At 47.7% G+C, this 144,179-nt stretch overlaps 1 protein-coding gene and 1 non-coding gene across 15 annotated transcripts; one reads left to right on the top strand and one right to left on the bottom strand.

Moving 5' to 3' along the window:
• Window positions 1–33,915: 33,915 nt before the first annotated feature.
• Window positions 33,916–124,670, bottom strand: SEC14L1 (SEC14 like lipid binding 1). 14 transcript variants are annotated; one of them, XR_010153101.1, is made up of 18 exons: window positions 119,987–120,092; window positions 107,450–107,554; window positions 106,541–106,633; window positions 59,419–59,568; window positions 59,113–59,244; window positions 56,865–56,993; window positions 55,498–55,732; window positions 54,098–54,207; window positions 49,748–49,937; window positions 46,771–46,859; window positions 45,091–45,161; window positions 44,040–44,211; window positions 43,576–43,710; window positions 40,962–41,096; window positions 38,219–38,470; window positions 36,926–37,104; window positions 34,650–36,500; window positions 33,916–34,610 (listed from the first exon to the last, which is right to left on the bottom strand). XR_010153101.1 is itself a non-coding variant. In XM_001155845.7 (18 exons), the coding sequence occupies exons 3-18, from the start codon at window positions 106,601–106,603 to the stop codon at window positions 34,449–34,451; spliced, it is 2,160 nt and encodes a 719-aa protein (XP_001155845.3). In that variant the 5' UTR covers window positions 106,604–106,633; window positions 107,450–107,554; window positions 109,086–109,345; the 3' UTR covers window positions 33,916–34,448. The 14 variants fall into 14 exon arrangements, 10 of the variants coding, with proteins under 10 accessions (XP_001155845.3, XP_054526095.2, XP_063655436.1 ...); XR_010153100.1 differs by lacking the exon at window positions 119,987–120,092 and adding an exon at window positions 109,086–109,482; XM_001155845.7 differs by lacking the exon at window positions 119,987–120,092 and adding an exon at window positions 109,086–109,345 and having other exon boundaries at window positions 33,916–34,464; window positions 36,399–36,500.
• LOC129137778 (U4 spliceosomal RNA) lies at window positions 97,555–97,699 on the top strand. Its single transcript, XR_008540569.1, has one exon. It is a non-coding gene; the product is annotated as a U4 spliceosomal RNA (small nuclear RNA).
• Window positions 124,671–144,179: the final 19,509 nt, after the last annotated feature.

Raw genomic sequence — 144,179 nt, 5'->3', positions numbered from 1 at the left:
AACTAAAGACAAAAAAATCTCTTGAGAACAGCCAGAGAAACAATACATTACCTATAGGGACACCGGTTCAAATTATCTCATCTGAAACTACGGAGGCCAGAAGTGATGTGGATGACTTGAGGTCAGGAGTTTGAGACCAGCCTGGCCAACATGGTGAAACCCCGACTCTACTAAAATTACAAAAAATAGCCGGGTGTGGTGGCACATGCCTGTAGTCCCAACTACTTGGGAGGCTGAAGCACGAGAATTGCTTGAGCCTGGGGATTGCGGGGCCAAGACTGCTGATGGGGGGTGGGGTTGAGCTGTGATGGCGCCACTGCACTTCAGCCTGGGTGACAGAGTGAGACTCTGTTTCAAAAAAAAAAAATCAGTAACAGAAAGACTACAGGAAAATCTCTAAACACTTGGAAATTAAACAGCACACCTCTAAATATCCACGTCAATGAGGAAGTCTCAAAGAAAATTAAGAAATCTATAAAACTGAATGAGAATTAAAGGACAGCATACCAAAATATGTGGGATGCAACTGAGGCAATGCTGAGAAAGAAATTTTCTTATTTTTATTTTTTATTATTTTTTTGAGACAGGGTCTTGCTCTGTTGCCCAGGCTGGAGTGTAGTTGTGTGATCACAGCCCACTGCAGCCTCGACTCCCCAGGCTCAAGCAATCCTCCCACCTCAGCCTCCTGATGAACTGGGACTACAGGAACATGCCCCCCACACCTAGCTTGCTTTTTTTCTTTTTTTGATAGAAACAGGGTTTCGAGGTTGCTCAGTCTCGAACTCCTGGCCTCAAGTGATCTTCCCGCTTCAGCCTCCTAAAGTACTGGGATTACCAGTGTGAACCACTGTGCCCAGCCGAGAGGGATATTTATAGCACTAAATACTTACATTAAAAATAAAGATATCTCTAGTTTCAGCTACTTGAGAGGCTGAGGCAGTAGGATCGCTTGAGACCAGTCATTTGAGGTTGCCGTGTGCTGTGCTGGCACCTGTAAGTAGCCACCGTACTCCAGCCGGAGCAATGTGGTGAGGCCCTGACTCTAAAAATAATAAATAAATAAATATAAATTAAAAGAGAGCAGTCTCGTCTGGGCGTGGTGGCTCACGCCTGTAATTCCAGCACTTTGGAAGGCTGAGGCGGGTAGATCACGTGAGGTCAGGAGTTTGAGACCAGCCTGACCAACATGGTGAAACACCATCTCTACTAAAAATACAAAAATTAGCTGGGTGTGGTGGTGGGCGCCTGTAATCCCAGCTACTTGGGAGGCTGAGGCAGGAGAATCACTTGAACCCGGGAGGTGGAGGTTGCAGTGAGCTGGGATTGCGCCACTGCACTCCAGCCTGGGTGACAGAGTCAGGTCCATCTCAAAAAAGAAAAAAAAAATTAGCCAGGTGTGGTGGTGCATGCCTGTAATCCCAGCTACTTGGGGGGCTGAGGCAGGAGAATCGCTTGAACCTGGGAGGCAGAGGTTGCAGTGAGCCAAGATCCGTACCAGTGCACTCCAGCCTGGGGGATAAGAGCGAAACTCTGTCTCAAAAAAAAAAAAAAAAGAGACAGACAGAAGTCTCAAATTAACCATTTATTGAGGTGGGTTCTGTGCTTGGTGCTGAGATGATAATTGTGAAGGCCCAGTCTCTTCCAAAGGGGCTTACAGCTTGAATGGGCACAGAAACAAGGAAAGGAGGAATTCACACACAGTGTGGTCAGGGGTGTAATTCACACACAGTGTGGTCAGGGGTGTAATTCACACACAGTGTGGTCAGGGGTGTTGGTCAAGGGTAGCCTAGGGCTAGGGTGTTGGCTTAGCCAGGTCAATACAGGCAGATGGCATCAAATCCAGGCTTGGGGAGCAAAGAAGTCTTCTCAGAGGAGAAGCTGCACCCTGATAGGTGAGGTGGGCCCCCCAAAATGGGGAGAGGGCTCAGAAAGCTGGGACACGCAAAGGCGCTGAGGGGAAGAGGACACAGCCCATCAGGGCACTGTCAGTGTGGCCAGACAGAGCAGGCAAGGCGGGGGAGACCCTGGGAGACAGAGCCAGGCCCAGAACGAGGGGCCCCTTCCCAGACTCGGAAGGAGTTTGGGCTTGATCCTAAGACAATTCAGAGCCAATGAAGAGTTTCAAGATGACAAGGTCTCATCTGTGTTTTGGGAAGACCCTTCCAACTGTTGGAGGAGGGCTGCTCCTAGATGCAGGGGGGCCAGGAGGGAGGGACTCAGTGGGCCATTTGGCAGAGGTGGACGCTGGACAGGGCAGGGGCGGCAGGCAGAGAAGTCCACAGCTCCTGGGGGAAGATCGCCAGGATTTGAAGATGAGATCTGGACACGACGGCCCGGGGGCATCCAAGCTGAGCCTGGGCCAGTGGGTAAATAAGCGGTCATTCACTGAGTAGGGGACATGAAGGAACAGATGGAGATGCTTTGTGTTGCCTTTGGTGGGGACAGAGCAAAAATACAATGATGGCATTTCCATCTGGGAGATGGCGCATCAGGGGCCAGGAGGCACGTCTTAGCCAGGACATGGAGGTGACCTAATTGACATGTGGCTGTGGCTGCAGTTGGGGATTTGGGAGAAACGCCACTGAGATGATTCAGAGGAGAAGGGCCAGAGACCAGGTCCTGGACGTGGGGATGTCCACATTTAAGGGGAAAACAGAAAAAGAAGGGTGGGGGAGAAGTCAAAGAGCCGGGAAGAAATCCAGGCAAGAACTGCACTCGTAACCAAGGGACAGAAGGTTTAGAGAGTGACATGCCAGGGAGAGCTGCAGCTCACTGGGTTGGCAGAAGGGGCAGATGGTGAGTAGGGGGAGGTCATGGAGGAGGGATGAGGTGGAGGAGCAGGGAGTTCACGAGAGAGAGGAGGTGGACCTGGGAGAGGAGACAACTCCTTGGTTTTAGATCAAAGAGCCTTGAGTTAACGTATTTATGCCAGGAGAGAGAATGTCTAGGCTTGAAGGGGGAGGTGAGGGCTGACGGCACAAGGCTTCCAGCAGAGGACGGACAGCTCGGCCTGGAATAGAGAGTGGGACACAGTTTCCACGGAGGTGGAGAAGGGGACACAGTCCCTCGTCTGTGATTAGATGCCAATGGAATCCAGGCACAAGGGAAAGAGGGGCGGCACCTGCCCTCTGGAGGCTTCCAGTCTAGCGGAAGCTGATGGGTGGGAGGCAGGTGCAGAAAGATGGGGATCAGGCCTGGGAAGCAGTGCAGGAGCCAGGAACACCCAGCCATCTTCCTGTCCCTGGGGTGCCCAGCACCAGGGAGCATGAGTGGTGACCAGAGGTGCAGGTGGGTCCCCCCTGCTTAGTGGGAGAGTGGGGGAGGGCAGATGGAGTGGGGAGTCTTGAGTGACAAGCCAGCGCCCCTGGCACCCATCTCTGAGCATGGCAGACATGGTCCTGCCTCCACGGTGCTCCAGGTCCAGCTCAGCATCTTCCTTGGAGGGGCACCCCCAGAGGGGCCCCCAGCCACATCCTGTAAAATATGGGCTTCTGATGACCCTCTGACCTGGCTCCTCCTCCATAGCTCTCAGCCCCCTTGGAAATCAATTTTTAAATGTGCAATTAAAGGTTTGGTTCACTACAAAGGGCAGGTGAACAAGACAGACACAAATGATCCTTGGGAGCCCATGTCAAGGGGGAGAAGGCAGACAAGTGAACAGACTGTGATGATCCAGCCCGCAGAGGGCCGGTAGGCCCACATACAGCAGGAGCGCCCACCCTCACGTGGAGGGGGAGGGAGGGCTTCCTGGAGGAGGCGACATCTAATGCTACCCAAAGGGTAAGTAGCAGCTCATGAGTTAGGCAGGTGAAAAAATCTTCAGGCAGAGAGAACCACAGGTGACGGAAGCCAGCATGCCTGGGTTCCAATCCCAGGCCCTCCCCACCCCGACCCCCGGTGGTGGGACTTCTCTGTGCCTCAGTTTCCCCCTCTTTAAGAGGGAGCCAGAACAGCACCAACTCCGTAGGTCTGAGAGGACCACACACTTGGAAGACGGCCCTGCGCCTAGTGTGGCAGCCACTCTGAGAGCGCCCGTCACCATCGCCCGGAGGAGGAGGGAGGTCGCTGTCGCCAAGAGCCTGAGGACCAGAGCCGGCGGTCAGACCCTTCTCCAAGCCCTCCAGGCTCTCGGCCTCGGTCCTCAGAGGGCAACGGCAGTGGGCCCTTCCTCCCAGAACTGCTAAAACATCGCCCTGCGGAAAGGGCCCCTCGCAGCCCAAGACGCCGGGGAAGCGGTGGAGGCGCCGAAGACTCGGTCGGGGGTCTCGGGCGCAGCCCCAGGACCTGCGGAACCCGGCCCGGTGCGCAGACGCGCACAGTCCGGCAGGTGGCGCTGCCTCCCCTGGAACGAGTCGGCTCCCGCAGGCGGCGCTCGGGGCGGGAGGGCGGGAAAGGGAAGGACCGGAGAGCAGGGCGCCTCCCTCTGCCCCGCCGGCCCAGGCGTCCGATGCGGCCCCTGCGAGCCCCCTCCCCGGGAGTTCTCATTGCCTCCCCCTGCCCCCGCTCCCGGCCGCTCCGATGCCTGTGGCAACCGGGGTCCCGCGCCCGCCTCACCTGGGTGCGGGGGTGCAGGGTGACCTTTCACGCCGGGCCAACCCCAGTACCCCCTTCTCAGCACACCTGGGTCCCCGAGCGGGTCAGGTGGTTCCGTGGGGGCGGCTGCCACCGGCACACCTGGGCTGGATCCCCGCACACCTGGGTCCGCCCACGCTGCGGGCGGACACTCCTGTCGGGCTCGGGTACAAGTCCTGGCCGTGACACCTGGACCCCTCCACAGCCCTGCGGCTCCTCACTTCCCCCCTGCAGGGCTGGTTAGAGGAGGCACTCTAACGCACCTGGAAGGTAACCGGCCGTTCACAGGAATAGGACACCTGTCCCCTTCGTGCTAAAGGACGTTGGGGACAAGCGGGCCCCATCCAAAACGTGGGGAAAGTGACCATTGTCATCCCAGGGAAGAGGTAAGAGGGAGCACAGGACTTGGTAGGGGCAGCTGTCACGGGGATGAGATGGAGAAGAGTCATGGGACCACCTACAGCCCTGTGTCCCCAGAGCCACATGCCACAAACACACACACACACAAACATATACACATATGCATAGGGACACACATTCACATGCTCATATGCACACATTCATATACACATATATGAACACACAGGCATAGACATACATGCAAACACGCTCATATGCACACATTCATATACACATATAAACATGCAGACATACATGCACATACACACGCTCAATGCACACATTCATATGCACATAAACACATGCACACACACATACATGCACATACACACATATACAATGCTCATATGCACACATATACACATATAAACACATGCACACACATACACATGCTTATATGCACACGTTCATATACATGTATATAGACATGCACATACAGACACATGCTCATGCACACATATACACATGTACACATACACACGTGGACACATATGCACTTGCATAGACATACACATGCTCATATGCACACATACACGTAAACACGCACACATACACACATACGCATGCTCATATGCACACATTCACACATGTACACATACATGCACATACACATGGGCATACACAGACATGCTCATATGCACACATTCATACACACATGTACACATACATGCACATACACAGACACAGACATGCTCATATGCACACATTCATACACACATATGTACACATACATGCACATACACGTGGACACATACATGCACACATACATACACGTGTGCACACAATATGTGTACAGATATACACATATATATGCACACATGCTCATACATACACATACTGACATACATACTCATAAACATATGCACACACACACACACACACACCAGGCCAAAGGCTGGTCTCGGCCACAGGAAAGCCCACGGCTGCTCCCTGGGGCTCTGTGGAGGACAGCGAGGGGTCTAGGTCTGGGCGGGCTGTGCGTGCCACTGTGTCCTGCCAAAATGACTTGAAACCCTTCTCTCTTCCGGGCACTGTCCTGTCTCTCAGTCACGTCACCTCCTCACCATGCACCCGACCTTTGCGGAGATGAACTGTGACACCTGTCCCGTGCCTACACGGACTCTCAGAGTCTGGCTGGGCCCTCCACATTTCCTTCCCAAAGCTCTAACCACATCCCCTCTTCTTTCCCCAACTCCCTCTGCTCCCTCTCTTTTTCTCTCCACCCTCTTGTCTTCTACAGTGTTGATCACCTCTGCCCTCCCCTCCCCGTCCCCTCTATCACCCTGCTCTGATTCTTATCACTCTGCTCCACGCTCCTGGCTGAGCCCCACAGCCCAGCCCACCCTCCATGCCTCACTGCTCCAATCATGTCAAAACCCCAGTAGGCCACAGGGTTTCAAAGTGGATTCTTTTTTTTTTTAATTTTTGTTTCATACTAACCTCACTATGGGGCTTTTTCAAAAGTAATTTATTTTTAGTTATGATTATTATTATTTTTTGTAGAGACAGGGTCTCACTGTGTTGCCCAGGCTGGTCTTGAACTCCTGGCCTCAAGCAATCCGACCACCTCAGCCTCCCAAAGTGCTGGGATCACAGGGTTGAACCACCGCATCCGGCCTTCAAAGTGGATTCTTAAGGAACCAGTTTTATAGAATACTACACACAGGCGGCCCTGAGGTTTGGAACCAAGGCTGTAAATGCATCTGGGGACCTCCTTCCATTAAGAAATGCTTTGAATGCTGGAGGAACGTTTATTATGTAGTGGGGTGACTGCCCTGAGCCCACATGGGGTTCAGCCCCTGGTGTGATGAGTGTGCAGGGAGAGACTGTGGAAGCCCAGCCATGTGTTGCCATGGATTGTCTTGGGGTGAGGGGATATTGGTGACAGGCTGGCAGGGAGCTGGGCGCTCACCCTGTGCCAATGTGTCCTCCCGGGTTTACTTGGTGCCTCCAATAGGGAAGAGGTAGCTCTAACAATGGAGAGGACCAGCTCTCACCTCAAAACCAGGGACTAACCTCAGAATCCCGAGAGTCATGACGTGCCTTCATTTTTTTTTTGGAGACAGAGTCTCACTCTGTCGCCCATGCTGAGTGCAGTGGTGCAATCACAGCTCACTGCAGCCTCAACCTCCTGAGCTCAGGAGATTCTCCCACCTCTGCCTCCCAAGTAGCTGGGATTACAGGCACATGCCAACACACCTAGCTACTTTTTAAAAAATTTTTGTAGCAACAGGATCTTACTGTATTGCCCAGGCTGGTCTCAGAACTCCTAGGCTTAAGCGGTCCTCCTGCCTCGGCCTTCCAAAGTGCTGGGATTACAGGTGTGAGTCACCACATCTGGCCCATAATGTGCTTCTGATGACCTATAAGACCCTCTGGCCTGAAAGCACAACCTGAATCTTATCAGACCTAGTTTAGCTCTAACTTCAACTTCATAGGCCACGTCAAGCAACAGCGTATGTATACCACAGCCAGAGGAAGCAGCCAGGCTGACCCCGAATGGATGCCTTGCAAGTCCACAGCCCGCCAACCCAGTCTCTTCCACAGTCAGACATGAAAACACAGGATGGCCGGACGCGGTGGCTCACACCTGTAATCCCAGCACTTTGGGAGGCTGAGGCGGGCAGATCGCCTGAGGTCAGGAGTTCGAGACCAGCCTGGCCAACATGGCAAAACCTCGTCTCTACTAAAAATACAAAAATTAGCCGCGCGTGGTGCCAGGCACCTGTAATCCCAGCCACTCAGGAGGCTGAGGCAGGAGAATCGTTTGAACCTGGGAGGTGGAGGCTGCAGTGAGCTGAGGTTGTGCCACTGCACTCCAGCCTGGGCAACAGAATGAGACTCCGTCTCAAAAAAAAATTAAAAGAAAAAAAAACAAAGGAGGCAGCAGGTTAAAGGTGACTAAGAGATGAAACCACCAAATGCAACGCATGCACCTTATCGGGATCCTGGGTTTTGTTTGTTTATTTTTATTTTTTAAGACAGAGTCTTGCTCTGTCGCCCAGGCTGGAGTGCAGTGGCATGATCTCAGCTCACTTCAACCTCCTCTTCCCAGGTTCAAGTGATTCTCCTGTCTCAGCCTCCCAAGTAGCTGGGATTACAGGCATGCTCCACCAGGCCCGGCTAATTTCTTTTTGTGCTTTTAGTAGAGGTGGGATTTCACTACATTGGTGAGACTGGTCTCGAACTCCTGACCTCAGATAATCCGCCCACTTTAGCCTCCCAAAGTGCCGGGATTACAGGCATAAGCCACCGCGCCCAGCCTGGGATCCTGTTTTGAACAAGCCCAGCTGGAAAAGCCATTTGGGAGACAACCAAACAAACATGGACTGGGCAGGCCATGACATTAGAAAATCAGGGTTAATTTTGTTAGCTGTGATCATGGTATTGTGGTTCAGTAAAAGAAAATGTCATTTTTAAAAGAAAATGTCATTTTTAAAAGAAAATGTCTAAAAAAGATTTAGGGGGAAATGTCACACAGACAGTAACTGACTTTAGATTAGTTTAGAAAAGAAAACCAGATGAAGCAAATGTGGCAAAATGTTAGCGATTGTGAAATATAGAGGCTGGATCCGGAGGCGTTCATAAGGCTGCTGTCTGCACTCTCCGGAGGTTGAGATTTTCCATAATAAAGAGTTGTTTTCAACGTTTAATAAAGTGTGCGCACAGGGGAGGACACAGGCGTGAAAGGACAGTGTTTAGAACACATTTACAGTCACACAACAATAAGGAGCGATTTATGGGTCTTCCGGAAGAAGTGACTGGGTTTGAAACTCCACGTGGGTGCCTGGGGGAGTGTGCACTTCTCGGAGGACAAAAGCCCTCGACGCTCTTGCGTTCACTCAGTAGCCATGGTTCACGCGCCCCACGGCAAGTGCTGCGAGGGGGAGAGACACAGGGAAATGGCCCTGAAATGGCACAGGGAGGTGCCCAGGCTCCGAGCAGCCCGGAGGACTCTGGAACCGTGGGGAAGCTGCCGGTGGAGCCCAGTGAGCTCCTGGAACAGCACTACCGCTCCCCAAGACCTCCACCCACTTCATCGCTTATGGCACCTGCTGCGGGGTTAGGTGCCTGTCCACCTGCCAGGCAACCTAGTTCAAGCTGTTCCTCCAATCACATGACCCTGCAGACCAGCCCTGTGCCCTGCCAGGCGGCGCCAGCCACCCCAGCTCACTTCTGGTGCCCTCAGGAGGATTTTGTCCGGTTGTTTGAGGCTGGCAGAGGTTTGCTGGGACACAGGGGGGTGTACAACAGGCCCCCCTGAGCCATTTCTGTTGAAGAGGTGTTTACTTGCCCTTCCAATTAGTTCCCAAGAGATTGGAATTGTTGGAGTCTTGTTAGGAAAAGTGTGGATAAACTGTAAGCGCCTGAGAACGGTCTTTGGGCTGAAGGCTTTCTGGTGATGGTGGCCAAAGGGTCCTCCAAGGCTAGCACCCCACAGCGTGCAGAGCAGTCTAGTCCACAAAAGGAGCCACACTCGCTCATGTGTCCCCACATCAACCATCCCCAAAACTGGACTCAAGGACAGAAGTGTCGTGGCAGCGTCTCTAAGCAGCGCGGGCTAATGCAGAGGCTGCTGCATTTACCTGGGGTGCCGCGCACAGCCCAGATGTGCTGGGGAGTGAGCGATTCTGGGGTTGGCCCTTTAGAAGTGCTGGAGGTGTCATGTGAAATCCTAACTCGGGGGCAGCCTCCCCAGGAAGCAGGCCGGGTCTAGGGGGCTAGACTCTTTGATTTTTAACTATCCAATGCAATTCTGCAATAGATATTGGAGAGTGAATTTTAAACTGCTGTGTTCATTAGCTTGCCTCTCAATTATCAGCAGAGCTTTTGGCAGGACGGAAGTTGATTTATGTTTGTTTGCATGGAGGGGCCCCTAAAATCCCACCCCGCTTCAGCCTTGGACAGTCCTGTGCCTTTTCTAACAGATGGAGTGGAACAAGCTGAGTCACCCCACGCCGGGCCCGCTTGGGAACGCCGGGGTGGGGGTACTGCTCGGCTGACCCTCGGGTTTGGGTTTGCTGAGCAGGGTGGACAGGCCAACAAAGGGGGTCTACCAAGGTGCTGGGTCAGGGAGAAGCAACGTCCAGGGGGGCTCGCTGGAGGGGAACCTGGTGCCTCTAATGGGCTCCCTCCCCCCGCCGCACCCCCTGCAGTCACGATCTTCCCACAACATGTTCAAAATAAATTCTTACTAATCCATAATGGAACTGGTTCTCTTTGGGGCCACATCAGAACTGAGAACAACCTCAAGGCAGATGCTGCTGAGAGGGACTGCCCCCTGCGGGCGCCACCACACACACTGGGAGTCTGCCACGTCCAAGGGACTGGATATGCTTCTTCCTCCCACACCTGCGCCCCCCACCCCCAGATGGCTTCACGCCCTCAGCAGCGGCTGGAGAAGAACCCGGAGGCTCAGATATTAAAAAGTCCTAGAGGCGCAGATGACACTCCTTAGGAAAATGCAAAACTGAGGCTCATGCTTTCGTCTAAGCTGAAGTCCCTCTTGCTTGAGCACTAAAGCCCATAAGGGCTGATATTTCCCCAGGGGGAAGCACGGATTCTTATCATGCGCACGGTTGAGGCTCCATGTTCTACTCCCTTCCTCATGGAAGAGATGATCTGACTTTTAAAATGACAGTATGCAGGCGTGGTGCAGAGGTTCACACTGGTAATCCCAGCACTTTGGGAGGCCAAGGCAGGAGGGTTGCTTGAGCCCAGGAGTTCAAGACCAGCCTGGGCAACATGGTGAAACCCCATCTCTACAAAAATACAAAAATTAGCCAGGCATGGTGGTGCACACCTGTAATTCCAGCTGAGGGAGGCTGGAATTGGGAGGCTGAGGCAGGAGAACCACTTGAATTCAGGAGGCGGAGGTTGCAGTGAGCTGAGATCATGCCGCTGCACTCCAGCCTGGGCGACAGAGCTAGACTCCAGCTCAAAAAAAAAAAAAAAAAAAAAACTCCCATGGGCTCTGTTGCATGCCTGCCCCCCGGGGAGGCTGGTGAGCCCGGCCTGGGAGTAGAACCTCTGCTGCTCAGTGCTCTCCAATCTCCTTGTTTTGTGCCAGAGCCACTAACTCTAGGATTCTAAAATCGAATGCATGCATGAATTCATGGATCCTGTCCTAGTACAGACAAACTCAATCCTTAGGGTATGTCGGATCCCCCAGTGCACACACACTGCTTCTCTCCAGAACTCTTAAATACGTGTGTGCTTTCAGAAAATTCCTCACCATGTGTAATTTCACTTATTAAACAGAAAATCAGGAAGCGATCACAAGAGAAATCTGGCATTGCAGAAGAATTTTTACTGGGGGTTCTTTCAACAGCCTTTTCCCAGAACACATTTTAAAATATCAGTTCACGCACTGGAAAGGTGTTTATTGAACAGACTGCGGTCTGCCTGCCTCACGAGAGCAACATGGTATGCACCAGGGGGTGGAGTGGAAGTGCTTTTTTTTTTTTTTTGAGATGGAGTCTTGCTGTATCGCCCAGGCTGGAGTGCAGTGGTGCTATTTCAGCTCACTGCAGCCTCAGCCTCCCAGGTTCAAGCAATTCTTCTGCCTCCGCTTCTTGAGTAGCTGGGACTACAGGTGCATGCCACCATGTCCAGCTAATTTTTGTATTTTTAGTAGAGATGGGGTTTCACCATATTGGCCAGGCTGGTCTTGAACTCCTGACCTCGTGATCCACCCGCCTTGACCTCCCAAAGGTTTGGGATTACAGGCATGAGCCACCATGCCCGGCCTGAAGTGTTTTTTGTTTGTTTGTTTGTTTGTTTTGAGACGGCGTCTCGCTCTGTCACCCAGGCTGGAGTGCAGTAGCGCTATCTCGGCTCACTGCAAACTCCGCCTCCTGGGTTCAGGACATTCTTCTGCCTCAGCCTCCCGAGTAGCTGGGACTACAGGCGCCCACGACTGCGCCTGGCTAATTTTTTGTATTTTTAGTAGAGACGTTTCACCACGTTAGCCAGGATGGTCTCAATCTCCTGACCTCGTGATCCGCCTGCCTCAACCTCCCAAAGTGCTGGGATTACAGGCGTGAGCCAACGCGCCCGGCCTGAAGTGCTTTTTTTATAATGACAATGAAGACACCACCATAAAGCTAAGCGAGAGAAATAGGATGGATGCTGGCATTATTCAGAAGTGAACCCGTTGCCATCTGGCCCCAGCGTCCCAGTTCCTGATCTGGAAGCCTGTGTTCTCTGCCCCACCGGGGCGTGGACCTTCCATCTTAGGAGAAGCTGCTCAGATCATGCTAACGAGGGCAGGATCTGGTGGGAGTGTCCACACCTGCCAAGCCCTTGGCAAAAGCTTCTGCAGGGGCCTGGAATTGAATCACCTTGGCTCTTTGTACCACCAAGGAGATGAATGTCTGTTCTCTCTGAGCATTGTGATCTCAGGGTCGTCTATGGGAGAATTCGACCTTAGGTGGATTCCAGTCTCATCTTTCATCAGAATCACGCACACCACACCTGCTGCCCCATTTCTGAAGATGGAGCCCCAATCTGGGAGCTTGTGCTAGGGGCCCAGCCCCAGCTCCATCCCAGGGGCTCACTGTGTGACTTCAGGCAAGTGTCTTAACCTCCCCGGGCTTCAGTTTCATCCTCTCAGTCATAAAAGTGCTAGTTTAGATCAATGATTCTCAGCTAGGGGCAGTTTTGCCCACACGGGGAACATTAAACAGTGTCTGGCTGGGCACGGTGGCTCACAACGGCAATCCTAGCACTTTGGGAGGCCCAGTTGGGAGGATCACTTGAGATCAGGAGTTCGAGACCAGCCTGGCCAACATGGTGAAACCCTTTCTCTACTAAAAATTTAAAAATTAGCCAGGCGTGGTGGTGGGTGCCTGTAATCACAGCTACTCGGGAGGTTGAGGCAGGAGAATCGCTTGAACCCAACCCAGGAGGCGGAGGTTGCAGTGAGCTGAGATCGTACCACTGCACTTCTGCCTGGGTGACAGAGCAAGACTCCGTCTCGAAAAAAGAAAAAAAAAAACCAGTGTCTGGAGACACTGTTGGTTGTCACAGCTGGGTGGGTGCTAGTGGCCTCTGGTGGGTAGAGGCCAGAGATGCTGCTAAACATCCTACAGTGCACAGGACGGCTCCCCCCGCAGAGAATGACCCTGCACAGCACAGCAGCCGCGCCTGCTGAGAAACCTGCCATAGACAAACCCAGCCCATTGCTGGCTGCCACGGTGGTCAGGACGGCCCAACAGCACCAAGACCGTCCCTAACTCTCGGTGGGCAGGACCTGAACTAGGGAGGTGGAGAAGGCTCACTGCCAGGCTCACCACTGTCCCTGATGCCTTCCAGGGAACTCTGGTGATATTCCAGTAGGATTTCCTTGGAAACATCCTCCTGCTCTGCAAACACTGGAGATTGCATGAAGAGCAGGTGGCTGAGCCCTGAGCATGTGACAGCCAGCGCTGGGAACTCAGTGGGACAAAAGGTCACACTGGGGCATCAAGGTGACCAAGTCCTGGACCTGCTGTCTTTCCTCCATTCTGCCTTCTTTTTGGTTTCTGTATGAGTCCGTTCTCACACTGCTCTAAAGAAATACCTGACACTGGGTAATTTATAAAGGAAAGAGGTTTAATTGACTCACAGTTCCACATGGCTGGGGAGGCCTCATGAGACTTACAATCATGGCAGAAAGCAAGAGAGAAGCAAAGGCATGTCTTACATGGCAGCAGGCAAGAGAGAGTGAATGAGCGAAGGAGGAAGAGGCCCTTATAAAACCATCAGATCATCTGAGAACTCACTCACTATCTCGGGAACGGTATGGGGGAACCGCTGCCATGACCCAATCACCTCCCACCAGGTCCCCCCTTCAACACATGGGAATTATGGGGATTACAATTGGAGATGAGATTTGGGTGGGAACATAGAGCCAAACTAAATCAGTCTCTTTCTTTCTTTTCCTTTTTTTTTTTTTTTTTGAGACGTAGTCTTGCTCTGTCACCCAGGCTGGAATGCAGTGGTGTGATCTCGGCTCACTGCAACCTCTGCCTCCTGGGTTCAAGCAATTCTGCCTCAGCCTCCCTAGTAGCTAGGATTATAGGCGCCTGCCACCATGCCTAGCTAATTTTTGTATTTTTAGTACAGATGGGGTTTCACCACGTTGGCCAGGCTGGTCTTGAACTCCTGACCTCAGGTGATCCACCCGCATCAGCCTCCCAAAGTGCTGGGATTACAGGCATAAGCCACTGCACCCAGCCTCTTTTCTCTTGTTTTCTTTCTCTCTCCTTTCTTTCCTTCCTTCATTTTCCTTTCTTCTTTCTTTCTTTTTTGACACAGGGTCTCTCTCTGGAGTGCAGTGGTGCCATCACAGCTCCCTGCAGCCTTGACCTCCCAGGCTCAAGCAATCCTCCCACCTCAGCCTCCCAAATAGCTGGGACTACAGGCATATGCCACCATGCCCGGCTAATTTTTTGTATTTTTTTGGTAGCGACAAAGTCTCCCTATGTTGCCCAGGTTGGTCTTGAACTCCTGGGCTCAAATGATCCTCCCACCTTGGCCTTCCAAAGTGCTGTGATTACAGGCATGAGCCACTGCACCTGGCCTTGTTGGTTCTTTAAGAGCCCCAGCTGGGACACTTGGAGACGAATGGGTCTTGCCTTTTTACCTCAGCTGGCTAACACTACAATGCCCCTTAGATTGACAGATGTTCACTACATATTTTGAGAGACAGAAAAACTAATATTCTTTAGTTTGTTTTTTTTATTTTGGGTTTTTTGTTTGTTTTGGGTTTTTGTTTTGTTTTTTGTTTTTTTCTTGAGACACAGTTTCGGTCTTGTCACCCAGGCTGGAGTGCAGTGGCACAATCTCGGCTCACTGCAACCTCCGCCTCCCAGGTTCAATCAATTCTCCTGCCTCAGCCTCCTGAGTAGCTGGGATTACAGGCACCTGCCACCACGCCTGGCTAATTTTTGTATTTTTAGTAGAGGGGGTTTCGCCATGTTGGCCAGGCTGGTCTCGAATTCCTGACCTCAGGTGATGCACCTGTCTCAGTCTCCCAAACTGCTGGGATTATGGGCATGAGCCACCATGCCCAGCCTGTCTGTTTTTTGAGACAGGGTCTCTTGTTCTGTCACCTAGGCTGGAGTGCAGTGCTGCAATCTTGGCTCACTACAACCTCCACATCCTGGGCTCAAGCGATTCTTCCACCTTAGTCTCACAAGTAGCTGAGACTGCAGGCTCGCGCCACCATGTCAGGTTCTATTTAGTTTTTTTTAAATAAAAATCTGCATGCCTCTTTCAAATCTGTAGTGGGAATCAGACCCCGCACAGGAAATGTCCATCAACTCCAGGGGCCCGGAAATGGCACTGGCCAAAAACACATGCCTGGCAGAGCCGAGCTGGTTTCCGGAAGAATGTGTCAGCAAAGCATCCCCACTTTTCTCCAGCTTGCATTTTCTCTTCAGCTTTCTCTTATGCTTTTCCAAACCACACAGCTTCTTGGGAGGCATGCTGAAGTGTTTAAAAATGAAGCAATAAAAATAAATCACTTGTTCTCGGAAGACAGCCGGCTGGTTATTTAGCTGCATGTTTCAACGGACTAAATGCTGACACAGGGCTGTTCCTCGGGCACCCAGGCAGCGGTGCCGCAGACAGGGTGCCTCAGAAAAGACTCTTGTCATGTCCACCAAAGGACATTCTGCTCCCTGTGGTGGCCAGAAACCCCTTCACGCTGGGGCTACACAATGTGATGTTAGCACTGTGTTTTATTCCTGGGTTATTTCCACACTCCTTTTTTTTTTTCTTTTGGAGACAGAGTTTCGCGCTTGTTGCCCAGGCTTGAGTGCAATGGTGTGATCTCCGCTCACTGCAACCTCCGCCTCCCAGGTTCAAGTGATTCTCCTGTCTCAGCCTCCCAAGTAGCTGAGATCACAGGTGCCCATCACCACACCCAGCTAATTTTTTGTAGAGAGCAGTTTTCACCATGTTGGCCAGGCCGGCCTCGAACTCCTAACCTCAGGTGATGCAGCTGCTTCGGCCTCCCAGAGTACTGGGATTACGGGCATGAGCCACCACGCCTGGCCACTACACTCCTTATAATTGTCTAATTGTCCCAGGCAGCCACCCAGCCGGGCCTGGCCCTCCCTGGTGATCTGCTGGGGCTCCTCTCCCACCCTAGACCCAGCATCAGTTCCCTAAAGGGTTTCTCCAGAGTTTCAAAGAGCTGGCCATAAGCTTTGTCACGCAGACACTGAATCTAGAGGACCATTTAGGACTCATTAAAAGCTCGACCTCACTCCTTACACAAAACCCACCAGATGCATCAGAGATTTCAGTGTAAAAAAATAAAGCCATGAAGGCCGGGTGCGGTGGCTCACGCCTGTAATCCCAGCACTTTGGGAGGCCGAGGCAGGAGGATCACTTGAGTTCGAGACCAGCCTGGCCAACGCAGTGAAACCCCGTCTCTACTAAAGATACAAAAATTAGCTGGGCATCATGGCACGTGCCTGTAATCCCAGCTACTTGGGAGGCTGAGGCAGGACAATCGCTTGAACTCGGAGGGGAAGGCTGCAGTGAGCCGAGATGGCACCACCGCACTCCAGCCTTGAGTGAGACTCTGCCTCTAAACAAAATAAAAATAAAAATTTAAAAAGCCATGAAAGTACGAGAAGAAAAGGTAGGAGGAGGATTAAACACGCAAAAGTCGTTTCCAAGCTGATACAAAACCCAGAGGCTACTGAGAAAGAGAATACCTTTGACCTCATAAATATTACAACTTTCATTGCAGCAGGTGGGGTTGATGCGAGGAAGTCAATTTGCTGACCTCATCCCTATATTTGTCAGAATGAACTCATTTTTGCTGACCTCATCCCTGTATTTGTCAGAATGAACTCATTTTTGCTGACCTCATCCCTGTATTTGTCAGAATGAACTCATTTTTGCTGACCTCATCCCTCTATTTGTCAGAATGAACTCATTTTTGCTGACCTCATCCCTCTATTTGTCAGAATGAACTCATTTTTGCTGACCTCATCCCTCTATTTGTCAGAATGAACTCATTTTTGCTGACCTCATCCCTCTATTTGTCAGAATGAACTCATTTTTGCTGACCTCATCCCTCTATTTGTCAGAATGAACTCATTTTTGCTGACCTCATCCCTCTATTTGTCAGAATGAACTCATTTTTGCTGACCTCATCCCTGTATTTGTCAGAATGAACTCATTTTTGCAGTGGTGACAAATAAGCCCTGATGTCTCCAAGACACGATACACTACAGATCTACTTCTCGCTGACGCTAAGTCCAGAGCGAGCCAGGCAGCTCCCCAGAGCAGCAGTGGCTCCACGCGGTGACTCACCCATCCAGGCTGCCACAATCTTGTCTTTCAACAAACTCAATGCGTGGCCTCCAGCCATCATCAAGAAGCAGAAGGCAGGCCAGGCATCGCTCACCTGTTCCTCATGCCTCTGCCCAGGAGTGGCCCACGTTCCTTCCCCTCGTGGGGGCCTGGGCCAACTGCGCGGTGCCGCCTGTCTGTAGGGGGGCCGGTTATGGGGGTGGCCATGAATTATTTGGTGAATGTGCCTCCCTCTCCCGCAGCTCACTCGCCCGGCTACACTGACTCTGGTGCTTTATCTTGAACACCCTGAACTCCTGTCTCATGGCCTTTAAATTAGCTCTTCTCTCTTTCTGGAATGTTCTTCTCCAGGGAATCTGCTTGGCTGGTTCCCTTACCTCCCTCAGTGTAATTCAACAGAAAAGCATCAAAGAATGTAATTAGAACATGGGCAAGAGATATGAAATATTTTACCAAAAAGGATATACGGATGGCAAATAAGCACGTGAAAAGACGTTCAATATCGTGAGCCATTAGGGAAATTCACATTACGACTACAATAAGATATCACTGCGTTAACTATCAGAACGGCTAAAACAAAAAATGGTGGCAACACCAAATGCTAATGAGGATGCAGAGAAATAAGATCACGCACACACTGCTGGCGGGAACGGTACAGTTACTCTGGAAAACAGTCTGGCAGTTTCTTTTCTTTTTTTGAGACAGGATCCCACTTTGTTACCCAGGCTGCAGTGCAGTGGTGTGATGTCGGCTTATTGCAGCCTTGACCTCCTGGGCTCAAGTGATCCTCCCACCTCAGCCTCCTAAGTAGCTGGGACCACAGGCACATGCCACCATGCCTGGCTAATTTTCTGTATTTTTAGTAAAGATGGGATTTCACCATGTTGCCCAGGCTGGTCTCAAACTCCTGAGCTCATGTGGCCCTCCTGCCTTGGCCTCCCAAAGTGCTGGGATTACAAGCGTGAGCCACTGCGCCAGGACAGCAGTTTCTTATCAAACAAAACATGCAACTAACTACCACATGACACGGCAGCTATCGCACTGCCTGGAGAAACGAAAGTTTACGTTCACATAAAAATCAGTACACCTGCCTCAGAAGAAGGAGCAGGCATCAAAAAAAAAATTGGGACTGGGCGCAGTGGCTCATGCCTGTAATCCCAGCACTTTGGGAGGCCAAGGCAGGTGGATCACTTGAGGTCAGGAGTTCGAGACCAGCCTGGCCAACATGGTGAAACCCCGGTCTCTACTAAAAATAGAAAAATTGGCCGGGCGTGGTGCTGCACACTTGTAATCCCAGCTACTCAGGTGGCTGAAGCAGGAGAATCACTTGAACCTGGAAAGCAGAGGTTGCAGTGAGCTGAGATCACGTCACTGCACTCCAGCCTGGGTGACAGAGTGATACTCTGTCTCAATAAATAAATAAATAATAAGACTGGTGGATTGCAAGATGTTGCCATTGGCGGAAAATGAGTAAAGGGTCAAAGGAATTTCTCAGTGTGATTTCTTGCAATTGCATGTGGATCTACAATTATCTCCCTCAAAATTTTAATTAAAAAACAGACACAAGGGCTGGGCGCAGTGGCTCACACCTGTAATCCCAGCACTTTGGGAGGCCGAGGTGGGCGGATCACCTGAGGTCAGGAGTTCGAGACCAGCCTGGCCAACATGGTGAAAACCCATCTCTATTAAAAATACCAAAAAAATTAGCCGGGCGTTGTGGCTGGTGCCTGTAATCCCAGCTACTCGGGAGGCTGAGGCAGGAGAATAATCGCTTGAACCTGGGAGGCGGAGGTTGCAGTGAGCCGAGATGGCGCCACTGCACTCCAGCCTGGGCAACAAGAGCAAAACTCCGTCTCAAACAAACAAACAAAAAAAATAGACACAAGGCTTTTCCTTCATTATTGTGAAACTGATTCAATTGCTTCATTTTGGCTTTGCTGTTTAAAAAAATAAAATAAAATAAATTAAAATAAATAAACCAGGGTGGCATTACTAGCAAACTTGTAATCACCCAGAATCCACTTTGGCTGGAAGACCTGGCTTCTGTGCAAACACTCTGGAGTCCTGTCTTCATTGACTCTGGGTCTTGTGGCAAGAGAAGGTGCACAACACCGTCACCGTCACCGTCACCATCACCGTCACCGTCACCATCTGAGCACAGGGAAACGCGGCCCATCTCCTCAGCTAAGTCCTAATTAGCTTAGTCCTGTGGTCGTAAAACCAAATTCCACAGGAGTGGAGAATGTCAAGAGGTGGCCGTGCACAGAATTACAACAGGTCCCTGTCCTTGCTCTTCTTGCATAGCTCAGATGTTCTCTATTTTGCTTTCAAAAGCAAAGGGCCTTCCATTCCTTCCATCCATTACTCTCTCCATAGAGTCAGCGAAGATCAGTAGTTCATAAACTAGGAGCACAGCAGCATGTGGGTCCTTCACTCATCTACACCCTGAAAATGTTCTGGAAAAGGTCTCAAGCAAGAAGCCAACTGCTCCTCTTCCTGTGGCCCCAGCAAATCTCAGCAGGCCCCAAAGGCTGGAACCAGACAAGCGGGCCCATACATCCCCATGTCCTAGAGCAGGAATCTGGGCCACCCCTGCAGGAATCCCTGAGGATCAGGAAATCGGTTCACCAGCGTGGCTCGTCATCCACCCCTACTACAGGCAGGTTTTAGATCAGTGACATTCCCAGAAGCATTTCCTCTCCATTCCCAGATCACCTGCTGTATTAGTCCATTTCCACACTGCCATAAAGATACTACCCGAGACTAGGTAATTTATCAGCCAGGGAGGTTTAATTGACTCACAGTTCCACACGGCTGGGGAGACCTCAGGAAACTTACACTCACGGCAGAAGGGGAAGCAGACGCCTTCTTCGCAAGGCAGCAGGAGAGCGAGAGAAGGAATAGGAAGGGAGAAGAGCCCCTTATAAAACCACCAGACCTCGTGAGAACCCACCCACTATCACGAGAACAGCACTGGGGAAGCTGCCTCCATGATCCAATCACCTCCCTCCCTCCACACGTGGGGATTACAATTCAAGATGAGATTTGGGTGGGGACACAGAGCCAAACCAGATCACCTGGCTCACCCAGACCTGGGACCTAGATGCCCCCTCACTTCTCAGTGTCAGGCTACTCCTCCATAAGCAGGCATCCAAGGACCCTCAAGGACCGTCGGTGGCTCCCTCCCTCCTTCCATCAAGCCTTCACCTGGTGGTTGGCCCCAAGGCCCCCATGCATGGCCCCTGCCTGCTGCTGTCTTCTGGGTTCCCTGTGCTTGCCTTCAGGGAGCTCCCAGCCTTCTGGCCATGCGCCTCGAAGTCCGGGGCTGTCTCCTCCCTCGGGGTCCTGGAAGTATCTTTCTTGCACCTGCCCCCTCCCAGGCAGGCACCTCTGAAGTCCCCCCAGTTGGGGTCCCTCATGCTCCTAGGGCTCCTCTCCAATCCACTGCCTGCTGGGGGAGGGATGCATCCGGGGGCCTGGCCCATGGAGCCAGGCCACCGTGAAGGCCCATCTCACCTGGCACAGGCCTGGTGGACACCGGCTGGCCGCAGCACCACCGAGCCTTCCAGAGGCAGGGTGCCGTCCCCACAGGCCGGCCCGGGCAGCATCTGCTGCTTCCCGCTGTGGCCAGCAGGCAAAAGAATCCCTCCCTGAGTCCCAGGAAGGGAGGGAAAGTCCAGACTAGCACTGAGACACTGAGGGCTTTGGGGCGGGCAGGAGCATGTAGGGGAGAGGCCGACGCCAATCCCCCGACTCTCTGCATGGCTCACCGCCTCCCTGCTGTGTCTCCCAGAAGCAGCCATCACTGTCTGCTCCAGAACGTTCCTCTCCATCTTACTCCACGAAGGCAGGGAAATTGGACGGTCTATTTGCTGTCATGTCCCCGTACCCACAGTGGGAGAAGCCGAGAGGAGCTGGGGCCTCGCCTGGCTGGGATGGGCCTGCCAGGAATGCTGCCAGCTGGTTCCTTGTCCCAGCTGTGGGCACATTCCCAGTCCTCCGGTTGGGCTCTGTGGCGGGCCCTGAGGAGCACCCCATCCTCTGGGTCCTGGGTGGGAAGATAAAACAGAGGTCAGCAGAGCAGGGCCTGGGGCCGGACTGGATCCTGTTCTCCATTTTGTTGGCTGAAACTGTGGGCAAATTTCCCCAACCCCTCTGAGCCTCAGTTTCTCCATCTGTGCAGTGGGGACAGTAGGACTGACCCTGCAGGGATGGGTGGGGACTAAAATGGTGGGGGTGAGGCACTGAGCTCAGCATACGGCCAGAGGGAGGGCTCCGGGGCACTCCTGGGCTGGGTTATCCAATCAGAACTGCGGGAGGGCCGGGCGCGGTGCCTCACACCTGTAATCTCAGCACTTTAGAGGCCAAGGCCAGTGGATCACCTGAGGTCCGGAGTTCGAGACCAGCCTGGCCAACATGGTGAAACCCCGTCTCTACTAAAAATACAAAATTAGCCGAGCGTGGTGGCACATGCCTGCAGTCTCAGCTACTCGGGAAGCTGAGATAGGAGAATCGCTTGAACCCAGGAAGCGGAGGCTGCAGTGAGCCAAGACTGCGCCATTGCACTCCAGCCTGGGCGAGACAGGTAGAGACTCTGTCTCAAAAAAAAAAAAAAAAAAAAAAGCTCTGGCCTGTGAATGCAGCCTGAGAAGCCTGGACTAGAGGCAGTTCAGCTTCCTTCCACATCCCCGGCACCCACCCATGCTGTGGTAGGACCTGCCCTTCTCGCGGGGGAAGGGAGGCCCTTCTGACCTCCACCCTCCATGCACCAGCACCTTCTGTGTGTCCAGCACAGCTCAAGGGCCCGGTCACACAGAGGTAGGAAGGAGAAGGAAACAGACGTGGGACAAGTCAGTTCCATGAACATCACAGGGCCGGGCACGGTGGCTTGTGTCTGTGCCTTTTGGGAGGCCGAGGCGGGAGGATCGCTTGAGCCTAGGAATTTGAGACCAGCCTCGGCAACATGGTGAGACCCTATCACTACAAAAGATAAAAAATAAAATAAATCATCGCAGCATTGCACAAAAGTCTGTGCAGGGGACAAGGGGGTCAGGAAGGGAGGCTGGCCAAGTCCCCACAAATGTCTTCAGGGAAGAGCTTCCTGAGTTGTCCTTCTCCAGGGGCGGGAGCGTCCCAGGCAGACGAAACAGCAGGAGCACAGCACTGGAGGCCTGGCCTGGGCGGGAAGGGGAGGAGAGCGGCATGGCCACTCGGGGACCTGCATGGAGGTCCCACTGCCAGGTGACACTCAGCAAGCTCAGATCCTTTTACAAATAACCAGCCGCTTCTAGGAGAGAGATTAGTCCAGATTCCCCGGGAGCTTTTGACTTTCAGAGTCAACAAAGGATAAATTAATGCATCACTCTCTGCTCCTTCTGAGAACACGTGTCTAACCGGACCAGCTGCACCTTTGAGGCTGGGATCAGAGGGAGCAGCTGAGGACCCAGAGTGAGCCTGAATGAGTGACTCTGGGAGCCGGGCGAGATGGGGCAGCAGGGAGGGCGCCCGCCACCCATCGTGACCCTCTGGCCTTCCCGTCCAGCCTCTTCCCACACTGTGTGCCCCCCGAGCCCTCCTTGCTCTGGGGACGGCAGAGAGGCTGAAGCCAGGAGGCTCTCAGGTATGTCATGAGTCAACCCAGACAGAAACGGAAAACGAAGGAGACAGGAGCAGGTGGGAGGGAGGGAAGAACTGGAGGGCCACGGGGAGGCTCAGGACAGGGGTGGCCCTAGCCCATCACTGGGCACCTCACTGAGACAACACACGAGGGCTTCGCCAGCTGCCCCTGTCCCCCCAGGGCAGAGAATGTGGGCAGCCCAGGCAAAGCTGTCCTGACGCCTACACCCTCAGCGCCCAGCCCTTCCAGCTGTGCCACAGGAGGCTCATCCAACGGTGCGGAGAGAAGCGGGGAACAGGCCACAACCCACTGAAGGTCTCCAGAGCCTTCTCCCTACCAGCCGCGGAGCCTTCTGGAAGCATTCGGTTCATGTGCTCCTCTAACACTACCAGAGCTAGGGGCTGGCACCTCCTGCAGGGAACAATCAGACAGCATGCGGCTGGAGGGGCGGATGCCAGGCCTAAGAAAGCGGCAGCCCTCCAGGAAGCTGAGCCCCGTGACCAGCCCGTCCCACGCCCCAATAGTCGGCTAACCGCTCCTCTCCTACAGAGCCTCCCCGGCACAGCTCACAATGGCAATCAGGGCACAGATTCTCCCAGGAACTCCACAGGTACCAGACGCTGCCCCATCGGGGACGCAGAGGGTGAGCACAGCCCCAGCACAGCCCCACACTGATGCCCGTGGCAGGGGTGAGAAGAGGCGGTGCCCTCCCTTCAAGGAAGAGCTTGTTCAATCTTCCCCCAGATACTAGGTTCTGGGAGAGCAGAGGGCAGGTCTGGCTGGGGCAGGACTCAGGGATTACCTGTCGTCCAGCTTGGCCACTGACGGTGACACTGGGCAGGTCCCCTTCTCTCCCACTCCACAGGGCAGGGCTCGGGGGCTCTGAGGAAGGGAGGAGGGCCACCTTCTCCACTGGGCCCATGATCCTTTAGGTGTCCACAAAAATGTTTTAATTTTCTTTTTTTTTTTTTGAGAAAGAGCCTGGCTCTGTCACCCAGGCTGGTGTGCAGTGGCACGATCTCGGCTCACTGCAACCTCTGCCTCCCAGGTTCAAGTGATTCTTGTGCCTCAGCCTCCCAAGTAGCTGGTATTATAGGCGCCCACCACCACACCCAGCTAATCTTTGTGTTTTTAGTAGAGATGGGGTTTCACCATGTTAGCCAGGCTGGTCTCGAACCCCTGGGCTCAAGCGATCTGCCTGCCTCAGCCTCCTACAGTGCTGGGATTACAGGAGTGAGCCACTGCAACCGGTTGGGATAAGCCTATTGATGGGAAGAAAAACCCCAAACACACACATACACACACACATACGAACCAAGGAGAGATGATTCCAGATTAACCCATTTTTTGTAGAAGTCAAAGGTTTTGCAGTTCCAGGATTTTGGAGCACACCTCCTATAGAAACAGAACAACAGGATGTATGTACATACGTGTAGAGAGACAGAGAATCACACACACACAGACGATAAGGATTCGGCTCATGTGATTGCAGAGGTTAAGTCCCAAGATCTGCTACAGTCGGCAAGCTAGAGGCCCAGGAGAGCGGACCACAGGGTTCCAGTCTGAGGCTTGAGACCCAAGAAGAGCCAGCATTCAAGTTCAAAGGCAGGAAAAAGCCAGTGTCCCTGTCTGAAGGCAGGCAGTCCGGAGAATTCTCTTCCTCGGGGGAGGGGGAGGCTTTTTGTTCCATGCAGGCCTTCAACTGACTGGATGAGGCCCCCCCACACTAGGGAGCACAGTCTACTCCTCTCAGTCCACTGATTTAAGTGTTAAACTCACCCACAGACACCCAGAATAATGTCTGACCACACATCTGGGAACCCCGTGGCCCAGTCAAGCTGACACATAAAAGTACCCAGGTAAGGCTGGGCGCAGTGGCTCAAGCCTGTAATCCCAGCACTTTGGGAGGCCGAGGTGGGTGGATCACCTGAGGTCAGGAGTTTGAGACCAGCCTGGCCAACATGGTGAAACCCCGTCTCTACTAAAAATATACAAAATTATCCGGGAGTGGTGGCAGGTGACTGTAATCCCAGACACTCAAGAGGCTGAGGCAGGAGAATCACTTGAACCCAGGAAGCAGAGGTTGCAGTGAGCCAAGATGGCGCCATTTCACTCCAGCCTGGGAGACAAGAGTGAAACTCCATATCAAGAAAAAACAAACGAACCAACAACGCACACACAAGAAAAGGGACCCAGGTAGGACTCCAGTGGACATGAGGGCTGGAGGGTCTCCCCCCGTGGCTCTGACTCCAAGGGCAGAGCTGAAGGGGGCAAAGGCTGTCACTGCCCCAAGCTCTGAGAGCTTCAGCCAGGTTACAAGAGACACAGGATAGTGCCAGAGGAGGAGTGACTCTTGGCAGAGCCAGGACTACCTCCAGGGGCCTCCGCCTTAGGGGGCTGTTGCTTGGCTTCACTCTTGGGTGTAAGCTGGCTGATACGGTTTGGATCCATGTCCCCACCCAAATCTCATTTTGAATTGTAATTCCCAGTGTTGAAGGTGGGGCCTGGTGGGAGGTGACTGGATTATGCAGGTGGCATTCTCATGAATGGCTTAGCACCATCTAATATGGTTTGGCTGTGTCCCCACCCAAATCTCATAATCCCCACCCGTGGTGAGAGGGACCCAGTGGGAGGCAATTGGATCATGGAGGCAGTTCCCCCATGCTGTTCTCATGATATTGAGTTAGTTCTCATGAGATCTGACAGTTTTATAAGGGGCTTTCCCCGCTTTCACTCTGTACTTCTCCTTCCTGCTGCCATGTGGAGAAGGACATGTGTTTGCTTCCCCTTCTGCCATGGTTGTAAGTTTCCTGAGGCCTCCCAAGCCATGCTGAACTGGGACTCAATTAAACCTTTTCTGTTTATAAGTTACCCAGTCTTGGGTATGTCCTTATTAGCAGAATGAGGATGGACTAATGCACCATCCTCCCTTGGTACTGTATAGTGAGTGAGTTACCAAAAGATCTGGTTGTTAAAAAGTGTGTGGCAGGCTGGATGCAGTGGCTCACGCCTGTAATCCCAGCACTTTGGGAGGCTGAGGTGGGCAGATCACGAGGTCAGGAGATCGAGACCATCATGGCTAATATGGTGAAATCCCGTTCTCTACTAAAAATACAAAAAATTAGCCGGGTGTGGTGGCACCCACCTGTAGTCCCAGCTACTCGGGAGGCTGAGGCAGGAGAGTTGCTTAAACCCAGGAGGCGGAGGTTGCAGTGAGCCGAGATTGCACCACTGCACTCCAGTCTGGGCGACAGAACAAGACTCCATCTCAAAAAAAAAAAAGTGTGTGGCAACCTTCCCCTGGCTGTGTCTTGCTCCTGCTCCTGCCATGTCAGAAGCCTGCTCCCGCTCTACCTTCCACATGAGTGAAAGCTCCCCGAGGCCTCCCCAGAAACAGATGCCGCCATGCTTCCAGTAGCCTGCAGAACCGTGAGCCAATGAAACCCGTTTTCTTTATAAATTACCCAGGCTCAGGTATTTCTTTATAGCAATGCGAGAGCAGACTAATACACCGCCCTGGCAAAGTGGAAAGGACAGGCAGGGCTTGGCAGCCAGACAAGGACTTAACTTTCAACTTGGGACTGAACATTCACCCAACGGAAACGAGATGGCTCTGCAGATGGAGCTGGAAGGGTCCCCCTTCTCTCTGCACCCCGTTCTCTCCTTCAGGAGTTGCACCGGCCTCTTGCCCCTCACTGGTTCTCAGCTCAGAGAGGGCAGGCAGCAGGTTTTTCTCTCCCTCGTGTCTCTAATCGGACATAAAGTGGCTGGGGACAGTGCAAAGAGACTCGGTAAGTGCTCATGATGATGTGTCACTGTCAAAACTGGGTCCTGGTGACAGTTTCTTAAGCCCAAAGGCAAGGTCGGAGTGGGAAATAGTCTGGTTGCTTCTATTTGAAGGCAGGACAGGTCACAGACAGTACACCGCAGGGGACAGAGCTTTAATTGGAACAACCTCAGATTCTCTCCTGGGGAACAGAAGCGACCAGGAACACAGAAGCTGCTGCCCTCGGCACAGCCGGCACGCACATCGGACCAGACACGAGCTAGTGCAGGACACGTCCTCAATGGCACCTGTGCCACAGGCCACAGCAGCCCCGTGATTTGGATAGAAGACGACCTGAGCTCCTAATAACCAGTGTTAACTTTTCTTCAAGGCAAGCTAACCTGTCTAAAGCCGTTAACCAAAAACAAAACACAACCAAACAATAATAAACCTTTTTATTGTAAAGTAAACACGGAAATGCACACAAGCGCACAGAGGACCCCAGGAGCCAGGACTGCCCCGACCCCACACCACACCACAGCCTCTGCCCAGGGAGGAGCCGCTTTCCGGCTGCTGTGATGATCGCTTCCTCGTGTTTTAAAACTTACAATAGATCTGCTCTAAGAAAAAGAAAGGAATTGGGTGGGACATTTCCTACAAATTAAAGAGACTGAGCCTTCTGGTCGGGCGGGGTGGTTCACGCCTGTAATCCCAACACTTTGGGAGGCCGACGCGGGTGCATCATTTGAGGTCAGGGGTTCGAGACCAGCCTGGCCAATATATTGAAGGTCTGTCTTTACCAAAACCACACAAAAAATAGCTGGACATGGTGGCGTATGCCTGTAGTCCCAGCTACTCAGAAGGCTGAGGCAGGAGAATCACTTCAACCCAGGAGGCAGAGGTGGCAGTAAGCCGAGATTGCACCACTGCACTCCAGCCTGGGCGACAGAGCAAGATTCCATCTCAACAACAACAAAAAAAAGATAAAGAGCCTGAGCCTTCTGACTTCAGTTTCCCACAGTACAGTTCAACAGGTTCCTTGGTCTCTATTTCTTGCAAATTGGCAGCTGGATTCAGAGACTGGATCTACTCAGTCTGGATAACAAAACTCTGGCAAGACTGTAGATCTCTAGGAGACACAGGACATCTGCTTGTCTTTTGTGTGTGTGATGTTAGCAGCTGATGCTTAATACTTCTATTTATTTATTCATCAGGATTACAGAATGATGTTATTCTATCATTTTTATAGTTAGTGAAAGTTGAAATACTTTTATAGATACTCATCTTCATCTATCGTGCATTTAGGAAAGGCTGGGATAAATGCTTGCTTCTTATTTACCAGTTTTCAAAATAAATGGTTCCCTATCATCCAAAATTATGTTATATATTAAAATTATGAACTCATGAATCTTAACATTCAATGGCGTCCTGCAATTATTATTATAGGACAATAACAATTGGGACAAGTAGAACTTGTCTCGTTTCTGGCCAGTGAAGGCCTCTTTGAGTCTGCTGAGTCCTTTTGACATGACCCTATTTTTTTTATTTTTTATTTTTCGAGATGGTCTCACTCTGTCACCCAGGCTGGAGTGCAGTGGCACAATCTTGGCTCACTGCAACCTCCACCTTCCAGGTTCAAGTGATTCTCCTGCCTCAGCCTCCCATGTAGCTGGGATTACAGGTGCCTGCCACCACGCCTGGCTAATTTTGTATTTTTAGTAGAGACAGGGTTTCACCATGTTGGCCAGGCTGGTCTCGAACTTCTGGGCTCAAGCAATCTGCCACGTTTGCCTCCGTGAGCCACTGTGCCCACCCCCTAATAGTCTTTGATCGCTTTTTTCCCAAGTGATATATGACAAGACGTCCCAGGCTCATCTGGTCCATTTCCTGTCCCAGACTTGGAATGAGTCATTTTAACAGGAACGCCTGGGTTCAATCGGGATGTTAGAGATTCTCTTTGTAATGGGCTGCTCATTGTTTCTAAGTAAATTCACTTAAACTCACCACACATACACATTTAAAGATAAAAATACCTCATGAATTCATATTAACCTTCCAATTCAAATCTGAGACTACAGGGCTTTTTTTTTTTTTTTTGAGACGGAGTCTTGCTTTGTTGCCCAAGCTGGAGTGCAATGGCACAATCTCGCCTCACTGCAACCTCTGCCTCCCGGGTTCAAGCGATTCTCCTGCCTCAGCCTCCCAAGGAGCTGGGATTATAGGCGTGCACCACCATGCCCAGTTAATTTTTGTATTTTTAGTAGCGATGGGGTTTCACCTGGCCAGGCTGGTCTCGAACTCCTGACGTCAGGTGATCCACCCACCCTGGTCTCCCAGCGATGGGATTACAGGCGTGAGCCACCATACCTGGCGACTACAGGGCTTCTATTTAACCACTCCCTGATGTATCTTCCACACAGAGAACCTTCGACACAGGACCCGGGGAAAGCTGGCTGAGGACAGCCCCTAATTACTCACTTGTTACCATACAAAAACTCAGCATAACAATGTTAATACTGCCCCTAATATAACCACTAAAACAACAGATATTTGCAAATGTTCCCTCTATTCTCCTCCCATTTTAAAACACAATTTTGCTGGCCAAGCATGGTGGCTCAAATCTGTAATCCCAGCACTTTGGGAGGGCAACGTGGCAGGACTGCTTAGGGCCAGGAGTTTGAGACCAACCTAGGCAACACAGCCAGACCTCATCTCCACAAAAATAAAAATAAATTAGCTGAGTGTACTTGCACATGCCTGCAGTCCTACTTGGGCAGCTGAGACAGGAGGATCACTGGAGCCCAGGAGGTCAAGTTGGAGGCTGTAGAGAGCCGTGATTGTGCCACTGCACAGTCTGAGTGACAGAGCAAGATCGTCTCAAAAAAAAAAAAAAAAAAAAAAAAAAAAACAGGCCAGGCATGGTGGCTCACCTGTAATCCTAACACTTTGGGAGGCCAAGGCAGGTGGATTGCTTAAGCCCAGGAGTTGGAGACCAACTTGGGCAACATGGTGAAATCTGATCTCTACCAAAAATACAAAAATCAGCTGGGTGCAGTGGTGCATGCCTGTAGTCCCAGCTACTCAGGAGGCTAAAGCTGGAGGATTGCTGGAGCTTAGGATGTTGAGATAGCAGTGAGCCACGATCAGGCTACTGCACTTCAGCCTGGGTGAGAGCAAGATCCTGTCTCAAAACAAACAAAAACTTTCGTGTGATCAATACGTTGTCGGAGCCAATACACACTGTCCCCTTGCCCTCATTAGCCTCGGCTGTACAGATGGGCAGGACCCTGAGCCCACCGCCAGGTCTCATGACTCTCCACCACACTACCTGAAGCCTAGTCGCTGGATAGCTCAGGAAGGGTGGTAGGCCCAAGCTGCTGCACACTGATAGCTTTATCAGCGCCCTTTACTTTTTTTTTTTTTTTTTTGAGATGAGTTTCGTTCTTGTTGCCCAGGCTGGAAGGCAATGGTGCAATCTTGGCTCACTGCAACCTCCACCTCCAGGGTTCAAGCAATTCTCCTGCCTCAGCCTCCCGAGTAGCTGGGATTACAGGCACCCACCACCACTCTGGGCTAATTTTTGTATTTTTAGTAGAGATGAGGTTTCACCACATTGGCCAGGCTGGTCTCGAACTCCTGACCTCAGGTGATCCGCCTGCCTCAGCCTCCCAAAGTGCTGGGATTATAGGTGTGAGCCAACATGCCTGGCCTGTATCAGCACCCTTTATACTTGGAGGTCAGTCTTGCTGGACATAAAATTTTTGGCTGTTTCCTTGAAAAGTCTTAATTAATCCATTTCCTTCTGGCAGAAAGCTCAGTCCTCAAAAAAACTGATTCCCAGGATGCCCCAAGGATTTTTTAAGTCCAGAACTTTTCCTAAAATACTCTTGGTGTTGGTCCTTCTCAGACCCTCACTCTTTCAGTGGCACTCATGTGTTTGCTTATTTTCAACAGCATCACTTTTGAAGGCTTTCCATCCTTTTCGATTTATAAAATCAGCCGGGCGCGGTGGCTCACGCCTGTAATCTCAGCACTTTGGGAGGTCGAGGCCGGTGGATCACGAGGTCAAGAGATGGAGACCATCCTAGCCAACATGGTGAAACCCCGTCTCTACTAAAAATACAAAAAATTAGCCACGCGCGGTAGCAGGCGCCTGTAGTCCCAGTTACTCGGGAGGCTGAGGCAGGAGAATGGCGTGAGCCCGGGAGGCGGAGCTTGCAGTGAGCCAAGATCACACCACTGCACTCCAGCCTGGGTGACAGAGTGAGACTCCATCTCAAAAAAAAAAAAAAAAAAAAAAAACCATCCTCATTTTCACTTGGCATTGTTTTTTCACTTTGCATTCCCTCTACTTTGTCTCAATTTCTGAAAGGATTCCTGCATTTCTAATCTTTCTTGAGTTCTGTCACTTCATTTCTGAGTTTTTCTAACTCTGATTATGCTTTTCACATTTCATATCATTTTCTTCAAGTTTTTTTAGTTCATTTTTAAAATTGTTTTTAGACTGGGCGTGTGGGATCACGCCTTTAATCCCAGCACTTTGGGAGGCTGAGGAGGGTGATTACATGAGGCCAGGAGTTCGAGACAAGCCTGGCCAACATGGTGAAACCCCATCTGTACTAAAAATACAAAAATTAGCCAGGCGTGGTGGTGCACACCTATAGTCCCAGCTACTAGGGAGGCTGAGGCAGAAGAATTGCTTGAACCCAGGAGGCGGCGGTTGTAGTGAGCAGAGATCATGCCACTGCACTCCAGCCTGGACGACACAGCAAGACTCCGTCTCAAAAAATAAAAAACAAAATAAAATACAAAATACAAATAAAACAAAAATAGTTTTTAAATGTGTTTTCTTTGGTCTGTTTTGCAGGCATGCCTTTCTGGCTTGCTTTCATTGTTGGTGGGAGTATTATTCTGCTCCCTACTCTGAGCCTTCTATAGGTTTGACTTTGCTACTTTTCTGATGCTCATTTTTATGGAAAAGTATTTCATAAACATTCAGAATGAAGTATGCTTCAAGAAAGCTGCTCTAATTTTGCAGTGCTCCCTCTCTGTTGTTTTGTGAAACGTTTAAAACATCACATCCGTCTGCTTTCACGGCTGCCCTGCCCTTGACCCTCCCAGGCACCTGCACAGACTCGGTCCCCATCCTGCTTGACTTTATTCCCTCCAAGCAGTGGAATATGCTTTATTTCCTCACTGTGAGGTTCCTTCCAGAAGTGAGCCCTGGCAGGTCAGTCCAGGGAGTCCAGAGGGCCTGGTCTGCTCCCCTCAACCCGATCCTCTTCCCAACAGCCTCCGTGTCCCCAGGCTCCAGGTGCAGCCCAGCTGGGCCGTGTTACCTGCTGAGCACACACTGGCCTCCCACTGGGGTTCGTGGGGCCTCGTGGCTTCTCCTGCTCTCCCATCCATCAGACATTTTGCGTGTAACCTCTGCTTTCTCCCTCAGACACGGATAACCTATGGGTCTGGAAGCTCTGGAAACTACTGGTGGTTTACCCCGACTCACCCCTGGTTTGGGGTTTATGGGGATACTTGATCAGCTAGTGTTGCCGTAAATGATGTCCATAGGCTGTTCTTACTATCGTGCCAAAACACATACACAAACGCTGCCATTTCAGCCATTTTAAAGGACCATTCAGTCATCCACGGGTTTTAGGTTTTGCAGTCTAGTTGTATTACCATCTTCCCAGAATCCCTGGCTTTCTAAAGCCCTCACTTTTCAAGCAAAACTGATTCCAACTGGTTTGTTTCATGGTGACATTAATAAGAATGCCTCCACCACAACTTAAGAACTGGAAGACAACCTACGGTTTGGGCTCTGCCAAAGTTCTGCAGAGATGGAGTATTAAAGGAAACATGATATATTTAAGAATCATCACATTGGCCGGGTGCAGTGGCTCACGCCTGAAATACCAGCACTTTAGGGGGCCGAGGTGGGTGGATCATTTGAGGTCAGGAGTTCGAGACCGGCATGGCCAACATGGCAAAAACCCATCTCTACTAAAAATACAAAAATTAGCCAGGCGTGGTGGTGGATGCCTGTAGCCCCAGCTACTCAGGAGGCTGAGGCAGGAGAATCACTTGAACCTGAGAACGGAGGTTGCAGTGAGCCGAGATTGTGCCACTGCACTCCAGCCTGGGTGACAGAGCACAGAGCAAGACTCTGTCTCAAAAAAAAAAAAAACCCACAACAACAAAGAACAAATGCATTACTAATGGTTTGGTGGCCCAATATAAACACACTGCTGTTCAAGACACTCCATTTCAGTGTGGCCCTTTCTGAAGGTGGTCAGGAAGGCTTTCTGAAGGTGGTCTGAAGGCTGCGGGTTATCATCCTACGACCCTCACTTAGTTTCCAAGCTGCCTCTGGCTTCCACCCTGAGAACTGGACCGCCAAGCCAAAAGCTTGGTAACAGTAGGTCCGACTTGACAACAGACACAGAAATATGAGGGCATAAAGGGAATCCAGGTAAAAAGCCTCTTCCTTCCATCGCAGGTTGACTAAATCATCAGATTTCGGCACGGCTAAGGTCCTGACTGCCTGTGGACACACTGACGGCCCAGGCCCAGCATGGACGTGCAGGGCACCCTCGGTCTCCCCTGCTTCCCACCCAGGTGCCAGCCAGACCCCTTGGCTGTGTCCCACCAAGGACAGATACGGACTACTAGGAATGCCAATGATCCTGCGGTTCCCAGTTAGGGAGGCACTGGCTTCTGCACCCTGGCACGCTGCCCTGAGCCGCCTTCTGGCCTGCCCTGAGCTTCACCGAGCCAGCAGCCTGCTCTGCCCACTGGGTTACGACCCCCCGAAGACCCACTGATTGGCAGGGGAGTGGAGATAAGGTAATCCAGGCTTCTAAAGGTCCACACCTGCCTCTTTTATTTTCTTGGAGGCGCCTGATGAAAGCAATCCTTTTTATCACAACGGAAACATCACAGCAGGGATCGCCCCATCACAGTGATGTTAGATCTGGCTGCGTTTAAGAAAAACCACATCATGTCTTCTTACAGAAGCGAGGATAAACACTGGGTTCGCTTCTGCATCAGCAAACATACGGCTGTGACCTGAGGCCGGACCGCTCACCTGTGAAACACTCCCACACGAGCTAAAGCTCTTCTTGAACTTCTAGAGCATCAGTACTCTGGCTTCAGAAGCTCTCTTCTTTCTTCAATCTCTAAATTCTCCTAAGAATCTCAAACTCTTCAAGGGAAACTGTTGTTTCACAATAAGAAAAAGACATTCTTTTCTTTAAACAGTTCACATTTATTATTGATAACAATAAAAAAATCTTTTAAAGACTATCAGTATTGTATTACCAAGTGAGGTAATATGTTTACAAAACATTTACAGAATTTGATATGCAAATAACAAATTTAGGAAGGAAAGTGAATTAAGACATAATGGAGAATCAAAGAATCATTAGTACTAAGAAATGGGAAATGACAGCAGCGTTTTAAAAGAGTGGCAAGGTACTAAAGGTAGAAACACGATGCAAACTGCATACTCAAACCATAGCTGCCCCAGAATTCCCTTACAAGGGGAGTGAGATTGGATTACTCGGGAGGAAACCCTGTAAGCATTTGTGTGGTCATGTGCTTTGAGCTCTTCAAGATGCACTAAAGTCTTTGGGTATAAAAGAATGCCACTCCCGAATCAACTTAAAAAGAACAGATCTTCAGCCTGGGAGGGGGCAGGGGATGGCTGCAATTCAAACAGTTCTATAAACATCTCTGGGCACATGAGGACTGTTGAGTGAAGCATTTTCTTGGCAGCTGTCAGCAAAATCGCCATCTGAGACACAGAGAAAGAGAAAGAGAAAGCAGGGACCACCTTCAGGCCCTTGTGATTTGGGAACAGGAAGCACCAGGTGGAAGCAGCACAGACGCTACTAACCCTACCTACGAACCCTACCTACTAGCCCTACCTACTAACCCTACCTAATAGCCCTACCTACAAACCCTACCTACTAACCCTACCTACTAGCCCTACCTACTAACCCTACCTACTAGCCCTACCTACGAACCCTACCGCGCTTTCCAGAAGCAAAGGCTTCAGGTACCACTGAGGAGCTCGATCTCTAAGAGCAAACACAAATGTGGTCCAAAGGCAGGTGATCACAGCACAGGCCCTGGGACGTCTACAGTGTGCAGGCAGCCACTAGGGCTGACCCGACCGGGCAAGAGGGCTGCTCGGTCCCTCCCCCGCCCTCCTGATCCCTGCACGGGGCACACATGGCCTCCACACAGCTCTCCAGTCACGCAGCACCCACACAGTGCCTTCAGAGCGGAGCTGAGACGGCACAACCAGGATCTCCATGCCTACCATGCACACAGTTGACAGCCGCGTGGGGTTTGGCATGAAAAACACGGCCTCTGCTGCACACAGAAACACGTGTTGCATGTCCTTATCGTGGAGGCCATCCCCTATGCAATTTCTGGATAGATTCTCAAATAACCTGCTTTTCCCATAAAAAGCTGAAAAAATAAGGGCCTGTACCAGATAGAGCAGGCTTTAAAATCAGGAATTAAACAAAATGTAAAAGGCAAACAAATCCCATATTCTGATTTGCTTCTGTGAAGATTCCTTCATTACTCAAACTAAGTTTCCACTCACCCCGTCCCCCCAGCACCCCCACCGTCATGCACACATGCACACACACAGCACATGCACACACACACACGCATGAGTCCACAATTCCCATGTACAAAGAAGCAGGACTCCTACATGCCACACGCCACCCTGAAGTGGATGCGAGAGCTGCTGCTTAGCTACTAATAAAACCCCATGGACAGTGTCAAGTGGCAAATGCGACTTGCTGGTTCCAAGACGGCCTCCTAGCGGCTGGAACTGTCTGGGCTCTGAGGACAATGAGCCACCAGAGGGCACAGAGGAGATGGCCTACACTGGGCTGGGAGCTGACTGCAGGTGAGAGGGGCGACGCACGGAAGGAAACGGGAAGAACCCCCCCACCCAAGTTCACATACAGAAAAATCCTGCTCTAAAAAGTATCAAAAAGATTTGAAAAGGAGGAAAGAGAAAGTAATGTTTAACGATGGCAGCATTTTCCTGGAGTCACCAGGAGTCCCCGAGAGCCCCTCCTGAGCCCCCGGCCCCACTGCAGGACAGTGGGTGGTGTGGGTGTGTCTGGCCCTGGGACAAGGTACTCCGCAGGCAACCTCTGAATCCTCAGAGGATAAGGACCTCAAGGGCTGGCCCTAAGTCCACAGACCATCTTGACTGTGGCGGGAAGCGTGGGGGCCGTGAGGCGGTGTGCGGGCCATGAGGCAGCTTGGGGGAAGCGAGCTGGCAGCTTCCGTCCCAGGTGAGGAGGGGCCATCTCTGGAGGATGTCACAGGAATTCATTCACTAATGGACAATGCGGAGTTCGTTGGAAAAATTTTTTGCATCAATATCTGAGACCACGTCAATCCTTTAATTGGTACAGAAACTACTTTTCTTTCAAGAGAGCCCTTGCGCTCTGGTTGGATTTTGTGCACAACGTATACAAAATCTATGGCTATTGAGTTAAGTTAGGATCAGAGTTAAAACTACCTGCCAAGGTAGTTTTGGGATCAAACGACTACGTTTACCATCTGAGAGCTATTTGCTATCTAGAGGTGAGAGGAGTCTGTACAATGTCGCCGCTGGGTGGGCGGGTGCAGCTGGCTGTCCGAGGAGGGGCGGCCGTCCCCTCTGCACACTAGGTGCAGGCAGCGCGGCACTACCTGGAGATCATGGAGCTGGAGTGGGACTGGCTGGAGGAGGTGGTGGCGGCACTCAGCTGGGAGAAGCCGCTGTGGCTGGACTCCAGGCTCGTCATGGAACCTCTGTAATGGCACAGGGAGGGGCGAGGCGTGAGGACCACCCTGCCAACCACCCGCCTGCCCACACTGCCTGCTGGACTTCGTGGCCCACCCTGTTCTCTGCTCACTTCTCATCCCCATCAGTGCTTGCAAACGGGGGATGGACATGAGTAACCCACCAGGGGGACCGGCTTCCCACAGCCTGCACGCAGACGGCAGTGTGAGCTAAAGCAAAGGCAGTCAGTCGGCTCTGTCTCCGACACTCTGCCTCTGCAGACAGACAGGGAGTCACCGTGCCAACAAATGACCCCAAAGCCACTCCCTCCTGGCCCTCCGAGCATTCCTGACACCCGCCGCCACTGCTGATCCTGCACACGGCGTGGGACTGCAGGCTCCCTCCAACCATGCCCAGCTGCCCGCAGCACCTGCTGTGGCGAGGGTGGCCGCACCTGAAATCCTCCGAGCCGATCACCTCGGTGTAGTACATCACTTTACACTTGTGCGAAGAAACCTGCAGGGACGCGAGCACGTCGTCCACCCGGGGAAGGCTGCTGGCGGCGCACGCAGGCATGCTGTGGAATTTCCACTGCAGGATGTAGAAGCCCGGCCACCTGGTCACATGGGAACCCTAAAACAAGTAGGGCAGTGGCAGCTGAGGGCGACTCGCTTCCGACCCCTGGCCTACCACAGGCCTGACAAGCGCCAAGGGGACTGTCTTTAGGATTTCATGTAGCTACGGAAACTATCTCAATGGGATTCAGAACCTGCTATTTTGCTTCAGCAGCAGGTTTGACAATGTCCTTCCCTCTACTGAGTGTGGTCACTCCCGGGTGCTGGGAAGCCCGGAGGGACAAGCTCCATGTCCGTGGCCCTCACGAGGCCTGCCCAGCCCACCCCACCTACGGAGGCAGGAGCCTGGCAGGCTGGTGGCACCCATGCTGGAGGGAGGGCTCAGCACAGCTTCCCTGGACCTGGCCTCACTTTCTCTGACATGCTGCCAATCATTCAGCATGTCCGGGGCTGAAGGCACGTCACCCTAAAGTGAGCCATCAATCCGCGGAAAGCTCCTTCTCCATTCTCTCCGAAATTCATGACTGTGGTTAACACAGCTTAGCTGTTCATTGTTTTTACAATGGACAAAGGATTCTTTTACTCTGCCTCTAAGACCACTGAAACACTGACAAGGCTTACCCCTGAAAAGTGTAAAGGCAGCAAAATGATGCATCTATTATGAAGGCCAGAAGCAACGCCCCCGCCCCGAGGCTACTGTGAGCACAGGCACCCAAAATAACCGGCCACAATGTGAAAAGGGAACTGAAAGCATTTGAAACAAATTAGAAGGTTTGGTAATGAGAGCTAATAGTTCTCTAAGTACTTGTCCCTCTTACTTCTATTTAGGGTGATTTTCCTTTGAAAAAGACAAATGCAACCCGGTGAAATGAGGCTGGGGGGAAAAATCCTCTGAAGCCCAGCTGGGCCCGTGCATGCCATGCCTTCCCTTCCCGTCACAGGCCGCTTTTGGGAAAAGACGCAGATTCTGTCCAAAACCACTGCGAGGCCTGAACTCCTTCCTATGAGACCCACTTAGCTTCCTGCTCCTCCAGGCAAGCTGCTCCTCTACAAGCAGGGCCTCAAAAGCTACCCAGGGCTGCTCAAGGAGCGAAGCAAAGAGTCTACTCAAGACAGAATCACCTGGCCGCGTGGAGTCACGGATGCGCGATTTGACCTGTGTGTGATTTTACCTGCACGCTTTCTCCTTCTTTGCAGATCAGAGGCGACTCCACCATGCTGTAGTCGCGGCCCAGCTGCCAGACTTTGTCTATGAGCTGCACGTTGTTCCCACCCGGAGAGGTGATGCTGTGGGCTCCCAGGGAGTCCTTTTTGGGTGGTTGTGGCGACCTCTTGGAGTGATAGATGTTAAACACAATGTCCCCTTTGCACACGTCGAAATCCCAAGTGATGACTGACGAGGCATCCACAATCTGAATGAGAATCTGAAAAAGAGGCAGCGTTAGGCAGCCACGATCCACGAGCACCAGGCCGGCATGCTGCGAGCGCACTGTGCCCTCCAGGGGATCCAGGGTGCAGGTGCTGAAGCTGGGGAGGGAAACGCTGAATGTGTATGGACGGATCTCTTTCCCCAGAGTCACACACCACCATCCATTCAACCGCTGGATCCTGCTACATGTCATGCACCAAGCTCTGTGTTCTTTGTGACCTGCACCTACAGGTCCAAGATCTCCCATACACCATCTTCACACACAATCTAAGAGGCCAGGTCTTAGAAACACCAAACACTGTGAGCTCGTACATGAGTGGTTCAGAGGACTGCCCTGGGCTGGAGAGAACAGAAGGCTCTGGAGAAGGTGAAAGCTAAAGAAAGAGCAGGCAGGGGAGCCTGAGGACAGCGTTCCCAGCAAGGGGGAAGCAGGGGCATGGAACCGGGCCTGCCATGTGAGGCTCACACGAGAGAACAGTGGCGAGGCTGGGTGAGTGGGATGAGCCCCTGGCATAGTAGAGATGGGGTTGAGGTGGTCACCCCCTGGGTGCTGAGAACCAATTGAAAACCGAACTTATACAGCACCAACAGAGCTACCCAGGAGGGAATGATCAAAGTTAGTTTCAAAGATTGGGGGCGGGAGGGGGGGGGCGGCGGACGTGAGAATGAAAAGCAGCTGTGCAGAGTTCTGCAGTCACTGAAAACTCCACCTAAGGAAGCAGCAGAGCCAGGCCCACGGCCCCTCTCAGCCCACTGCACGCCGTCTGCTGTGCCCTTCAGCACGTGGCTGCTCCACAAGCCGGGCTCCTTCAATCCCACCACTGCCACCTCACCACTGAAACGCCACTTCGGAATGTCCTTCCACAGCAGATTCAGTGAGGTCCAAGAGTCCTGTCTAAGAACAGCAGGCGGCACCACGTGGCACGGCCCGCTCTTCAGCAAAGTGGCTCCCCAGGCAGCTCCATCCTGAGGCTTTGGCCCCCTGTGCTGACGGAACCTCTTTCCTGCATTCACAGTGGGGGCCTCCGCTTCAGCCTTCCTTTCGGTTTGTTGCCATCTCGGATCTGTGCTTTATTTAATACCCAAAGCAGAACGGAGGTTTTTACCATGTGGATGTCTACAGATGCCCCCGATTCACACGAAACACACTGCACCCCAAGTTCTTGAAACATGGACAAGAGCGATAGTGCCTAACAAACAAGGAACAAGGACTCGGTCCCTGGAGCCTGCCCTCCCGGTAAGAAATGAATACAGACAATCCTCAAGACGTTATGAAATCTGAGATTCCTCTATGTATGTATCTACAAGTAAGGCACACCAAATCTGTCTCTGCTTGTTCAAACCATGGCAACAGCATTCCCTTATCCACCTGCCCTGCAAGCACCAGGTGAGCCACTCAGGAAGACACCCCAGCAGAAGCCACTGGCAGATGGCTGACCCAGGTGCCTCCACGGCAGGAAGCAGGCCGCAGTCAGCTCCCGGCCAGCACCATTGCCCAAGCCAGCACCACATCCTCACTGACACCTGCTCTGCACAGAGTGCCACCGTCCTCTCCAACAACTCTGGGCCACGAACCTTGTCCTAGCTGAGAAGGGAGATTCCGCTGCAGGCCCCTCCTGCTTCAGGTCACTCGTGATGCTACAGGACAGACATATGGCATGCACAGGAACACGGAACGCCCTTGCTTCTCTACCAAAAGTGACAGCAAAAAAGGAATACAGGAACACCCTCCTTGCTCCATTAGACTTACAGAAACCGGAAAATCCCCAAGATATCTATAAATAACCAAAACCCAGCCAAGAAAAAGTAGCAAATGGGCCAGGTACAGTGGCTCACACCTGTAATCCCAGCACTTTGGGAGGCCAAGGCAGGTGGATCACCTGAGGTCAGGTGTTCGAGACCAGCCTGGCCAACATGGTGAAACCCCGCCTCTACTAAAAACACAAAAATTAGCCAGGCGTGGTGGCGGGTGCCTGTAATCCCAGCTACTTGGGAGGCTGAGGCAGGAGAACTGCTTGAACCCGGAAGGCGGAGGTTGCAGTGAGTTGAGATCATGCCACTGTACTCCAGCCTGGGCAACAGAGCAAAACTCTGTCTAGAAAAAAAAAAAAAAAGAAAAAGTAGCACATGAAACTTGTTCAATATAACCATGAAATAAACTAAATTCAGGAGTTAAGTGCTCCAACAAGGAAAGATTAGCTATTCCTATCTCTGTGTTTGGTGGCTTTAGTAAAATGGAGGTCAAGAGATCCAATTTCCTTTCCAGGCACTCTGATCAAGCACAGCTAGTTTCTATTCTGATAGAGACCCATTCTTCGACGTTGACATTTACTGAAACTAAATATCGAGTGTCAACAAAAGCCTAAAGACAAAGAGCAGAAAAACGAGTGGATTGTTCTGAATGAAAGGCTGCCAGGACGCCCTGCGAGGGCCAGGCCCTCTGTGGAGGAAGGGCCGGCCCAGGTGCAGGAAGGCGGAGGACGTACCTCATGTGGGGCTCCTTTGAAGACGCTTGCAGACTGGTAGATGGTCTCAGTCCAGAGCTTCAGGTCTTCGTTCTCCAGCTCCTCCGCAGTCCGGTACAGAGATTTGGGGACCAGTCCACCCTCTGGCACTTCGCACTGGAAGAAGAAACACAGCAGTGAAACCTGTGCAAACACAAACCAACCCTACGAAACCCAGACACACCGGCCAGCACCATCCCCCTGCGCTCAACTTCTGGAGGTTGCTGAGAAAATGGAAAACACTGGCAGGGTCGTAAAACACTCTGCACTACTGAGCAATATGTTTTTAAAAACCACTTAAATACATGTGTTTTACTCTGCATAAATGGGAACAAGTTGAAGCTGATGTACCACAGAATTCCTACTAAAATGCGTGAGGCACTGCACCCAGTTACTAAAGCTGGCTCATATAAGCATTAGGGGTATTTATATTGCCCTGTAAAGGAAAAGTACTACTTTAAGAAAAGAGTTTTGCTCTCAATAGCCACAGGCATTATTTTTATGATAGGGAATTATAGTCAAGATACAGAATCAATGAATAATGTTTTGTGTCTAAAGTCAAATGACTGGTCTATAACACCAGCCAAAAACTAATGAAGAACTTCTTTTGAATTTGCCTGAAACAAGTTGAATTAGAATTTGTACATAACATAAATCTCCTAATTGATCTTGACACAATGACTCCACACTAAAGTTCATAAAATCGAAGTCCTCCTTCTATTAGCCTTGGGAAGCAACTACATAGAAAATAAACATTTCAGTCTTCAGCCCAGCATGAGTGCAAAGTGTCAAAGCAGTGATGTCGTGGTGGAAAAATACCAGACTGCCCACTGGTTAGTAACCTCCGGCCACCAGAGAGCAGGAGGGAACAATCTCCTTTCAACGACCAGCCTCAACAGCAGCTCAGGAGAGCGGTGAAGAAGCCTTAGAAGGCCCGAGTTTTTGGACAGTTCAATTAACCACAAAGACGCTCAGCACCGCAAACACACTACAGAGGTCGGCATGTGACAAACAGGCACAACATGGTGAGGCAGGTCTCCTTGGGCTCCAGCTCAATTCTTCGTGTCATAATTGGAAGCAGCAACAACACGGGATGGCTAGCTCATATCATGAAAGGAGTTCAGAGGTTTCTACGAACCTGAGCCTGCGGTTTAACCTCATAGGCACTTGCTAAATTCTGGTCCTATAACCTTTACTGTAACTTACTTGCTCTTTGCATTGTACTGTGATGATGCCTGTAATTTCCTTAAAGTGGAACTGATGAAGTGAAAGCTGAATTCATTTGTTTTCTAAATTTCTCTAACCATTCAGAAAGTCCAAAGTCCCCTGAATGTCCAATTCATTAGCTAAATACCTGAGTCAAACCCAGTGGGTACCATTCCAAACGGGTAACTTTATATGAAGGATGACTAGAGAGCCCTTCTGAAAAGAAGCTTCACTCCCTGCTGAGTTCAGCCACCGCCGTGTGCCATGGAACAAGTCACTGGGACTTCTAGAGGCTTTGGCTTCCGTAATGCTCCCATGACACAACTGTGCACCATGGGCTAGAAGCCTATAAGGACCCCAAGGTTCTGAGCTTCTCTGAGTACAGGATATAGAAGTGGAGGCCTCTGCTTCATTACCCAGCAACTCCGTATATTAAAAACCCCAAACGTATGTTGAGAACCACTTCCCTTCGTTTTTTTACTTTAAAAATGTTATCCAGGCCAGGCATGGTGGCTCATGCCTGTAATCCCGGCACTTTGGAAGGCCGAGGTGGGCGGATTACTTGAGGTCAGGAGTTTGAGACCAGCCTGGCTGACATGGTGAAACCCCATCTCTACTAAAAATACAACAATTAGCTGTGGGTAGTGGCGCATGCCTGTAATCCCAGTTACTCCAGAGGCTGAGACTGAAAAATCGCTTGAATCTGGGAGGCGGAGGCTGCAGTGAGCTGAGATTGCACCACTGCACTCCAGCCTGTGCAACAGAGCAAGACTCCATCTCAAGAAGGAAAAAAAAAAACCAAAAATGTCATCCAGTCTGGGGCAAAATAGTGAGACTCTGCCTCTACAAAAAGTTCGCTGGGTATGGTGGTGCACGCCTACAGTCCCAGCTACTCGGGTGGCTGAGGTGGGAGGATCACCTGAGCCCACCAAGTCAGGCTGCAGTGAGCTGTGATCGCACCACTGCACTCCAGCCTGGGTGACAGAGCCGGACCCTGTCTCCATAAAAAAAAGGACGGGGAGGGGCGGGTGGGAAATTTTGAGAACTGATTCAATTTTTTAACAGTATTTTAGAAAATATGACAGCTCCTCTAAAATGGTTTAAAGATCTGATTCACACAAAGCCGTGTGAATCAAAGCAAGCTGCAATCATATTTGATTCTACGAATTCTCATTCGTATTTAACAAGGAAGAAATGTACAGTATCAACAATTACTTCAATGGTTCTCTTTAGCTTAACCCTGGATCAGAGAAATGGCGGCCAAAAGAAACAAAACAAAAACAAAACATCCAAACGACTGGAAGTTCTGAAAATCATTTGTGCAAATCAACACCGACCTCTCCCACCTGCATAAGGGGCCAAATGTGCAGTTCCTCGCCTCAGGACATACCATGCACTCCCCACTCAGGAAATCTGGAATAATCTCTTTGTCAATGTAATCCAGCAGGCCTCCAGGACCCTGGTAGTCATTTCCTGCATAAATGAGGAACTTCCTTCTGGTGTTGTCATCAATGAACGGACTAACCTGTGAGGAGGAGAAGACCATGCAGTCATATTTCTCTGCTGCCTGAGTGTCCAAGATTAAAATGACAATGTGGTATTCTGAGTGGGAGGGTGGGGGGAGGAAATTCAAGTTTATATACTTCTTCTGTAAAGTCTATTTGCATGGCATTAGGACACTCACATTTTGTTTTTCCCCTTTCTTAAACAATTTGAGAAATTTTATATCTTTGCATGTTATTGTTTTTTTTCCTAAGAAGTTAAGACTTTAGGTCACAGACACGTGTATATGAATGCATGTGTTATCTGCTTTCCAAATGGCTCACAGTTACTGCAAAAAGCATCTCAACCCACCAGCGTCCAGAGCACAGGAAATACCCTGGGCGCCCGCAGGATGAGAAGGCGGCCCAGTGTCTCAGGGTAGTTGGCCTCCACCACCTCGATGATCCGCAGCAGCGCTTTCACACCAGGTCTCCACAAGTGGCGCATGTTCAGCCCTTCCAAGTCCACCAGGCAGGTCCATGAGCTGCAGGTTGTGCAGAGATGTGTTTCATTCAACAGACAGCACACTTAGCAAACTGTCTTATTTTTTTCTTTTTTGGTCATTTATAGCTATTTCCAAATACATCATAATCAATTTTTTAAAATTATAGTGCTACGTATAGTGCTATGAACCCTGTTTATGTCTACTTGTACAAAACACACATGATCAGTGTGGTAGGACCAAGGCCTGAAACTGCAATTAAGGCTGATTGATAATGCACGAAAAGCTCTCTCAGATATGCTCAGTGAGCCGGCAAGCAAAGCCACAGTGTGCTGTCCTCGATGTGCTAAACCACCCCCCTAACCTGCCATCAACAGGGCACACAGCTGGTATTTTAACACATATTGTGTCTGAACTGCAGTGGGCTATGCTTCAACAGAGAGAGGCAAGCACTGTCCCAAGAGCTGAGAATACAGCAGTCAGCAAAAGGCCCTCAAAAACCCTGTTCTCATGGAACTTACATCCCAGTGAACCATCTACACCCTTATCAATGTCAACCTCTGAATCACTAAACATTTTCAGAACTCTTTACTGTAACTTAGAGCTTGGTTTAAGAACACAGAGTCATCCGGGTGGGGAGGGGAGGCAAAAACAAGCAAACGATCTGCAGCCCTGGGCTCCCGCGGCCCGCACAGACTAAGCAGACAGGCCAACCCACTCTGGCTGACGTCACAGCAATGCCTGGGGTCAAAAAACACTAACTGTCTGTCCCTCGTCACTGGCATATTACATGTTCACTTCTTGTCTACCTTTTAGAGCACCTTGGAAAATAATAAGTAGATTTTAATTCCAAAAATCAACTAGAAATATTTAATTCGTTTTCTCAGTAAGTTGAAAGGAAAAACAAAATCCCACATCTACCTGATAGGCCGACCAAAGACTTTTGTATTCTCTTCGCATCGCCTTAGCCCTTCTTCATTTATGGAGAGAACCTACATACAAAAGGGCATGAAAATTTACCATGATTAGTTTAAGGCTAAAACTACCACGTCCAGCTATGGAAGAGGGACACTAACAGCGTATTACAGATAAGCATGTAAATCAAAAAAGTCACCTATGGAGATTTTCTTACACATTCACATGCGCTAAACACATCACCACCAACAAACAAATTCTACTTTTGAAAGAGAATAAACACTGTCATGTGTGGCAAAGGTAACGGCTATCCAAAGTGAAGCACAGAGGTATCCCCAGATGAGCAGGGGCCTGGCTCTGGGGCTCTGTCTTCAGAACAAGTGCATGGGAACAGCAGATGAATGTCTGTGAGTGTGAGAACACTCTGATACCACATGTGCCCGCCAAGAGAAAAGGCAGCCTTAGAACAGACGTAAGGCATGGCTCAAGCGATCCTTTGCTTTAGGTTAATAAACCCCTCCCCTGTAGATAAAGTCCATCCCTATCTTTATGTGTGAACGTGTGCATGTGGGGATATATAAACACACAGAGCGGTGGGGGCAGACTAACACAATACACAAGGGAATGCCAACAGTGAGCCAGGCTCAGTGGTGGTGCTTGTAGTCCCAGCTACTCAGGAGGCCGAGGTGGGAGGACTGCTTGAGGACAGGAGTTTGAAGCTGCAGTGAGTCGTGATCACACCCACGAATAGACACTGTACACTGTACCCCAGCCTCAGCAACAGAGTAAGACGATGTCTCTTTAAAAAAAAAAAAAAAAAAGCCGGCTGGGCAGGGTGGCTCAAGCCGGTAATTCCAGCACTTCGGGAGGCCAAGGCGGGAGGATCACCTGAGATCAGGAGTTCGAGACCAGCCTGACCAACATGGTGAAACCCCGTCTCTACTAAAAATATGAAAAAATTAGCTGGGCATGGTGGCGGGTGCCTGAAATCCCAGCTACTCAGGAGGTTGAGGCAGGAGAATCACTCGAACCCGGGAGGTGGAGGTTGCAGTGAGCCAAGATCACACCATTGCACTCCAGCCTGGGTAACAAGAGTGAAACTCCGTCTCAAAAAACATAATAAAAAATAAAGCCAAAAATGCGTATTTCAGGATAATGGGGCTATAAATACGTCTTTTAAGTTTCTGTTTGTTCTCAAATTGAAGGACCATCTTCTTGCTCTGGGAGGGGGAAGCACAGCTGCCAACGGTGGCAGCAGTGGAGCGGGGCCTGGCTGGAGTCAGCGAGATGATGGGTCAGCAGGCATTCAGGAGGGTCTGGAGAAAGATGCCAAGAGCTCGCGTTAACGAAGGGCCAGTGGAAAGAATGCTATCAAGAGGTCTGCTGTGAGTGGCGTCCCAAGAGAGGGCAATTCCACGTGGGAGTGAATGAAAAGACTCAAACTGCTGCTACACAGGCATCTCGGGGGAGACCCTGACTGCCTCACTGATGCTTCCACTGTGAGAAACACTTTTATAACTTCTGTGTCTCCTTTTGAAATTTTAAGACGATATTAATATATTTTCAGTTCTAACTACATAAGCAATTCATGTTTGTTCTAACAGGCTGGTTAACACCCCAATCCTACTGGCAGAGAAAGAAAGTGACGCCACAGTGGCACCTGGAGTCTCGCAGCCGCGCACTTACGTATCTCAGCAGGGCTTCCTCCCCGAGCGCTCTCACCAAGCCTTTGGTGTCCATCTGCCCCAGCCTGAGCACGTAGAGGGGCCGCCCATCTGCAGAGGAGGGGAAGGAATGAGTTGTCAGCACCATCCCAGTTGAAACTGAGGATACAACTCTAAGACCCTTAACAGGAAAATGTGTTCGCCTGTGTCCTAGGGGCGCTTAAAGGTCTTTCTGATTCTTAGAAGTGGCAACTGATTTGTGTGATAGGGGGTGTGTGTCCAATATTTACCCCAAAAAGCTGTAAGCGAGAAAAATAAAAACCAACTGACAGGGTAGCTGTGCAGGGTCCTGGAAATAGAAGGCTGTGCCGGGATGAGGGGAATCCGGCTGGGACTCACTCAGCTCGAGCTGCATAAGTGCTGGGCTCAGTCTGAACAACTGCACATAAGCTGGGCTCACTTTGAACAACTGGGGCTGCCCAAGAGCTCTGATTTTCAACGGCAAGGGAACATCAAACTATCCAGACACTTTTTCTATGACTACAGAGTACTTTTAAAATTTTCTTTCTTAGAAAATCATTTTTTTTCATGTCATAGATTACTAAAAACTGAATGCAAGCTTTTTAAAAGCCAGCTTCCCTCAATTCCCACTCTAAGGACCAAGACAAATGAGAACATTCTAAAAATCCTTAAAACCCCACCAAGCAGCCTGTGTTGGCTCTACTCTGTTTTTTTTTTTTTTTTTTTTTTAGAGAGAGAGTCTCTCTCTGTCACCCAAGCTGGAGTGCAGTGGCACGATCTCAGCTCACTGCAACCTCTGCCTGCAGGTTCAAGCGATTCTCCTGCCTCAGCCTCCCAAGTAGCTGGAACTACAGGCGCACGCTGCCACGCCCGGCTAATTTTTTGTATTTTACTAGAGACGGGGTTTCACCGTGTTGCCCAGGCTGGTCTCAAAATCCTGAGCTCAGGCAATCCGCCTGCCTCCGCCTCCCAAACTTCTAGGATTACAGGCGTGAGCCACTGTGCTGGGCCTCCTTTTTTGTTTTTTATTTGAGACGAAGTCTTGCTCTGTCGCCAGGCTGGAGTGCACTGGCACGATCTCAGCTCACTGCAACCTCCGCCTCCCAGGTTCAAGCGATTCTCCTGCCTCAGCCTCCCAAATAGCTGGGACTACAGGTGTGTGCCACCACGCCCAGCTAATTTTTGTATTTTTAGTAGAGACAGGGTTTCACCATGCTGGCCAGGATGGTCTTGAACTCCTGATCTCAGGTGATCCACCCGCTTCAGCCTCCCAAAGTGCTGGGATTACAGGTGTGAGCCACCGCACCCAGCCTCCTTTTTTTTTAAGTAGAGACAACAACTCACTGTGTTGCCCAGGCTAGTCTTGAAGTCCTGGGCCCAAGCCATCCTCCTGCCTTGGCCTCCCAAAATGCTGGGATTACGGGCATGAGCCATTGCGCCTGGCCTGACTCTACTTCTTTATAGCCTGGAGGTCTAATGGGTGCCGCCTGAGAGGAGCCTAACTCCTATCATACTGCCCTATCATCATGGGCCATCTACACAAAGGGGAAAAAGAGCTTGGTGGCCATAGTGTATCCCTAGAGTCAGCACTGCCTAGCCTCCTGCCGCACAGTCCCAGAAGGGGCAGCAGGAGGAATACAGACGATTGTGCTCCTGAAAAGGAACCAAGACTTGTCTTCGGTGGTTACCAGAGGACCAGCAGTGTCATCCCAACATGGGGCAGAGGGTTAGAGGGTAACATTTATCTTGTATTTGTCACCTAGTGAACTTCATCTCCCAGGAGAGTCTAGCTCTAGACCTGGTCTACTTAAAGCAAAACATTTTTATGTGCTCCAAAATCTTACGGAAAGGCCTATTTACAGAAAGTTTCTCCCAACGTTTAATAAGACACATTTGTTGAGGCCGGGCACAATGGCTCACGCCTGTAATTCCTGCACTTTTGGAGGCCAAGGCGGGCAGATCACGAGGTCAGGAGTTCGAGACCAGCCTGGCCAATATTGGTGAAACCCCATCTCTACTAAAAATACAAAAAGTAGCCGGGCGTGGTGGTGCACACCTGTAGTCCCAACTACTCGGGAGGCTGAGGCGGGAGAATTGCTTGAACCCAGAAGGTGGAGGGTGCAGTGAGCTGAGATCTTGCCACTGGACTCCAGCCTTGGGGACAGAGCGAGACTCTGTCTCAAAAAAAAAAAAAAAAAAGACACATTTGTCAATGTCTTACTACCAAACTTTTTAACAATACAAAAGATGAAGTCATAATCACAGACAAAGCTGAGCTGCTCAGTTCTGCAAGGACTTGTTCAGAGGGTAAAAGAACCAGTTCTACGGTGCTTCCCTCTCGCCGACGTTTCCAATTCCATCCTGCCCGGCTCTCAAACTTTGGCTCAGGAAAGAGTGTATTTTTGACAGTGCAGGTCTTCCTGCAAGGCAGGGTATGGAAGGCATTTGGGGGAACTGTGTTTTAAGGTTCTCATTTAAACCACTCTTCATTTCAGGTGCATCGCCCCCCTTCATCCAGGCTTTACTTACTCCCAAAGCAGAACTGAAGTGCTCAGGGCTGTGATGTAGAAAACCGGGCTGAACCGTTTTAAGCTATCATAGGGTTTAAGTCATTGAAAAGTCCCTTTATTAACACTGCACTACTGAAAATACTCTGCCAGAGGCACTGCTGTCTTTTTAATAGGTCAAAACAAACTGTACTGCACCGAGCAAGTGAAGTCATTTGCCCAAGGATGACGTGTGTCCATGAGGAAAGAGCAGTCCCAGGCCCTTCCTGGCTGCCCGGGGCGGGACGGGAGTGTGCCCGTGGTGACGCGTATCAGTCTGTTCAACTTGGGAAAGGTGCCAAATTCTCAGAGTGAGGAGAAACGATGCACTCAAGGGGGCCCCACTCAACTCCAGGGAAGGAGGCCTTGGAAGATATCTTCAACCACACATCAAGACAACGATGGAAACACAGTTTCAACTCCATCTGGTACCTTTGTCGTGATGATGCCAGCCTCCCGCGTAGTAATCCTGAAGGACCTGAGGAGGGGTCCAGGTTTCAAGAATGTAGTCTACCTGATGCTGCTTTCTCCACGTCAAAGACTGACACATGATCTCTCTGGCTTTGTCAATATTAAAATCCCGTGCACGGAGGAACCGAAGAATATGCTCATCTTTTGGAATCTATTAAGAGAAAAAGACACTTCTAAGCAATGTTAAAAGTTGTGAAGGGAACTTTGGGAGGCTGCGGTGGACAGATCACTTGAGCTCAGGAGTTCAAGACCAGCCTGGCCAATATGGCGAAATGCCATCTCTACTAAAAATACAAAAATCAGCCAGGCATGGTGGTGCATGCCTGTAATCCCAGCTACTCGGAGGCTGAAGCAGGCGGATCACTTGAACCTGGGAGGTGGAGGCTGCAGCGAGCCGAGATCACATTACTGCCCTAAAAAAAAGTTGCTAAGGGAATAAGACCCTAAAATTCCCACTTTTCTTTTGGAGACAGGGTCTCTTATTCTGCCACCCAGGCTGGAGTGTTGTGGCATGATCTCAGCTCACTGCAGCCCCCAACTACTGGGCTTAGGCAATCCTCCCACCTCAGCCTCCTGAGCAGCTGGAACCACAGGCACACGCCACCACGCCCAGCTCATTTTTGTATTTGTAGAGATGTGGTTTCCCCATGTTGCCCAGGCTGGTCTCAAACGCCTGAGCTCAAGCAATCCTCCTGCCTTGGCCTCCCAAAGTGTTGGGATTATAGGCATGAGCCACCATGTCTGGCCTGAAACTCCCACTTCTAATCAACAGTGAGCTGCACTATTATACTATTAAAAATGAGGTGGTACCAGAAACATCTCCCTTACTACTCTAGAGAAAATCATCATTATCAGTTTGAATAATCTTTATAGTATTTCATTTTCGTTTCCGCAAAGTAGAGCAAAGGCATAAATAATTCCCTAAACATCAAATGCTTCAACTCTATGAACGGATCTATGAATGACTATGATCCTTGCACTTTTCTGTATACATACTGCATTTAAATAAAAAGTTAGAATAAAGAGAGAGCAGGACACCTGGCTTCTGAATGGAAACCTTCGTAGTGCCAGAGACAAAAGAGAATTAAACATGGATGATGTTGAGAAAGGCAAAGATTTTTGTTCCAAAGGGTGCCGCCCAGTGCCACACCATGGAAAAGGGAAGCAAGCACAAGACTGGGCCACATCTCCACCGTCTCTCCGGGCAGACGACAGGTCAGGCTGCTGGATTCTCTTATACATAGATGCCAATAAGAACAAAAGCATCACCTGGAGTGAGGACACACTGATGGGGTATTTGGAGAATCCCTGGAACAAAAATGGTCTTCACTGGCCGGGTGTGGTGGCTCAGGCCACCAGCACTTTGGGAGGCCAAGGCAGGTGGATTGCTTGAGGTCAGGAGTTCAAGACCAGACTGAGCAGCATGGAGAAACCCTGTCTCTACTAAAAATACAAAATTAGCCGGGCGTGGTGGTGCATACCTGTAGTCCCAGCTACTTGGGAGGCTGATGCAGGAGAATCACTTGAACCTGGAGGCAGAGGGTGCAGTGAGCCAAGATCGCGCCACTGCACTTCAGCCTGGGCAACAAGAGCGAAACTCCATCTCAAAAAAAAAAAAGAAAGAAAGAAGACGGCAAGGGCAGACTTGAAAGTTTATCTCAAAAAACCTTCTAATGAGTAATAATTGGTCACTGTCTTATTACAAACAGAAATGTCATGACTTTTTAATGCATATCATAATTTAATAGATCTCATGGCCGGGCGCGGTGGCTCACGCCTGTAATCCCAGCACTCTGGGAGGCCGAGGCGGGCGGATCATGAGGTCAGGAGATCGAGACCATCCTGGCTAACACAGTGAAACCCCATCTCTACTAAAAATACAAAAATTATCTGGGCGTGGTGGCGGGTGCCTGTAGTCCCAGCTACTGGGGAGGCTGAAGCAGAAGAATGGCATGAACCCAGGAGGCGGATCTTGCAGTGAGCCGAGATCGCGCCACTGCACTCCAGCCTGGGCGACAGAGCAAGACTCCGTCTCAAAAAAAAAAAAAAAAGAGATCTCATACACCAGAATTCAGATCATGAACCATCATCAGAATAGTTTGGTTGGGCAATCCTGATTTAACTAAGGCTGGCTTGTGGTTAAAGGACTATGTTCGGTTTTTTCAATTTTAATAATTCTGATTCAGTAACGCTACACTGCTTTCCCCTTCTAAAGATGTGACTGGACTTCGCTAGTAATGTTCAACTTTCACAAAGATCGTAAATGCCATCTTAAAGCCTATTGGAGATTGGTTTTATATTTGGGTTTACATAACTGGCCATGTGACTCTATTTAAATACTGAGGAAATCCCTTCACTGTCTCAGAACCAAGCAAGACTCACCTGTGTTTTGTATTTATTTGCCTCTTAAAGGCAAAGGCTGAAGATAAGGCAGCAATGTCTACTTTATATTTTTGGCCTTAACTATGCCAATCTAATTAGAATTTCCTGTATCTAAAATGGTTCCATTTATTAAAAGGCATTTTAGTGTAGTTTATGTGTAATATCAAATAAGGAATATTTAACACTTCTCACATTTTATAGACAATCTATAAGGTCAGATGCTTTTAAAAGTCAGTATGACAAGAAATAGTAGCAAGTTAAACTTTACTTTTGAATTCTTTACTGCTTAAGTCAGACTAAGTTATAATTTAGCATTGTCTTTAAAAAGTCATTCGAGGTTGGGCCCAGTGGCTCACGCCTGTAATCCCAGCCCTTTGGGAGGCTAAGGCAGGCGGATCACTTGAGGTCAGGAGTTTGAGACCAGCCTGGCCAACATGGTGGAACCCTGTTCTCTACTAAAAATACAAAAATTAGCCAGGAATGGTGGCAGAGCTAACCCCAGCTCTCAGGAGGCTGAGGCAGGAGAATAGCCTGAACCTGGGAGACAGAGATTGTAGTGACCCAAGACTGCACCAGCCTGGGTGACGGAGCAAGACTCTGTATATTAAAAAAAAAAAAAAAATTCAAAAACATAAAACTGTAGAACTACCATGTGTCTACGTGATTGGCAATGGTGCTTTTGCCAACTCATTAGAAAGATTAAAGTAGAGAAGATATACACAAAGTTAAAAATTATGAGTGATCATAAGACTTAAGATAATTAAAAACAAAAACTACAGATTAAAGAAAAAGAATACAAAAAAAGCATGTTGAGTTTTCATGATGTGGCAGTATTGCTGACTAACACACAGGAATCTTCTCCAGGTTCCACTACTGTCAATCAACAGGTTGGCCTCCCTGAATAAAGAACAAGGCCAAGGCCGTGTTCTGAGTGTCACGTGGACCAAGTGTCTTCCTCCGTGGCCATGTGTTTAACCAACTCAAGAGCCTGGTCCGTCAGAACAAGAAGGGGGTGGGAACATGAGCTATTCATGACCCCAACTCCTGCGAAATAACTCAGAAGCATGTGGCCTACTGACGTGGCATCATCTTCACTCAGAAAGGACCACAGTTACGTGGAAGTGGTTAAGAATGTAGGTTCTGGAACAAAATGGCCTGGGTTCAAATCCTGACCCCACCACTCGCTGGCTGTGAGACCTCAGGCAGGTTACTTCACTGCTCTGTGCCTCAGTTTCCTCACGTGTAAAACCAGTGAGAAAAACAGCAGCAGAGAGAGCTGCCGGAAGGATGGAATAAAGACCTGAAAACAGTGTCTAATACATGGTAAGAAGACAACAAACGGTGGCCATCATCACTGCAGTGGTTTTCTTGATGACTGGTATTCAACAGCACTCAGTTATTTGGTTTCTAGTAACCAGGCTGACAGAATTAGAGATCAGGCCAACTACATGCAATGCCTAGTTTCCCTTTACTAAATAATGCCAATAACTTGCTAGACACATACCAGGCTCTGCTCACTACATAACGCTTACCATAAAAATCTACACCTTTATGAGGCTAAAATTTCACCAAAAACCTGAAAATTAAAGCTCAAACATTTCTAATCTCTGATAAATCTCTGAACTCTTTTTACACCTTCTGAAAATTTGAATGTGTGAATACTTGGAACACATGTTGCTTTGTGACATGACACTGTTCGTAGCCAGACCTTGCTCTGTAAAGTCTAGAAAAATGCAGTTAGTCATGCATTATCACTTGCTATAAAGGACTTAGATTCCACAGAGACATAAATTCAATGACTTCTAAACTGGAAGAAACATTCCCAGCCGTGGAAGTTGGGAATATTACTCTTGGTGACTATGACAGAAAGAGATTCCATGATTTCACGTAGCTCTGGCCCTGCACACTGGGTGTGGTGCCGACACTCACTTTGCCCTTGTGGGTCTCCTGGAGCCACTGGCGAAGTCTAATGAGGCAGCTCTCCTGCAGCGGAGTCAAATCGCCCAGGTATCTCTTGATGTAGTCGGCATCTAGTTTGTCTGGAATGTAAGTGACATTTATTTACAACAAAGAACACTGGAGCTTTAGGCTCCCAAAGTCTTTGTGCTCAGTGGAGTTAACGTGTGGTCCTAGAGTCCTAGAGGCACATGAAACCGCAGAGATGGCAGATGTAAACCAGATTCCTTAGAGGACTTGAGGGATAGGCTCTGAGATCAAATCACTGACTAAACCACAGGTACACTTTCTGACTCAATTATCTTTCCCTGATTACCACTGAGTTACCTCTATTGCCAAATCACAATACTATTCATGACTATAATAGATATTAATGACTGTTTTAATTCCAAGAGGAACATAACATAAAAAGGACTTGCAAGATATAAAATTTATGGAAAAAAAAAAGCCAAGCAAATCTAAATCTATTTTGAATAGAGCTACTGTGTTGGAGAATGTAAGAAATCTGGTGGCTCACGCCCGTAATCCCAGCTACTCAGGAGGCTGAGGTGGGCAGATCACCTGAGATCAGGAGTTCAAGACAAGCCTGGCCAACATGGTGAAACCCCGTCTCTACTAGGAATATAAAAATTAGTCAGGCGTGGTGGTGCAGGCTTATAATCCCAGCTACTCAAGAGGCTTAGGCAGGAGAATCACTTGAACCCAGGAGACGAAGGCTGCACTGAGCCGAGATTGTGCCACTACACTGCAGCCTGGGCGACAGAGACTTTTTTATCTCAAAAATAAAAAAATAAAAAAATTAGTCAGGCGTGGTGGCACATGCCTGTGGTCCCAGCTACTCGGGAGGCTGAGGCAGGAAAATCACTTGAACCCGGGAGACGGAGGTTACAGTGAGCCAAGATGGCACCACTGCACTCCAGCCTGGGCAACAGAGCAATACTCTATCTCAAAACAAACAAACAAACAAACCAAAAAAAACACCTTCCTTAGGCCAGGCGTGGTGGCTCACACCTATAATCCCAGCACTGTGGGAGGCCAAGGCAGAAGGATTGCTTGAGCCCAGGAGTTCAAGACCATCCTGGGCAACACAGTAAGACCCCATTTCTTAAACAAACAAACAAACACCTTCCGGTATCCACAAAAGGATAAAAATAACTTGATATAATCCTTCCTACCTATTAACAAAAAATCTAATAAAAAGTAAAATGAATGTATTACATAAGCTAGAGGACAAGGGCCAGAAATGAGAGACGGGTCTTTTCTTTCTGAGTTATCTAATGTTCCAAGGAAGCGGGAACAGGCAGAGCAGAGAGAAAACGGCAACGCCGACTTCCCTAGCCTTGCTCTCGGGATGAAGCCCCTGCCAGACCCACCGTCAGGGGTTCCCACCACGGGCTCAGGTGCGCTGGGGCTGCTGAGGGCATCACCACTCAGCCCCTCCTTGAGGGCAGCTTCTGGGATGACGACAGCCATGGACGCTGCTTGTTTCTTGCAGGATGATGAAGATGTCTCTGAAGAGGGCGTGATGGAAGGCGGAGTCCAACGGGGCACAAAGGTTATGCCTTCTTCTTCTAATTGGCGAAGGTAGTATTCGATGATTTCCTTTCCCTTTAAAACAAAACCAATTTAAAGGTGAGTATATATTCAACATTCAAATTACTCATCTCTCCCAAGATTTTTCTTTTTTTCTAGCCAACAGAAGATGGTGAGCCTCATAAGCTTTTTTTTTTTTTTTTTGAGACAGGGTCTCGCTTTGTGGCCCAGGCTAGAGCGCAGTGGCATGATCACAGCTCACTGTACCCTTGACCTCCTGGACTCAAGCCATCCTACCTCAGCCTCCCCAGTAGCTGGGACTACAGGTATATGCCACCTCATCCGGCTAATTTTTGTATTCTTTGTAAATACGGGGTTTCGCAATGTTGTCCAGGATGGTCTCGAACTCTTGGGCTTGAGCAATCTGTCCACCTCAGCCTCCCAAAGTGCTGGGATTACAGGCATGAGCCAGTGTGCCCAGTCCCTCACAAGCTTTTAAAACACCAATAAAACTGAATTGCTACAAAATAAATAGAAAAAAAGAAAAGGCCAAATGCTTCTGTGTTTTTGTTTATTTTACTTGTTCTTTTCCAAGGTTTAGGAAATAGCATCTAATGAGATGGAATTTTTATATGACTATTTTAAAATGCTGATTTAGGGTACTTGTACTCAATATATGATTTCTGTCTCAATTTCAATTCTTTCCAACACAGTACCCTGAAAATGAGCCTTCAAAAACCACTCCATAATCCCACACGGATAGATTTCGAAACCACAATTCCCTAACAACTGATGAACAACAGCACAAAAACGAGAAAGGAAGGTCTTCTGTGGAAGAACTGACAATCCAAGGGGCGCAGCCTGCTCGGCAAGCACCTCCCCAGGCCCCCAGGCCTCCTCCCAATCCTGCAGCAAGGCCTGGGCACTGTGTGCCAGCTGCTGCTGCCTCTCCCCAACTTCTAACTCTCTCAGCAACTCCAGGCAGACAGTGCCATGGCTAGAGCCACAGGCACCTCCTTCCTCCATCAGCAACCAGCACAACCTCAACCCCTATACCTAAAGATGAGGCAGCAGGTAGGGATCATAGCATCTTCCACCCAAGAAATGCTGCAAATCCCTTGCTAAGCCATCCCCAGCCTTCCAAAAAGATGGGTCATCTCAGAGACTCCTGCCCACCCTCTGCCACAAAATCCCAAGATACACTCACTTTTTTAATGTTGCTGGTATATTGTTTCATTGCAATTTTTTCCACTGTACTTTCAAAACCAAAGAAAGATTTAATATCTAAACTTGCAGACTGTTCAAAACAGGTCCAATCTTCATTTTCAGGGTGAACCTGCAGATAAAGAGAAAGCACTCTCACTGACTGCACTGCATTGACAACAGAATATCATCTGCCTGCTCCTCAGTTTAACCAGTAACCAGAAAAAAACACTTACGTTACTAATAATGCTACTACCATAAAGACAGCAGATGGAAAAAATGCCAAAATCATGTTCAAAATCAGGATCAAAAGCACATTCTAAATCATGAAGAGATCCAAATAATTGTTCAAAAACATTTCAAAGACGACTATAAAAGGAGAGCTTCATTTTCATTCTTGCTTCATTCATTCATTCAACATACTCACTGAACAGTCTTCTCCATCATGAACAAAGAGGTACTGGCCTTGGAAGCTTTCAACAGAGTCTAACAGAGGAGACAATCAGCCAGAAACACAGTATGCAAGGAAATTAAAGATAAGTAAGTGCTATGGAAAAAAGAAAACTTGGAGCAGAGGCTAAAAGAACCAGGGATGGGGGTCAGGCATGATGGTTCACACCTGCAATCCCGACACTTTGGGAGGCCAAGGTGGGAGGATCACTTGAGTCCAGGAGTTTGAGACCAGCCTGGGCAACAGAGCAAGACCTCATCTCTACAAAAAAATTTAAAAACCAGCCAGGCATGGTGGCATGTGCCTATAGTCCCAGCTACTTGGGAGGCTGGGGCAGGAGGATCACTTGAGCCTGGGAGGTGGAGGCTGCAGTGAACTGTGATTGTTCCACTGCACTCCAGCCTGAGCGACAGGGCAAGATCCCATCCCTGAAGAAAAAAAAAAAGCCTGGGGGTTGGGGAGTCAGGCTGCAGAATTAAATGGGTGGCTGGGGCTGGCCAAGAAGGGGTGACCTGAGCCGAGATGGGAGGAGGTGAGACTAGAGACGTAGGGAAGAATAGCATGGCACAGCGAGCACCTTGGAGCCAAAGCCCCTGGGGGAGGCCCACTGCATGACAGCAAGGACAGGAAAGGCGTAACCAGGAGAGAACTCAGGCCCTTGCAAGTCACCATAAAGACTATGGGCTCTTCCTCTGGGAGAACTGTGGAAACACTCCAGGGTTTTGAGCCCAGAGAAGTGACTTAATCTGACATACTTTAAATAGATCACTTTGAATTCAGTGTTAAGGATACACTGCAGGGGAGAAGGGCAGAAATACAGCAATCTGTCAGGAGAGTATTCTAAAAATCTGATAAAAGAAGTTCTTGAAACAGGGTGGTAAGCAGTGAAGATACTGAGACAGACAAACACTCTTGGCACTATTCTTAAAGGCACACATCTTAGTCCTTCATTACATATTTCTAACATATTACAGTAAAACCAGAAAAGAAGTGGCATATGAATGTAATATTTAAGGCCGGGCGTGGTGGCTCACGCCTGTAATCCCAGCATTTTGGGAGGACGAGGCAGACGGATCATGAGGTCAGGAGTTGGAGACCAGCCTGGCCAACATGGTGAAACCCTGTCTCTACTACAAATACAAAAATTAGCCAGGCGTGGTGGCGAGTGCCTGTAATCCCAGCTACTTGGGAGGCTGGGGAATGAGAATCACTTGAACCTGGGAGGCAGAGGTTGCAGTGAGCTGAGACTGTGCCACTGCATTTCAGCCTTGGTGACAAGAGTGAGACTCCATCTCAAAAAAAAAAAAAAAAAATTAGGCCAAGGGGTGGATCACGTGAGGTCAGGAGTTCCAGACCAGCCAGGCCAACATAGTGAAACCCCATCTTTACTAAAAATACAAAAATCAGCCTGGCGTGGTGGCGCGTGCCTGTAATCCGAACTACTAGGGAGGCTGAGGCAGGAGAATCACTTGAACTCGGGAAGCAGAGGTTGCAGTGAGCCGAGATTGCACCACTGCACTCCGGCCTGGGCGACAGAGGGAGACTGTGTCTCAAAAAAGAAACAAAAAAGCAAAACCAAATCAAGGCATCACTTGGCTGCCTTAACTGCCACGACAACATAATACACTCTGCAGGAGAGACCACACCTGCTACCCTTCCTCCTACACATGAGAAATGAGTGACAACATCTAATGAAGAAGCCCTCTAAGACAAAAAGATGCGCTGTTTAAAATGGTGATCAAACAATCCTCAGAAGCCATATGTTGGCAGAACGTCTTCCGCCGAGTGACAGATTACTCACGGTGTAGCAGCAATGCTCATTAATGATGACCCGATTGGAAAACGTTTCATTATAAGCCTCAATGTGCAAAGTACGTTCCCGAGAATTCAGTGAGTTTTTCTGGACAAAATAAACATAATCAACTCCTGCAATCTTCAAAAAAAAAAGAAAGAGAAATGGGTTTATTAATAACAACCAATAGCACAGAAGCTATAGTATAAGTTCATGTTGTCTCTGGGGGCTGCCCTCCAGGATGCCCTCTCCCTCCAGGACGCCCTCTCCCTCCAGGACGCCCTTTCGCTCCAAGACGTCCTTTCCGACCTTTACCTTCTTCAGCAGTCTGGGTGCATCTACATCCAGCTTGCAGCGCCTTTCAATGACATGAATAGCCCCATCTTCGCTCTTGAATTCATTCATAGTGTCACTGCCCACGAACATCGGAATCAAGGGACATGTAGGGAACCTCCTTTCATAGGCCTATAAATTTAAAAACCAAGAAAGCAGAAGTGAGCAAAGACACAACCTGATGTCCTGCCGCTGACTGTGTTCTCCCCGGAACAGCACCTCTCGGTGCACGGCAACAGGCAGCGCCACAACTGTCTTCACATCTGAAGCTTTCATTAAAGAAGAAAAAGACACTCCATGTCCATGGATCGGAAGATTCAACCTAGTAAAGATCTCAATTCTCCCCATAAGTAACATCATTCCTAACAAAACCCCAGCAAGACTTTGTGGTAACTACAGACAAGATTGTTTTAAAATTTATATGGAAAGACAAAGGAACTAGAACAACTAAAACGATTTTGAAAAAGATGAATAAATTGGGAAGAATCAGTCACCCCGGTATTAAGGCTTACTCTATAACTACAGTAATCAAGACCATCTAGTATTAGGAGAGGGGTAACTGACATACAGATCTATGGGACAAAACACAGAACCCAGAAATAGACTCAAACAAATACACCCAACTGATTTATTTTTTAGTATCTGCACCTGTCAGGGAACACCGACTGATTTTCAACAGAGATGTAAAAGCAATGAGGGAAAGAAAGCAGGCCAGTCTTTTCAACATGTTACTGGAGCAATTACACATCCATGGGCTGAAACAATAATAACAATGAATCTTGACCTATACCTCACACCTTGTATAAAAATTAACTCAAAGATCAGCGACTTAAATGTAAAACACAAAACTAAAACTTTAAGGAAAAAAAAATAGAAAATCTTTGGGATCCTGGGCTAGGCAAAGAATTCTTAGATGTGACAACAAAATCACAATCCATAGGAGAAAAAATATATAAAATGAACTTCCTCAAAGTTAAAAACATTTGCTCAGCGAAAGACCCTGTTAAGGCCGGGCGCGGTGGCTCACGCTTGTAATCTCAGCACTTTGGGAGTCTGAGGTGGGCAGATCACGAGGTCAGGAGATTGAGACCATCCTGGCTAACACGGTGAAACCCCGTCTCTACTAAAGATACAAAAAATTAGCCGGGCGTGGTGGCGGGCGCCTGTAGTCCCAGCTACTCAGGAGGCTGAGGCAGGAGAATGGCGTGAACCCGGGAAGCGGAGCTTGCAGTGAGCCGAGATCGCGCCACTGCACTCCAGCCTGGGCGACAGAGTGAGACTCCATCTCAAAACAAAACAAAACAAAACAAAACCCCTGTTAAGAGAATGAAAAAACAAACTACAAAATAGGAGGAGGGATTTACAAACCATGTATCTGACAAAGGACTAGTGCCTAGAATACATAAAATTCTTAAAACTCAACATAAATACAGTGAGCCAGGAGAACACTAGTTTGGACTGAGCTCCTGCACCAGGCCCAGCAGACCAAACCAAAATGGAGTCCCCTCTTGGTAACCTCCATACCACCAAGCCAAAAGTAAGTTGTTTATCTGACTTTGCAAGAAGTCAGGAGAAAGAGAACAGCAAATCCCCCAAATGGGCCAGTTTGGGCCAGCGTGATAAGGAAGTCCCCTCTGCGTTAACCTTTACAAGGAAAGTCACTCTGAAACCACCCATCTGCTCTCTGTTCTCTGTGTCTGTTTCCCTCACCCCTTTTCTGTCTACAAAGCCAGCTTCCCCTGCTCAGCTCATGAGAACACTCATTCTATTTCACAGAATTCTGTTTTATAGAATGAGGGGTTGCCTGATTCTGGAATCAAAAAAGCCAATTAAGATCCATACACTAAATTTTTTGTAATTTTGTCTTTTGACACACAATTGAAATTTAAAAATGGTTAAGATGGTAAATTTCATGTGCTTTTACCATGATAAAAAAAAAAAAACTCAAGAGTTTTAAAAAGTCCAATTAGAAAATGTGCAAGAGACAGTAAGTGATATCTCACCTGAGAGGACACACAGATGGCAAATAAGCACACGAGAGATGTTCATTAGAGAAAAGGGCCATTAGGGAAATGCAAATTAAAATCACAAAGGAGTATCACTGTACAACTATCAGAATGGCTAAAATAAAACACAGTGCTGGTTAGGATGTGGAAGAACTGAATCCCTTCCACATCATTGGCAGGAATGTAAAATGGTGCAACCACTCCAGAAAACACTTCTTAAAACCTAAACAGGCAACGGTATACAACCCAACAAATGCACTCCTGGGCATTTATCCCAGAGCAATGAGAGCTTATGTTCGCACAAAACCCCATATACAAACATTCATAGCAGCGTTACTCATAATAGAAACTGGAAACAACTCCGAGATGTCCTTCCTGAGTGAGGCTAAATGGACTGCGCTGCAGCCACACCACGGAACACTACTCAGCAAAAAAAAAGAATGAACTATTGATCCAGGTGAGGAACTGGATGAATCGTGGGAGAATTATGCTAAGCTAAAAAAAAAAGCCTCAGCAGTTACATACGGTATGATTCCCTGTCCATAACACTCTTGAAAAGACAAAACTAGAGAAACTGAAAACAGAAGAGTGGTTGCCAGGGGCTAAGGAAGGGGTGGGGACAGGAGCGAAGCAGGTGTGGCTGTAAAAGGGCCATGAGACAGATGCCTGGGGAGCACTCTGCGTCTCGACTATGCGCACGGCAGCATCCTGACTGTGCTGGTGCACACAGTTCTGCAAGATGTTATCACTGGGGGAAGATGAGTAAAGAACACATGAGATCTTTCAAGATTATTCCTTGTGAATAATTAAATTATTCAATATTATTCTTTGTAAATAATTTAATTTACTCTGTAGCAATCCACAAAGATTACCAAACTAAAGATGTTGCAGAATTCATATTAAAACCTAAGCGATCCAGAGGCCCAGGCGTGCAGATCACTTGAGCCCAGGAGTTTGAGACCAGCCTAGGCAACATAGCATAACCCCATCTCTACAAAAAATATAAAAATTAGCCAGGTGTGGTGGTACATGCCTGTAGTTCTAGCTACTCAGGAGGCTGACATGGGAGGACCACCTGAGCCCAGGAGGTGCAGGCTGCAGTGGCCTGTGATTGCACCACTGCACTCCAGCCTGGGTAACAGAGTAAGAGTAAGACCCTGTCTCAAAAAAAAAAAAAAAAATTCCAGTAGCCCATGGTGCATGTGAACTGGAAGTCATAGGATATAGGGTAATAAGAATAAGGCCAGGTGCAGTGGCTCACGTCTGTAATCCCAGCACTTAGGGAGGCCAAGGCAGGTAGATCATTTGATGCCAGGAGTTTGAGACCACCCTAACCAACATGTCGAAACCCCATTTCTACCAAAAATACAAAAATTAGCTGGGCACGGTGGCATACACCTGTAATCCCAGCTACTTGGGAGGCTGAGGTGGGAAAATCACTAGAACCTGGGAGGCAGAGGCTGCAGTGAGCCAAAATGGCGCCACCACACTCCAAACTGGGCGGCAGAGCGAGACTCTGTCTCAGAAAAAAGGGGTGTGGTGGGGGGCATAGGGTAGTAAGAATCTAGGCTGTAAGAAGGAACCTGAAAAAGGAAACCCAGTGCCTGCCCCTGTGGTCGGCCCCATTATAAAGGAAGGTACTGCAGGATGACTCTTGCTTGACTGATAGATGTCACCCCTCTGTAAGGTTGTATGGGTTGAGCATCCCTTCTCCAAAATGCCTGGGACCAGAAGTGCTTCTGATTTCAGATTTTTTTCGGATCTTGGGAATAGCTCTATTATACTTACTGGTTGAGCATCTCAAATCCACAGATCCGAAATCCAAAATGCTCCAATGAGCATTTCCTTTGAGCATCTCAAATCCACAGATCCGAAATCCAAAATGCTCCAATGAGCATTTCCTTTGAGCATCATATCAGTGCTCAAAAAGTTTTTGATCTGGAGCATTTCAGACTTTGAACTTTCAAATTTGAGATGCTCAACCTGTACTAAAAATGAGGCGAGGTTAGAACTGTGAATTCCCATCTTAAATTAATCACAACCAAAAACAGAGTTAAGGAAGAAACCTTTGGTGTTAAAAATATTAATGAAAATGGCACAAATGGCTTTGATTTTACTTCTGACAAGGTACAAGTAGCTTCAGACCATTATTATACTAAAAACACTCCCTTTCTGGCAGCAATTCCCTGATGTTTACCTTCAACAGGACTGCCCTTCTGAACAGAAGTAATACACAGATCACAAATACTGCCATCAAGATCCCAGAAGGACTAGAGAATCACAGGAATTCCTCCACCTGGGTTTTTACTACAATTCCTTCAAAGTCACCCTCAGTTTTCTTGCCTGTATCTCACTTTCTCTCCACAACGTTACAAGGTTAAATCAATGTGAAAAGCACATGCTACACTCCAGCTGCCTACGCACAAGGGACCATGGTAGTCAGTACAGGAGGGAGGGAAGGGAGTCAATGACATCCATGAGGGTCAGAAGGATAAGCAGGTGCCAGGAGGCAGAAGGGGGAGAACACGGTCTGCGTGGAGAGGCAGCGTGGGGAAAGCCTTTGAGAGAGAGGAGGCATGCATGCTGGGCCTCAAAGCGTGCCAGGGTCTGTTCACAGTCAGCGAGGCGGAGAGCGTTTCCAGGAAAGAACTCAGGAGTGCGACTGCAAGGCAACCTCAGGTGGCGGCAGGACCCATAGCCCCCAGGGGAGGGAAGTAGTGAGAGGTGAGGCCAGGGGTCGCTGTGGTGCATGACGATGTGGCATAGACCATGCCTTGCCGGGTGCAGACAGAAGGCCCTGGCCTTCCTCTCCAGGAGCTGGGATGGAGGGAGCGCGAACAGGTGGCCAGAGTCACATTTTCAGAAAATTAATATGAGACTCATGCGCAGGATGGTCTGGAAAGGATGCAAAACCCACATGTGGTAGCCAATTATATTTGCTTCTTAAATGTTCTTACTTTGGAAGTTAAAAATATATTCTTTATATTTATCTGCTCCCCTCTTCTACTCAAACATATTCTGAATCCCATTACTGCCAGAATCTTAAAAAATCACTCAGTATCTGTCTCTTCATACACTTTATGTAAACAACACTTAAGCAGTTTAATCACCTGCTCAGATCCCACCACAGATAAGTCCCATTCAAAGCCCTAAGAATTTATTAAGTACCGAACACGAACAATTCCTAGGAAAACAGATTGGCTACCATTTGTTCTATACGGACACTGAAAACCATCTAAACTGACTTCCACTGCACTCTAACTAAAAAAACAAAAACAAAAAAAACTGGCTTTGTACATTCCAGTACTGTGACGTACCAAGAAATTGAGACTTACAAAGGTTTCAAACAAAATGCATCTTTTTAAGTGACATATAGGGCAGAGTAAGCACTTACTAAGAGGTAGCCTTAGCTAGAACTAGGCCATTTTCAAAATACACACACCATCCTTCCAATTCCTGAAACAAGAGTGGTCAGCATAAGGTGTCACCCACGCAGCCTCACCTTGAATTTCAACCACACTAAAAACGTTCCCTTCCCTGTAAAATTATCCATCCATGTAGACTCATATTTGCACAGACATTCACTTTACCTTGGCATGCCCAACCAGATGGCATTTAAGGTATCCAGGCTAAGGAGCAGCTAACTCAGAAGCTGCACTGACCTCTCCAGAGCTCTGTCAGCGTCAGGGGCAGTTAGCAAGCGCCTCCCTTACTCTCTCCACAGTCTCTTCCAAGCCTGTCACTCTGCCACCAAATGCACTGCTAGGCTGCAGGGCAGAGACTTTTTATCCTCAGGAGAACGAGGACTTCAATGCCTAAAACAAAGTCGTTGTCCAAAAAACATGTTTTGAAGCATACACTACAATCTTACTCAATAAAAAGATAAGTACTGCCTTTTGTTTCTGCACTCTCTTACCCTGACCCGTCTTTCAGAGATATGTTAAGGTCAGTAAATTCTGCATACTGTCAGCATACACAATTCTAACTGTGGAGGGTTCTGGAAATGAAAAGACTGCAAAAAGTAGATGTAACTTTCATCTCTGGGATGGCTTAGGTACCAGAACCTGAGTTTTTCAGCATGAGCTACAAGCCACGCAAGTTTCTACAAAGTATGTAAGCAGGCCCTGAAAAACAGAAGCATTCTAATTTGATTAAAAACATCAATCTATGTACTAGCTCCTAGCTCTTTCCATTGGAAGGGGTGAAAAGCAATGACACCTCAGTTCATGATGAGCAAACTTGGCAACCAGATCTTGATTTCCAAATACCAGTCCCTATTACAAAGGAATCCGTGCAGTTGATTACAAGTCTGGAGCAAGGGAAGGTCAAGGCGAGGCAGCAACATTTCTCACCAGGAGGCAAGGGAGTGCTCAGTGACAGATGGGCATATGTCCAAGGGACAGAGGAACCAGCCTGAAGGGGCTCCACTCAACAAGTCTGGGATAATTTGAACACCAGAAAGAAAAAAAGGTGGCAAAGCATTATAAACCACATAGTGATACTCAACAGGGGAGAAAATTTTTCAGGAAAAAAAAAATCTAATAAACACAGAAGGATTGCCAATTAGGAAATCACCATTTTCTAGCCACCAATGCACAATAACTGATTCAGACAAGGATCATCAATGAACGCTAACGTAAGGCATTCAGAAGAGACAGGGTCTCAAATTATCATCCTGCAGGTTACAGATAAATTTAACAAAGGCACAAAGGTGGGTACCTTTACAATGGAAAGATCTCATGGGCACCACCTTCACCAAATGACTGAACTGAGCGCCAGCAACAGGACAGCCGCAGAGCCTGGCGTGATGCAGCGGAAGCAGACACAAACACCACAGACTTCTGCGGCCCTCAGGACAAAGATGGTTGACCCTTAGCTAATCATGAGAAAATAAGGCCGGGCATGGTGGCTCACCCCTGTAATCCCAGCACTTTGGGAGGCCAAGGCAAGCGAATCACCTGAGGTCAGGAGTTCGAGACCCGCCTGGCCAACATGGTGAAACTATGTTTCTACTAAAAATACAAAAATTAGCCGGGCGTGGTGGCGCATGCCTACAATCCCAGCTACTCGGGAGGAAATCATCAGACAAACCCAAATTATGGAACATTCTACACAACCACCCTAGACGCTTAAACGAAAAAAAAAATGTCAGAGTCTTGAAAGATAAACAGAAGAAGCAAGGAACTGTCTAGAATAAAGGCATCTAAAGAGAGAACAACCAAATGCAATGCTGCATTAGCTCTTGGATTGGCTATCGAAACATCTGGGGAACAACCAAGGAAATGCAACCATGCGTTTCATATTGAATAACACTTTTTTATTTTTTATTTGTATTTTTCTGAGACAGGGTCTCACTCTGGTCACCCAGGCTGGAGTGCAGTGGCACAGTCTTGGCTCACTGCATCCTCCGCCTCCTGGCTCAAGTGATCCTCCCACTTCAGCCTCCCAAGTAGCTGGGACCACAGGTGCACGATTCTTTGCCTGTGATAATAATCACAGCTAGACAGAAGAATATCTATTCTTAGGCAATACATGTTTTAGTATGTAGGGGTAAAGTGTCATGACATAAAGCAACTTACTTTCAAATGTTTCTACAAAATGTATGTGCACATGTGTTTGTGAAAGAGACAGAGAAAGCAAATGTGCTAATTTACCTAGGGGACATGCATACAGGTGTTCACAGTACTTTTCTACCAACTTTTTTAAAAAATGAGCATTACTCATAATAAAAAGTTTGGAAAGTCATTAATAGTTTGAAAAAGGTAGCTTTAGGGGAGAAAGTCCACATGTCAAATAAAACCTGCTTTTATGACAGAGTCAGAGCCTACACAGATTGGTACAAACCAAGAAATCAACCTACAGTTTTTATTGTCTTTTGCAATAACTGATTAAATACAACACTGCCACGTTTTAGATGTGAAAACGTGTACAAATTTTAGGTCTGCCCGAAGCTCTGGTCGAGGTGGTGGCAGGCCTGGTGCGCAGCACAGCGGGACGGGGCCTTCTCCTGGGGCCTCAGCACTGGCTCCAGCTCCTTGGGGCTAGGAGGAGCAGCGGCCTGGGGAGCTTATGCTTTTCAAGCAAAGCCAGCAACCTGGACTTTTCTGGAAAGCTTCTCTATTTTTAAAACCCCGTTTGAGCCACAGAGCCCACACCAGCAGGCCTTCACGTTTTATCTCTGCACTAAAAGAATGTGGGAAGAACCCCTTTTTCAACTCTCCCAGGTTCAAATCACTGCGCCGGAAGAGCAGCAGCAATTTCCAGGTATCCACAGTGTCATCCAGCCATTTCCTAATCACGCCCAACATTTACCAAACACACAGTCAAGAAAGGCTGGACGAAATGAACTCTCCCAGAAGTAAGTTCCTCAGAGAGGGAGAAAGGTTCTTTGATGTATCCTTTTTAAAGGAAAAATTATTTCTGTAAGACAAATAACTACTGTAATCATCTGCTCACTCATTTTTACACAGCAATTGTTTCAGTAATAAAAACAAAACTAGGGCCTCATCAACCTGACCCTGGGAGGAAGCTCCTCCCGGGTAACTGCTTCCTCCCACCTTCCTACACCCACTCTTCCTCTTTCAAAAGGGATTTCTGAGCCTGCAATTTGGAAGGCTGGCAACAGCACTTTCAGCTTTTAACCAACCTTTGAATGCAATTTTGACATATTAAAAGCTAGTACTGTGCTAAAGAAAGCCATATTTTTGTGAAGACATTTCAACTTGAAAATTAATGAGCTGAATGCTGACTCCACCAGAAAAACCCATTCAAAACAAATTCAACCTGAAGAGCCTACCTTTAATGTGAGCTATGTTCATACCCAGTTTAGCCAACACACCAAGCCAGCTGTTTTCCATGCAACCACTGGGATATTCTACAGCATCAGACATGACCCTCAAACTCATTTATACACAGATCTGGTTTTACCCTGAAAAGAACCAGTAAGTAAGACAACTAACTACGGCCTCAGTCTCTCTACAAGCTGCCAGTGCTCAAAGAAACAAGTATTCAACATATCAAGAAAATGTGTCCAACTTTGTAGGCTGCATTAAAAAAAAAAAGAAAGAAAACGTGGCAAACTGACCAAAGTCCCTCAGAGTTCTAATTCTATAATTCACACACTATCAAAGTAACAGCTCTTTACAGAGGGCCTACCACATGCAGGCCCTATACTAAAAATTCTAAGGAATATACAAGTGGAAGGCACAGGAACATGGCTTATTTAGAGAGGCAAGACAGAAAAACTCATAACTAGCTGGGTGGGGTGGCTCACGCCTGTAACCCCAGCACTTTGGGAGGCTGAGGTGGGTAGACTACCTCACCCGAGGTTAGGAGTTTGAGACCAGCCTGGCCAACATGGTGAGACCCCATCTCTACTAAAAATACAAAATTAGCTGGGCATGGTGGTGCACGACTGTAATCCCAACTACTCAGGAGGCAAGGCTGGAGAATCACTTGAATCCGGGAGGCGGAGGATGCAGTGAGCTGAGACTGTGCCATTGCACTCCAGCCTGCGCAACAAGAGCAAAACTCTGTCTCAAAAACAAAAACAAATGTATAACTATATACAGCAATAGAAAAGAAGACTGAGAAAGAAGGTGATTAATACCAAATGGACTGTATTAACAAAAAGAAATCTGCTTAAGCTATTCAGGGGGAAACCACTTCAGGTTGGATGGTTACAGAGGGCTTTGCTGGGGTGGTGATGTCTGCAGAGGGCTCTAAAGAGAAACCCAGAGAGAGAGGAACATTCCTGGCAGGGAGAGCATCAGCAAGAGGGAGCAAGACATGGGCCAACTCCAGAGAAGCCTCTCAGACCTACTTATAGAACATCAGTTTCCTCAGACGCTGGCTCAGACACAAGCGGTCATTCCATGAACAGCTTCAAGCACCGCGGTCTGCTGCTGAAACTCCAAGCAAATAAACATCGAAGCTACTTCTAGACCGTAAGAGTGACAAGGACACAGGAAGACTACTTGTAATCACAATTCAGTCCTCTGTAGGCTCCTGTACCCCACCTCGTTTCCTCATCAGAAGGCTACCAAGAGAAACAACTTCTGTTTAGTCCACTGGTAAACCGAGGTTTCAAATTGCATGCTATTTGTGAATATGTGTTCATACCTAATAAGGTATTTATAAAAACTAAAATTCATAAAAACTTGAGCCCTTTCAAAGAAAAGTCAGGATCCCAGCAGTTACGGCATACCCGTCCACTTGTCCAAATACTGACAGCCCAGAGCAACCACAGCTAGGATCAAAGGCCGCTTCTGGCAAACTCACAATGGTACATGGCATGCACATTAACTAGGGAAAGAAGTGCCACACCTCAACCAAAGTCAGCTGCCTCGGGTACCAGTCTTCAGTGAGAGAAACGCATCAAGTCACAACAGCAGACTGGTAATCTGCGCTTAGATCAAACCAGAAAATAAGGCTGAGGTGGGAGGATCGCGGGAGCCTAGGAGATGGAGGCTACAGTGAGCCATGATCACGCCACTGCACTCCCAACGGGGTGAAAGAGCCAGACCTTATCTCAAACAAAAACAAGAAAATACAATGACAATACTAAAATTAAAAACAAGCCGGGTGCGGTGGCTCACTCCTATAATCCCAGCACTTTGGGAGGCCAAGGCGGGCAGATCACCTGAGGTCAGGAGTTAAGAGACCAGCCTGGCCAACGTCTCTACTAAAAATAGAAAAATTAGCTGGGCATGGTGGCAGGTGCCTGTAGTCCCAGCTACTCGAGAGGTTGAGGCAGGAGAATCGCTTGAAACCAGGAGGCAGGGGTTGCAGTGAACCAAGATCACGCCACTGCACTCCAGCCTGGGTGACTGTGTGAGAATCCCTCTCAAAAAAATAACATCATAAAGTAACATAACATAACATAACATAACATAACAAAACATAACATCAAAATAAAACAAAACAAAACAAAACAAAATAAAAACCTAAAAACAAATACGTAGGCCAGGCACGGCGGCTCATGCCTGTAATGCCAGCACTTTGGGAGGCTGAGGCGGGCGGGTCACAAGGTCAAGAGATCAAGACCATCCCGGCTAACACAGTGAAACCCCGTCTCTACTAAAAATACAAAAAAAAATTAGCCGGGCATGGTGGCGGGCGCCTGTAGTCCCAGCTACTCGGGAAGCTGAGGCAGGAGAATGGCGTGAACCTGGGAGGTGGAGCTTGCAGTGAGCCAAGATCGCGCCACTGCACTCCAGCCTGGGCGACAGAGTGAGACTCCATCTCAAAAAAAAAAAAAAAAAAGTAAAAATTTGACATAATCCAAGACATTTCTGAGATCAAACACATATAAAGCTTAAATTATGAACTTCATCTTAGAAGACCTCAAACTCCATGGTTCTGATGATACACTTTCTCCAAAGCTAACATTTAGCACGGAAAAGTAAGTTCATCCTAAAGTGCTATAAAATCAAAGGAAAAAGTATCATGATAGATGCGAAGTAACCCAACAAAAAAGGTTGGGTTTCTTTTCTAGGGCCTTCTCATTAAGGTATGATTATGATGAGTATCGTGGAAGGCATTAATTATAGCTGAAAGAACAGACAGTAAACATGTTGCTCACATGCCACGCACCAAAACATTTGCACTTCCAAGTATTCTAGCATTTTTGACCAGGAATAGGTTCTTTTTACCACCCCTCTCTCAATGCCTGCCTTCACAGTTTACCACGCAATGGTATAAAGCAGCTATGTTTACTTTTGATCAAGGAGCCATTTCAACACACATCATACCACACAACAGACAGGGAATGGGCCAACACCGGGAGGGCTGTGAGATATTCTGCATCAACCCATCGGAGCTTCTTCCATTCGTACACCCACTCCTTTGCTCCAAGAGTTCCAGACATGATATATATTTTTGCTAGAGGACAGGAGAAAGAAACTTCAAAATCTCTTCCAAATTCCACGTTTTCTCTTAGGAAACAGCATGGCTCTTCAAGGTATCCTTGCCACCTGGGGTGTTAAGCCTGTGACAAGGAAAGGTCACTACATCCAGTGACCATCTGTGTGTTCCACCCTCCAGCCTATGCTGAACTTCACCTGGACTACCTTCGTTTAACACACAGAGAGTCTCCAACTCCTACCGGTCCGTGCGCTGCTGAGAACCTGGCCACGCTGCCGGCGTGCCAGCATTACTGCCTGAGCTCCACCTCCTGTCGCATCAGTGGCAGCATCAGACTCTCATAGGAGTGAGAGCCCTATTGTAAACTGCACACACAAGGGATTGAGGCTGCACACTCTGTAAGCTGCATGCTCCGTAAGAGAATCTAATGCCTGATGATCTGAGGTGGAAGAGTTTCGTCCCAAAACCATCCCCTTCACCCCACAATCTGTGGAACAACTGTCTTCCACAAAACCAGTCACTGGTGCCAAAAAGGCTGGGGACCACTGCTTTAACAGAGACCTTCACATGACTTTATTAGCAGGCAACAGTGACACAATTCTAAAGGACCTTGAAAAAATTACCCACAAAATTAAAAACTTCACACGTAAAAAGTTTTAATTCCACAGAGAGGTCACTCATCTGATTTATCCACATTATATTTTAAAATAATGTCAAAAAACACACAGTAGTAGGGTTTTTTTTTCTGACCTCTTAAAATAATTCAAGTTAGTGACACCCACACTGTGTTTGACTCTATTCTGGAAGGCCGTGTTCTTGCAGCTCTGAGTGGCAGGTGGGATGGAAGTGCTATGAACCAAAATTACTGACGACAGTCTCCTCCTCAAGAGCAAGAGAAGCTGCTACTAAATACAGCTCCATCCGCTTTAAGATTTTCTGCCATAAATTTCCCTAAACCTTTGGGTCCTAGAAACAAGTGCTAGTGCATGAACACTGCACTCCAAAAAAAAAAAGGCGGGGGGGAGGGGAACAAAGGGAAAAAGCCACGAGTACAAAGGAGCAGGCAAGCAAATCTTAGCAAAGAACTAGGGCATTACCCACCAAACCTAATTTCACAGCTCTGTGACACCCCCAACTCTGTCCCCCAATGACAGTGGCTATGATTTTATACTCTTCATATGACAGCCATGTGTCCTGTCAAAATTGTTCCTGGTCCATACAAAAGAACTAGGTATATGTCAGTTATTTCACAGTATCCAGCAGAGGATTACAGCTTCTAAGTTTGGAACCACTGCTATAAGCACAAAACAAGCATGAAAACAAAAAATTATGCTCAAAAGAAAAATAATCATCTGCTAAAACACTAGCATGTCTACATTTGGCTAAAGCAAGACTACTATTCAGATCTAGCATTAGATATAATGTTTTAAGAGGGGGTCAGTTTCAGATTGTTCTAGTTAAAGACAAACACTATTCCTTCTCTCCTTGCTGAAACTAACATACATGCAACTAACCATAGCTAAAACTGGTTTAACAAGGTCTTCTGGAATATTTTCTCTTAAAGTACTTTTAATGTATTCTTCTTCAAGAATTTCCAGCCAAGACTACCTGGAAACTTTTGTTAACACTATTTAATAGGCTGACATAGAGTTACTGAGCTTTCAAATGAAATTCAAAGTATAATCTAGTATGCCTGATCAATTGTATCTTTTGCATTTAAATTTAAATTAGAAAAATAAGGCCCATCATTATTCTACTGTCTGTTACATTTCTGAAAGATCTCAATACGGACAACTCAGACATCAGCCCGGGGGCTCTATGTTTTAAATTTGCTCACTGTCCTGAACATAATCATCTCAGACATTCCTGACCAGCTCATCTGGGTACATTTGTCCTTCAGCACTGTCACATGTGTTCCTTGATGTCTCAGTAACTTTCATGGTGCCTCAAGACCAAAAAAATTGATGATTTATTAAGTTACTATGTCCAAACAATTTAAAAAGCATTTATGTCCTAATAACTTAGTAACCATTTGAAAAAATAATAAACTTAAGTTGAAGAAAAAATGTCTTTGCTTCATTCTTAATCAGAAGGATTTCTAAGGATGTGTAAAGTTGCATCGTCAAAATCCAAAGACATGTACAACACAGAGTGAACCTAGATATAAACTACAGATTCTAGTTAAAAATAACATAATTGGCCAGGTGCAGGGGATCACGCCTGTAATCCCAGCACTTTGGGAGGCCAAGGTGGGCGGATCACCTGAGGTTGGGAGTTCAAGAACACCCTGACCAACATGGAGACACCCCGTCTCTACTAAAAATACAGCAATTAGCCGGGCATGGTGGTAGGCACCTGTAATCTCAGCTACTCAGAAGGCTGAGGCAGGAGAATCACTTGAACCTGGGAGGTGGAGGATGCAGTGAGCCAAGACTGTGCCACTGCACTCCAGCCTGGACAACAGAGCGAGACTCTGTCTCAAAAACAAATGAACAAACAAAAAACCATAATTATTGTGTAAGAGACATCCAGTGGGGAAAAAATAATGTTGTCAATATTAGTTCATCAATTTTAACAAACATACTGATAGAGGCAGGAGGCAGACAAATGCCTAGGCAGACAGGAGCAGGTCCCCAGTGAAATCCAACCTTCAATCTGGAGAGAGTCCTGGGTAAATCCTCAGACGGGACTGAGAACCCACCTTCTCATTTGGCACAGTTTCCTCTGATTGATCCGTCTTTCACCTATTTTACATATACCTATCCTTTCCTAATTGGTTTACTTTTTTTTTTTCAAGACTGAGTTTCGCTCTTATTGCCCAAGCTGGAGTGTAATAGCATGATCTCGGCTCGCTGCAACCTCTGCCTGCTGGGTTTGAGTGATTCTCCTGCCTCAGCCTCCTGAGTAGCTGGGATTACAGGTGTGCAGCACCACGCTCAGCTAATTTTTGCCTTTTTAGTAGAGACAGGGTTTCACCATGTTGGTCAGGCTGGTCTCAAACTCCTGACCTCAGGTGATCCACCTACCCCGGCCTCCCAAAGTGCTGGGATTACAGGCATGAGCCACCATGTCCAGCCTCCTAATTGGTTTTCTACACTATCATGCCCACCTTTGAGTGGTGTCTTCACTTTAACCTTTTTTGCATACTCACAAACCAATCAGCACACACTCCCTATTCTGAGCCCATAAAAAGCCCTGGGCTCAGCTACACGGAGGCCGGAAATTAAAGAAAAATAAAATTTAAAAGAAAGAGAAATAAGTTTTCCTGTATTAGGCTGATTTGTCCCAGAGGCAGCAACAGGCACAGCCTAGACCCAGGAAAAGTCTTGATAATATTATCTAATGTGCTCTGGAGACTTTCCCAGCACTCCCTCAACACAGGGAGAAGAAAAAACAAATTTTTCTTTGTTTTATAGAATGAGTTTATAGATTCCTGTTCTCTGTAACTAGTGACTTCAAGTATTGTTTTATCTAAGAAATACAATGAAGGTCATGAAAAGCCTGAGTAGGCCTGAACTACAGCTGCCTGGGCACCACAGTGAAGGTTATAGGATAAGTCCATGCCTAGGCAAACACAGATAACGGACATCTGGGTTGCACAGCAACAGTTATGTGCAATCCTGAGTTATGAACCTGTAACGATTTAATTAACTGTCTTTGTCCCACCTCTGTATCCCTGCTTTCACGCCACTATAAGCTTGCTTTAGCTAGCCCACCCCCTTCTGTGAAGTGTGTATAAAAGTCAAGTGCTGTCTTTGTTCTGAGCCCAACCTTTGGGTGTGAATCTGCTGGGCCTGAGTGCACTCAATAAAAGATTCTCCTGTTTTAACCCGAGATCTCTCTCTCGTCCTCCTGAATCCTGCAACAATACTAGTGCCAGAGATGATGAATTCCTCTTCAAAGGGTTTAACTGTGTAACGTCCTTGTTCTTTGTTCAGAAGCCCAACCTCCTTATACTCTCTTGTTTCTGGCCTGCAAACAACCCTCCTGCTCTTGTTGTGCCCTGACATGCTCAGACAAGTCCAGACATACCTTGTACTGTAACAGACAGACTGCTCCTATCCCCTCCTTCTCTTACAAATCATGCGTTTATCCTATTCAAAAAAGTTTATGTCTTAGCCAACCGGGATCAGTTTAGATTGTACAGTCCAATCCTAGCCAACAGGGGAAGGACACCGACAGGAACTGCGTTAGGGATAAAAACCCCTTCCCTCCTTTGTTCAGTGTGCTCTTGCAGTCGTAACAGACGCAGGCGGCACCCTTCTGCAAAAGTAAATTGCCTTGCTGAGAAATCCTTTGTCTCAGTGCTAGTTTTTCTCTTGAGCACCGCTTACTTGTTCCCAACAATCTGGGGGCCCATCCAGGATTCCTATTCTCCTCTGGGGAAGGGTCTCCAGTCCTCACTCGTGAGGAGATAGGTCCCACTGCCTCGTTGTGGTGGCCTCAAGGGTTAGGGATCGAGACCCACCTGGTGTGACGAATAAACCCGGACGCTTAGCAACGCGGGAGAAAAAGGCCTACAAATACCACGGTGACCAGGTAACTCTGTGCAGAGACAAAGGTTAAGAAAAAACACAATGGCAGTGAAGTATTTCCTTGGTGGTCAGGACATCCTGGAGGTTGAAAGTGTGTGAATGAGATGCACAATTGAGTGTGGAGTCCGGATCTGTGGTTCCATGGTCACCTCATACAGCTTAGGACAGCTTGCCTGTCTTGCCTGTCGGGGGATCATACCGACCCGCCAACGCTAAGGGGGACCTGAAAATTCCCACAAAGGAAGCAGCCAGAGAAGGATTAAGCAGAAGCAAAAGAATACAAGAAATCTCAAGTAAGGGGGGTTGGGCCTCTAAAGAAAGAGTGCAAGAGGCCAGGCGCAGTGGCTCATGCCTGTAATCCCAGCACTTTGGGAGGCCGAGGTAGGCAGATCACAAGGTCAGGAGTTCAAGACCAGCCTGGCCAACATGGTGCAACCCCATCTCTACCAAGGAAATAAATAAATAAATAAATAAAATACAAAAAATTAGCCAGGTGTGGTGGTGTGTGCCTGTAGTCCCAGCTACTTGGGAGGCTGAGGCAGAAGAATCGCTTGAACCCAGGAGGCAGAGGCTGCAGTGAGCGGAGATCGTGCCATTGCACTCCCGCCTGGGCAACAGAGAAAGACTCCACCTTAAAAAAAAAAAAAAGAAAAAAAGAAAGGGTGCAAGAAATCTCTAGTAAGAGAGGTTGAGCCTCACAAACTCAAAAAAACACCTTCTCCAGGATGCGAAATACCCCAAGCAAGACAACAGAATTTCCCGGGACAGCCCCTTAGGTCTCCTGCTAAAATACTGGAAAGATAATGAAAGGACTAAAAATAAGAAAAAGCAACAAATGGTAAAATATTGTTGTTTTATTTGGACTAAGGAAACTATCCTCAAACCATCAGTTTTCTGGCTACAGTTTGGGTCAAATGAGGATTGGATTTGTCAACTTTTAATAGAGTATGTGAATAACAAGAGTCCTGTCCCTCAGGAGGAGATACGCTATGCCCTGTGCTGACGGCAGGGGCCTGTCCACCTCTACCCCCTCAAAGCCAGTAAGAATAAGCCAGAAACTACTTACCCTATAGAAACTAAGGCCCCCACCCCTAAGCAACCCACATGGGATCCTTTAGACCATCTGCCTCAGCCAGATACCTCTCACCTCCCTCCCCCTCAGGCAGCCACCCTGGACCCTTCCCCCGACTCACGTTGTGCCCCCTCTTTATAAACCTAACTCCTGGAATCATTCCCAGCCTGAGGGCCCTCCCCCAGGAAGACTTCAATGTGAGACAGAACAATGTAAAAAGGATATTCAAAACTTCCCTTTCCCCACCACTTCTAAAGAGTTAGCTCCAACTCTCTTCCCCTTAAGGGAAGTGCCCCTCAGAGGAGGCTGAATGCTCCATTAACTAGCTCAGAGGTCCGAAACCCACAAAGGGAGCTCAAACCACTCTTAAGTGACCCTTATATAGTGGCTGACCAGATTAATCAATTTCTCGGACCCCAGATATATACTTGGGCTGAGCTAATGTCTATCCTAGGTATTCTCTTTTTAGGAGAAGACAGGAGCATGATTCGCAGGGTTGCCATGACAATTTGGGAACATGAGCATCCCCCAGGTCAGAACGTCCCAGCAGCTGAGCAAAAACTTGCGGCCGCAGATCCTCAATGGGATAGTAACAACGCAGCCTACTGAAGGAATATGCAAGACCTTGGAGAACTGATAATTAAAGGAACTCAAAAATCTGTACTCCGCATCCAAAACATTCCCAAAGCTTTCTATGTACAACAAGCGAAGGATGAAGGACCTACAGAGTTCTCAGAAAGGCTCAAGGAGCAAGCGAGGATATATGCAGGTCTAGGTTCAGAAGACCCTCTTGGGCAGGGGATGTTAAAGCTCCATTTTGTTACCAATAGTTGGCCAGACATCAGAAAACACGTTATAGAAAATAGAGAACTGGAAAGATAAATCTATAGAGCAGCTTTTGAGAGACGCTCAAAAGGTATATGTATGAAAAGATGAGGAAAAGAAAAGCAAAAACAAAAAGCAAGGATCATGCTGTCCGCCCCACAACAGAACACTCAGGGGCCAAAACCTATAAAGAACTTAAGCCCCCACTTTCCAGGCCATATAAAGGCTATAAAACAGCACAGCCAAAGAACCCAAAAGTAGAGGGGGAAACGGGCAAAACAAATGCTTCAAGTGTGGAAAAATAGGCCACTTTAAAAAGGAATGTCCCAGATGGGAAAAAGAGAAAGAAGTCATTCTACTCATGACCTTGGAGGAAGAACACGGCGGTCAAGGGCTCCACTCTTTTTTTTTTACCTCAAGTCCCACCAAGAGCCCTTGATAAATTTAGAGGTGGGACCCAAACCTGAGCTTATCACCTTTTTCATTGATTCAGGAGCTGCTCGCTCCTCAGTTTGTTATCTTCCCCCTGGTGTAACTTGTTCACAGGAAAAACTTTTTATTTCGGGAGTAAAAGAAGAGGGGTTTAAAGCAAAAATCTTAGAAGAAACAGAAATTAAATATAAGGACCGCTCAGTAAATATTAAACTTCTGTTAATCCCGGAGGCAGGAACAAACCTATTTAGGAAGAGATTTAATGCTAAAATTAAACCTAGACCTCTATGTTAACCAAGAAAAATTCCTCCCCTCCCTAAATTTGCTCACTACCCTAGATAAAGGATACATCCATCCAGATGTATGGTCAAAAGAAGGAAATCGAGGCAAGTAATAAAAGAAAAAAGGCATAACGGGTACTCAGTAGTAAACGGAGATATCCTCACAGAAATAAAATCAGGAAGATTACCTAATAACGGGTCTGCACCTGCTCTGCGCCAACATGTGAGCTGTTTGCATTAAATCAAGCCTTAAAATTTCTGCAAAACCAGGAAGGAACTATTTTATACAGACTCCAAGTATGCTTTTGGAGTGGTCCACACCTTTGGAAAAATTTGAACACAGCAAGGCCTCATTAACAGTAACTTAGTCCACAGGGACATAATAATTCAAGTATTAGAAAATCTATAGTTGCCAGAACAAATAGTTGTTGTTCACGTCCCAGGTATCAAAGAAATCTTTCCTTTAGAAGCTGAGGGAATAATCTTGCTGACCAAATAGCCAAGCAAGCTGCCTCTTCCCCAACGGGAACCCATTTTCCATTTAACTCCTTGTCTCCCTCCCCCAGCCACAGTCCCCGTCTTTCCCCATAACCAACAAGAAAAGTTAAATGAAATAGGAGCCAAAGAAAGCTCAGAAGAAAAACGAGTATTACCAGATGAGAGGGAAATGTTGCCTAAACCTCTCATAAGAGGGATGTTGTCTCAACTCCATCAAGGAACTCACTGGGGTCCCCAGGCTATGTGTGATGCCACTCTCGGAGTTTATGGGTGTATAGAAATCTATACCCTTGCTAGGTAAATTGTGGATAGTTGTATAATATGCAAAAAAAACTAATAAATCAACAAATAAGAGGCAAGCCCTTGGGGGAAAAAACTCAGGGTTAACGCCATTCCAAAAAATTCAAATTCATTACACTGAAATGCCCCCAGTAAGCCATGTTAACTATTAGTAATAGCAGATCATCTCACCCACTGGGTAGAGGCCATCCCTTTCCCAAACACAACAGCTAAACATGTAGTTAAAACCTTATTAAAACAAATTATACCTAGGTTTGGAATTATAGAAAACACTGATTCAGACAATAGAACCCAATTCACTGCCCTCGTTATTAAAGGGCTCACTCAAGCACTAGGAATAAAATGGGAATATCATACACCAAGGCATCCACCCTCATCAGGAAAAGTAGAAAGAATGAACCAAACTTTAAAAAATCATTTAACCCAACTAATTTAAAAAACCCAGCTACCTCGGACAAAATGCCTTCCTATTGCCCTGTTCAGAGTCCAAACAGCCCCGCAAAAGGACACTGGCCTCTCTCCTTATGAAATGCTTTATGGACTGCCTTACTTAAACTCTAATACTGACATTCCCACTTTTGAAACAAAGGATGAATTTCTCAAAAACTATGTATCAGGTCTGTCTTCCACCCTTTCCTCTCTTAGGACTCAAGGCCTTTTAGCACAAACTGCACCCCTTGAATTTGCAGGCCATCATCACCAGCCCAGAGATTACGTCCTCGTCAGAAGTTGGAAAGAAGAAAAGCTCAAACCTACTTGGTAAGAACCTTATTTAGTACTTCTAAAAACTGAAACGGCAGTCAGGACCACCAAAAACGGTTGCACTCATCACACCCAAGTCAAAAGAGCACCATCCTCTCCAGAGTCATGGACTGCCGTTCCAGGACCCACCCCAACCAGAGTCACGTTAAAAAAGAAAGTTTAATCTGTCTCTTCCTTCTTAGCTTCCTTTCCCCAGCTACCACACATCTTATTATTAATATAACCAGATCTAGCTCCCCTCAAACCATTACTTTTAATGCTTGTCTTGTTATGCCCTGCGGGGATCTCCAAAGCCAAAGACAGCTGGCCTCTTCAGAAAAGTACCTTTGCCCTTCCAGGATAAATAAAACTGCCTACAGAACTGACTTTTGCATGGACCGAGGCCGATCCTATAACTGGTAGTTCTGTGATACTTGGGGAGATGTAATCTAGACCAACAAGTGTCAAGGCTGGACCTCCTCAATAGGTTGTACCTATCGAAAGCCTTACATTCACTTTACCAAAGGTACAACCCCCTCCACCTGTCAACTCCAACAGTGTAACCCTGTGCAAATCTCTATTAATGTCCCCACCTCTACCGACACCAAGCCTCCAAGGTGACTCCAAGGTCACTTCTATGGCCCAGGAGCTAATATTCCTGGAAAGGACCCCAAAGGATCCTTTGAAATGCACTTCATTACTCCTCAACCCCCTTCACCTTCTTCTCCTTCTAAACCCTCTTCCAATCAAACAGCTGTTCTTTCCGTACCCCATGACGAAACTATAGTAGGCACTGTAAAGGTTAAAGATTTAAAACAAACTTTAGTGCTTAGAACAGGATACCAAGATGCGAATGCCTGGCTGGAATGGATTAAATATTCTGCACGCACATTAAACAAAATTGACTGTTAGGCTGGTGCGGCAGGCAGGCCAGAGGCCCAGATAGTCCCCTTCCCACTTGGACGGTCTTCTGACCGACCGGGCGTAAGCTGCACGGTAAGTCTCTTTCAAAATCTCACAGCCTGGGAGAGAGCATGCAAGACTCTCTCACTGCTATTCCCCCAAGTTAAAGACCCCGCAGGTCAGCCCCCAAGGGCCATCTGGCCTCCAGCTTCTGATGTTAATTTTACCTCGTGTCTTCTCTCATGGCAAGGGGAAAGATTAACGTCCCTCGGAGACCTAACAGGGTGTAGTCAAACCAAGCCTTCCCAAGAGCTTACCAGTCAAGCTGCCTTTTGTCTATTCTCAAGCAAATGTATGGTGGTACTGCGGTAAACTATTAGGCACTCTGCCGAGAAACTGGAGTGGCACGTGAGCCCTAGTCCAACTGGCCATCCCTTTCGCTCTGGCATTCCGTCAACATAACAGGACAGAGGATCACAAAAAAAAAAAAAAAAAAAGATGCTCCTCACGGGTCTTTTGCCCCTCACATTTATATAGCTGCTACTGGGGTCCCACAAGGGGTACCAGATAAATTTAAATCCCAAAACCAAATAGCTGCAGGATTCAGATTCAAATCTGCACTGTTCTGGTGGTCAACTATAAACAAAAATGTAGATTGGATAAATTACATTTACTATAATCAACAGCGGTTTGTCAATTACGCAGACGATGCCATTAAAGGGAAAGCTGAACAATTAGGCCCACCAGCCAAATGCCCTGGGAAAACAGAACAGCCCTTAACATAATGTTAGCAAAAAAAGGCGAAGTCTGTGTCAAGACCAGAGTCCAATGCTGTACTTTCAGCCCTAACAACACAGCTCCCAATGGAACAATTATGAAGGCTTTTACAAGGCCTTACCTCCATATCAGATAAGTTAGACAAAAATTCCAGAATAAATGACCCCATCACAAGTCTCACGGAAAAGTGGTTTGGTGAATGGAAAGGGCTTATGACTTCAATATTAACCTCTCTTGCAATTGTTACAGGTGTACTCATATGTAGGATGCTGCATCATACCCTGTATCCATGGGTTAATGCAAGGACTTATAGAAACAGCTCTCACAAAACCTCCCCTACCTCTCCTCCTCTATACTCAAATAGGCTCTTGTTCCTAGGTGATCGAGAAGAACAGCAGAGCCAAATCATGTTAGAAAAATTTGAAGAGGAAGAATTATCAAAAGACAAAGGGGGAAATTGCCAGAGATGATGAATTCCTCTTCAAAGGGTTTAACTGTGTAACGTTCTTGCTCTTTGTTCAGAAGCCCAACCTCCTTATACTCCCTTGTTTCTAGCCTCCGAACAACCCTCCCGCGCTTGTGGCCTGACATGCCCCGTACTGTAATGGACAGACCACTCCTACCCCCTCCTTCTCTTACAAATCACGCATTTACCTATTAGAAAAAGTTTAAGTCTTAGCCAACTGGCATCAGTTTAGATTGTATGGTCCAACCCTAGCCAATAGGGGAAGGACACAGGGAAAGGAACTGCATTAGGGATTAAAAACCCCTTCCCTCCTTTGTTCAGTGTACTCTTGCAGTTGTAACAGGCAGCACCTTTCTGCAGAAGTAAATTGCCTTGCTGAGAAATCCTTTGTCTCAATACTGGTTTTTCTCTTCAGCACCGCTTACTTGTTCCCAACACAAAGAACTCTCTTGCCTTTGGGTAGAGGGAGTAACCCTGTGTACCCTCCCCACTAAAAACTGCTTCATCACTCAATAAAACTTCCTGCCTTGCTCACTCTTTTGAGTGTCCACGTGTCTACTTCCTCCTGGTCATGAGACAAGAACCCAGACCTAGCTGAGCTAAGCAAAAAATCCTGCATCAGTATCACACAAGATGTTAATAATAGGGAAATTTGTAAGGTGGAAGGAGAAGGTATATGGTAATTCTCTGTACTAGCTGCTCAATTTTCTATAAACCTGTAATTGCTCTAAAAAATAAACTCCATTAAATATGAAAAAAAGAAACAAAAGCAATCAAGTAACCCATTGGCCAAAGGTAAAAACCTATTGTGCTCATGGTATAAGAAAACTGGCCAGGCGCAGTGGCTCATGTCTGTAATTCTAGCATTTCAAGAGGCCAAGGTGGGTGGATCACTTGAGGCCAAGAGTTTGAGACCAGCCTGGCCAACATGGCGAAACCCTTTCTCTGCTAAAAATACAAAAATTAGCTGGGTGTAGTACTACGTGCTTGTAATCCCAGCTACTCAGGTGGCTGAGGCAGGAGAATTGCTTCAACAATGAATTGGGAGGTGGAGATTGCAGTAATCACACCACTGCCCTCTGGCCTGGGAAACTGTCTCAAAAAAAAAAAAAAAAAGGAAAAAGAAAAGAAAACAGAAAGACAAACAAGCTTCTTTTAAGAACCTAGAAAAATTTCTAACATTACTTATTCAACATTCACTCCCTTCTCCAACAGGCACAGGGCTGAGGACACATGAACACAAGACAAGTGTCCTACCCATGAAGAGCTTTCATCTGGGGAGAAACACATCAGAGAGATGATCAAACCAACATGTATATATGGAGAGCCTAGTACGCATGCACCCTAATCAGCTTCACAAAGATTACTGCATTTAATAGGTATAATCTTTTTTTGTTGTTGTTGTTATCTTGTTTTTTGTTTTTGAGACTGAGTCTTGCTCTGTCACCCAGGCTGGAGTGCAATGGCACGATCTTCACTCACTGCAACCTCCACCTCCCAGGTTCAAGCCATTCTCCTGCCTCAGCCTCTGAAGTAGCTGGGACTACAGGTGTGCGCCATCCAGCCTGGCTAATTTTTGTATTTTTAGTAGAGACAGGTGTTTACCATGTTGGCGAGGCTGGTCTTGAACTCCTGACCTCAAGTGATCCACCTGCCTCTGCCTCCCAAAGTGCTGGGATTACAGCCATGAGCCACTGCACCTGGCCCTTAATAGGTCTAATCTTTCCATGAAATAAGTGTTTCTCCCATTTTAAAATGAGAAACAGAGGCTGAGAGAATTTGAACCCAGGATATGAACCCAGGTCTGCCCCACTCCAGTTACCATTCTATTTCAGAGCACGGGCTTTAGAAGAGGCAGATCTGGCTTCAAATCCCAGTTCCACCATTAAAAGTGGTCCTTGGGGAGGCTATTTAATTTCATTAAGCTTCAATTTCTTCATGATCTTCAACTTACAGCATTGTTGAAAGATTAAATAAGAAAACATAAAATGTTTGGCAGGCCCTGACACAGAATAAGTAGGGGGCCAAGCATGATGGCTCAGGCCTGTAATCCCAGCAATTTGAGAGGCCAAGGTGGGAGGATCACTTGAACCCAGGAGTTCGACACCAGCCTGGGCAACATAGCAAGATCTCATCTCAAAAACAAAGAATAAGTACAATACTCAATAAGTGTGGCTACTGTTCCGTGCAGCACATGAACCTCTCAAGGAGGAAGACACTATTGGTAATGAAGTAAAGCCGCTGTCAGGCCCACAGTCCAGGAACCAGCTGAGCTATGCACAAGATGAGGAGGGGGACCTTCTGAATGCAAACAGTTTAAAACACTAAACATTTTCATTTGACATTTATCTTTTCTACTAAACTTTGGAAATGCACCAAATAAAATCCATGTGTTCACCAAACTAAAATAATTATCTCACTCATGACCCTAAAAATACAAGATGTAAGTCTCATGAGACTTTGCTAGGAACCAGTTATTTTAAGTAAATAATTAGCCGACTAAAAAAAGGAACTAGGTATAAATAGGAGCATATTAGGTCTCCTGCCTTCTACAGAGAAAAGAAAAGGCCAAAGGAAGATAATGGCAAAAAAAAGGATCATACTTCAGTTCAGGCACTGGGAATAAAACACTCCCCTTATCATATAAATTGTGAAAGGAAAATAAATCTTGGGGCCCCAAAATCACTCAGCTAAAAGGAAAAGTCAAACTGGGAGGCAAATCTGCCTCCCATTCCACTCAAAGTCACCCCTCTACTCACTGAGAAAAATGCTTCTGGCTGCCTCTCTCACCCACCTGCGACCTGGAGACCCCCTCCCTGCTTCAAGTTGTCCCGCCTTTCTGGACAGCACCAATGTACATCTTACATATACTGACTGATGTCTCATGTCTCCCTACAATAAGTAAAACCAAGCTGTGCCCTGACCACCTTGAGCACATGTTGTCAGCACCTCCTGAGGCTGTGTCACAGGCACGTCCTCAATCCTGGCAAAATAAACTTTCTAAATTAACTAAGACCTGTCTCAGATATTCGGGGTTCACAGAAGAAGAGGAAATATATGGATTTAGTTTTCTAATTCATTGATTAGCTACGTATACTATATTCGGTTGACAGAAGGAGAAAATATGGCCCTGAAGATAAGTATCAGTCAAGTGGAAAGGGAACTTTCATAAAATAAATGAAGAAAAAGGCGTACTGAGTAACAGGATGTTCTCTGCAGAGGTTTCCGGTTACAGGTAGCCCTCAATCTGGCTTCTAATGGCATTAACGTTTTCCACAGAATAAGGAAACACGATCTACTTGGAAGAGAAAGAATTCATGTCAGGAAGCAAATTGCTCAGCTCCATTGTGGCCTGAATAAATGTAAACATGAGACTGTTGTTCCCACAGTTCTGGGAGGTCATCTACTATTCTCAGGACAAAAGCCTTCTCTGCCACACGATTACCTGCCAGACTCCACACTGTGCCAGCATCTATGGCCTTCAGCTATTTCAAGCTCAGCTTTCCTAGCAACTTCCTCCCACTCCGCATCACCACCACCCTCACCCGCACCCACCCAATTATCATGTCTGCAACTCAGCTATCCAAGTGTCCTTTCCCTCCACTCCTCCAGCACTGTCATTCTAGGACGAAGACACAAACCGGGGAGGCATATGGCAGGGCAAATTAGAGCCTGGGCTCTTGTGTCAATGGACCTTGATTTGAATCCCAGCTGGACAACCTGGAAGCAAAGGCCTCCTGTCCAAGCAAACAGAAAGAAAGCCACCAACAAAGGGAAAGCGCTGGGAAAAAGGGTTACTGCCCAGCAGGGAGACGGATCACACCAGACAGAGCAAAAGGGAAAAGAGGTGGGGGGAAATAGGGAGGTTTTTCAAAAAATTGAGTTTAATTGACCAAATTGGGCACTCCTCCCTCAAACCAGAATTGGTTCAGAGTGACTCCCAGAGAGGTCTTTTAAAGCAAAGACTGCAAACTGGCCCTGATGGGAATTATGAAAGCCAAGTGCCTGAGCGCCGTGGGCTGATGGCCTCCAGGTGGGCACAGGCGCTCTGCCTGCTCGGGGGCACGGTACCGGGTCAGCCCACACCGCTGTCAGCAGGCGAGGCAGCCAGGTCAGGGAAATCACTTAGTAACCAATTTCAACCTGTTTCCTCAGTTGTAAAGTGGGATGAAAGAGCCTACCCACAAAGTAAGTGTGGGCAATAAACAAGGTATTGCCTCACAAGCACTCTCTAAATGTTGTTCTTAGACCTGTTATATGTTCTTTAAGTATTTTGCAAATTGCGGTTCAGTGGCAGGATCCCTGGCTGCCACCCAGGAGCCCAGGCTCCTCTCCAGGCCAAGCAGTATCATCTTCACCCTGGGCTTGTCAAGGTCAAATAAAAATATAAAGCTGAATCCCTAAAACAGTTTCATTTGGGAAAAGAGAATTGCAACTTAGGGCATAGAGAAAGACCAGGGTGCTCTTCGGTATGTGCGAAGAAAAAAACGGAAGGCTGGGGGTTTTATGAGAAAGAGAAATGTCATCATCTATGTGGCCCCGCTGCGAGCCGCTCCTTTGATCTTAAAGAAACTTGACAGCATATGAAGACTGAATATCCATGTGAATGCATGACACGAAGAACATGGTGACAGCGTCTGCTCTCTGCAAGTGAACAGGCTCAGAAAGGTCTGAGGGACTCTCTGAATGAACTTAAAAATTCTGCTTGTTAACAACAAGTTTGACTCTGGTAAATGGCCTTCATAGCTAAAGTATAAAACCAAAGAGGAGGGAAGAGGAGGAGAAAAAGAAAGAAAAGAAAGAAAGGTGACATACTGTTTTGAAAACTCACTGGTACTAGTGAAGTTTTTGGGAGCTGGCAAGCTCTGACTGATGAGGGAGGGACGGTGCTGAGAAAAACCAGTCTCAGAGTCACAGTAGTTCATTTCAGCAGCAAGGAGTTAACACTGGTCTTAAAGTTACAGCAGGTCACTGTGGCAGCTGGCCTTCAAGATAATCCCGGGGCAGACGCTCTGTGTCCCAGCTTTTCTTCTCCCCTGGTCTCTCGACTCCAGTTTAGTTGGGTGTGACACAGTAAGTCCAATTCGTATCATCGATTTTCACAGACTCTATACTCGCTGAGAGCAGAACTCAAGGGGCTCAGTTGCCACTGCAAGCTCCAGACCAAGCACAGCGGCAGGAGCTACGTCAATCCCCTCCAGGAAATAACAAGAGTCCAGGAGGCAGAAGCTGCTAGAGAATTGTGTCCTATTGGCCGATGGCATACCAAACTCCCCTGTCTCCCTGGTACATGGCCAATATTCTCAAACTAAATAGCTTTAAGTGTTTTAAGCTTTTAAAGTTAAAAACATGATATAGTTTTAGGTGAGGATCTTAACATCACCTACAAAGCACTCCAAAATGTCCTTCATGAAAAAGAAAACATGACTATGAGAATCCACAACAGATTTTTTTTTTTTGAGACAGAGTTTCGCTCTTGTTGCCCTGGCTGGAGTGCAATGGTACCATCTCGGCTCACCGACACCTCCGCCTCCCCGGTTCAAGCGATTCTCCTGCCTCAACCTCCCGAGTAACTGCGATTAAAGGCACGTACCACCACGCCAGTTCATTTTGTATTTTTAGTAGAGACAGGGGTTTCTCCATGTTGGTCATGCTGCTCTCGAACTCCCGACCTCAGGTGATCCACCTGCCTCGGCCTCCCAAAGTGCTGGGATTACAGGTGTGAGCCACCGTGCCTGGTCCACAACACATTTTTTTAACCTTTCCACCATGTGGTAATCATGCAGTCAAAATATACATCATGTTACTTTCCACAGATCTAAATTACACCCAGAAGAAATTGAAGACACTGTCATTCCTATTTTCCATTCTCATCTCAGCCTTACCAGTCAATATCAACTTCAATTCAAATGGCTGTCAAATCAGTACTAATTTGATTCCTTGCACTGAAGGGTTGCCCATATTTAAAAATACTTGAGCCACAATAAGGAGCCAATGGGGCGAAGCTACCATCTGTGGGATTATGACTGAACGCCTTTAAGTCAGAATCCCACCCAGGCAGACGGATACAGCAGTGCCCGTGGGGCCTCGGTTGGCCTCCAATGGCCTCAGACAGCCAGTCCCTCCCCCGCCGAGCGCCAGGACTGGGGTCCGGTGCAGAAAGCCCCTCGTCCTGGGAAAGGCAGTTGCCCCCTTGCCCGTTGGGCCACCCATGTTCGTGGGGAACCTGGCTCTAAACCATTCATAGACGACCTGCAGAATTCTGGGTCGGGGATTTGTACGTAGCAGAGCACCTCCCTCACTGCGATCTATTGAAAGTCAGCCCTCAACACAAGGGTTTGTTTAAAAAAAAAAAAGAAGAAGAAAGAAGAAAAGAAGAGAAAGAGAGAAAGAGAGGAAGGAAGGAAGGGAGGGGAGGGGAGGGAAGGGAAGGGAAACAAACAAAAATTAAAATATAGTACTTGAGCCAACCAGGCACTCATGTTAAACACAAACAGGATAATACAAGGATGTTTATTCCCCTCCCCTCCTTAACCTCTGGTTGTTTAAAAAAAAAAAAAAAAAAAAAAAAAAAACCAATTTAAGGACCCAGCTGATTTGGATTCATCAAAGTAAAGCAAAATCTCTATGGCAAAGAAATCCTTTATGAAGCTTGAGTCATGTACAAACCCTCCTTTTAAAAGAGAAACGTTTCCTTGAACCTTTAATGTTGACCAGTTACTTTTTTCCCCTTGCAGAACTCAGTCTATTGACCAGTTATTTTTATTTTTTAATTAATTTTTTTTTTGAGATAGAGTCTCGTTTTATTGCCCAGGCTGGAGTGCAGTGGCACAATCTCAGCTCACTGCAACCTCCATCCCACCCCCATCCCCGCGGCTCAAGTGATTCTCTCGCCTCAGCCGCCCCAGTAGCTGGGATTACAGGTGGGTGCCACCATGCCCAGCTGATTTTTGTATTTTTAGTACAGACAGGGTTCCACCATGTTGGCCAGACTGGCCTCAAACTCCTGACCCCCAGTTATCTGCCCGCCTTGGCCTCCCAAAGGACTGGGATTATAGGCGTGAGCCACCTTGACTGGCCAGTTATTTTTATTATAACGTTACTTAAATAGGTGCAAACAAACTAGTTTCTAAACAAAAAAGCTCATACAATTATAAAATGTAAACAACATACATTTCATGGGGAAAATGACAATTTGTTGAAGACCAATTTCCCCTTCAAAATGAATATGGAACTGAACAGGAGGGGCACGGCTTCTTTCAAACTGGACAGAAGCTGTTTGATGACTCACTACTCCCATCATTTTACTCTATTTCAATCTTTATTTGTACAGCTCCCCATCTGCAAAGTAAGTACCCCAGTCTACAGTTCGCTCAAACACATCATTTACATAGTAATTTCATCCCTATTCTTTTTGTATTTACTTTCAGCCATTAAAACAGTATTATTTGTTGTCCACAAAAAATAAAAGCTAACCATGTGCTGATAGTGCTCAGCTGTAAGCATGCTATACAGATGATCTCAACGCATCTATGTAGTTTTTCGATTATCAAAATAAAAGTACAAAGACAACCAATCCCTGTTAGAGAATTATAAAGACACTAGTTAGAAAAAAATGGAGGTATACACATCTTTAAATACAAATCTTTATACTTAAGATACCTGGTCTCCGTCAATAAATCTTGAATGTCAAATACTTTGCATGCCACAATTACTTAAGCCCTAGGCAAACAAGAATGTCTACAGGGCTATGAAAGGTTTTATTTCTCTTTGCTTTTCATGTGTTTAAAGCAATCGCATGATGCTGAAAGCATCCAAAGGAAACCAAAACATGCATGATATTCAAAAACCATTCCTAATCTGAAAAATTTTTGGTCTAATAAAGAGCAAACTGAGTACAAATCTCTCTCTAACAACAAAATAGCAGTGTGCATATTCCCTTTCAGATCCGCTTGGACTTGGCAGAGTACGGTTTTACTTTCCAGAGTGTAAAAGAGAAATTTGTGGACTTCAGAAAAGCATTTGGTGTTCTAGGGAACTGCAGCTGTCAGCTTTTAAAGATGCCATGTGTTTGCCCACATAAAGGAATGCAATGAGCTATGGAAATATTATCTGGTTTCATGAACCAGAATAATAACTCCACAGAGTCAGTAGGCTGCCAATAGGAGTGCTTTAATCCATCAGGAAAATACTGATCACTCACTGTTTATTAAATATCTACTGTGCAGGTTGTACTTCATAGACCTTGAAGCACTTAAAATTTAAATCACACTCTGAAGAACAAAGAAAAGAAAATCAGGAGTAACACTATGACTTGAACACTTAACGGGGGGCAGGGTCATCTACAGGATTCTCTATCTTCTCTACCACCTCCATCCCCTTAGCACGGGAGTTCACCCTTTTATTTAAGTGGGTCACCACTCAGCTCATCATTCCACACCAGCTTTTACACGCTATTCTTTCTTTGTTAAAAAATTAACAACAGTGGCAATCATGAGCTGTAAATTAAAGCTGTATTTTCAACAGACGGAATAAAATAGTGGTTGAATTCCTCAAGGAACTTGTCTTTTGGATCTGGAATCTATCAAATATAAAAGACAAGGGCCGGGAGCGGTGGTTCACGCCTGTAATCCCAGCACTCTGGGAGGCCGAGGCAGGCAGATCACGAGGTCAGGAGTTTGAGACCAGTGTGGCCAATATGGTGAAACCCCATCCCTACTAAAAATACAAAAATTAGCTAGGCTTGGTGGTGGGCGCCTGTAGTCCCAGCTACTTGGGAGGCTGAGAGAGAAGAATCGCTTGAACCTGGGAGATGGAGGTTGCAGTGAGCTGAGATCGCGCCACTGCACTCCAGCCTGGGCAACGGAGCGAGACTCTGTCTCAAAAAAAAGAAAAAAAGAAAAGAAAAGAGGCCGGGTGTGGTGGCTCATGCCTGTAATCCCAGCACTTTGGGAGGCCCAGGCAGGCCCATCGCCTGAGGTCAGAAGTTCGAGACCAGCCTGGCCAAGAGGGCGAACCCCCATCTCTACTAAAAATGCAAAAATTAGCCAGGTGTGGTGGCTCACACCTGTAATCCCAGCTACTTGGGAGGCTGAGGCAGGAGAATTGCTTGAACCCGGGAGGTGGAGGCTGCAGTGAGCCGAAATTGTGCCACTGCACTCCAGCCTGGGTGACAGAGTGAGAGTCTATCTCAGAAACAACAAAACAAAAAAAGCACTACAGCTGGGTGGATCACATGAAGCCAGGCGTCCTAGACCAGCCTGGCCAACATGGTGAAACCCCGTCTCTATTAAAATTACAAAAATTAGCCGGGCGTGGTGGTGCACGTTTGTAATACCAGCTACTTGGGAGGCACGAGAATTGCTTGAGCCCCAGAGGCGGAGGTTGCAGTGAGCCGAGATTGTGCCAATGCACTCCAGCCTAGGCAACAGAGTGAGACTGTCTCAAAAAAAAAAAAAAAAAGAAAAGAAAGCAAGCTATAAAATGTAATTGAAACTTTAAAAATGTATAGTACAGACAACAGACAAAAGGTAGAAACAACCCAACGTCCACCGATAAGTCAATGGATGAGCAGAATGTGGCAGATACAATTGAGTACAATTCACCCCTGAAGAGGAAGGGAATTCTGCACATGCTACAACATGGATGAACCTTGAAGACATTAGGCTAAGTGAAAAAACCCAGTCACACAAAAGGTCAAGTACTGTGTCATTCTACCCATAAGAGGTACCGAGAGTAGTCAAATTTTTAGGGACAGAAAGAATGGTGGCTGCCAGGGGCTGGGGAAAGGAAGAATGGGGAATGAGTGTTTCATGGGGACAGAGCTTCGATCTGGGGAGATGAGAAAGTTCTGGAGATGGATGGTGGTGGTGGCTGCACAACGATGTGAATTTAGTCAGTGCCACTGAACTCTGCACTTAAAAGTGGTTACAGGCCGGGCACGGTGGCTCACGCCTGTAATCCCAGCACTCTGGAAGGCCAAGGCGGTTGGATCACGAGGTCAGGAGTTCGAGACCAGTCTGGCCAATATGGTGAAACCCCATCTCTACTAAAAATACAAAAATAAAAGTTATGGCCAGGCACGGTGGCTCATGCCTGGCCCACATGCTTGTTAATATAACGTGGACATCACTAAATAAACTCAAGAACAGCAATTTGGAGAAGTACATAAAGCAAACAGTCTCCTTCTAGTGTATGTTAAATCCGTCACATGAAAACATGATGTAATAAGAGCCTATTTATACAGCCTGTTGAAAAAAATCATTCCTTTGAAAAACTTTTAAATAAAAGTTATGGCCAGGCATGGTGGCTCATGCCTGTAATCCCAGCACTTTGGGAGGCCAAGGCAGACGGATCACGAGGTCAGGAGCTTGGGACCAGCCTGACCAACATGGTGAAACCCCGTCTCTACTAAAAATACAAAAATTAGCCGGGGATGGTGGCGCACGCCTGTAATCCCAGCTACTCAGGAGGCTGAGGCAGAAGAATCGCTTGAACCTGGGAGGTGGAGGCTGCAGTGAGCCGAGATCATGCCACTGCACTCCAGCCTGGGCAACACAGCGAGGCCCCGTCTCAAAAAAAAAAAAAGTTATAATAGAAACCACCCTCCTTTCTTCCTATCCCATGTACTACAAATTCAAATGATGCAAATCCACACCAGTGGTTCTCCAGCTTGAGCAGGCGTAAGAATCACCTGGAAGCCTTGTGAAGCCACAGACTGGCGGGACTCACCTCCAGAAATTCTGACTCAGTGAAGAATTAGGATTTGGAACTCTTCGAATTTACATTCTAAACCAACTTTGTGTGAGAAAATTCAAATGAAGATAATACATGTTTGGAGAAGAGCTTTCTAAATATTAATGCCATAAACCCTGCAACATACCAATGACCACTTAAATCAATTTACTTCTTAAAATATGTACCCTGTAGCTTTTAGTTCTGGGCCTTGTTTTTTAATACATACACAAGCATTAAACTAGGAAAAAGAAAAGAAACACACACATTTTGTGATTAGGCCTACCTCATGTTATGGAATAACTTATTTATTAAGAAAACAAGAATTATGTAATAACTCTTGGGTTTTGAATTTGGAGAAATCTTAAAATCAGATTACCATTCTACCAGAGTCAAGAATTTTACTTAAAATAGATTTATGTTCTGTAGGAGAACCAAAGAAATAGGATTTTGTATATACTTTGTATTCATCACTACAGGAGAAAAGCCACTCAAAACACTAAGTGACACATAAACCAGGACACGCTTTTCAGGCAACTAGAGGGATTATAAGCTTCAGTTCACTGAACTATTTTACTCACAAAACACGATTTGCATCAGATTCTTTTGAACCATAAATAGTAAATACAGCCGACCAAAAGACTATGTTCCAATGTAACCTTTTGTCAAAATTTTCATCATGTCATGGGATTAGAGTAAAAAAAAAAAAAAAAAAAAAAAAAAAATTTCACTGACAGAGAAGAAGTGATGCAAGAAACGAAAGCATATATTGCAAGACCCTCTACTCTTCATAGAAATCTTTTTTTTTTTAGACGGAGTCTCGCTCTGCTGCCCAGTCTGGAGTGCAGTGGTGCGATCCCAGCTCACTGCAACCTCAGCCTCCTGGGTTCAAGCAATTCTCGTGCCTCAGCCTCCCCAGTAGCTAGGATTACAGATGTGCGCCACCACGCCCAGCTAATTTTTGTATTTTTAATAGAGATGGGGTTTCACTATGTTGGCCAGGCTGGTCTCGAACTCCTGACCTCAAGTGATCCACCTGCCTCAGCTTCCCAAAGTGTTGGGATTACAAGTGTGAGCCACCGCGCCTGGCCGAGAAATCTATTTTTGAGGGCATGAGGATTTGATTCTCACCCTGGGAACACTGGCAGTTGCAGGGAAGGTGACAGAGGCAGAGAGACCAGTGGAGTGTCAGGACCCTACAGCGGCTGCCAGTGCACAGAGAGGATCCTCCACCAGGAGCAACTGCATGCGGCCAGCTAGAGTCAGCCAGGTGAGAAAGGAGGAAAGGTATTCTAGGCAAGTATGTGGTCAAGGCACCAAGATCATGACAAAAAATGGTATACCTAGGAAACAGCAAGAAATTCGACATAATTAGACTGTGCAGTGGGTGTGGAGGCCTCGCCATGGAGAGGAGGCTGCCGGGACAGGCAGAAGGCCAATGACAAAGGATTCTGGGAGCCAAGCTTAAGCTGGGAACCTCATCTTAAAGATGAGGTACGTGGACTGGGCGAAGTGGCTCACGCCTGTAATCCCAGCTGAGGCTGAGGCAGGAGAGAGGCGGAGGCTGCAGTGAGCCGAGATGGCGCCACTGCATTCTAGCCTGGGCAACAGAGCGAGATTCTGTCTCAAAAAAATTAAATAAATAAATAAATGAAGATGAGGTGCAGCCACTTCATCATTTGAAACTTGCAGGCAGCACAGTCAAGTTTACAATGTACCGATCTCTCTGGCAGCAGCCCCGAGGAAGAGCAGAAGAGTGAGGGGTAGACTCAGGGTCCAGAGGCTGTTGTAAGGAGGAGTGGTCTGGGGCTAAGCCACCAAGGCTACAGAAGAGCAAAGTGAGTGCCCATCCAGGAGACATCTCTGCCAGCTCCCATCTGGGCACCAGCAAGACTGAGGGGTGAGGAAGGAAGGCTGCCAGGGATGCCTGGATTTCTGCTCTGAGGGTAAGGTACCTGCGGGGCCACACATCTAAAGCAGCAGCTCAGGGGAAAGGCAGAGCTTCTGAGTGGTGTTTTATTGGTTTGGTTTTTACTGGGGTGGGTGTGTGGGTGTGGGTGTGTGTTTGTTTCTGTTGGGGTGTGTGTTTTTTGCGCAGGCAAGAGGAGATGAACTCTGTTTCAGAGGCATTAAATCTGCCTGGGACAGTGAAATGGAGATGTCTGCCAGACACCTGGCTTGGAGTTTGGAAGCTCCTGGGGGGCATCTCGGGTGAAGACAAAGCTTTGAGATCTTTAGTTTATAAAGTGACAGGTGAAGCCACAGGTTTAAATGGGGCTGCCCAGGAAGAGAGCCAGATAGCTATGCCTAAAATAGCATTAACTGCTCATTAAAACACCTATTATTGCCAGAAAATGCAAAATATACAACTGGGGGTCCCCAAACAGCAAAATCAGAGGAAAAGGAACAAACAATCCATCCGCACCTTAATAAGGCAAGAAAGTGGAATAAAGAAAGTCCAGATCAGAAGGGGAAGGCCAGACCCCTAAAAGGAAAAGAAGTAAGGACGCAGCCATCTACTGAAATACACAAGACATTTACAAACTGGACGCTTATCAGTACCTCAGATATTCTACTGATACACATGGCAGTACAGATCACTGAAAAACAGGGCAGATGTCTGAATGGAAAATGGATCCAGTACATATAAAGATACACATAGCAATTATTTCATATATTGATACATAATTATAGAGACAGACTTCTCTTAAAAAAAAAAAACAAAAAAAAAACAGAAGGGGCCAGTAGAGTCCTCCCTCGGTATCTGGAGGGGACTGGTTCCAGGATGTCCCTCCAATCCCAAAACCTGTGGATGCCCAAGTCCCTGATATAAAAATGGAGTGGCATTTACATTTTATATTTAACCTACACACATCCTCTCATATACACAGACACACATCTTTTAGATACAGGGCCTCGCTCTGTTCACACAGGCCAGAGTGGCACTGCAGCCTCAAACTCCTAGGCTCAAACAATCCTGTCTCAAGTCTCCTGAGTAGCTGAGACTACGGGCATGCGCCACCACACCCAGCTAATTTTTTTTCAATTTATCATAGAGACAGAGTCTCGCTAAGTTGCCCAGGCTAGTCTCAAACTACTGGCCTCAAGTGATTCTCCCGCCTTGGCCTCCCAAAGCACTGGGATTACAGATGTGAGCCACCACACCCAGCCCTCCCGTACACTTTAAATTCTCTCTACATTACTTATAATACCAAATACAATGTAAATGCTATGTAAATAGTTGTTGCATGAGTTTTATTTGTATTACAGTTTATTGTTGTATTATTTTTATTGTTTTTCCTGAACATTTCTGATCCACGGTTGGTTGTATCTGTGGGTGCAGAACACAAGGATACAGAGGGCTGCTGTCCTCTTACATCAACTTGTACCATGCAAGAAAATTACAACGCAATATATGCTTCTTGTTACAACATGCAAAATAATTCCACTAGAACTATATAAAAGTGTCTGCTTCACTAGCGTACAGGTCAAAAATCAAGAGAGATGGATCAATTATAACATCTGCCAACCAAAATCCTCTCTACAGTGAACTTCTCCAGGGAAGCTTCCCCAGGCAGCCCAACAGCCCTATCCAGAGCTCTAATAAAAGAGACAACAGAAGAGGGCAAGGACTGACTGCCCAGCACAACTGGACGCCTCAGACCACAAACACCACCCACCTCCTCAGCCCCAGGCCAGACTCCTGCCAAGTGCCTGCTGCATGCACTACATAGAAACGCTGCCAATAAATTAATCCCTCTCACCTGCTTTCAGTACAAAATGAGGACCCATTCAGTGTTAAAAAGTAACTACAAAAATAAATAAATAAGGAGTAACCATAAATAGAATGGCCTAGTTTAATTTGGGAAAAAAATATTTTGCATCTTATTTGCAACTCAAAATTATATAGAACAATCCTAGGAAGAAAAGGGGAGCAGCTGGTTTTAACTATTAGTTTCCATCTCTGCCAGCAAATGTTTAAACAGAACTGCTAGCCAGGCTCAGTGGTTCACGCCTGTAATCCCAGCACTTTGGGAGGCCAAGGAGGGTGGATCACTTGAGGTCAGGAGTTTGAGACCAGCCTGGCCAACGTGGTGAAACCCCATCTGTACTAAAAATACAAAAATTAGCCGGGCGTGGTGGCGCATGCCTGGAGTCCCGCTACTCAGAGGCTGAGGCAGGAGAATCACTGGAACCCGGGAGGCGGAGGTTGCAGTGAGCCAAGATTGCGCCACTGCACTCCAGCCTGGGTGACGAGTGAAACTCTGCCTCAAAAAAATAATAATAATAAATAAATAAAGAGAACTGCTAAAGGGTGGCTGCATTGATTGAATTTAGGTCCACACCTTCTCCTTACAGCCTATTTGCTGTAAGGAACAATTAAATCAGCAAAAGGTTAAGGTAACTGAACAGGACAAATGACCCAGTTTCTCTAACAAATCAATGGCATGAAAGGAAACAAAAGGAAAGGGAGAATGTTAGAGAATAAAGGAGACCCAAGAAACATAATAACCAAATACAAATGGCTTTATTTGAAGCAGGATCCAAGCAACTTATGAAAGACATTTTTTAGACAAGTGAGAAAACATGAACGTGGACTGTGTATTAGATGATCATCAGGCATCACTAGTACTTTCGTTAGGTGGGATAACAACATGGCGGCTGTGTTTAAAAAGGAGAAAGGCTCTCTGCACAGTGGCCCCATCATAGTCAGTGAGGTTTACCCGAAGCACGATTATTGCTCATTGAAAACTTCCCAATACCACAAGATAACTTGCAATAGAGCTGGCACCGGCCATTTCCTTTTTTTTTTTTTTTTTTTTTTGAGACGGAGTCTCGCTCTGTCACCCAGGCTGGAGTGCAGTGGCACGACCTCGGCTCTCTACAACCTCTGCCTCCTGGGTTCAAGCGATTCTCCTGCCTCGGCCTCCTAAGTAGCTGGGATTACAGCTGCCTGCCACCACGCCCAGCTAATTTTTGTATTTTTAGTAGAAACAGGGTTTCACCATGTTAGCTAGGCTGGTCTCAAACTCTTGACCTCAAATGATCCACCCGCCTCAGCCTCCCAAAGGGCTGGGATTACAGGCATGAGCCACCGTGCCCAGCCAGCACTGACCATTTCTGACAGTCTCTATGGAGACTGAATATTTTGGTTTAAAAAAAAAGTCTGCCTTAGTAATCTTAAGCAACAAGAATATAATTTCAAATTTAAAAAAAGAAAAATTAGCTGGCATGGTGGTGTGAGCCTGTAGTCCCAGCTACTCAGCAGGCTGAGGCAGGGCTCCTTGAGCCCAGGAGTTCGAGGCTGCAGTGAGCTATAATCGTGCCACTACACTCCAGCCTAGGTGACAAAGCAAAACCCTATCTCAAAAAAATAAAAATAATATAAGCAAAAGGTTAGAGATGTACACTGAAGTATTTGTCAACAAATTAACAAGATACCTGAAATCTGCTTTAATACACCAGGAAAGAAAAAAGTGGGTAGAACTGATAAAAATATTGGCAAGAGTTTGTTTTGTTTTTTAGAGACAGGGTCTTACCACGTTGCCCAGGCTGGTCTCAAACTCCTGGCCTCAAGCCATCCTCCCCACTTGGCCTCCCAAAGTGCTGGGATTACGGGCATAAGCCACTGTGTCAGGCCCGGCAAGATGCTGATAACATTGAACCGGCAAGATGCTGATAACATTGAAGCTGGGTGATGGGTAAATGGCATTTATTATATGATTCTCTCTACCTGTGTATGCTTGAAATTTTCCATAAAACAAGGTTTGGGGGTTTGTTTGTTTTTATAAAACCAGGTAAATCAGAGAGGCGAGAAGCTGAATCTGATCCATCTTATTTCTGCTTGAAATATTTTCCTACTGCACCACAACTGCCTTCACTCTAGCGCATTAAAGACACTTGGATACAGCTCAGGAAAAGCATGGGGAAAAACCAACTGGAATGCATAATGCTGAGAGGCGGAATACAAGGGAGAAGGTCTGGCTCTGTACAAAGTAGCACATAATGAAAGCTCACTCTAATTGTCCATTTTCAAAACCAACTAAATCTGACTAATTACACCACCCCAGCTTTGATGAAATGCAATAGGACTCACGTGATGGCATTCACAACTTTACAAATGAGGGCAGCACAATCTCCCACTGATTGACCAGGTCCTTTTATATGTCATAGGAGAAAATGCAACATTTCCCTCCACTTCCAGACTTGAACAAAGTTGGGTTTTAAGTCAGCTACCCCAAAAAGTAGATTGCTTATTCGTTTGGGTAAAAACAAATTCTACTGCACATTAGGCTGCTGGAAGATCTAAGAATACCTTGATGCATTTCAATATCAGACCTAACCATCAGAAACTTAAAAAAACCAGAATCAGAAATACAAAAAGGCCCAAGGATGAAATCCAGGATGAGAGAAAGAGGACATGCTCTGAGAAGATGAACGACGGACTGAAAATATTTCCTGTAACTAAAACGATGCTGAAAATCTGATGTGCACAGGACCCCAGTCAGAGGAAGAAAACAAAGTTAGAGAAAAGGGGACAGGCAGCTCAGAGAATATTCAGGCAAGGTACGGGTGGGCGGATGGATGGTTTCTGAACGCAGCTAGCTGCCACAAAGATGGAGAAAGGGCAAAGCAGGACCTGTGCCCCCTGCCCAACCAACCAGAGGAACAACATGGGCACAGCTGCCCGTCAGAAAGTGTTCTCCCTCGGGCATTTCGCACTCCACGGAGGCCCTGATTAAGGAAGAGCAGTGTCTCCTCACCCTGAAGTAAGATATATGAGTCGCGAGTCCATCCCTCACGTCTCCCTGTTTTGTATATGAAATTGGAATGGATGAAAGAACTTCAATATAAATGCCTATTTGATCTAACATTCATAGTCATTTACTCACTTATACACTGATTCAGTTCCCCTGGTATTTGGAGGTGAGAAGGGGCAGGGTATCTGGAAGGGAGAGGGGGAGACTGTGGCATCACCAGGTCGCCCTTGCCTACCCTCACCCCTGCTGTCTGTTTCACTCCAGCACCTCCTCACAGCAGTCTTACACTAGTCACTGGCCTAGTAGGTTACAAAGCTGGTCTGTGGCAGACACAGGTTTGTACCTGGCCTCAAAGCAAATCTCTTTCTCTTCCTTCCTCCGGTCTTACTGGGAAGACATGAGACACCTGAGAGGAAAGGGGGAAAAAACCCCAAATGCCAGAGTACAAAACAAAATAAAGCAAGAGGAGCAGGAGAGCGAAACAAATTCTTTTGTACTCGGGCCATTTAATCGACAACTGTGGTTACTCTGAGAGCACTGCCTGTGGGCCAGCCCTGCTCCGCAAGGAGCAGTATTTAAAAACAAAAACAAAAACAAAACCTATACACTGGTAAGCAGGTTTTTTGGTTATTCAACCTGGAAAAGCACACCATTTAAACTGCCAGGAGAGTGTTTACCAACAAGGTTTTGCAACATTTATGAAAATTTTAAAAAAAAAACAAAAAACACAAATCAGCCAACTATATCACAAAAGGGCTTTGCTCCCAGGTGACCCACTGGTTAATTGAAAGACCACAGCATGTTACTTCTGTTCCATGTAGAAAACATAAATCTCTTGTCTGAAAACAGAATTAAAGATGCATTTTATTTCCTTATTTATTTTTGAAACAGGGTCTTGCTCTGTAACCCAGGCTGGAGTACAGTGGTGTGATCATAGCTCACTGCAGCCTTGAACTCCTGGGCTCAAAGGATCCTCTCTCTTCAGCCTCCTGAGAAGCTAGGACTATAGGCACACACCACCATGACCATTTATTTTAATTTTATTTTTTTATAGAGACAGGATCTTGCTATGTTGCCCAAGTTGGTCTCGAACTCCTGACCTCAAGAAATCCTCCCAACTCACCCTCCCAAGTTCTCAAGTAACTGCACTACAGACAGGCGCCATCATGCCCTGGAGATACAGTTTGGATCTGAATTTCCACCATTCACCAAGTCCTCATCCTCACAGTTCGTGTGAACAAGTCACGCACATCTGCATGCCCACAGACTATGTCCTCAGCACCCGCGCTTGGGAGAACAAGACAAATAACTGTCAAGGTCACCGCCCTGGAAGGACACACAAAATAGTAGGAGAGCAACACTCAAGAGGCTTTGTGAATAAAGAAACTCCCATTGCAAGTGAAAGTACCTAACACCAACTCCAACATTAAGAATGTGTCCCGGGGAAGGGAGAGAAACATGAATGGCGTCTTCAGAGGCATCGGGGACGTGCGGAAGGACAAGATGGGTAAGATCTGGAGAGACAGATGGGGAATGGCAAACATCTGAGGCAAAGAAGTCTGAAAAGAAAAAAGAAAAGAGGGGGCAGGAAACGGCACTGTGTGTCCGGGCCAACGGGAACAAGACAGAAACAAACGTTCAAGTTCAAGCTGGGAAGTGTACATAATTATGAAACAAGGTTAAACGGACCAGGCAGAACACAGCTACAAATGGCCTTGCCGAAAAAAGCACAGGAGCTGAGACGTGCGAGTACGGATAACAGGAAAGCCTTCAACACGGGACACACACAATGGAAAGTGTGTGGCAGGGGAGCACGAAGTGACCTAAGGGATGAAAGATGTGAGTGCGCAAAGGAACAAGGGACCCCTGGTCTTTCCCTGCAAAGGGAGGAGCTTACGCTGCAACGATGGCAGTGCTGGGACAGACAGGGACAGAACCTTGGTCTGTGCCTTGGTTCCTGAAGGCACAGTCTAAAGGGTGTGTCTGCTGAAGGGACAGAGACACTGAAGGGGTTCCTGGAGAAAGCCAGCACTCCTAGGGCACAGTGAAACTGGGAAGAGGGCGAGGAAAGGAGAGAGCAAAGAATGAGGTGACCACATCTGCTGTGTAATGGAAATAAGCCCGGACAGAAACGGCACTGGACAGGGTGGCAACTCCTGGGATGCACAGGAGCTAATGGAGCCTCTTCTATCGTGTGTTCCCACTGGTCACAATGAGGACAGCTGTCCTCAGCAGAAGAAAGACCAGAGTCCAAGCCACTATCTCGCCTGCGGCTGTCACCACAAAAATCGGGTTCAGAAGGTGGCCTCTCATGTTCTTCCCTCTCTCCCACAACTCTCCTTAAGGGCTCCTGACCTTGACCTCTCCCACCCTGCCCTCCTACGCTAGGTGGCCTCCCGCCTCCTTCATTTTCCCTTTGAAGCCTTTATTAAGGAACCATTAACATGCAGGGGGAGGGGGAGATGCACTTGACAATGTTTAACTTTTAAAGTTTGTGCTTTATCTTAGAAATTTCAAAAAGAAACACTTCAACTCAAGCACCCTGGAATTATACATCCCATTCTAAGTTCCTAATCTGTGGGATCATATCACTATGCTCCCGTGAGATCTTAAACCCTTTAAGGCACAATCAATCAGTGTCCTTCACTGATTCATTTCTCCTCCCCGCAAGCCAGGAAGAGAAGCCCTTTGGTTAAAACTGATCAAACTGTACACCTGACATGTGACCACTTCACTGTATGTAAATTATAACTCAATTTAAAAAATGAGTCCCCCACACCTTTGTCAAAACACAGGACATCTGCAACCATCCCCCCAGAAGGTTCCCTGGTGCGCCTTCCTTGTCAGGTGTGAGGCTTTCGTTTGTGTGTGGCCAAGAAGTTTTGATTTCTCTTTCATAAAATGTTTCAGGTACACATCCCTGGGTAGAAGGAAGAAGCATAGTATGAGAAAAGAACACTAAACTCGAGAATCAGATCTCGGCACTACCTGTGTAAGTTTCACCACCTCGGAGTCTCAGATTCCCCGCCCTCCAAGGGAGGGTTGAGCTAGGTGATCGCTCCAACGCGCTGAAAGCTCTGACATTCTGTTTCTGGGCTGATATCTAACAAAACAACACCACGCAAATGCCTACTGAAAAACCTCCACTTCAATTTTGCTTATGTAAATACCACTCAAGCGAGTTAATGACAACTTTAACATGTTTTTTTTTTAATGGTACTGACCTCAAAACAAATGGTAAATTTTCATTAAATCAAGTGAGATGCAATTAACATATCTGACCTGATGTACCTATTTATACTAGGCACTTTTTACCTGAACAATTTTCCGGCAATACTAAATTACAAGTAAACTCTTGGTTAAAACAAACAAACAAGGGCATTAAGTTGAGTGAGGTGTTTTCTCCCACCCTCTCACCTCACAGGACTCACATAAACCAGGACTCGACCCACCTCCCGTGACTGCGTGCCGGGCACTGCCGGCCACTCCTGACGCCATCGTGCGTTCTAGTGAGGCACATTCGCTTTCTGATGTGCTCACAAGTCCGCCGGCGGAAGCTACGGTTCCGTTCTCACCTTAACTGCATATATACCTCTTTCCTCACTCTGAATGCTGAACTGAAAAGGGCATTTTCAGGTTAACTCATTTTACTGTTAGTTTTCCTCAATGACAAAAAAAATTAAGCAAATACTGAGGATTTTATACCATAAAACTACAGTAAGAAATGGGGGCAAAGGACACCACACAAACATCACTCACAGTCTACTTTTGGAAGGAAAAAGGTAACATATTTCATTTTCGGATTTAAAAATGTTTTCTTTATACTACAGGGTGGAAGAATATACGTGCGTGTGCGTGCGTCTGTGTGTTTGTTTGTTTGTTTTTCTAACAATTCAAAAGAAAATTTCCTGAAGCTGGTGAGGCAAAAAAAAAGTTTCTAACTAGTAAGTTTTAAATCATAAAAAAAAGAAAAAAAAAAGGAGAAGAAAGAAAGAAAAAGAAGGGAAATTAACCACTACCTCAGAACAATAGTTTTAAAATGGTTTAATTGTAAAAACTTGGTGGCAGCTCAGAATTTGGATTTCGAGTTCTTCTGTAAAGTCCTGCATGAACTGGCAAGGTAAACGTCACAATTTTGAAAATAGTGAAGTAAGGGAAATAAGGAAGTCTGAACGTTAAACAATCCAAACACCTCCTCTTTTATTAAATCTAACGTTTGGCAAAGAAACCAGCCTTTGCCTCAAACTATCAGGGTTGCATGAACTTTTTAAGCCACACTCAAGTGTTTTGGAGAACATCCCCCACCCCGCCCAACTCTCTGCCCTGTGTCCACCCCGGGCCGTGGGCAGCCACTCTGCTTTACCCGGCGATGCCCACTGCCTACCACCCCCACTGCCTCCTCCCCAGCTCCACCAGCCCAGCTCACTGAACAAGGGTCAGGCCTCCCACCCAAGGCAAACAATCCACAGGCTAGCCAATATCCTCAAACCCAGGACCAGGGCAGGGGTCGGGGTGGGGAATGAACTAGATCAAGTTTCTCTCAAGGATGTGAACTATGAAATGTGACAGGAATTGGTCACTTAGAAACTGAAAGAATGCAACAAGAAATGCCACAGAGTTGAACTGGGGCCAGAGGGCTTTCAGACAGCTAAGCAAGTCTTCAAGCTGAAGCCACAAGGAAAACTAGGAGTGAGCAAAGCAGCCAGCTGGTGGCGGGGTAGAAGGCTCCAGCACATGGAGCCAGGCACAGTCCCACAGGGCAAAATCCTAGAGAAAAACTGTGGCTGAGGCCCCCAGAGCAGCCAGGAACCTCCCTCCACTCCCAGGCTCTGGAGCTCAGCCCATCCCAGCTCGAATTCCCGGATTCCTGTGTGATTCCTATCACACTATACATGTTCCCACTCACCAAAGTCCTTCCCAAGCTGGCTGGAGGGGGTCTTTGCCTCATACAACCAAAAGCCAAAACAGCACAGATAACATGCAAATGGCAAACATGGTAAGTCAACAACATAAAATACTGTTAACAGCCCTAGCTACACATATTTAAGACGTGTAACTACATCTTAACACACGTAACTTCTTAACACACAGAACATCTTAACACACAGAGCTTCTGACCCACACACACACACCAAAACCTCACACCTGAAAGGGAAGGCGCACCACAGAACCTTCACCAGGGGGATGGATTCAAATGTCCTGTGTTTTCACAAAGGTGTGAGGGATTCTTTTGTTAAAACTGATCAAACTGTACACCTGACACGTGACCATTTCACTGAATGTAAATTATATCTCAAGTACAGTGGCTCACACCTGTAATCCCAGCACTTTGGAAGGCCAAGGCAGGAGGATCACCTGAGGGCAGAAGTTCAAGACCAGCCTGGCCAACATGGAGAAACCCCATCTCTACTAAAAAACAAAACAAAACAAATATATATGTGTATATATATATATATACACACACACACACACACACACACACACACACAAATTAGCCAGGTGCGGGGGCAGGCACCTGTAATCCCAGCTATTCGGGAGGCTGATGCAGAATCGCTTGAACTCAGGAGGCAGAGGCTGCAGTAAGCCAAGATCGCGTCACTGCACTCCAGCCTGGACGAGAACAAAACTCTGTCTCAAAAAATAAAAATAAAAATAGACCAGGAGAGGTGGCTCACGCCTGTAATCCCAGCACTCTGGGAGACCAAGGCGGGTGGATCACCTGAGGTCAGGAGTTCGAGACCAGCCTGGCCAACATAGAGAAACCCCGTCTCTACTAAAAATACAAAAATTAGCGGGCATGGTAGTGCAGGTCTGTAATCCCAGCTATTTGGGAGGCTGAGGCAGAAGAATCGCTTGAACCCAGGAGAGGGAGGTTGCAGTGAGCTGAGATCGCGCCACTACAATCCAGCCTGAGTGACAGAGTGAGACGCTGTCTCAAAAAAATAAATAAAATAAATTTTAAAACAAACCCTCTCATGTAAATTCTTCCCGTAAGAGGACTTCTTGTTTTTTCAAAACTATTGATCTACATAAATCCCACAAACATACGCTGAGCAGCAGCAGCCAGCTGCTAAAACACCTGCGTTTCTATTTACAGAAGGAACAGAAACAGGTAACAGTCCTCTGTGTATTAGGAGTCAAAACAGTGGCTCACTTGAACCAGGGCAGACTTCTTCCTGGGTCGCCTATGTTCTGGTTCCTGACCTTGGTGCCAGTATCCCAGGTGTGCTGAGTGTGACACACGTTTTCATCAGGTGTGTGCTCATGAAAGACACATTCTCCTGTCTGTATTATATTTTCTGGTATGTATGTTATATCTTAATAATAACACAAAAGAGAAAGGAAAAGAAGAAATACCCTACGGTAATCTAAAAATGACTGGAAAAGGTTTGCTTTGCATCTAGTAAAATGCTTATTTTCAGCCAAATTCTTCAGGTAAATAACGGAAAAACTCATTCAACAGAGTCATTTGAATCGTGAGTAAAACTCCATCGCACAGTGCTCAGTTCTAACACCACCTAAAGTGAATTCACCCATAGGCAGAGCACTCTTCCACACGAGCAGCAAAGACCACACTCCATGTCCCTTTGCTACTCTAACGAAGGAAAAAAAGAGCACAACCCCGAGGAAGAAGTGCTTAGAATCCCACTTCTGTGTGTTCAAAGGGAGAATTAACTTCAATTCATACATTACCCTGAGGTGCATTTTTTTTAATAAGCAGATTTTTATTTTCAGAGGCTTGTATTTTAAAAACATTTTACACACTCTAGATACGGTTCATAAGCATAAAAACAGAATAAGTTCAAGTGATGCCATGAAGACGAACAATAAATCTATAGATCATCAAATTCTAACACTGTACTTTATAAATAAGAAGCCAAAGAGTAAATTGAAACGTCAAGTACTTACAGCCATAATTAATTCAAAGGGGTATTTGTACACCCTCACTGGGGACTGGTATTTCTGCACCATGATTGCAATACAACAGCAACCCTCTCACACCTGCAAAACATAAATATATGTGATAAATAACCACAATGCAGAAACAAATTATTAGTAAGTCTGCACTGACACATCATACCACACTCTAACGACAGAAAGAGACCACAATAGGTCATAATTCTATGCACACAAAAATGAAAAGATGATATTTAAATACATGAGGGCAGGGGGAGGTAATTAAACGATAAGAAAAAGCAGACAAAGCCCCAGTGCAATGAGGCAAACAGTACTGGTGTGAGAGGGGTCCAAGCCTCTCATCGGCTTACTGGGACTCTGCATTCATTACATGACCTGACCTGAGTCCTTTCCAGCAATGAACTGTTATGATTCTATTATTCTAATAACCAATATAATTAATGCTTGGATCATTTTCTCTTAAACAACTTCTACTAAAAGCCAAATAAAAATGATCTCGTGTTAAGATATTAGCTCTGGGAAAACAAAAATAAAACTGGAAAAAAATACTACTGTATCTCAAACTATGGAATACTCCTCAAAAGCTAGCTTCAAAGGAAACGTGTCAATTCCTATTTTCTAACTGTGTACACTACAGCTTTGGCGACCTGTCTTCGAGTGGCAGAGATGCCAAGTATTCTGGCTAAACAGGCTCCACTGAAATCTCTAGCCTCAGATAGCTAATATCTGTAAGTAATCGGTTAAATGTTCACACCTAATTCACAGTCAAGGAGCCCTCCTTAGGGGTGCATAATCATTCTCTAGCGCCAGCCTACACGGATTGCTCTAAAAACACACCTGGACTTGCCAGTCCTCTGTCTCCCCTATTTAAAGTGAGAAAGAAAAATCGAATGAGCCTACCTGTCTTGTTGAGGATAATCATTAAGAATGGTACTTTATGCTGAACATGGTGAGAGGATATTCAAACATACAAAACTGAATATCCTCAAGGAGCCCAAAGTCTAGCTGTTAAAAAAAAAAAAGAGACAAATTACCAAGATGTATTTTATTTCAGAAACTTCCAAGATTCCTTTTTTTTTTTTTTTTTTTTTTTTGAGACAGGGTGTCTCTCTGTTGCCCAAGCTGGAACACAGTGGCACAATCTCCACTCACTGCAGCCTCCACCTTCTAAGCTCAAGTGATCCTCCTGCCTCAGCCTCCCAAGTAGCTGGGACCACAGGCACGCACCACCATATATCTTTTTTGTAGACGGTTTCCCCATGTTGCCCAGGCTGGTCTCATACTCCTGGGCTCAAGGGATCTGCCCACTTCAGCCTCCCAAAGTGCTAGAATTATAGTCATGAGCCACGGCGCCTGGTATAAAATTCCCATCTATACTACTGGGTTTAAACAGGTTTGGAACTTTCTCTGGTATGTCTGGCGTACCTCTCAGAGGAGAGATCATGGTGGAAAACATCGCCATCTGACAGTGTGAAAACGGCTAAGGAATGACTCTGGGTGACCACGAGTAAGCCATTTGACTTCCCTAGGACTCAGTTTCATCTCTGTAAAATGAGGTTTTCGGGGAGATGATCTTGAAAGACTTCCACCTCTAAAACCATGAGAATGAGAGCCAAACTCCCAAGTTCTCCAAACTCAACTTGAAGCTTTTCTAATATTCATCTTGATTATGCGACTGACACATCCTGATGTGCTGGGACCACGTTCTTTTTCTTTTGCAAACCTTACAGTGTTGGTGCACAGTGGGAATCCAATCATCTTTTAAAAATTTAATTGGGAATATTAATTTTAGGGTACTCTCCCAGATATGAGGACGATAACCGGGTACAAACAAGAGTGGGGAGAAGAAGCAAAAAAGCGTAACGCTCGTTTAGGAAACGGTAACATCCATTCAGGATTCCACCGCCTGGCAGAACTGGCTACACTCACTTAAGAACCTGCTAATTCACGAACTTGTGAACCACAGCCAGGTCTCAGCTGCCGATGCTCTGGTCCAGATAAACGCCCTACGCGGGCATCCGGAGTGACAACGACCAAGTGGCATCCAGGAGCCGGACGGCCTCCATTGCATGACAATCGCTGTTTAAACAGGAGCCAAAGGCCAGACCCACTGAACGCATCCCGAGCAGGCTCGAGGGGCGGCCGGCGCCTGGGGCTGCTCAGCAGGAGTCCCGCGCGGCTGAGCCTCACGGGGCCAAAGCCCCGGCCGACGGGAGAGAGGGGCGGGCACTGGCTCCGGACCCGAAACTCCGCTCTCAGCAAAAAGCGGCTCCCGGGAGCTGGAAGCCTGGCGAGGTGGGGGTGGGGGCGGGGGCTAGGGGCGACGAGGGGCGACCAGGGGGGCGGAGGGCGAGCAGGGGGGCGGGGGCACGGCCCGTTTCGGGTGCCGGGCCGATGGCAGCCGGGGCTGGGGAGGGACAGGCTCAGCAGACGGGCGGCCGGGAGTTCCGGGGGGCCCGCCCGAGAGGCGCCGGACTCCACGGAGACCGGGACCGGGGCGGGGGCGCACTCGGACCCGCCGCGACGACGCGCCTACCTCTTGTCAGAAAGGCCGGGCCTGGGACGCGAGGTGGCGAGGGGCGCTCATACCGGCGGCTCCGCGGGGCAGTCTCGATTCCGCTGCTCCGCGGCCGTAGCTCGACCGCCGGTTCCGGGGAGGGGGCCGGGGAGGCGGGAGGGGGAAGGGGCGCGGCGAGGGCACTTGTGGTTGTTACGGGTGACGGGGTGGGCGGGGCCGGGCGCCGGGAGGGGCGCGCGTGCGCGGCCGCGGCCGAGGGAGCGGGGGCGGGAGCGGGCGATGGTTGCTAAGAAAGGGGAGGGGGGAGGACACCCGGGGCCCGAACTGCGCAGGCGCGAGCTCCGACCCGCGGGCGTGGGAGGAGCTCGGAGAAGGCGCCGGCCCTGTCGCACGGCTGGATGTGCCGGGGGTCCTCGTGGCCCTTCCGAGTTTTGCGTCTCTTGTTGGGGGCGGGGCCGGGCGGGGCTTCGCGAGTAGCAGGCGGAGGCGGAGTGAAGCCCCAAGGGGCTGCCGGCGTGCAGGGGAGGGGTTCGGCTGAGCGGGAAAAGGGAAGTCTGCGGGAGGTCAAAACCACCGGGGCCCTCCCGTATGGCTGCTGCTCTGAGGCCTGCCTCTGGTCGCCCTGGCGGCTGCCCTCGTGCTTCCTCATTTCTTGTTGACTGTTCAGGAGCACCAGCCTGCTCGCGCCAGTGCCCCGACCGCATTCTCGCCGAGTAATGGGGAGGAGGCGGACGCCGGTGCTGCGCGGCCCAGGGCTCGGGAGGGCCCGGGTGAGCCCGGGTGGAGCCCAGCGGCATCCTTGTCAACACATCCAGACGGCTCTAGTGTCGGGCCGCGGGCTTGAAACTGAGACACGCGCCCAGGGTCTGCCCCTCGGGAACGAGGGGGCCAAGGTGGGGCTGCTAAGTAGCTCCCGAATTTCAGCAGGAGAGCACCGTCCAGCCCCAATTTTCAATCCGGTACCACTGAGACATTTTGGGGTCCTTAAGAGGAGCTCATGACTAGAAAGGGGCACCTCGCATGCCCACCCACACAGCAAAGCTGGTTTTATAACCAACATGCAATTTCACTGTCAAAGTCACTGTTGTTCCGTTCACATTAGTCACCCTGAGTGGCTGTACATTTCATGCTGCCGTTGGACAGAACGTTTTTGGACTTGTTTAGGAATTTCCATCAAAGCCAGTTTACCAGACACACAAGCAAATCATTCATGGCCTCATCACCCCTTGTGTTCCACGTCAAACCATCATCTTCCAGCTGGGTCACCTACATTATTCACTACATTCAGTCTGACTGGCTTTTGCTTGTTTGTAGAAATCACATCCACCGGCCGGGCGCGGTGGCTCACGCCTGTAATCTCAGCACTTTGGGAGGCCGAGGTGGGCGGATCACGAGGTCAGGAGATCGAGACCATCCTGGCTAACACGGTGAAACCCTGTCTCTACTAAAAATACAACAGATTAGCCAGGCGTGGTGGCGGGCGCCTGTAGTCCCAGCTACTTGGGAGTCTGAGGCAGGAGAATGGCGTCAACCCTGGAGGCAGAGCTTGCAGTGAGCCGAGATCGCGCCACTGCACCCCAGCCTGGGCGACAGAGCGAGACTCCGTCCCCAAAAAAAAAAAAAGAAATCACATCCACCTTCAAAAGACGCTTTAACGCCGGTTGCGGTGGCTCACGCCTGTAATCCCAACACTTTGGGAGGCCTAGGTGGGTGGATCACCTGAGGTCAGGAGTTTGAGACCATCCTGGTCAACACGGTGAGACCTCGTCTCCACTAAAAATACAAAAAGTTGCCGGGTGTGGTGCCAGATGCCTGTAATCCCAGCTACTTGGGAGGCTGAGGCAGGAGAATCACTTGAACCTGGGAGGCAGAGGTTGCAGTGAGCCAAGATCACGCCACCTGCCCTGCACTCCAGCCTGGGCTGTAACAGAGCAAGACTCCGTGTCAAAAAAAAAAAAAAAAAAAAAAAAAAAAAAAAAATTCACCTGACCTGCTGAACTTCTAGATGTAACCACCAGTTTACAGGAAATACAGAATAGAGGAACATGCTAAATGACACCATGAAAAACAATTGGCAAAGTACAGACTGTGGGAAATGGTACAAGACAAATATATTCTTTATCAAATTCCAAAGGAAAAAAAGAGGGGAATGGTCAATCTATAGATTAAAAGAGATTGGGAAATTTGTTGAGCCATACATTCATTTATGATTTGCAAGCTTTTATATGTATATTATACTTCAGTTAAACATTTTGAAGAAAAAACAGACTTCAGATATCAACCAATCACAAAAAACTTTATTTCCTTTTTTTTTTTTGAAACAGTCTCACTCTGTTCCCCAGGCTTGAGGGCAGTGGCATAATCATAGCCGTCTGCAGCATCATCACCTGGCCTCAAGTGAACCTCCCACCTCAGCCTTCTGAGTAGCTGTGACTACAGGCACATGCCACCACGCCTGGCTAATTTTTGCTATTTTTTTCCTTAGGTTTTTTTTGTTTTTTTTGTTTGTTTGTTTGTTTTGAGATGGAGTCTTACTCTGTTGCCCAGGCTGGAGTGCAGTGGCACAATCTTGGCTCACTGCAACCTCCACCTCCTGGGTTCAAGTGATTCTCCTGCCCTCCTGCCTCAGCCTCTCGAGTAGCTGGGATTACAGGCGAGTGCCCAGCTAATTTTTTATTGTTAGTACAGACGGGCTTTCACCATGTTGGTCAGGCCGGTCTCAAACTCCTGACCTTGTGATCTGCCTGCCTCAGCCTCCCAGAGTGGTGGTATTACAGGAGTGAACCACAGCACCCTGCCCACCAACCTCCTACTTGCCTGGGGACTAGATTGCCTTTGTAGGACTAACATTAGCCACAAATTAGAAATTATGGTTTAGGAGTCATGCAGCTGGAGGCTACAAGATTCTGACCCTCCCTAAACTGCTCCTAAGATCAGTGCTTGAGACATTTTGCAGCTCCTCCCCTTGATGGCTCAGCTGGCACCACCCAGATCAACAAACAGGCTCATCTGATCTTGTGGCCCCCACCCAGGAACTGACTCAGCACAAGAAGACAGCTCCGACTCCCTATGATTTCATCCCTGACCAATCAGCACTCCTGGCTCACTGGCCTCCCCCGACCCACCAAGTTGTCTTTAAAAACTCTGCTCCCTGAATGTTCAGGGAGACTGATTTGAGTAATAATAAAACTCCAATCTCCTGCACAGCCAGCTCTGTGTGAATGACTCTATTGCAATCCTCCTGTCCTGATGAATCAGCTCTCTCTAGGCAGCAGGGAAGGTGAACCCCTTGGGTGGTTATACTGTTATCCAGAGAAGGGGGTTATATGTAAAGATAAGCAATCTTTTGTTACAATAAATGCTTTTTCAGGAATTTGTTGAGGCAAACAGTGAAAGCACGTATTGGTTTACAGTCTAATATTCCTGAACAAGAATCTCCTGGATCAAATAGTAAGTCATGTTGACACAGAGATCTTAGGTCTCAGTCCTGATGGCTAAGCTGTGTGGATGCAGGTGGTCTTATTCCTCATGATCAGGAATGTAGGCCCTGAGATAGTCTGAACTCAAATCTCATGTCGAATTGTAATCCACAGTGTTGGAGGTCTGGCCTGGTGGGAGGCGTTTGGGTCATCAGATCCCTCATGAATGGCTTGGGCCATCCCCTTGGCCATAAGTGAGCTCTCTCTAAGTTCACATGAGATCTTCTCACTTAAAAATGGGTGGCACCTCCCCCTACTCTCTGGAGCTTCCGCCTGCTTTCACCATGTGACCTGCCTGTTCCCCCTTCTCTCCTTCCACCAAGACTAAAAGCTCCCTGAGGCTTCACCAGAAGCTAAGCAGATGCCAGCGCCATGCTTCCTGAACAGCCTGTGGAACCTCTTAAGCACTATTTGAACATATAATGATACTAAGAAATTACTGCTTTCTTGTGGCTGAGCGTGGTGGCTCACGCCTGTAATCCCAGCACTTTGGGAGGCCAAGGCAGGTGGATCCCCTGAGGTTGGGAGTTTAAGACCAACCTGACCAATATGGAGAAACCCCATCTCTACTAAAAATACAAAATTAACCAGGCATGGTGGCACATGCCTATAATCCCAGCTACTCTGGAGGCTGAGGCAGGAGCATTGCTTGAACCTGGGAGGCGGAGGTTGCGGTGAGCCGAGACCGCACCATTGCACTCCAGCCTGGGCAACAAGAGCGAAACTCTGTCTCAAAAAAAAAGAGAAAGAAAAAGAAATTATTGCTTTCTCTTAAGAATGCCAATTAAACTTTTTTTCTTTATAAATTACCCAGTCTCAAGTATTTCTTTATAGCAATTCGAGAATGGCCTAACACGGGCCCCTTCTGTATTGCTACTTTGCCATTACCACAGTGTGTCTTCCCGCTCCAGCCAGCAAGTCGGAGGAAAGGGTGAAGAAGAGCAAACCTGCTCCCCGAACGACGCTTCCTTGGAAATGATATGCATGTACAAACACGTGCACACACATGCGTGCACACCCATAAGCAAACATACATACTTCACATTGGCCAGAACTTAATCACATGGGCACACCCAAGAGCAAAGAAGGCTGGGAAATGTAGCCTGTGCCAAGTGACCACACACCCAGCTACAAACGGTGAGTTCTGTTGCTAAGAAAGAAGCAAAGGACGTATAATATTGGTGGCGACTAACAGTCTCTCTCATCAAGGATATAATCAAACTATTAAAATGTAGTGGTAATGTGTGTTTGAAAAATTTCAAAAGAAAGAAAGAAGGAGGAAGGAAAGAGAAAGAAAGAAAAAAGAGGAAGGAAGGGAGGGAAGGGGAGAGGGAGGGCAGGGCAGGGTGAGGATGAGAGAAAGAAAGGAAGAGAGAGAGAAAAAGAGAGAAAGAAAGAAAGGAAAGAGGAAGGAAGGAAAAAGAAAAGAAAGAAAAGAAAAGAAAGCAAAAGAGAAAGAAAGAAAGAGAAGGGGCCAGGCGCAGTGGCTCACGCCTGTAATCTCAACACTTTGGGAGGCCGAGGCGGGCAGGTCACAAGGTCAGGAGATCGAAACCATCCTGGCTAACATATGAAACCCGTCTCTACTAAAAATACAAAAGAAAAATTAGCCAGGTGTGGTGGCGGGCGCCTATAGTCCCAGCTACTCAGGAGGCTGAGGCAGGAGAATGGCATGAACCTGGGAGACGGACCTTGCAGTGAGCCAAGATAGCGCCACTGCACTCCAGCCTGGGTGACAGAGCGAAACTCTGTCTCAAAAAAATAAAAAAGAAAGAGAAGGAAGGAAGGAAAGAAGGAAAGAGAGAGAGAGAGAGGCGCCAGGTACATAGCTTATGCCTGCAATCTTTGGGAAGCCAAGTTGGAAGGATTGCTTGAGCCCAGGAGTTCCAGACCAGCCTGGACAACACAGCAAGACCCCTATCTCTACAAACAATAATTTAAAAAAAATTAGCCAGGCATGGTGGTACATGCCTGTAGTCCTTGTTACTCGGGAGGCTGAGGCAGGAGGATCGCTTGAACCCAGGAGGTCGAGGGTGCAGTGAGCCCTGATTGTGCCACTGCACTCCAGCCTGAGAGAGAGCCTGAGAGACAGAGCAACACTGTCTCGAAAGAAAGGAAGGAAGGAAGACAAAGAGAGAAAGACAAAGAGAGAAAGAAAGAATTACAGAATAAAATAAATCTATACACAGTGTGATAAGTGCTAGAAATGAGAAATAGGGACAGTGCTATGGAGCCAGTCTCTGGGGAGTTGAGGAAGGCCTCACAGAGCAGAAACAGTTGACTAGGCAGGAACTTATCCAAGGCTGAATGAAGTTACTGGTGGGAGTATGGTATCACTCAGATGCAAAGAAAACCAAGAGCAGAATTCTAAAGAACTCCAACTATTAAGAGTCAGGATGTGAACAAGAACCAGGGAAGGATGCTGATAAGCAGAGAGGTGGAAGGAGAACCAGGAGAGAGAAGTGATGCCCTGCTCCCCAACAGTGTCAAGTGGTATGGGGTCAATAGAGCCAAAAGATGGGTAACAGAACGAGAAATAAGACAGCTCCTGGGCTTCGGTAATAAGAGGGCCACTGGTGTCCTTGCTAGACATGAATTCACCAGGCTTCAGGGACAGAAGACAGGCAGCGGTGGGTTGAGGAGAGAATGGAAGCCAGGACAATGAGTGTAAATACTCAAGCCAATGTGAAAGGACACAATCTTTTTACAAAAAACAAAAACAGAACATAAGAATTATTTGCAGCTGGACACAGTGGCTACCGCCTGTCATCCCAGCACTTTACGAGGCTGAAGTGGGAGGATTATTTGAGCTCAGGAGTTCAAGACCAACCTGGGAAACACAGTGAGACCCTGTCTCAACAACAACAAAAAAATTATTTTATTTTATTTATTTAATTTATTTTTGAGACAGAGTTTTGCTCGGTCACCCAGGCTAGCGTGCAGTGGCACAATCTCGGCTTACTGCAACATCCGCCTCCTGGGTTCAAGCGATTCTCCTGCCCAGCTTCTCAGTAGCTGGGATTACAGGCATGCGCCACCACACCTGCCTAATTTTTGTATTTTTTGTTTGTTTGTTTTAAGTAGAGATGGGGTTTCACCATGTTGGCCAGGGTGGTCTAGAACTCCTGACCTCAAGTGATCACCCGCCTCCCCCTCCCAAAGGGCTGGGAATACAGGCATGAGCCACCGCACCCGGCCTCAACAAAAAATTTAAAATTTAGCTGGTCATGGTGGCTCGCATCTATAGTTCCAGCTACTTGGGAGGCTGAGCCAGTAGGATCACTTGAACCCAGGAGGTTGAGGCTGCAGTGAGCCATGATTGCAGCACTGCACACTGCACTACAGCCTCGGTGCCAGAGAGAGACCATGTCTCCAAAAAAAAAAAAAGTGTTTGTGTGTTGCATGTTGTGTTCAAGTGGCACTGTTCCTTTCTCTGTTCTCTGGGCTAATAGTCATCCACGGGCTGAACAGGGTGGAGTCAACACCGGGCAGGGTGAGTGACGTCAGGTAACAAACAGTGAAGGCAGGTTGGTGGGACCGCAGCGCTGCAGCAGAGAAGAGAAGGCTGCTGCCCTTGTCTTGCAGCACTCCTCCTGTTTTCCTCAGACAGGATCCCTTTAAAGTCGAATTACGAGAGTGGGCACTCTGAAACACCATGACTGTGCCCCTCGCTTCCAGAGCTTTTTTTTTTTTTTGAGATGGAGTCTCACTCTGTTGCCCAGGCTGGAGTACAGTGGCACGATCTTGGTTCACTGCAGCCTCCACCTCCTGGGTTCTAGTGATTCTCCTGCCTCAGCCTCCCGAGTAGCTGAGACTACAGGTGCTTGCCACCACGCCCAGCTAATTTTTGTATTTTTAGTAGAGACGGGGTTTCTCCATCTTGGCCAGGCTGATCTCGAACTCCTGACCTCATGTGATCCACCCGCCTCGGCCTCCCAAAGTGCTGGGATTACAGGGGTGAGCCACCCTGCCAGCACAGAGCATCTTTATTAGTGAGTTCTCCTCACCTGTCTGTTGTCGCCTCTCATTTGGTGAATGGAAGCCTTGATGGGTGCCGCGTAAAGGCTACACATACCAGGTGCCCTTGGGACCGAAGCACAGGATTCCCAAGAGTCCATAGCAAGACACTGTGAGTTGCTCAGACAAGCCCCCATTAGGAGCCTGAGTCTGAAGCTGCCGTTCCACTTGGCCGCCTCGAGCTGACCTCAGGACGCAGTGTCAGCAGCCTGGTCACACCTGCACAGGCACCGACAGGTGGGCAGAAGCATCGTGGCAGGACACATCCCCCCCCCGGCAGGATTAACCTGAGGTAGGGGGGCCATTGCTGGGTCCTCAGGCCATATCTCCTCCATTGCTCTTTGCAAAATATTAGGAGTCACTGAAATTTCGGCCTCCAGAGCTCAACCTCTTCTCTACCATAACAAAAGCGGCATGGGAACCTGTGGCATAAGAGGACTGCAGCCAGGTGCAGTGGCTCATGCCTGTAATCTCAACACTTTGGGAGGGTGAGGCAGGAGGATCACTTGAGCCCAGGAGTTCCAGAACAGCCTGGAGAACATAGTGAGACCTTGTCTCTACAAAAAATAAAAATAAAAATTAGCTGGGGGTAGTGGCACTCACCTGTGGTCCCAGCTACTCGGGAGGCTGATCCTCAAGTGGGAGAATCACTTGGGCTCAGGAGTTTGAGGCTGCAGTGAGTCACGATTGCGCCACTGCACTCCAGCCTGGGCGAGAGAGTGAGACTCTGTCTCAAAAAAAAGAAAAAAGAAAAAAAAAAAGGAGGATTGGGGTATAGTTTAGGGGAGTGTCACTCCAAGAAAGACAGTGGAAGGCAAGTGACAACCTTAAACTAAAATTTCAGCCTCCAGAGCCCAACCCCTTCACTACCATAGCAAAAGAAACAAGAGATAATGCTCAATAATGCCTTTAAACAATGCTGAGAGTCAGGGCCAGCTAATTATCTAGGCTGTGCCAAGAGACCCAGGGGCACTTACTTCTTATTTTCTGGTGGCCTTACACGCCCTGGCATTTGTGCTTCACTTCAGTCAGTTACAGAGACATGTCAGAGCCCATGCTGGGGGGTTGTGTTTAATGCACGCAGACTTGCCCAGGCGCAATGGCTCACGCCTGTAATCCCAGCACTTTGGGAGGCAGAGGCGGGTGGATCACCTGAGGTCAGGAGTTTGAGACCAGCCTGGCCAAAACATGGTGAAACCCCGTCTCCACTAAAAATGTAAAAATTAGCTGGGTGTGGTGGTGCATGCCTGTAATCGCAGCTACTTGGGAGGCTGAGGCAGGACAATCGCTTGAACCCAGGAGTTGGAGGGTGCAGTGAGATCGCGCCACTGCACTCTAGCCTGGGTGACAGAGCCAGACTCCGGCTCAAAAAAAAAAAAAAAAAAAAAATTCCATGCGGAATAAAGGCCTAATAAAGGAAGAGACCACTTTGGCATTTGGTGGTAAAAGAGTTAAAGACAGCCTTGCAAGGCATGACTGATACTCCTGACATGGGCCATCTGGCAAAGTTTCCAGCCTGGAAAAGTACAGAAAATGTAGGTTACCCTACAGGCAAGATTTCCTAATTGAGCCCTGGCAATAATCCAGTGGCCTTGAGCTAACACAGTGCATCATTCCCGACCTGGGAAAACTTCAGGCCAAGAAGCTGGATCTGCAAAAGTTATCATCCAACCTTCAATATTTCCAAAATATTTCATTTCAATCTGGAGAGGCAAAGTCCCTATAACTAGTTGGTTTATCTATCTAAGAGTCTTCCTTCTTTCAGGACACCCTTCGTACTACTAGCAGAATTCTCTCCCAAAAATACAGACTCGCTCCCTTGTGCAAAAAGGACATTGACTACAGAATTAAATTTAAACTTCAAAGCCTACCATTCAAGATCATCTGTAAATCTTGTCCCCAATTTCATTTGTCCAGAATGATTTTATATTCATCTCCATTCTATTCATTTATTTATTCATTCCTTTGTGGATTCAACAAACATTTATTCAGCACCTTAATTTACTCCGAACACAGTGAGCACTGGGGTATAGAAAGACCCACTACAGCTGGGTGTGGTGGCTCACGCCTGTAATCCCAGCACTTTGGGAGGTCGAGGCGGGTGGATCATCTGAGATCAGGAGTTTGAGACCAGCCTGGCCAACATAGTAAAACTGCGTCTCTACTAAAAATACAAAAATTAGTTGGGCATGGTGGTGGGTGCCTGTCATCCCAGCTACTTGGGAGGCTGAGGCTGGGGAATCGCTTGAACCTGGGAGGCAGAGGTTGCAGTGAGCCAAGACCGTGCCATTGCACTCCAGCCTGGGCAACAAAAGCGAAACTCCGTCTCAAAAAAAGAGAGATCCACTACAAAAAAGCAGATTTTCCTACAAGGTGCCAGCCTGCTCTATAGGACAGACACCTAGCAGTTGAAACACAGCCTATTCAGTTCCACAACGGCCCAATGTAGCTCCTCCCTGAAGCCTTTTCTGATGCCTCTTTCCATTGGCACAGGCACTTCACAATTCCATCATAAGGCATGTTGGCTAAAACTAGACTGTCCGTAGAAGAATGGGATCTGTGTCTTCTGTTGAACTGTAAGTTGCTTGGGTACCATCGTCACTAATTTTCTCCTATTTTAATAGCACCTGGCATTTTCTAGAACCCTATTAAATATCTGTTGGGTTGAACTAAATGAACTTTTGATGAGGCCTTTATTCTGAGTGCATTTCACACATCTCAGGCTAGGCAGTCTGTCAACCCAGCACTTTGGGAAGTCGAGGCGGGCAGATCCCTTGAGCCCAGGAATTCAAGACCAGCTTGGACAACATGGCAAGACCCTGTCTTTACAAAAATACAAAAATTAGCTGGGCATGGTGGCATGCGCCTGCATTCCCAGCTGCTTGGGAGGCTCACTTGACCCGGGAGAGGGAGGTTGCAGTGAGCCGTGATCATGCTACTGTACTTCAGCCTGGGTGACAGAACGAGACCCTGTCTCAAAAATAAATAAATAGGCTGGGCTCAGTGGCTCACGCCTGTCATCCCAGCACTTTGGGAGGCCGAGGCAGGTGAATCACTTGAGGCCAGGAGTTCGAGACCAGCTTGGCCAACATGGTGAAGTGAAACCCCGTCGCTACTAAAAAATACAAAAAAATTAGCTGAGTGTGGTAGCGCACTTGTAATCCCAGATACTCGGGAGGCTGAGGCATGAGAATCACTTGAACTCAGGAGGTGGAGGTTGCAGTGAGCCGAGACAGCGCCACTGCACTCCAGCCTGGGTGACAGAGTGAAACTCTGTCTCAAATAAATAAATAAATAAAAATTCATTAATTAAATAAATAAAAAACACATCCCCCCATCACATGGACTGAGCTGAAGCATCCTTGGGGCTGATGCTTTCACCACCCCTCCACCCCACACTGGCACCTTTAGACAGCACTGTACCTCGTGTCACCAGGCGAGGACATCAAGTCCAGGGAAGCGGCCTGGCTTAGGCGGTGAGTTTCTGTAGCAGAAAGCACAGCCTGCATCTGATGAGATTTAGGGTGACAAAGGAGCGCCACCAAGCCTTTCAGCTTCCCACTCAGAGAAATAAAAATAGCCTACCCAATCATATTTCTTTTTGGCTTGTTTGTTTCACAAAATATAGTCCTCACTTCACCGACTGATGCAGCTGCTTGGCACTCCCTTTCCTTTGCTGGATCAGGACTTAGGTTGGCAAGTCCAGCAATGAATCCCCGGGCTGTGCAGCTGCGGGTCATAAACAGCTGGAGGGAGGCTCGACTTGCTCCTTTTAATTAACCCCCAGGAAGGAGTGTCGCGCTAACAGGGTATAGACCAGAGGCCACATCACAAGGCGCGACTGGGTGAAGAATAAACAGTCGAGCAGCCTCAATCCATTTAGTTAAAGCAATTGTCTCAAGGCTAACCATGGAAAAGAAAACCCTCCTCCACCTTCAGCTCTGCGGGCAGAACTGAAGACACACAGGGGTCATCAGAGGCCAGAGCTCTCCCACGTCCTCCTTGATGTGGGTGAAAGAGAGGACCATTCAGACCCCCAAATCTCCTGTTTCACCAGGAGATTCCAACTCAGAGGGTTTCAGTTCAATACCTTATTTGGGATGCATCCCATAACCAGGCACCCTACAGCCCTGCCCGGGAAGGTTCTATATACACAGTGTGACCTCCAGCTGAGAATCACACATGTGCTCACTTCACACTGCAGTGAAAATTCCATCTCTCACCCCTCCCCACGTTGGCAGGACCTGTGGGTCTGATTGAGCCACCTCAGTAGCCTAAAGCAGCTTTTAGGGTTTTCCTCCTCCAAAGGAAAAAAAAAACAAAAAAAACTAATTGGATGCTGATGGAATTTGGTGTCAGAAAATCTCACTGGGTTGTTAAGCTTGGATAAGAAAATGTTGATGAAAACATTTTGTAAATGGTTAGGCTCTATGTAAATGCTTCCCACCGCCAGGCATCCTACAGCTTTGCCTCCGGAATGTTCTGTACACATAGATTATTATTATCGTCCCGCCTACCGCTCTAGTTGGTTGCCAGCAACATCGTCTATATTTAGATAAATCCTTCCCCATCTTAAATTTCCCCCAACAGAAAAACAATATGAAAATTGTTCAAAAGACCAATATGAAAATATGATTAAAAGACCAATGCTCATTTGTACGGCTCTTGGCACAGACAGGCTGAAAAAAATACAAAGGAATTTCTTGGCAAACCATTGTGTATAATTATGAGCTACATAAGCTAAGTGGACTCCAAGGGGCTAGGGGTGCATGGGGAGATGGTCATCTGGCTTAGTTGGGCACAACAGTCTCTATCACCCCTTCATGTTCAGAAAGCTCACTCTACTTTAAAATGCCCAAGCGTGGCCAGGCGCGGTGAATCACATCTGTAATCCCAGCACTTTGGGAGGCCGAGGCAGGTGGATCACCTGAGGTCATGAGTTCAAGACCAGCCTGGCCAACGAAACCCCATCTCTACTAAAAATACAAAAATTAGCCAGGCCTGGTGGCATGTGCCTGTAATCCCAGCTACTCAGGAGGCTGAGGCAGGAGAATCACTTGAACCCGAGAAGCAGAGGTTGCAGTGAGCCAAGACAGTGCCACTGCACTCCAGCCTGGGTGACAGAACAAGACTATGTCTCAGAAAAAAAAAAAAACATAATAAAATAAAATAAAATAAAATGCTCAAGTGTGAATGCATAACTTGTCCTAAAAGGCACTGCACCTGCCAGCTCTGCACCCCCGCCCACCCCTGTGGCCTCTGGTCAGGCGCTGTGCTGGTGCTAAGAGGTGACCCCCAGCTGCCTACTGGACATTAGCGGGGAGAACTGGTGTGCCCTAGGAAGGAACAACCACGCTGACGCAAAACCAAGAGCCTGCGTGACCTTCCTCCATACCCCCGGGTATACAAGGTACGGCTCTGAACTTTTCACCACACAAGGCTCAGGAAGCACCCACGGTTGACGCACTGTTCCAAGAAATTACCACGAACTGGGTGGCTGAGGGCAACAGAAATTCATTCTCTCACTGTTCTGGAGGCCGTAAGCTCTGGAGGTGAAATCAAAGTGTCAGCAGAGCTGTGCTCCCTCCTGCAGCTCTGGGAAGGTCCGTTCTGGCTTCTTCCGGCTGCTGGTTGCCCTGGGTGTTCCTTGGCTTGCGGCCACCTCTCGCTAGTCTCCACTTCCACCTTCTCCCTTGTGTGTCTCAAATCTCTCTCCTTTCTCTTATAAAGCCACCAAAATTAGATCATCGTAGACCCTAAATCCACGATGATCTCATCTCAAGTTCCTTAACTTACTGACATCTGCAAAGACACTGTTTTACAAATGAAATCGCCTTCACAGGTACCAGGGGTTAGGACTTGGACACATCTTTTGGGGACCCACATTCAACCCTCTACAGCTGGTTAGAAAACAAACCCCTTGGCCAGGCGTGGTGGCTCACGCCTGTAATCCCAGCACTTTGGGAGGCTGAGGCAGGTGGATTACCTGTTGTCGGAAGTTCGAGACCAGCCTGGCCAACATGGTGAAACCCCATTTCTACTAAAAATACAAAAATTAGCCAGGCGTGGTGGTGGGTGCTTGTAATCCTGGCTACTTGGGAAGCTGAGGCAGGAGAATTGCTTGAACCCAAGGGGCCGAGGTTGCAGTGAGCTGAGATCGCGCCACTGCACTCCAGCCTGGGTGACAGGGCGAGACTCCATCTCAAAAAAAGAAAAGAAAAGAAAACAGACCCCTTGAAACCATAAAAAGGAATGAGTTCATGTCCTTTGCAGGGACATGGATGAAGCTGGAAGCCATCATCCTCAGAAAACTAACCCAGGAACAGAAAACCATACACCGCATGTTCTCACTCATAAGTGGGAGTTGAACAATGAGAACACATGGACACAGAGAGGGGACCATCACACACTGGGGCCTGTTGGTTGGGGGTGAGGGGTGAGGGGAGGGAACTTAAGAGGACATGTCAGTAGGTGCAGCAAACCACTATGGCACATGTACCCCTATATAACAAACCTGCACATTCTGCACATGTATCCCTTTTTTTTTTTAAGAAGAAATAAAGATAAAAAGAAAATAAATAAATAAATAAAAATTTTAAAAAAGAGAGAAAAAAAAAAAGAAATCCCTGTTGGAGGGAAGGGAGGCGCCCCTGCTCACTCTCCCGGCAGTGGTATCAGCCTCGTCAAGCCCAGAGCAGTGAAAAAGGTGCCTGCACCCCACAGAGTCAGCCTCCTGGACCCCGAGGGTGCCCACTCCTGCCTGACCCACCCATCACCATTGCCCACAAAGCAAATAATGCCAAGGGAAGGGCAAGGCTGGCTTGCTCATCACGTTGTAGACTCTGGGCTTTGAGAAAGCCAGAGAACAAAGGATGTTGCTGTCCTTGGCAGGGCTGGCCTTGTTCCAAGGTTCCCGTGCACCTGGAGAAGAGCTTGACCTGGCTCACATGGCACACTCGGGCACACAGAGGGCTTCTCTGGGAACCAGCCTCTTAGCAATTCCAGGAGCATGCAAGGAACTGCTATGATGCTGGCAACCTGAGTTTATTATTCCATATCAGGGAGACCGAGGCACAAAGAGTTCTGCGTGTTTAACCCCTACCGATCATTCAGAACTTAGGAGCCAGTTCATGGTTCCTGCCTCCCCATATGATGCCTAAATTCAGCACCCTATTGAATTCAGTTACAGTTTCCTTGAAGAACGAACACAGTTCCCTCTATTTTCTACCAGTTGTATCAGGCCCAGGCCCTGTGCTAGGCACTTCACAAGCATCACGATGATCTTCCTCACAGCCCATTTCGCAGATGGGGACACCAAGATACAGAGAGGATAAGTGACTTTCAGAGCAGAGAATCCAAACCCAACAGTCTGACTCCAGTGTTCACAGAGCTCTTCCTATCGCACTCCCATTCCTTCTTTTTTTTGAGACGGAGTCTCGCTCTGTCACCCAGGATGGAGTGCAGTGGTGCGATCTCAGCTCACTGCAACCTTTACCTCCTGGGTTCCAGCGATTCTCCTGCCTCAGCCTTCCAAGTAGCTGGGATTACAGGCATGCGCCACCATACCCAGCTAATTTTTAAATTTTTGTAGAGATGGGGTTTTGCCATGTTGGCCAGGATGGTCTCAAACTCCTGACCTCTGGTGATTTGCCTGCCTGGGCCTCCCAAAGTGTTGGGATTACAGGTGTGAGCCACCCCGCCCGGCCCCATTCCTTCTGTTGAACTCACAGTTCTCTGGCTTTTTGTTCTTCCTTCCAGGTCACCAGTTTCAAGATTTGTACATCCTGGTGTCACGGTGAAAAGCCTATTGGTGGCAAGCACATAAGGCACGTGGGATGGCCAGGGGCCTCCAGCACAGGAAGGCCCCGAGTGAAAGCCTAGCAGAGGTAGGTGCCTGTGTGTCCTGGGACATCCTACTGAGCAGGCAAACCACGGACACATTCAGCTCCAAAATATTTCCATATGGTCCCGGTATAGCAGTTGAATTGGTTTGACTCATGCATTCTTTAAATAGCAAGTAGCAATAACCTGGATGATTCTTAATGTTCCATTTATTCCTCTATCCGTTTATTGTTCTGTGATTTATAGCATAGCTCCTGAGTGTCATGTGCATGACATAATAGGGGAAAGGAAAAAAAAACCCTGCAACTTCGGAATCTAAGGACTAAGCTAAAATTCTAGAATGCTGAGTGAATCAAAAGGTGTGCATCATTGGTGAAAATAATAAGAAGAGTTTTTTTTTTCTTTTTCTTTTCTTTCTTTAAATCCACTTATTCTGTCCGGGCAAGGTGGCTCATGCCTGTAATCCCAGCACTTTGGGAGGCCGAGGCGGGCAGATCATTTGAGGTCAGGAGTTCGAGACCAGCCTGGCCAACATGGCAAAACCCAGTCTCTACTAAAAATAGAAAAATTAGCCGGGCGGGCGCCTGTAGTCCCAGCTGCTTGGGAGGCTGAGGCAGGAGAATCGCTTGAACCCGGGAGGCAGAGGTTGCAGTGAGCCAAGATTGTGCCACTGCACTCCAGCCTGAGCAACAAAGCGAGACTCTGCCTCAAAAAATATATAATAATAATAATAATAATAGTAAATCCACTTATTCTTATGTTCTAGCAGCCAAGGCTGCTAGGGCAATTTGGATCTCAATATAAGATAAAGCTTATTCTCTGATGGAAGACATCAGATCCCCCACCTTAATTTCTGTGTCACTTGCTTTAAACAGTTAAGCGACTGTACGACATGCTGAAAGGGATCAGTGATTTCTCCTGCAGCCAGTTCCAACCTGCTGAAAGGAACACTGAGAAAATATATGGACTCAGTAAACCTGAGCTGCCTCCAATGGCCTCACTCACTCCAACCCTCAACTTTGCAATGCTGGAATGTGAGTCACCTTTAAGATCATTTCATTTATCTTGGTCAAGCCTTTAAATATTTAGGTCTACATCAAATAATGTCTGATAAAAGCTTAGCGCTTTTCACAGCAAAGAACAAAACTTAATTTTGAACCACCACAGCTGAAAAAAGGGATGTTATTAGCCAAGACAGGGGCCCCAGTTCAGCAGCCTGCCTCCCGTGACCCAGTGATACACAGCTAAGGAAGTGTGGGGCTCGTGGGGCCTGTTTGGTTCCTGACGTTCCCAGAGAACAATATCCTGAAGCAGAAACAAGACGTGGTTTCCGGTTTTTGTTTTTGTTTTGAGACGGAATCTTGCTTTGTCACCCTGGCTGGAATGCAGTGGCATGATCACAGCTCACTGCAGACGCGACCTCCTGGGCGCAAATGATCCTCCCCCCTCAGCCCCCCAAGTAGCTGAGACTATAGGCGCACGCCACCACGCCTGGCTACTTTTCATATTTTTTGTAGAGACAGTGTCTTGCCACGTTGCCAAGGCTGGTCTCGAACTCCTGGGCTCAAGTGATCCACCTGCCTTGGCCTCCCAAAGTGTTAGGATAATGGGTGTGAGCCACCACCCCTGGCCAATACATGGTTTTTATTTGTGTGCAGGCTGAGATTATCATCCACAAGGAGCAGAAGCTTTCATAGAGGAACCCATCGACGTGGCTCCTGCCAAAGTCCTCAACAGGGCTTCGAAACACAGCAAGCATAATTTTTTAAATGTTTTTATATCAATGAAAATTTTAAAATTATAAAATAATCTGCCATAGAGGACACACAGACCATCTACATGGCATCCGTTTCGCTACAACTTCCTTCCCAAGGCCCCAACTTTGTCCAGGTGTCCATCCCACTCCACATGCCGGGGAAGCCGGCCCCTGCCTGGCCAGCAGGTGGACCTGATTCTAACACATCCCCCCTGCCAGGGACTGACTTAAGAGTGGGCCTGGGTGGCTGGGTGTGGTGGCTCACGCCTGTAATCCCAACACTTTGGGAGGCCAAGGCGGGCAGATCGCTTGAGCCCAGGAGTTCGAGACCTGGGCAACATGGTGAGACCTCTGTCTCTACAAAAAAAAAAACAAAGAAAATAGCCAGATTTGGTGGTGTGTGCCTGTGGTCCCAGCTACGCAGGAGGCTGAGGTGGGAGAATCACTTGAACCCAGAAGGCGGAGGTTGCAGCGAGCCAAGATCTCACCACCGCACTCCAGCCTGGGCAACACAGTGATGCTCTGTCTCAAAAAAAAAAAAAAAAAAAAAAGAGTGGGCCTGGGACCCACTTCAGGGGGTTCTGGAAGGGTTCCCACACTCTTAAAAAGGAGACACCAGCTGGGCACAGTGGCTCATGCCTGTAATCCCAGCACTTTGGGAGGCCGAGGCAGGTGGATCATGAGGTCAAGAGATCAAGACCATCCTGGCCAACATGGTGAATCCCCATCTCTACTAAAAATACAAAAAATTAGCTGGGCATGGTGGCGAGCACCTGTAGTCCCAGCTACTTGGGAGGCTGAGGCAGAAGGATCGCTTGAAGCAGGGAGGCGGAGGTTTCAGTGAGCCGAGATCGTGCCACTGCACTCCAGCATGGCAATAGAGTGAGACTCCATCTCAAAAAAAAAAAAAAAAAACAACAACAAAAAAAACAAAACAAAAAGGAGACACCAGAAAAGAAAGCCCCTGTTTCTGTGTCTGGATGCTGTGTGATTCTCTGTCTGGATGCTGTGTGATTCTCAGGCTGCTGCAGACATGCGGTACCCATGAGGGGATGCAACCTGTGATGGAGGAGACATGGGGACCGCAGAGAGGAGAGGCAGAAAGAGCGTCTTTGCCTTGGGTGGCCTTGGGTGGCGTTGCTGCTCTGGCCAGGCCCAGGCCCTCCTTCTGCCTTGCAGTTGTGTGTTCTTATCAGTGTCCTCATGGCACAAGCCAGGGTGAGTCAGGGTTATCTGTTCATGGCAGCTACAAGCAACAAGAGCACACGGTCATCTTAGAAATATGTCTAATGCAGAAATGCCAAAGGAAGAAAATAGGGTGGGGATGGTGCTTCATGCCTGTAATCCCAACACTTTGGGAGGCAAAGGCAGGAGGATTGCTCCTATGTTACCCAAGAGTTCAAGACCAGCCTGGGCAACAGAGTGAGATCCTGTTTTTACAAAAAATTAAAAAAGTAGCTGGATGTGGTGGTGTACACCTGTAGTCCCAGCTACTCAGGAGGCTGAGGCAGGAGGATTACTTGAGCTCGGAAAGTTGAGGCTACAGTGAGCCAAGATTGTGCCACTGCACTGAGCCTGGGTGACAGAGTGAGACGCTGTCTCAAAAAAAAAAAAAAAAAAAAAAAGAAGATGAAGAAGAAAATAAAAATTAATGATAATCTCACTATCCAATGATAATCACAATTTATGTTTTCTTGCCTGCCCTTCTCTCTTAAACAACTGATTTGGTGGCACTAATTGCAATATATGATGTGATAACAGAAGCAATCCACCTACTGTGTGTAAAAAATTCAAATAGCACAATTGTTGAAGGCAGAAAGCAAATAGCTCCTGGAATCCCATCCCCTGAGTGGTGGACTCGGTGGTTTGTCATCTATTCTGGGAATGTTTGCCCCAGTATATCAATGTTTTCCAGTGTGTGGGCTGCTGCTGACTAATGCATGTTTACACAGCCTTTTAAGCCCAGATGAGCAAACTGTGGTGTTCCTCAGGCTTAGCTGAATGTCTGGGCCCTGAGAGTTGGAAGACAAGAGGAACAGAAAGAATGGGGAAAGGAGGGTCCACTCTTTTCTGCAGGCAGCGTTGGCCTGGACAAAGTAACAAAGCAGGGAGAGCCTAGGCTTTGAGCACAAAGGATTGGAGTCCCAGCTCCTGATTCACCGTTAAAGGCTGTGTGGCATTGGGCAGGCTCCTTAACCATTCTGAGCCCGTTTCCTCATCTGTAAAATGGGAATAATGCCTAACAGAGTGGTGAGGGTTAAAGATAGTGCACATGGGCCGGGTGCGGTGGCTCACACCTGTAATCCCAGCACTTTGGGAGGCCGAGGTGGGTGGATCACGAGGTCAGGAGATTGAGATCATCCTGGCCAACATGGTGAAACCCTGTCTCTACTGAAAATACAAAAATTAGCCGGGCATGGTGGCACGTGCCTGTAATCCCAGCTACTTGGGAGGCTGAGGCAGGAGAATCGCTTGAACCTGGGAGGCAGAGGTTACAGTGAGCCGAGATAGTGCCACTGCACTCCAGCCTGGGTGACAGAGGAAGACTCTGTCTCAAAAAAAAGATAGTGCACATGATATGGCCTCAATAAATAGTGGCCATTATTCAAAATATTTGCCAACTTCCCGAATCTCTTTCTGCCTCTCCTACCACTTCTCCACATCTCTTTTCCCTGCCCCCTGTTGTCTTTGCTTTGTCAGCAGTAGCCAGGATGTTCTTAGCTGCAGACAACAGGATCCAGCCTAGCCAATTCAAGCCAGAAGGGCTTTAGGAAGAGATAGAGAGAGCTCATGTAACTGGCAGGAGGGCCAGCGATACAGGCACTAGGCAGGCTTCCAGGGACAACCAACTCTCAGGATCACACTGAAGAACCATCTCACCGATGGAGCTGCCACCTCACCCGGATTAGGCAGCTGCCAAGTCAGGATGTTGCTGCCTTGGTTCCTGTCTCCAGAGCCAAGCTCCCTCTGCCACAACCCACGATAACAAAACGATGCTCTGTTCCCTGCCTCTCTCTCACCTAAGTGAGTTCCGAGTCCAAGTCTCCTGTGGGGACATGCAATTAGCTGAATCTCAGTCACACATCGGAGCCCCAGCAGGGCTGACATTTCTGTGTTGGAAAGGTGATGCTTACAATCAGAATATGGAGAGAAGGGGCCGGTCGCAGTGGCTCACGCCTGTAATCCTAACACTTTGGGAGGCCGAGACCGGTGGATCACCTGAGGTCAGGAGCTTGAGACCAGCCTGGACAACAGGGTGAAACCCCACCTCTACTCAAAATACAAAAATTAGCTGGGCGTGGTGGCACGCACCTGTAATCCCAGCTACTTGGGAGGCTGAAGCAGGAGAATCGCTTGAACCCGGGAGGCCGAAGTTGCAGTGAGCCGAGATCGTGCCATCGCACTCCAGCCTGGGCGACAGAGCAAGACTCCATTAAAAAAAAAAAAAAAAGAATGTGGAGAGAAGGATCAGAAACTCCGGGGCAGCCTCAGATTGTGGATGCATTCCCTAGTTGGGGAGTAGAACACGCAGACACACAGCGACGTTCTAGACCTCTGTCCTCGTCCCTCTGTGATGGCACTGTGGTTGTGACATGCTCCAGGAAATCCCTAGCTGAGCTCCTACGTGAGTGGCAAAACAAGGCGGTTAGAACACTTCATGCCTAGATGTACATGTCTAATGGGCACTTCATGATTCACTTTTTTTAAATTTATTTTTTATTTCTAAAGATAGGATATCTCACTATGTTGCTCAGGCTGGTCTTGAACTCCCGAGCTCAAGGGATCTGCTCACCTCAGCCTCCCAAAGTGCTGGGATTTACAGGCGTGCACCACCACACCTGGCCATGATTCACATTTTTAAGACGATGTTTGTCAGTCTAATCTCCAGTCGATGGGCTCTCAGGCAGTATAACAAATGAGCTGAAAATGTTTTCAGTGCAATACGGGAAAGTATTCTTAGTCAGGGCAAATCCAGACTGAGGGTCAGGGCAGCCTGGGGAATGTCCCGAAGGTCAGATTCCCGAAGTTGTTCCTGACATTCCAAGCTGCTGCCTTTTCTGTGGCATTGGTTCAGAATGTATCTGCGAAGGTTCTAATTCTTCTCATAGTGACAGCTTTGGCAAGGGTGGGTGGAGCTGGTAGGTTTAAGTGCAGGTGGGTTTATGTAATCCAGGGATTATGTACATAATAGAAGTATGAACTGCTGGAGCGTAAGGGCCGTTTGAGGCAAGCCAGCCTGGGGCCCTCTCCTTATCAGTGAAAATATTAATTGCCTGCAATTAGAGATGATATTTCACATTCACTCAGCATAAATTATTTCATCAAATACATACTCTTTGATCCTGTAGGTGGATAAAATAAATACTGCTTCTCATCCTGCCAGAGAGCTTATTACCTCCTTGACAACAGCCACGTCTGCTCTTTCACAGGGATACCGGCTCCTTGATGGTGCTCCTCCACCTAACTTTGTTTAATTTAACGCCAATGAGGACCAGGTGTGATTTGAAACATCCTTCCAACCCCTGAAAGGTATTCCTTCCTGGGTAGGACAGAGTCTGGAATTCGCCCGTAATCCCTAAGGACAGGTGGCCCAGTGATTGTCCAGGCTGTATTTTTTTTTTTTTTTTTTTTTGGGATGGAGTCTCACTCTGTCTACCCAGGCTGGAGTGCAGTGGCGCAATCTCGGCTCACTGCAACCTCTGCCCCCCAGATTCAAGCAGTTCTCATGTCTCAGCCTCCCGAGTAGCTGGGATTAGAGGCGCATGCCCACACTCAGCTAATTTCTGTATTTTTAGTAGAGATGGGGTTTCACCATGTTACCCAAGCTGGTCTCAAACTCCTGAGCTCAGGCAATCCACCCGTCTCGGCCTCCCAAAGTGCTGGGATTACAGACATGAGCCACTGCACCCGGCCTGTACAGGCTGTATTTTTCTTCCTTCATCAATGCATGCAGAGGTTTGTTTTCTGAGATGTTAAGCAAGCTTTTGGGATGCTTCTTGGGAAGTCAGCAAAGCCAGGGCTTCCTTCATCCCGCTGAAGGTGGTGGGATGGTTTCTGGAAAGTACTAGCTATTTCTTTCCCATGCTAAGCCTCTTGGGATCACTTTGCCAGTCAAAGCCTGTGCTCCCTGCATAATCAGAGAGGAATGCTGTAAAGAGGCGATGGTGATTGACGGCAGCTTCTAGGTGCACCGCCTGCATGCACGCCTGCTACGAACATCAGAACAATTACAGGAAGGAGGCTGTCGAAATGCATAATTATAACCTTGACTTAGAAAAAGCATGATCTTCTCTGGCTGGGGCCGAGGCTTTCCTTACGTTAAGCGCATTCCCAGACCAGCAACTGGAGTGCTCTGTACATTGGACGTGGCAGCATCTGGAATATTACATAACAGAAGCATGTCCATTGCCCTTGGAATGTATGAGGCTCGGGGACAGTCCTCCACTCGGTGGAGACTACAAGGTCTCATTAATGAGTCACCTTTGTTCCCTTTTCCATCCTTTATAATTAGGGTGACATACATTCCATTTGGCCCAGGACAGTCTCCGTATGTGCCTACTGAACGAAAGTGGTAATTAACAAGGCCTCCTTCACTCTCCGAAGGGACCTGACTGGGAGATAAACTCAGAGATCACTGATTTATAATCCTCAAGGAGGACGGAGACAACGCCCAGGTGGCCATGGGCACCCTTGAAAGACCGCCTAGGTAAGAAGGCTTCAGGATAAACGATAGGGAAAAGCTGTTCCAGCCCCTTCCACAGTGCGGCCTGCCGCACTCACCCTTAATGGCTCTGAGCACATGCTCCCAGCTACTGGGACACTGGCATGAACAGCATGAGCCAGGTGGGCCTGATGGCCTAGTCAGTATGCCCAGATTGAAAAAATCAAATGATTCCCGCTGTCCAGTTGACCCTGAAGCTGACCGAGATTAGATGAAGCTTTGCTGTTTGGTGTCCAAGCCTTGGGCTCCCAGTCCTAGGTTCGAGAGAACTTCAGTGCCAGCCTTGTGTAGGGGGAGGTGAGGGATCCACCAGGGCAGTCTTGTTTTTAGGGCCTTCTTATCATGCTGGGTCCCATGGAGGCCCACTGCAAAAGGCCAAATCATTCTGTCATTCTGCATAGTCTCCCTTAAAGTGGTGGGAACGAAGGAGGCACAGGAGATAATATTCAGGGAGTCTCAAAGACCAAAAGGTCCCCAAACGAAGCCCCTTTGCCCAACTTCATTGTAATGAAAGACTTTCTTATCCCTCAAGCCTACCAAATATTTCTTCCTGCAGGCGATGGCCAGGGTCAGTAGGGCTGGGCTTTCTTGAGCAATTCATTGGTGACAGGCCAACTCCGTGGGGAAAATTCTCATCTAAGAGTTGATCTGTGAAGTTATGCTAATTCATCAGCCCTGTCTAAAAGCTTCAGGGCAATTGATTAGGCTGTCGAACATTCATTTGGCCTGTGAGAATAGCTTATTATTTCTTTTTAAAATACCAATCTCTTGGAAAGATGTTGATTGGGTTTCTACGTGCACCCCAACGGTGCCTCTGTGTAGAGCTTACTTCAGCTGCATTTTGTTTTGTTTTGTTTTGTTCTGCTTTTCTGAGACAGAGTCTCGCTCTGACACCCAGGCTGGAGTGCAGTGGCTCGATCTCAGCTCACTGCAACCTCCACCTCTCGGGTTCAAGCAATTCTCCTTCCTCAGCCTCCCAAGTAGCTGGGACTATAGGCATGTGTCACCATGCCCGGCTAATTTTGTATTTTTAGTAGAGACAGGATTTTACCATGTTGGCCAGGCTGGTCTCAAACTCCTGACCTCATGTGATCCACCCGCCTCGGCCTCCCAGAATGCTGGGATTACAGGCATGAGCCACTGCGCCCGGTCTTCCATTGCATTTACTGCAGGGAATAGATAAAGACGTAAAACTGTTGGGTAAATGGAACTCAACTAACACCAGAGACAGCCAATTACAGCAAATGAAGAGGATGCTTACCATTTAATTTTGTAAAGATGGGGTGTCCGCCCGGAATCATGGTCCAAAAATCCTCCCACCCATGGCCCCAGCCCCCTCTCACAGCTGCAGTGGTGGATGAGACAGGGGACTTCTACAGTCCCACTTACCCCAGAGCATCCTGCCAGGTAAGCTCCTTACAGACATGAAAGAGGGTTGTGGAAAAGTCCATGAAATTCCAAGTTTGTTCAAACATCCTGTTACTGATAAAAATGTGCCTTCAAATTCCAAATTGGCTTTTTAGCAAATTTATGTCTGTACTACTTCTCAGACTTGTAAAACACAATATGCAAACAATGATGAAAAATATGAGCCTTTCAGTTTTACTCTGCCCCAAGAGCCAGGGGCTGAAAACCAGGTCCATCACATGGCTCTCTGTTCAGACAGGAGCAGGTGCCTCCTCCCAAGTTCCCACTCCAGAACTTTACTTTGAGCCTCTTCCAACTGGAAGGTCTTTTCTCCCAACCTCTGCCCTCCACAATCCCACACCATCCTTCCTGGTTCATTTCCTCTGTGTGACACCGAGATTTAAGGGTCAGAATTAATTTCTCCTTCTTCTGGGTTCTGGCTCCGGGTTTTACTCACATCATTATTATAGTTCTCACAACAGGCTGCCTTATTTAGGGATTCCTCAGGCACAGAAATTTCTTGCAACAGCAAAGGCCCCCAAAACGTTTAAATTAATGTGAATTTTTACAGCATTTAAAAATATGTATGTCAGCCGGGTGTGGTGGCTCATCCCTATAATCCCAACACTTTGGGGGACTGAGGCAGGAGGAATGCTTGAGCTCAGGAGTTTGAGACCAACCTGGGCAACATAGCGAGACCCCATCTCTACAAATAAAAATAAAAATTCGCTGAACCTGGTGGTGTGCACCTGTAGTACCAACTATTTAGGAGGCTGAGGCAGGAGGATCGCCTGAGCCCAGGAGTTGGAGGCTGCGATGAGCAGTAATGGTGCCAGTGCACTCCAGCCTGGGTGAGAGTGAGACTCTGTCTCAAAATTTAAAAAAAAAAAAAAAAGAGAGAGAGTCAAAACTTTTGTATTCTTTTCCTTACCAAACAATAAACTGACTTCAAACAGGCCTTGATAAAGAAGATTTTAAATATAGGTCTTCTTGCTTCATCCTGCCAAGTATTCTGAGATACTTGGAAAACAGCTCCCACGACCTCTCTCAGTGCTGATTTTGTTCCTTTTCACTTAGAAAACAGTGATTTGTTTCCTGTGTTTTGAAAGCAAGAGAACACGCTGCTTTGGTTGCAACAACTCACAATGTAATCAGCGCCTAAAATATCCCTTCTCTTGGAGGGGGCAGCATCAGGGAAGAACAGCAGCCACCCAGAATGAAGGCCGCAGACCTCCGCCCCTTCACAGCCACAGCCAGGAGCAAGGGTCTGAGCCCCAAATGGGGCCTGAGACAAGTGGAATTATTGTTGAAAACACCCTTGACCAAACTTCGCCACCAAAGGAAAAGCAGAAGGGCTTGCAGCTTTTTTATTTATTTATTTTTTTGAGATGGAGTTTCGCTGTTATTACCCAGGCTGGAGTGCAATGGCACGATCTCAGCTCACTACAACCTCCGCCTCCCGGGTTCAAGCAATGCTTCCACCTCAGCCTCCCAAGTAGCTGAGATTACAGGTGCACACCACCACGCCCGGCTAATTTTTGTATTTTTAGTAGAGACGGGGTTTCACCATGTTGGTTAGGCTGGTCTTGAACTCCTGACCTCATGATCCACCCACCTCGGCCTCCCAAAGTGCTGGGATTACAGGCATGAGCCACCATGCCCGGCCGGGCTTGCAGCTTTAAACAAAATACACAGCTGCAGATGCAGGGGCTGCAAGTTATATAAAACACCCACGTTTGCATTTCCCAGTTTATTTGTGACTGGTGCACGGTCAGAGGCAGGCAGCAGCAGGACAGGGGCAGTTTTCTGGAGTGGTTCAAGTAAATGACTAAAGGCAAAACAAGAAAACAGTTCTCTTCTCAGGAACTGAGAAGAGACCTGTGTTCCTGCTACAGCTGGGAGCCTCCAGAAAATGCTACTGGGACTTAATGGCTTGTTTCAAGTGTGTGCCTGCCTCCTTTTTTTTTTTTTTTTTTTTTTTTTTTTGGAGAGGAAGTTTTGCTCTTGTCACCCAGGCTGGAGTGCAATGGCACAATCTCGGCTCACTGCAACCTCCACCTCCTGGGTTCAAGCAATTCTCCTGCCTCAGCCTCCCAAGTAGCTGGGACTACAGGCATGCGCCACCATGCCCAGCTAATTTTTGTATTTTTAGTAGAGACGGGGTTTCACCATGTTGGCCAGGCTGGTCTCGAACTCCCAACCTTAGGCGATCTGCCCGCCTTGGCCTCCCAAAGTGCTGGGATTACAGGAGTGAGCCACTGTGCCTGGCCAGTGCCTGCCTTGTTTGTTTTGAGATGGAGTCTAGCTCTGTCGCCTAGGCTGGAGTGCAGTGGTGCGATCTCGGCTCACTGCAACCTCCGCCTCCCAGGTTCAAGCGATTCTCCTGCCTCAGCCTCCTGAGTGGCTGGGATTTCAAGCGATCGCCACCATGCCCAGCTAATTTTTGTATTTTTAGTAGAGACAGGATTTTCACCATGTTGGTCAGGCTGGTCTCGAACTCCTGACCTCATGATCTGCCCACCTTGGCCTCCCAAAGTGCCGGGATTACAGGCGTGAGCCACCTTGCCCAGCCAGTGCCTGCCTTTTGAATCATGTGGTGGGGTGGAGGGAAGGCAGTGGCTCCTGGGATCATTTGTCACAGATATCCAGGTGGCCAAACAAAGGGTTTTATAAAAATGATCTTGCTGCAGGTGGGGATTGCAGGCTGACACCCACACCTCCTTCACATCCAGGGCGCCCTTTGCTGATTTTATTTGCACCCGCATTTAGCAGCCGGGATCTCTCTCCTGGGACCAGAAGGCTGTGCCTGGGGAGCATTTTAGGCCTGTGAGTAGGGTAGGGGACATTGAATCTCTGCATAAGGTGGGAATAATAGAAACTAACGTATCATGCTTAACTCTTTGCTGTACTGCAGAGGGAAGCGGAAGCTTTAAGGGTGTCCACTTCTCATCTAAATGGTTTTTGCCAAAGACAGTGACTTCTTCACCCCAGCAGTGTCTCATGGGTGGCTTAGAAGGGAGATGAACTTACCTTGGTTGGTGTTTCAACTTTTTCTTTTCTTTTCTTTTTGAGACAGAGTCTCACTCTGCCACCCAGGCTGGAGTGCAGTGGCGCAATTTCGGCTCATAGCAACCTCTGCCTCCTGGGTTCAAGCAATTCTCGTGCCTCAGCCTTTTGAATAGCTGGGACTACAGGCATGTGCTACCACACCTGGCTAATTTTTTTATATTTTTAGTAGAGACAGGGTTTCACCATGTTGGCCAGGCTGGTCTAGAACTCCTGAACTCAGGTGATCCACCTGCCTCGGCCTCCCAAAGTGCTGAGATTACAGGTGTGAGCCACTGAGCCCAGCCTTAACTCGTTCTTTATCAAGTCTGCTGATGCATTTTTGGGTGCATTCAGCCTGTGTCCCAGAAAAGTGCCCAAGAAGGGAAGGCTGGCTGGGAAGGCAGAGGTGAGAATCTGAGGTTCTGTGGGCCAAGGTGGCACTGACTTCTTATAGACAGGGAAGGTGACCTTCCTTTTTGGAAGCAAAAGAACTTTAAAATATTACTGGCAATACCAATACTCTGTTCTCAAGATAGAATTAATTTGTTTCACATATTGTAAAAATCCTAGTAAAAAGCATTATTTTTCTTTTCTTTCTTTTTTTTTTTTTTTCGAGACAAGGTCTTGCTCTAATGCCTGGGCTGGAGTGAAGTGGTACGATCTTGGCTCAGTGCAGCCTCAACCTCTTGGGCTCAAGCGATCCTCCTACCTCAGCCTCCGAAGTAGCTAGGACTACAGGCACATGTCACTATGCCTGATTAATTTTTTTGTAGAGAAAGAGTCTTGCTTTGCTGCCTAGGCTGGTCTCGAACTCCTGGTCTTAAGTGATCCTTCCACCTCGGCCTCCCAAAGTGCTAGAAGTACAGGCATGACCCATTATGCCTAAGTACTTTTTTTTTTTTTTTTTTTTGAGACAGAGTCTCGCTCTGTCGCCCAGGCTGGAATGCAGTGGTGCGATCTTGGCTCACTGCAAGCTCCACCTCCCAGGTTCACACCATTCTCCTGCCTCAGCCTCCCGAGTAGCTGGGACTACAGGCGCCCGCCATATTTTTTTGTATTTTTAGTAGAGATGGGGTTTCACCGTGTTAGCCAGGATGGTCTCGATCTCCTGACCTCGTGATCCACCCACCTCGGCCTCCCAAAGTGCTGGGATTACAGTCGTGAGCCACCGCGCCTGGCCGCCTAAATACTTTTCAATTCATCTTTGTAATTGTTAACTGTTCAGGAACAGTATGCGCTTCTCAGGGCTGTCCTGAGAGGTGGATTAATGAACACTGCAAAGACGTCAATATAGACTATAAATGAGATTTCATTCTTCTCATTTCAAAAGCAGTATGTGTATTCCTGGGAAAACTTCTGAAAATATAGATAAGAGAAAAGGATTAAGGGAAATCCTACCACTTAGAAATTATCATTCTTAACTTTTTATTATATACCTGTGATTGGCAACATAATAGCCCCCCTGCATTAGTCTGTTCTCACACTGCTATGAAGAAAGACCCGAGACTGGCTAATTTATAAGTAAAGAGGTTTAATGGACTCACAGTCCTGCATGGCTAGGAAAGTCTCAGGAAACTTACAATCATGGTGGAAGGCAAAGAGGAAGAAAGGCACTTTCTTCACAGGGCAGTAGGAAGGAGAAGTGCTCAGCAAAGCGGGGAAAGGGCCCTTATAAAACCATCAGATCTCCTGAGAACTCACTCGCTAACACGAGCACAGCCTGGCAGTAACTGCTCCCATGATTCAGTTACCTCCCACCGGGTTCCTCCCAGGACACTTGGGAATTATGGAAACTATAATTCAAGATGAGATTTGGGTGGGGGACACAGACAAACTGTATCATTCTGCCCCTGGCCCCTCCCAAATCTCATGTCCTCACATTTCAAAACACAATCATGCCTTTCTAACTGTCTCCCAAAGTCTTAGCTTATTCCAGCATTAACCCAAAAGTCCAAGTCCAAAGTCTCATCTGAGACAAGGCAAGTCCCTTCCTCCTATGAGCCTGTAAAATTGAAAGCAACTTAATTACTTCCTACATACAATGGGGGTTCAGGCATTGGGAAAAATATACCCACTCTACACGGGAGAAATTGGGTAAAACAAAGGGGCTACAGGCCCCATGCAAGTCCAAAATCTAATAGGGCAGTCATTAAACCTTAAAGTTCCAAATGATCCCCTTTGACTCCATGTCTCACATCCAGGTCACACTGATGCAAGAGGTGGGCTCCCATGGCCTTGGGCAGCTCCATCCCTGTGGCTTTTTGGGGTTCAGCCCCCCTCCCGGCTGCCGGCTGCTTTCACTGGCTGGCCTTGAGTGTCTGTGGCTTTTGCCCCACTGCACTCCAACCTGGGCGACAAAGCGAGACTCTGTCTCAAAAAAAAAAAAACACTTCAAAAGAACTTTGGTCTCCACAATCTTTTATCTTAACCTCAACATTCCCTTTCTATCAATCCCGCGTCTTTAGACAAACTCAGCCAATTGTCAACCAAAAAATCTTTAAATTCACCTATAGCCTGGAATCCCACCCCTGGCTTTGAGTTGTCCCCCGCCTTTCTGGACCACACACATGTATTTCTTTTTTTTTTTTTTTTTTTTGAGACAGAGTCTCGCTCTGTCACCCAGTGCAATGGCACAACCTCGGCTCACTCCAACCTCTGCCTCCTGGGTTCAAGCAATTCTTCTGCCTCAGCTTCCCGAGTAGCTGGGATTACGGGTGCCTGCCACCACACCCGGCTAATTTTTGTATTTTTGCAGAGATGAGGTTTCACCATATTGGCAAGGCTGGTCTCAAATTCTTGACCTCAAGTGATCCTCCTGCCTCAGCCTCCCAAAGTGCTGGGATTACAGAAGTGAGCCACTGTGCCCAGCCCCAGTGTATTTCCTTCTTTTTTTTTTTTTTTTTGAGACAGAGTCTCACTCTGTCGCCCAAGCTGGAGTGCAGTGGCACGATCTCGGCTCACTGCAAACTCCCGGGTTCACACCATTCTCCTGCCTCAGCCTCCCGAGTAGCTGGGACTACAGGTGCCTGCCAACACGCCCAGCTAATTTTTTGTATTTTTTTTAGTAGAGACAGGGTTTCACCGTGTTAGCCAGGATGGTCTCGATCTCCTGACCTCGTGATCCACCCACCTCGGCCTCCCAAAGTGCTGGGATTATAGGCATGAGCCATCGCGCCCAGCCAGCCCCAGTGTATTTCTTAAACGTATTTGATTGATGTCTCATACCTCTCTAAAATGTTTAAACCAAGCTGCGCCCCGACCACCATGGGCAAATGTTCTCAGGACCTCCTGAGGGCTGTGTCTCTGGCCATGGTCACTCATATTTGGCTCAGAATAAATCTCTTCAAATATGTTATACACTTCGACTCTTTTCATCAACAATCATCACCCAGGGCAAAGTTATTCCCAGAGCCACTTCCATAACTGATGGCTGCAAGATCCAGGCTCTTTAAAGGGAGGCTGAGGACAGTGACCCCAGGAAACAATCATTTTTCTTGTTGTCCAACAATGCAAGCCACTTCCTCTCTCTGCAACCAAGAATGCGTTTCCTTTCCGGAGCTCAGTCAACCAGTGTAATTACTCCAGCAGAAAAGTCACCTTTCAGAGCTTGGTGTTCTGAGACAGGAAGGCTTCTTATGTATTCCTTGGAAGACAAAGAATGTTCCTCAATGAAAACCGGGTAAACAACTCCATGCCTCTATTCTGGGTAACATGACAAAAGTTAAAAGGAAGCAGTTGGCCTGAAGTCAGTTCCAACTATTGTGTTGCTTGCACAGAAAGTACGGAATTAAAAAGCACGGGGGAGTCCAGTGGATTCCAAGAAAATGTTTGCGAGCCTACAAATTATGATGAATTATGATGCTATTTTCAAAAAAAGAGGCATATTAGGATATCAGCATTTTACGCATTTAGTTAATGTAACAGCTAACAGTCTGCTAAACTGTGGTGAGGCTGGGGACTCTAGTGGCTGGAAATGAGTAGATGCTAAGTACTGGTAGACTGTTTTGTTCGTTTTAGAACATATGGAACGGCATATCCTTCCAAGGCTGAGCATTAAACAATAAAAGCTACAGAAAGCAAAGAGAAAATATACCTTTGAACAGTTAGTTTCAGGTCGTTCTCTTTCAGAGTGTTAAACAAAAATTATAGGAGGCCCTTGTTTTGGACTAAACTCCTGCACTAGGCCCCAAAAGACCAGACAAAAATCAAAATGGAGTCACCCGTGCTCAGCAAACCAACACTGAGTTGTTATCTGACTTCCCAAGAAATCAGGCGAGAGAAATAGCAGCCTAATTTCCCAAGGAGGCCAGTTTCAGTCTCAAGTCAGCATGCTAATGAAGTTCCCTCTGTTTTAACCCTTACAACAAACAGTAACTTGGTGGGCTCTGTGACCCACGCCTACAATCCCAGCACTTTGGGAGGCCCAGGCAGGAGGATCACGTGAGGCTGGGAGTTTGAGACCAGCCTGGGCAACATAGCAAGATATCATCTCTATAAGAAAAAAGAGATGTAACTATGACTGGTTATCTTTTTCTTGTTGTCTTTGTATTGTCCTGTATCTCTTTTCCTGCCTTACAAAGAATTTAACTTTGAAATGACCAATATGCTTTTTGTTCTGTTTCTGCTTTCTTCAGCCCTTAGTCTATAAAGCCAAACCCCAGGCTGGGTGCGGTGGCTCACGCCTGTAATCCCAGCACTTTGGGAGGCCAAGGCAGGATGATCACCTGAGGTCAGAAGTTTGAGTCCAGCCTGACCAACATGGTGAAACCCCATCTCTACTAAAAATACAAAAATTAGCTGGTGTGGTGGCTGGCACCTGTAATCCCAGCTACTTGGGAGGCTGAGCCAGAAGACTCGCTTGAAACCGGGAGGCAGAGGTTGCAGTGAGCTGAGATCAAGCCACTGCACTTCAGCCTGGGTGACAGAACCAAACTCTGTCTCAAAAAAAAAAAAAGAAACAGATGACATATACATTCATTTTTTTTTTTTTTTTGAGACAGAGATGAACGTATATATACGTCAGCTGTTTCTTTTTTTTTGAGACAGAGCCTGGCTCTGTCGGCCACACTGGAATGCAGTGGCATGATCTTGGCTCACTGCAACTTCTGCCTCCCAGGTTCAAGCGATCCTCCTGCCTCAGCCTCCTGAGTAGCCCAGACTACAGGCATGCACCACCATGACTGGCTAATATTTTTGTATTTTTAGTAGAGACAGGGTTTCGCCATGTTGCCCAAGCTGGTCTCAAACTCCTGACCTCAAGCCATCTGCCCGCCTCTGCTCCCAAAGTGCTGGGATTACAGGCGTGAGCCACCACATCTGGCCTATACATTCATCTTCTATGCTGGGGTCCCATCCCTCTGGCCCTCTGTTTCAGTTACCTGTGGGAAGAACCCACACGAACCATAGGGCTGCCACCTCCCAACTGTCCAGAGGAGACACACTGGACCCAGGTCTGTAGCAAGGGCTTCCTGCCGGACAGAACTGGGTTATGACGACCACGTTTAATGCAGAAACTCGGGACTCTGGATGGGGAAAGTGGAGGAGCTCCGATAGTGCCGAGATGAGTCATCACCATGGGCTTTATTGAGCACATTTATATGGCACCACTGCACACTCGCCCAAACAGCTGGAGGAAAGCTGCTCAAATGGGGAGAATCTAAGTCCGTGTGTGTGTGCGAGCGTGCGCACGGTATGGGGGGGCATGGAACAGGGGGCTGAAAACTGACACAAACATTTATACTGGCTGGGAGCAGTGGCTCACACCTGTAATTCTAACACTTTGGGAGGCGGAGGTGAGAGGATCGCTGGAGCCCAGGAGTTTGAGACCAGCCTGGGCAACATAGTGAGACCCTGTCTCTGTTTTTAAAAAAATAAATAAAAAGTCAATACCAAATTGTGTTCAGAGACTGTGGGCTAAAACCAGCCAGCATGGCTCCTTTCTCAAAGGGACTTTCAGGCATCTGTGATAGTGTCAGCAAGCTCCAAGTAAAGCTTGAAAACCAACTCAGCCGTCAGCGCGTGGGAAACCTTTAGAACGCCACTGTGGAGCAGCCTTCACTGTTGTTGCAAGAAAAGTCAAGGAGGGCACCTTTACGTCACCGGGAATCCCCCAAGCCCCTCGGTGTGTGAGGAGGTTGTGGTTTATTCTGCCATCCACCGTTGTGGCTGGGGATCTTCTGACCTGGTCTACGGACTCCTGTGTCTCATTTCTCTTTCCTGTTTTCTTGGACTTTCTCAATCTCTCTCCCCCTCTCTCCTTTTCATCTATGTCTTCATTAACTAGCATAACATAGAATAGAAATATATAATAGATTTTTTGTTTACTGAAAATACTTTTGAATTTTTTTTCTATTTTTCATTAGTTTGAAACTACACGAAGGAGACTCTTTCTTTTCGTTCCTACCCAGCGCTCAATAGCTGTGTGACCTTGGCAAGTGTTCGTCCCTGAGCCTCCATCCCTGTCTTTAAAGTGGAGATAAGGATGCCAGTCTCAGAAACTGTTCTGAGGGTTAAATACCCAGAGCCTGGTGCCTGGAGCCTGGACCCCGGAGCCCGGAGCCTGGCGTGGGCTAAGTGGTCCTGAAGTGGAAGTGAGTTTTTGTTTGTGGCTCTGTTCTTTCCCCTGTGGGTCCACGGTGGTTGGCTGAATAAATTAGATTCTCCTCTGCCCCAGACTCTCAAGTCATTAAAGCTCTTCATTGATCAGCTGCTTCTCTCCAGTACTTAAGTGATCCTTGATGGTATATTACACCCCATGGGGGATGTGTGAACTCTTTTAGGTGATATGCAAATTACTGCTTTTCTGCAAAATGCCACCCTGGTGGCCGGATACAAGTATTCATGGGGAGTCAGCAAGGTGAAGAGCAAAGAAAAGCCCGGGGCTGGAGAAGGAGAACGCAGCCTATTTCTCTCCTGAGAACCAAATAATTTTTCTTTTTTATTTTTTTTGAGAAAGGGTCTCACTCTGTTGCCTAGGCTGGAGTGCATTGGCTCCACCAGGGCTCACTGCAGCCTCAATTTCCTGGGCTTGTGATTTTTCTCACTTCAGCCTCCTGAGTAGCTGGGACCACAGGTGCGGGCCACCACACCCAGCTAATTTATTTATTTATTTATTTTTTGAGATGGAGTCTCGCTGTGTTGCCCAGGTAGAGATGGGCTTTCACTATGTTAGCCAGGCTGGTCTCGAACTCCTGACCTCAGGCGATCCACCCGCCTCAGCCTCCCATAATTTTTTTGTTGTTTTATCTTTTTGAGATAAAGTCTCACTCTGTTGCCCAGGCTGGAGTGCAGTGACACGATCTCGGCTCACTGCAACCTCCGCCTCCCGGGTTCAAGCGATTCTCCTGCCTCAGTCTCCCGAGTAGCTGGGACTTCAGGTGCGTGCCACCACGTCCAGCTAATTTTTGTATTTTTAGTAGAGACAGGGTTTCACCATATTGGCCAGGCTGGTCTCAAACTCCTGACCTTGTGATCCGCCCACCTTAGCCTCCCAAAGTGCTGGGATTACAGGTGTGAGTCACCCCACCTGGCCTCCTATAATTTTGAAATTATTTGTAGAAGACAGTCTCACTATGCTGCTCAGGCTGGTCTCCAACTCCTGGGCTCAAGCCATCCGCCAACCTCGGCTTCCCCAAGTGCTGGGATTACAGGCGAGAGCCACCATGCCCTGCCAGAACCAAACCTCGGCTTCCCAAAGTGCTGGGATTACAGGCGAGAGCCACCATGCCCTGCCAGAACCAAATAATTTCAATGTCCCCTGACCACGGAGAAGGAAAGTACAGGGTGATTTCCTTGATTCATGGCAAAATTAGGTAGAGGAACTGATATCCAGACTGACTTTT

This window comes from Pan troglodytes, chromosome 19 (assembly GCF_028858775.2).
Source record: "Pan troglodytes isolate AG18354 chromosome 19, NHGRI_mPanTro3-v2.0_pri, whole genome shotgun sequence".
Lineage (NCBI taxonomy): Eukaryota > Metazoa > Chordata > Mammalia > Primates > Hominidae > Pan > Pan troglodytes.
Note: the sequence above shows the minus strand (reverse complement) of the source record. Positions and strands in the feature narration are given on the sequence as shown.

Bases quoted from the DNA above. Each gene is read 5' to 3' on its own strand.
- SEC14L1 (XM_054670114.2), bottom strand. From the start codon at position 106,603: ATGGTGCAGAAATACCAGTCCCCAGTGAGGGTGTACAAATACCCCTTT. The intron at 56,994-59,112 runs GTGAGTAATCTG...CTTTATCTGCAG, and splicing joins ATGAGCATTGCTGCTACACC to GTTCACCCTGAAAATGAAGA. The intron at 46,860-49,747 runs GTACCAGATGGA...CCTCCTCTGCAG, and splicing joins CTGGCATCATCACGACAAAG to ATGGGCGGCCCCTCTACGTG.